Source organism: Euleptes europaea, chromosome 19 (genome assembly GCF_029931775.1).
Source record: "Euleptes europaea isolate rEulEur1 chromosome 19, rEulEur1.hap1, whole genome shotgun sequence".
Lineage (NCBI taxonomy): Eukaryota > Metazoa > Chordata > Lepidosauria > Squamata > Sphaerodactylidae > Euleptes > Euleptes europaea.
Genome location: NC_079330.1, coordinates 6,626,733 through 6,769,151, shown reverse-complemented (window position 1 = coordinate 6,769,151; position 142,419 = coordinate 6,626,733). Strand labels below are relative to the sequence as shown.

General features: G+C 47.4%; 5 protein-coding genes across 5 annotated transcripts; 4 read left to right on the top strand and 1 right to left on the bottom strand.

Annotated features, from left to right (window-relative positions):
• Window positions 1-40,313: 40,313 nt before the first annotated feature.
• On the bottom strand, window positions 40,314-72,305 carry TMEM88B (transmembrane protein 88B). Its single transcript, XM_056865420.1, has 2 exons — window positions 72,036-72,305; window positions 40,314-40,583 (listed from the first exon to the last, which is right to left on the bottom strand). Exons 1-2 carry the CDS (start codon window positions 72,303-72,305, stop codon window positions 40,314-40,316), a joined length of 540 nt encoding a protein of 179 aa, XP_056721398.1.
• A 23,884-nt stretch (window positions 72,306-96,189) lies between these two features.
• ANKRD65 (ankyrin repeat domain 65) lies at window positions 96,190-100,706 on the top strand. The gene is made up of 4 exons (XM_056865520.1): window positions 96,190-96,196; window positions 98,249-98,474; window positions 98,840-99,389; window positions 100,269-100,706. The coding sequence occupies exons 1-4, from the start codon at window positions 96,190-96,192 to the stop codon at window positions 100,704-100,706; spliced, it is 1,221 nt and encodes a 406-aa protein (XP_056721498.1).
• Window positions 100,707-104,433: 3,727 nt separating this feature from the next.
• MRPL20 (mitochondrial ribosomal protein L20) lies at window positions 104,434-110,208 on the top strand. Its single transcript, XM_056865519.1, has 4 exons — window positions 104,434-104,520; window positions 107,347-107,457; window positions 107,542-107,619; window positions 110,041-110,208. Exons 1-4 carry the CDS (start codon window positions 104,434-104,436, stop codon window positions 110,206-110,208), a joined length of 444 nt encoding a protein of 147 aa, XP_056721497.1.
• A 2,279-nt stretch (window positions 110,209-112,487) lies between these two features.
• On the top strand, window positions 112,488-122,511 carry LOC130491729 (cyclin-L1-like). The gene is made up of 6 exons (XM_056865518.1): window positions 112,488-112,850; window positions 118,528-118,602; window positions 119,209-119,318; window positions 120,134-120,254; window positions 121,531-121,595; window positions 122,387-122,511. Exons 1-6 carry the CDS (start codon window positions 112,488-112,490, stop codon window positions 122,406-122,408), a joined length of 756 nt encoding a protein of 251 aa, XP_056721496.1. The 3' UTR covers window positions 122,409-122,511.
• On the top strand, window positions 122,416-129,391 carry CCNL2 (cyclin L2). The gene is made up of 7 exons (XM_056865448.1): window positions 122,416-122,511; window positions 124,821-124,920; window positions 125,929-126,033; window positions 126,832-126,973; window positions 127,947-128,064; window positions 128,443-128,535; window positions 129,006-129,391. The coding sequence occupies exons 2-7, from the start codon at window positions 124,828-124,830 to the stop codon at window positions 129,361-129,363; spliced, it is 909 nt and encodes a 302-aa protein (XP_056721426.1). The 5' UTR covers window positions 122,416-122,511; window positions 124,821-124,827; the 3' UTR covers window positions 129,364-129,391.
• The last annotated feature ends 13,028 nt before the right edge of the window (window positions 129,392-142,419 follow it).

Below are 142,419 nucleotides of genomic sequence, written 5' to 3'. Positions count from 1 at the left end.
GTGTAGGTAGGGTTGCCAGTTTTCTCTTTGCCACCGGCGGGAGGTTTTTGGGGCGGAGCCTGAGGAGGGCGGGGTTTGGAGAGGGGAGGGACTTCAATGCCATAGAGTCCAATTGCCAAAGTGGCCGTTTTCTCCAGGGAAACTGACCTCTATCAGCTGGAGATCAGTTGTAATAGCAGGGAATCTCCAGCTAGTACCTTGAGGTTGGCAACCCTACGTGTAGGGTAATTACAACTGATCTCCAGATTACAGAGATCCTTTCCCCTGGAGGGTGGCCTCTATGGCATCACATCCCTAATGATCTTCCTCCCTAAAGGGAGCCAGCGTGATGCAGTGGTTAAGAGCATTGGTTAGGAGCAGTGGACTCTGATCTGGAGAACCGGGTTTGATTCCCCGCTCCTCCACATGGGTGGCAGAGGCTAGCCAGCTGGGTGACCTTGGGCTAGTCACAGCTCTCTCAGCCTCACCTACCTCACAGTGTGTCTGTTGTGGGGAGGGAAGGGAAGGCGATTGTGAGCCAGTTTGATTCTTCCTTAAGTGGTAGAGAAAGTTGGCATATAAAAACCAACTCTTCTTCTAAAGTCAACCCCATTCTCCACTCCCAAATCAGCAGGAATTTTCTAAACTGGCATTGGCAAACTTAGGCTACCTTATGAACAAAAGTTGAAAAGTGGTTGTTCTGTTAGTGAAAGAAATAAAGGGCTCAAACCAGGAATCAAAGTCCCGAGTTCAAGTCCCATCACTCCTTCTATGCTGGTGTCAAATTCGACTCCCGCAGACAGTGGCTGGAAAGTTAGAGCAAATACGGTATCCACGCGTAGGGAGCCAAGGCTCCAAAGAAGAAAAATGGTGTTTTTCTTTCTCTTCATCTTTCCAGCGCAGCCGAAGCCCGGTCTGTGATGAAATCTCGGTGATGGATAGGATGCGGGGGCTGGAACGGTTACCTTGTGTTCGGCACACACACGTAGAGAGGCAAACTTGGTCCAGGCTCAAGAGCTAGGATTAATGACCCCATTTCAATGCTAAACCCGTACTGAGTGCTCGGAGCCAGAATGTAAACTACTGAGAGAAAGCCGAAGGGTAGCACCAAGTCGGTCCATTGAAGAATAATGAAAAGCAATCCAAAACTAACAGTGGGGGGGGGGGGGAGAGAAAGTTGAACGTATTTACTAGCCCTACGGCTTCACACACCCCCATATTATTTTTTCTGTGTGAAGGGAATGGAATTTTCCTCCCTTTCTCCCTCCCTCTCTCACACACAAACATAATACTAGAATTCAGAAATAATAGGGTTGCCAGCTCCAGACTGGGAAATACCTGTAGATTTGGGGGGCAGAGCCTGAGAAGGGCGGGATTTGGAGAGGGGAGGGACTTCAATGCCATAGAGTCCAACTGCCAAAGTGGCCATTTTCTCCAGGTGAACTGCTCTATGTCTGCTGGACATCAGTTGTAATAGCTGGAGACCGCCAGCCACCACCTGGAGGTTGGCAACCCTAGCCATCAAGTCGCATCCAACTTGTGGCAACCTCTCACGGGGTTTTCAAGGCAAGAGATGTCCAGATGTCCAGTTTACCATTGCCTTCCTCTGCACAGCAACCCTGGACTTCCTTGGCGGTCTCCCATCCAAGTACTAACTACAGCTGCGTTGCTTAGCTTCTGAGATCTGACAAGATCCAGTTACGACGGGCTGTTAAGGGTGCTAATGCACCTTTATATGATGTGGGAATAATTTATGGAACTCCCTGCCACAAGATGCACTGTGTAGAATGCCAGGGAGATTCAGATAGATACAGTAATGCTGGATGATACTTTCAGCCTTTGAGAGGTCAGCACCATATCAAAAGCAAAGGCAGAGTCTCCTCTGGCCAGGAAATGCTGCCCTCACTCTGATTTGGCTTTATGATGCCCTCATGGAACCAAATCTGATAGGCTTACTGAGGGTACTATGCAGCCAATCAGGTTTGGCTGTTAGCGGGACGATGTCACGAAGCCAAACCAAAGCGAGGGCTTTCCTGTCCTCCTTCCAAATGGGGAAACGCTTGTTGGTGCTTCAAGCGATCTCTGAAACAGGACCGGTGTGTCTTCTGGGGGAAAGGCATGTGAAATTGTTTGCAAAAAAGCTCCCTCTTGAACACACATGAACACATGAAGCTGCCTTATACTGAATCAGACCCTTAGTCCATCAAAGTCGGTATTGTCTACTCTGACCAGCAGCGGCTCTCCAGGGTCTCAGGCAGAGGCCTTTCACATCACCTCCTTGCCTAGTCCCTTTAACTGGAGATGCCGGGGACTGAACCTGGGATCTTGTGCATGCCAAGCAGATGCTCTACCACTGAGCCACAGCCCCTCCCCTCTTTTTTTCACTCTGTCCTAATTATGATGGTTTTCTCTGTATTACTATGAGATGCATGACAGATCTATATCAGCAACAACAGAAGAAGAGTTTTAGAAGTTTATCTCCCATGCCTGGCACCTGCCACCGGGCTATTCCTTCTTATCATACAGTAGACATCAGATGGAGGAAGTTCTTAGCAAGCTACTGTCAGCCTCTGGATAGCTGCCAGGTGTTTCTTTCTTCCTTCTACACACAGCAGGGAAACTTTTCCAAGAGTAGAAAGGCAGAAGCTGGTAGACAGAGGACACCCAGCTTGTATTTTATGAGAACGAAGCTTTTAATGGCCCTGTTTTTTTGGGGGGGGGGAATCTTCCTCCAACACTGCTTATCTTCCCTGCTCACGGCAAAAGAGCCCTTGACCAGCCAAGCCACCTGGTCTCCTCAAAAGACATCCTTGAAGCCTCCCAATACACAATAGGTCCAGGGAACAGTGCAGGCTGTGTATGCTCGATGTCGGGGCTTTGGAAGAACCCGAAGGGAAACTGCCGCCGTGGGCACACAAAAGACAAACAGCCGTTTCCCGAGCTGTGAATCAATTCTGAGCCTTGGAACTCAGCAGGATGGAATGTGCCGAAAGGCCATCTTGTAACGCGCACACGGACCGCTGAGCAGGGAATCAGACGAGGAGTCGATTTCAAAAGATTTCACCTTGGGTAGGCAGAGTCTGAGGCCATTTATGCATGGCTGTTTCCTGCCAACGTGGTGTAGTGGTTAAGAGCGGTGGTTTGGAGCGGTGGACTCTGATCTGGAGAACCGGGTTTGATTCCCCACTCCTCCACCTGAGCGGCGGAGGCTAATCTGGTGAACCGGATTTGTTTCCCCTCTCCTACACACGAAGCCAGCTGGGTGACCTTGGGCTAGTCACAGCTCTCTTAGAACTTTCTCAGCCCCACCTACCTCACAGGGTGTCTGTTGTGGGGAGGGGAAGGGAAGGGAATTGTAAGCCGGTTTGATTCTTCCTTAAGTGGTAGAGTAAGTTGGCATATAAAAACCAACTCCTTCTTCTGCCACACACTAATCTCTACACCACACTGTGTAGTGGTGCAGTGGTTAAGAGCTGTGGACTCTAATTTGGAGAACCGGGTTTGATTCCCCATTCCTCCACATGAGCAGCGGAGGCTAATCTAGTGGACTGGATTTGTTTCCCCACTTTTCCACATGAAGCCAGCTGGGTGGCCTTGGGCTAGTCACAGCTCTCTCAGCCCCACCTATCTCACAGGGTGTCACAGGGTTGGGGCTGTGATGCTGAGGCAAGAGGGATGTACCCCCACCATGTTAATTCCCTGATCAGAAATGCCCCTCATTCTTTGGCTGCTTTAAGTACTTGGTGAGGAAAAAAGACTGGTGCCCATATTATGCCTGTCTTCTTTCCCTCCCGGAGCTCAAAGCAGTCGGGGTCATTTGTGATCGAGGAAACTTTGGGGTCAGGAAGTCATTTTCCTCCAGGCCAGATTTTTTTGGCCATCTTCTGGGCATGGAGTAGGAGGTCACTGGGGGGGGGTATGGGGGGGAGGTAGTTGTGAATTTCCTGCATTGTGCAGGGAGTTGGTCTAGATGACCCTGGGGTCCCTTGCAAATCTATGATTCTATGAAACAGCATGGTGGGAACAGTAAAGCCCTCCTGCCCCAATCCATATCTCTCACCCTTACCTGCATGTATTTTTTTGGCTGCCAGATTACTTAGGTGGGGAACCAAGAATCACTGCTCCCAAAAGCCATGTATGTGTTAGTCCTTAGCTGTTTTTCTCTGATCCAGAGTCAGAATCTGCAGCATATGCCAAAGTAAAGACGACAGGTCAAAATTATTTGATGAGATGACAGGTTGACCTTAACAGGTGCTCCTGTGCCCCCAGCATGTATCCAGCTCTGCCCAGGGCTTGCCCATGTCTCCAGGTAACCAGGTGAGATTCTCAAACTTGTAGTAAGAGCAGGGTAGGGTTAAAAGTTTTTTAGCACCTAAAGTAAACCTCCTCTTTTTAGTTTTCTCGACAGGCACGGAGCCAAATCCACCTCCCTCTCATTCCTCTGCTTTTCTTATCGCCTGCTATTTTATCACATGCCTAGGGAGGGAAGGAACAGACGACCTTGAATATATATATACACAATTCACCCAGAATGTTGTTAACTAAAAATCAGGAGAAGGTTATCGCTAGCAATGTTTATTCTTCTTCTGTTGTCTCTCCCTACTGCATCAGGACACTGGGCACTTTGGAAGAGCATAAGAACAGTCTTGCTGGATCAGACCAATAGTCCAGCATACTGTTTCATACAGTGACCAGCAACTGAGTGAGGCAAGATATACTGCTTCTGAACCTGGAGGTTCTATTGTGGTTAAGAACAATTGTGCGTCCCTGCCACATCAGACCAATGGTCCATCTAGCCCAGCATTTTGTTTCCCACAATGGCCAACTGCGTGCCCCCCAGTCCGACAAGCAGGGGCATGGAGGCCAAAGTTCCCCCCTTATGGTTGTCCACCAGCAACTCATACTCAGATTTATTCTGCCCCTAATCCTAAAGGATCCATTTCTCCATCAGGGCTTATAGATGTTGGTGGGACTTTCCTCCACGAAGCCCCCTTTTCAAAGCTGTCCCAAACAGTGGCCGTCACTGCATCCTGTGGCAGTGAGTTCCACAAGTCGATGGCGCATCGTGTGGTGGTATGTGTTTTTTTTGAGGGCCTCGAATCTACTGCCTTTTAGTCTCATGAGGTGCCCTCTAAAATCTGCTATTTGGGAATGGAAAAAGAAAGCTCCCTCTATCTTCCACGCCCCCGAGAAGCAGATGTGGCCACTACCAGGAGGCCCCATCGATTGCATCTGATTCGGGAATCTGCTTACCCACCGTGCTCTGTTAACCCTGGGAAATGACGTTCAGTGTTACAGCCAAGGAATCTAGAATCCAGAGAATTAATATTTCCCAGTGGTCATTGTTTTAATGTTTGGTGGCAGCTAGTGCTTCCAAAAATGCGGGAGTGATAACAGTGCTAAGTTTCTTATAAACATTGGTCATATTCTCTCCCTTCCTTTTCTAAACCAACAAAAAAATGCCTCCATACTGTAGCTCTGGACACACTCTGGTTAACAGCTGGATCGGAGAACGCTTCTGGAAAGCTTTTGGAGGAAATCAAAAGGCCATCTGGCCTATCCCTCCACTGCCCAGTGGGACAGCCCAGCGTGGAACAATGTGCATCATTTGGACAATACATGTGCACGCATGCGCATAGTTACACAAACAAAGGAGGACATTTTGCCTGTAAAGCTGCACGAACCACATGCGCTTAGGTCTTTTATGCATGGCTGTTTCACTTGCCAGTACCCCTTCAAGGACTTCGGGTCTTTGTTTGGATTATACATGCCATTTGACCGTCAGAGGACGCCTCGCTCTCCCCCTGCATTTCCCAGTGTTTTGTCCGCATTTTCAAATTCAAGATAAAACAGGTCCCTCAAAACTTGGGCAAAACCAGGGGCCATTTATGCTTGGTGACTAGCAGTGCATTCCAGGCTGAAGTGCCCAACATATTTTTTTTATTTTTCCACGCTGAACCGTCATTCAGGAAGTGATTGCAAAGCCGGCGCATACCTGCCTCACATTTCTTAAGAGCCCCTTTAACGCAACCTTTTGTGTTTGCTCCGCCCCTGCCTTGAAGCACCCCCTCAAGGAAGCATGCAAAATCTCAGCCGTGCGTTCGCTATGCAAACAGCGATTGCTAATGGATATGGGAATGAAGGAACCAAGGAGCAGGGGAGTGGGGTGGTGGTGGAATTTCTCCTTTTGCATCAGGACCATGAATAGGCATTTTAAAGAAAAAAGAGCTTTGAGCAAGCATCAAAACCGACCCTGCATAAATGGCCTAGGGAAATGCAGGGGGAGAATGAGGCAACATTTGATGGCCAGAAAAAAACCAAACAAAGACCCGAAGTCGGTGGAGGGGTGACGGTGAGTGAAACAGCCATGCATAAAAGACCTTATTCTCCTGTCCTTTCCCTGGTGATAGCATCCAATGAGTTAAAGGCCTTCCACACCCGACAGAAAGCAGAAATTTGGCACGCCTCGACTGTAAGACACATCTAAAAGAGGATGTTTTAACGCGTTCTCCCTCCTAACACGAAGTCAGCCTCAGAATAGGGCTTCCTTCGCAACGCAAGCCGCGGAGAGGATGGGATGGCACGCTGAGGTCTGACTTTCAAACTAACCTCAGGTTGGGGGTGGGGAGGTTTCCAGTGGGAGCAACTTGGAACATATTGACGCTTGCCAAATGCCAGCTGTGTTTATCAAAAAGAACAGCAGATGAATAACTTTATTAGGAACGTCCAAAATATCACAAAAGCAGTCTAAATATTAACAATTTCATACATTCTTTGGACCCATCTCTGACTTTCCTTGCGTGTTCTCAAGTAGGGTTGCCAACTTCCAGGTACTAGCTGGAGATCCCCTGCCATTACAACTGATCTCCAGCCGATAGAGATCAGTTCACCTGGAGAAAACGGCCGCTTTGGCAACGGGACTCTACGGCATTGAAGTCCCCCCCCTCCCCAAACCCCGCCCTCCTCAGGCTCCGCCCCAAAAACCTCCCGCTGGTGGTGAAGAGGGACCTGGCAACCCTAGTTCTCTAGTGTGTCTTTGCAGTCATGAGGACTAGAAGCTTACTCACCAGGGTTCTCCGGAAGCTGGATTCTTCACCTCATTTACAGTGGTTATAATAAAATAAAAATATTTTTTTAAAGGAGAATTTCAGGAGTATCCCTAAATTCCATAGTATATTCCACAGAGCGTCACTCACTCCTTGTCAGCCCATCCCTTTCTCTGAGACATTTTGGAGCACATCTTTCATGCTAAGTGATACTTTTCGTGCACCCGGCTCCCAGCAGGAAACAGGAAAGGAAATGCAGAAACAGCCCTAAGCATGCATGGAACTTCCATCCCAAGTGGAAACATTTGGGAGAGTCTGAGTAGAGCTTATGAGATTTCCATCCTATGGAGAAGCTCCCTCCTCAGGCTACACCCCCCCCCCAAATCTCCAGGTATTTCCTAACCCAGAGCTGACAACGCTATGGGGAGGGCAGAGTTTGGGGTGGGTGGGTAAGGGAACACCGGAGGGGTATAATGCCCTAGCGTTCTCCCTCCAAAACAGCCATTTTTTCCAGGGGTACTGATCTCTGTCGTCTGGAGTCATAATTCTAGGCAATCTCCAGGTCCCACCTAGAGGTTGGCAACCTTAAAGGTAAAAAAGGTAAAGGTCCCCTGTGCAAGCACCGGGTCATTCCTGACCTATGGGGTGACGTCACACCCCGACGTTTCCTAGGCAGACTTTGTTTATGGGGTGGTTTGCCAGGGCCTTCCCCAGTCATCTTCCCTTTACCCCCAGCGAGCTGGGTCCTCATTTTACCAACCTCAGAAGGATGGAAGGCTGAGTCCACCTTGAGCCGGCTACCTGAAATTGACTTCCATCGGGATCGAACTCAGGTCGTGAACAGAGCTTGGACTTCAGTACTGCCGCTTACCACTCTGCGCCACGGGGCCCCTTGTTGGCAACCTTAAGGCAAAGGAATTTGCTGTGCACTGCCTCGAAGTTTGCAGCCAACTTTAACTTTCATTTTCATCCTCAGGCTTTTCTGTGCCTCCAAAGCAGCATCTCTAAACCCTGCCGCTGTCCTGGGCTGTCTTTCCGCGGCCCTGCAGCCTTGCTTCTCAATTGCCCTTCCCACTATTGTTAGATTGCGGGTCTCATCAAAGATTCTCGCCATCACACGGAGGCTTAGCAACCCGCCGTCCTGCAAAGGGATTCAGAAACCGAGTCCTCTATTTAAAGGCTGGCTCTGCAACCTCTCTGGGCGCATGGTGGCTACGGCTTCATCAGTGTAAACAAAGGTTTCTGGCGGCCGACATTGGTTACCGAATCGCTCTGTATTCCTGTTGAGCTCTGAAACAGTCACGCAGGAGATGCAGTAATGTAATCAAGGACAGCCCCGGGGAGACCGACATGATTTCTCCAAGCTCCTTTCTCAGCTACCAGACAAGGCTCAGACAAAGAGTCAATACTGAGCTAACTTTATCCAGTACAGTGATATTACAAAAGCCAGCAATGCTAAATCAAAGCACAGAGAAACTGGAGAGATGATTTTAACCCTTTAATAGGAGGAGGAGGAGGAGGAGGAGGAGGAGGAGAAAGAAGAAGAAGAAGAGTTGGTTTTTATATGCCAACTTTCTCTGCCACTTAAGGAAGAATCAAACCGGCTTACAATCACCTTCCCTTCCCCTCTCCACAACAGACTCCCTGTGAGGTAGGTGGGGCTGAGAGAGTGTGACTAGCCCAAGGTCACCCAGCTGGCTTCATGTGGAGGAGTGGGGAAACAAATCCACTTCACCAGATTAGCCTCCGCCGCTCATGTGGAGGAGTGGGGAATCAAACCCGGTTCTCCAGATCAGAGTCCACTGCTCCAAACCACCGCTCTTAACCACTACACCACGCTTTACATCCATGAAATGCTCCTTGTCTGAGTTTCTCCTCAGGCTTTGGAGTTCCAAATGGGCCCTGAATGAGGAATTCTCCATGGTTCTGTCCTGTATTTCCACATTTTTCACACAGCGCGGGGTACTCCGCTGTTTCCGCAGCCTTCAATTCCTCAATCAAATTTCCATTTTTTTTCATTCTGTTGATCCAATATTGCAAAACCTCTCTCTCCCTGGCTTTATTTTGTTTGGTAGTTTCAAAAACTGCAGCCTGCTACAAAATACAAAAGTAAGATTTGCCGTACAAAAGAAACAGCTGCGACTAGATTAAATAAGAAAGAGGAATAATGATTGACCCTGGAGTCCCAACTCATCTGTTAATAATCGTATTTTTTATCCTGAGGAAAAGGGGGAAAGATATAGCAATAGGAACGGGAAGAATATTATAATTCTCAGCACAAGCTCACACAGCTGTGTAGATATGCTTTTGGTTTGCAACAATTAGGGTTGCCAACACCACCTTGGGAAATTCCTGGAGATAAAGAAGAGTTTTTTTTTTTTTATATGCCGACTTTCTCTACCACTTAAGGAAGAACCAAACCGGCTTACAATCCCCTTCCCTTCCACTCCCCACCACAGTTAGTCAGGAAACTCCTCTCTATCCTCTATTTGGCTCTGAAGGAAAAGGGCTTGAGATGAAGAAGGAAAGAGAATATATCATGGGAACTAGGGTTGTCAACCTTCAGGTGGGATCTGGATATATTGCAAGTAATCTCCACACTTCGGAGATCGACTCTCCAGGAGGAAATGGAAGCTTTGGAGGGCGGGCTCTATGGTATACCATAGGTCCTAGGAGAAATGGAAGTCCTAGAGTGACATCACATCCCTGCGGAGCTCCCTTCCTTCCCCAAACTCTACCCTCCCCAGGCTCCACCCCAAAATCTCCAGGAATTTCCCAACCCACAGCTGGCAACCCTAATGGGAACACAGGTGGTTGGCTGCCGCAGACGTGACTTTCGCCAGTCTCGCAAGAGCTGCAGAGAGCCCGGCTTGGCAACCGGCGGGCATTTCTCTGGCTGCTTATAATTTGTATGAATCGAAAGCTTCAGCTCCGCTGTTTTTCATGAGCTTGCCTCTGGGTGTTTTCCCATCTTGGCAGGTGTCTGCCTCTGCCGCAGAATATATTGATCGCAGCTCAAGCATCAGTCTCCCTTTTCGGGGATTTGGAGAAAGAGCTTTGTTCGTCGCTGCAGAACTGGAGTGAGCCCAGATGCACACTCCAGCCTTTGTTTCACGCCTGCCCCTAAGAACAGAGCGGTGGGGGGGAAACATCTGCTTTTACGTACTGGACTGGCTCAGCATGGTGCTGGTGACTAGGAACCGCTCCTCTTTTAATGGTTCACCTTAGGGTCGCCAACCTCCAGGTACTAGCTGGTGATCCCCTGCTATTACAACTGATCTCCAGCCGATGGAGATCAGTTCACCAGGAGAAAATGGCAACTTTGGCCATTGGACTCTATGGCACTGAAGTCCCTCCCCCAAACCCCGCCCTCCTCAGGCTCCACCCCCAAAATCTCCCGCTGGTGGTGAAGAGGGACCTGGAAAACCTAGTTCACCTCCTTCTGACCACTCTTTGTAAGCGAATGGGGCAGCTACACGAATAAAGGAAGATGGCTGCTCTCATCCCTTCCCTTCAACAGGGTTGCCAACCTCCAGGTACTAAAACAAAGTATCAGCACAAAGGCTCACATAAATATAAAGGTGTATATGCACTAAACTTATGTACAATTCCACTTATTTATTGTAATTATATGACCCTCTAAGGCTGATATAACTCCTCAACCCGTAGGTGCATACAGACATGCACAAATTATTGCTAGTTTCTCTCAACCAGTGAGAACCAACGGGAACAAACGAAAATTCTCAATGCTGGTAAGTTCATGTATTGACCAGAGTACTCCTGGATTAAAGTTGGCAAGAAAACTTTCAGTGCTGGTAAGTTCATATAATGACCAGGGTTGTGCCTCGGGCTGGAGAGACAACAGAGGCATCTACTCCCGGGCTGGAGATGGCAAGTACGTGGAGCCGGTCTGTCACACGTTTCAAATCTTCTTCAGCTCGTCCATCATTCAATCCACGAAAATTAATAATTAGCACCATTTGCGCTGTACATTTCAATCGGCACAGTGTGCATGAATAAGCTCAGCGTTAGGAATCCTCCCGCCGGTGGTGAAGAGGGACTTGGCAACCCTACTCTTCCTCGGTGTTTCCCCGTGTTTTGCCTGCGTTTTCAGAGACCTGTTTTATCTCCAATTTGAAAACACGGGCAAACGCAGGGGGAGAGCGAGGCAGAGGTTGGAAACAGCATGCATAATCAAATCATAATCTAAATCAAATCACAATCAAAACATAAAAGGCTTCCCAGCCTCTTTCCAACCAGGTTTCGGCTCATTCGTCCAGGCTGTACCCAGCAGAACCACGGGGCTCACATGAATGGGTTTACAAAGCATCCCTTTATAGGTCTGTTCCAGCAGGCGGCAGCTGCCTCACCTGCTACCTGTTCCTTGAACTGGAGGCGGCGGGGATTGAACCACTGCCTTTTCGTACACAAGCAGGTGTTCCAATGTAGAACCACGGTCCCTTCCGAAAACGAGCTTTGAATTGGACTATCCATCGCCTGGGATGGGGAACCACCTCCCCCCGAGTCTCAGCATTATCCTTGAACCAATCTGAAATGATCACTCATGCAGATATATTCCTGTAAACACTTTAACCCTTATGGCTTCGGCTCCCCCTCCAGCTCAATATTCAGCAGGTGTTGTTCATGTCTGCGGGGAAAACAAGCGTGGGATGAACAGGCCCAGCGAGCAGAGTCTCACAAACATGGAATTTTTGTTTTTCTCTTCCTGGATATGGGAGATCTCGGCCAGGGGACCAGTTCCAGGAATAACATCACGAGCTAGACGGAATTAGGGGAAGTGATGTGTATGCGGAGGGAAGAGACTAATCGTCCTCCAGAGGAATTCGGGGTCCTCCTGATGCCGAGGTGACACATCTGCTCTGGGCAGCAGCTGTTTCCAGACCATAAAAGAGCATTGTTTCTAAATAATCCATCATCTTAAGAGGATCAGTGGAAGCTTATTGTGTATGGCAATGGTGCATTTCAATATAAATCCATTCTAAGAAATGGGACACGAGGTCGCCCAGATTATTATTACAGTCTGAGATCTTATTCTTAGCAAATTGGCCTTGGACCACAATGGTTTCGGCCGCAAACTATGCGTATCGAATAACAGCTGAATGAGTTTATGCGTCAGAAGCCATCTAATCATAAGTACATAAGAAAAGCTAAGCTGGATCAGACCAAGGCCCATCAAGTCCGACAGTCTGTTCACACAGTGGCCAACCAGGTGCCTCGAGGAAGCCCCCAAACAAGATGATTGCAGCAGCATTATCCTGCCTGTGTTCCACAGCATCTAATATATTCGGCATGCTCCTCTGATCCTGGAGACAATAGGTATGCATCATGACTAGTATCCATTTTAACTAGTAGCCGTGAATACCCCTCTCCTCCATGAACATGTCCACTTCCCTCTTAAAGCCTTCCAAGTTGGCAGCCATCACCACATCCTGGGGCAGGGAGTTCCACAATTTAACAATGCATTGTGAGAAGAAAGTCTTCCTTTTATCTGCTTTGAATCTCTCACCCTCCAGCTTCAGCAGATGACCCCGTGTTCTAGTATTATGAGAAATACATATTGGTGAGAATCACTCTTCTGCCCCCCCCCCCACACTAACATATTCTTAGAAGATCTGTATCAAAAGACACCCCCTCCCCCAAAAAAGAATGGCTAATTCTCTACATGGCCTTCTCAGCAGTGGCACCGGAAGTATGAAAGCTTCCCTGCAGGGAAGTGCATTCCATTGACCATCAAAAGACAGACTTGTTGGCAGAGTAATTAACGCAGCAAAGGTGCACAACCTGATTAAAGTGCAGATAAAGCTTTATTCAGGAGCTAACATACTTGATGGGAGGGAAGGCAGCATGGTGTAGCCCAATCGCGTCAAATCTCGGAAGCTAAGCAGGGTCAGTCCTTAGAAGGGAGACCGCCATGGAAGACTCTGCAGAGGAAGGCGATGTCAAACTCCTTCTGCTTCTCGCCTACCTTAAAAGCCCTGTGCTGGGGTCGGTTGCGACTTGACGGCACTTCACACACACACAACATACTTGACAGTGAAGAGGAGAGACAGAGATAGTGTCCTAACTACATCACTAGCTGAGAGAGAGAGAGACTCACAGCACAGTCCTAAGGAGAGTTACTCCAGTCTAAGCCGATTGAAATGAATGGGCTTAGACAGGAGTAACTCCCCTTAGAATTGCACTGTAAGTGTGCATATTGTCCTAAGAGCAGCAATCTGGAGACAAAGATTGACACTTAACAGGAAAGAAGGGGCTGACCTCACTAGCCGATCTCCTTCTCTTCTTTGTATGCCAGACACTGCTTATTCCAACAAGACTAAGGGTCAAAGTACACTTGATGCTGGGAATCCATGATTGGATTCTCTGTGCAATTCAGTTGCAAAAGGTATCTGCAGGGTGCCACCAATTTGTATCAGGGCTGGAGCAGAGGGAGTGACTCTTCCCCATGCCATTTCCCTGATCAACAATGCCCCTCCTGGGCTAGACGAAAGACAGGCACAGAATCGACTCCAGTCTTTTTTGGGATGAAAAAAGACAGGCACAGAACCAATCCCTGTCTTTTTTAGGTCGGAAAAAGACAGCACAGAACCAATCCCTGTCCTTTTTAAGTCAGAAAAAGACAGGCCCAGAACCGACCCCTGCCTTTTTTTAGGTTGCTTCACATTACATTGGCCAACTTTTTACAGCTGAATCCATTGTCTGAAACCAGAGGCTTTTTGTTAAACCTTCTTTTCTTGTGGGATTCAGAACAACGTCAAGCTAGCCTTCAGCTGTCCCAGACTGAGAGAGTTTGGGGCCACTTAACGTGATCAAATCTGCAACAGCTGGTGAGACGGCAGGGTGGGAATTGCATAGTACAGGAGGCAAGAGACAATACTGAGTCTGGAGTAGAAAACAGCACTGGGGATTGTCTGGTGCTGATCCAAATGGGTGAAATTTGGGACGTTATACTTGGCTTCCACCCTCATTCCCCTCCTAGGTTGCCAACCTCCAGGCGGGGCCTGAAGTTCTCCCAGAATCACAACTGATCTCCAGAGTACAGGGATCAGTTCCACTAGAGGAAATGGCACATGACCACATGAAGCTGCCTTATACTGAATCAGACCCCGGATCCATCGAAGTCCGTATTGTCTACTCAGACCGGCAGCAGCTCGCCAGGGTCTCAGACAGGGGTCTTTCACATCACCTACCTGCCTAGTCCCTTTAACTGGAGATGCCAGGGATTGAATCTGGGACCTTCTGCATGCCAAGCAGATGCTCTACCACTGAGCCATGGCCCTTCATAAGAATATAAGAACATAAGAAAGGCCCTGCTGGATCAGACCAAGGCCCATCAAGTCCAGCAGTCTGTACACACAGTGGCCAACCAGGTGCCTCTAGGAAGCCACTAACAAGACGACTGCAGCAGCACCATCCTGCCTCAAATGGCACTTTCAGAAGGCCATTTGACATCGCATTCCCGCAGAGATCCTTCCTCTAACTCTGCTCTCCCCAGGAACCGCCCCTAGAACTCCAGGAATTTCTGAAGCCAGAGTTGGTAACCCTGCCCCCCAACCATGAGAATCTGTTCTTAAACATACAAAGATAGTGGGTTTAAATTGCGGGCAGAAAGGTACCGGTTTGTCTTCACACAACGCATAGTTAAACTGTGGAACTCCCTGCCCCAGGATGTGGTGATGGCTGCCAACTTGGAAGGCTTGAAGAGGGGAGTGGACATGTTCATGGAGGAGAGGGCTATCCATGGCTACTAGTCCAAATGAATACTAGTCATGATGCATACAGTACCTATTCTCTCCAGGATCAGAGGAGCATGCCTATTATATTAGATCCTGTGGAACACAGGCAGGATAGTGCTGCTGCGGTCATCTTGTTTGTGGGCTTCCTGGAGGCACCTGGTTGGCCACTGTGTGAACAGACTGCTGGACTTGATGGGCCTTGGTCTGATCCAGCAGGGCTTTTCCTATGTTCTTATGTTGATATGGGGGGTGGGAAAGGTACTGCAAGAGTTGTTTGACAGTGGAATCGGCTACCCAGGGAGGTGGTGAGCTCCCCCTCACTGGCAGTCTTTAAACAGAGGCTGGACAAACACTTCTCAAGGATGCTCTGGGCTGATCCTGCATTGAGCAGGGGGTTGGACTAGATGGCCTCTATGGCCCCTTCGGACTCTATGATTCTCCAAGTCATCCACCCAAAGGCTCCAAATCTCTGCTGGGATTCCCTCGGCTTCCTTAAGAGCCGTGAATGCCTCTTAACAAGAACAACAGTGATTGAGTTATTTAGGAAGTTTATATGCCAGCTCTCCAAAGACCCACTCAAGGTAGCTCACCAAGTAAAAAAAACGATCCAGTAAAATCGTAACCACAACAGCATGAGAATTATCAAGATGAAAACAAGCCCTCAAACCGAGCCCGGGGCGTAACACCAATGTAAAACAGCATTCAGCAGACTGAAACTAGAGCCATAAAGAATATCCTCAGGCTAGAAGCAGAACATACAAACAGCTTCAAAAGGAAGAACACCTAATATAGCCTCCCATCAAGAGGTTGAATGGTAGAAGATGAAACACAGTTGTGCCGGGTAGAACCTATGCCCCAAAATCACAAAATACAATAGCCTGTGAGCAAGATCCAGATACTAGTCTGGAAAATCAGCATATTATTCTGATGCTGCATCCCCAGTAGGACAGCGCAGCATGAAACAATGTGCATCATTTGAACAATGCATGCACAAACATGCACACAGTTAGGCAAACAAAGAAGGACATTTTGCCTGTAAAGCTGCACGAATAGGGTTGCCAACCTCCAGGTACTAGCGTCATGTCCGGTTTTTGCTGCCTAAATTATTGCCTAAATTATTGCGTCATGTCCGGTTTTTGCTGCCTAAATTATTGCCTAAATTATTGCGCGTCATGTCCGGTTTTTGCTGCCTAAATTATTGCCTAAATTATTGCAGCGTCATGTCCGGTTTTTGCTGCCTAAATTATTGCCTAAATTATTGCATTTGCACTTTATGAACTCATAGAACTGAGCAACTGTGCCTGAGATTTAATCATTTGTAACGTTTCGCGGTTTCACACTGGGTCTTTTTAAGACCATTTTGTATATTATTGAGGTTTGCTCAATTTGGATTGTGCTATTAGAACTATTCTGAATATATATTTCCTAAGAGCAACACTTGTGTTATCATCTTGTTTGCACAATATCTACTGGTGCTTTTGCTTTGAATTGCTACAACCTCCAGGTACTAGCTGGAGATCTTCCGCTATTACAACTGATCTCCAGCCCGTAGAGATCAGTTCACCTGGAGAAAACGGCTGCTTTGGTAATTAGACTCTATGGCATTGAAGTCTCTCCCCTCCCCAAACCCCGCCCTCCTCAGGCTCCACCCCAAAAACCTCCCGCCGGTGGCAAAGAGGGACCTGGCAATCCTAGTGGGCACACAAGAAGCCCTCCCCATGCCCAGAAGGACTGCTCTTAATTCTCCTTGGAAAGAGATCCCAGCAATTTTGGGATCCCTGAAAAAGCACCACAGCGCCACCTTGAGGTGTGGGCATGTAGCAGAAGTGTGGCGACGAAGAGTGATACCCTCCCACCCTGAACTCCTCGGAGAAAGCATGGACTGTAACTGTCAAGGGTGAATGAAATTAAAAAGACCATCGGCGCTCTTGACCCTGGGTGTCACGTCCTTATGGTCAAGACCATTCATGTCAAGACCATTCATGTTGCTACATCCCCAAGACATTCCATCTAGAAAGCATTTGGTTGCTGATTCAGAAAGACACATTGCAAAATCAGAGCTGTTAAGAAAGAAGTGGAGCTAAAAGCATTGGGAAACACGGGTTTCCAAGTTCAGGCGACACTGCGCACTGCCTTTTCAGGAAGGAAAAAAAAATATTTCATCCAAGCTATGCAATTATAAGATACCCCCAGGGCGATGTGGGAAAGGGTTTTGGCTTGTAGTTCTTCAGCCTACTGATTCAACAGAAGTATAGTGTCCAGATCACGCGAAGTGATGGTATCGCTTTACTCTGCTCTGGTTAGACCTCACCTAGCGTACTGTGTTCAGTTTTGGGCACCACAATTTAAGAAAGCTGTAGACAAACTGGAGTGTGTCCACAGGAGGGCAACAAAGATGGTGAGGGGTCTGGAGACCAAGTCCTATGAGGAAAGGTTGAAGGAGCTGGGTATGTTTAGCCTGAAGAGGAGAAGACTGAGAGGGGATATGATAACCATGTTCAAGTATTTGAGGGGCTGTCATATAGAGGATGGTGCTGAGTTGTTTTCTGTTGCCCAAGAAAGCTGGTTAAGAAGAGGTTAGATGGCCATCTTGTCAGCAATGCTGATTCTGTGACCTTAGGCAGATGATGAGAGGGAGGGCATCTTGGCCATCTTCTGGTCACTAGGGGTGTGGGGGGGGGAGGTAGTTGTGAAATTCCTGCATTGTGCAGGGGGTTGGACTTGATGACCCTGGTAATCCCTTCCAACTCTATGATTCTATGATCCTATTCTATGATTTCCTGTTCCCATCAATTTTGATTTCCACTTACAAGCCACACCTGAAAATGGAAAAAAAAAATTAACAAGGAAATATCTACATCTTTACATCTATATCTATGAGAGCCAGTGTGGTGTAGTAGTTAAAAACGGCAGATACTAATCTGGAGAACCAGGTTCGATTCCCCACTCCTGCACAAGAAGTCTGCCGGGTGATCTTGGGCCAGTCACGGTTCTCTCGGAACTCTCTTAGCCCGCGCAATAAAATCAATGATAAAACCCACAAAAACACAGGTTTCCTGGCACCCACCAAGTGTTTTTAGAAAGTGGTCAGGACCACTGGGCTCCAGATCGGCCATTGGAGGTCTGATCAGCTGCGTAAATTTTTAAAAGCTCCTTTGGCAGCCCATTCAGGAGTTTGTGGAGCACCATGGTAAAACAGAGGGGTCAGGCATGGAGCAGTAACAGGCTACAACCTCCAAAACTGTTGCTGTAGTTCCCAATAACTTAGGATGCTATCAGGGGGTATGGGAGTAGTACTTAACTTTGGGGGGACCCCAGGAATTGGGGCCTGCTCAGCACGAAATCCCTACACAAATTCTCCATGCAGAAGGAGAGAATGCAGCTGCCCAGCAGGGTGAGGGGAAAGCATTCTGCACATGCTAAGGGATACTCTTGGAAGCAGAAGCGACAATGTGCTGCTGGGCCATTTCCAGTCTTCTAATGGACATCACTGGGATGCCATATATAGGCACTGCCAGGGAGTGTACCTTTCGATAGGGTTCCCAGCTCCGGGTTGGGAATTACCTGGAGGTTTTGGAGGTAGAGCCTGAGGGGGCGGGTTTTGGAGAGGGGAGGGACTTCAATTCCATAGAGTCCAGTGACCAAAGCTGCCATTTTCTCCAGGGGAACTGATCTCTGTCACCTGGAGATCAGTTGTAATAGCAGGAGATCTCCAGCCACCACCTGGAGGTTAGTCAAAAATATGTAGTCACTATGGCAAAAATATGTACATAAAAAAACCAACAACAAAAATCCTTTGCAAGTGTATAAAAAATCTGTTGATTGTTTCACATAAGAATTTTTGGTTCTGTTACCTCACATAAACCATATAATTCATACACTTTTCTTTTATAGCAATAATAAATAAATTAGAACTATATACAAACAATTTCTTTTGCAGCAATATTAAATCAATCAATCAGGACTATATACAACCAAGACAGGAGTCCGGTAAGTATCCTGTTTCAGAGTCTATTTCTTCAGTTGGTGTATATTAGAATGTCCCATAAATCATAATAATTAACAATGCTGATTTCTTCTATTCTTTTCCTTTTGCAGGTCTAGCAAAAGTCTCTCTCTGTACTTCTGTGCTGGAATCGAATTGATAAACGCCTCTTTCCCTTCCAGCTACAAGCCTCTGCCAAACCTTTGTGGTTGGCCGTCCAAACCACGCCGATCTCTTGCCCACTGTTCCGAGGCCGAACCATCTGGCGCTCAGCTCCCAAAACGTCCACCCCGCCTCACCCCGTTCTCCACGTGACATAGTTTCCTTCGGGGTGAACGTGCTGCCGAACCTGGATAGCTCATCTAGAATCTGGGCCCCGTGGGTTCCGTGTCAATATAATCTCCATGTGATATTGATGGGAACTGACTCAATAACAGGCTCCAGTGGGAATCCCAGCGGACTTCAGGGCTAAACTCCCCCATCTGTTAAAGACACAGAAGGTCAGAGCAATTGTTTAAGGGATCTTCCTCTCAGAAGGATGAGTTTGATTTCCCCGTCTTTTCCGTACAGACTTTCCAACTAAAGTTGAATATCAGCAATGTGAGTCATCTTTGCTTCAAACAGCCAGACGTATGAACCAATGCTTTTCTAGGAGGATATTTACAGACCATGGTCCCCGCAAATCAAAAATTGTACTTAAAAAAAAACATTTTTTAGAGAGCCAGCGTGGTGTAGTGGTTAAGAGCTGTGGTTTGGAGCGGTGAACTCTGATCTGAAGAACTGGGTTTGATTCCCCGCTCCTCCACATGAGCGGCGGAGGCTAATCTGGTGATTGGGTTGGTTTCCCCACTCCTACACATGAAGCCTGCTGGGTGACCTTGGGCTAGTCACAGTTCTCTTAGAGCTTGGGCTAGTCACAGTTCTCTTAGAGCTCTCTCAGCCCCACCTACCTCACAGGGTGTCTGTTGTGGGGAGGGGAAGGGACGGCGATTGTAAACCGGTTTGATTCTTCCTTAAGTGGCAAAGAAAGTTGGCATATAAAAACCAACTCTTCTTCTTCTTCTTCTTCTATTTTTACAATATTTTTTTGTATCTTTTGTAAAAAATATCTTTTACAATATTTTTTTGCTGCCTTTCTCTGTCCAGTCAGGGCACCAGCATTGCTAACAGTCGGGGGGGGGGGGGGGAAACATTGTTAACAACATATCATAAAAACAATTCCTAAAACACAATTAAAGCCAAAATTTAAATACACATGAAAAGCACATATAACCAAATTTATTTATTAATTGTAGAAATAAACATAAATTAATAAGTTGTGTCTTAAAACCTCTCAGTGAACAATTTGGATCGTGACCCCCTTTTTGGGACCCAAGAGTGCCAAACCTGCCAACTTCTGCCCCTTCCTGGATTTCATGCTGCACACCTGCTCTACCTCCTCCTCCTCCTCCTCTGTAGACCTAGTTTCCTGTTTCCATGGGCAAGGATTTCATTTAATGCTTTCTTGGCGGTTGCTCATCCGCTTCTGCAGCCTGGAGCAAAACAAGAGAAATGTGGGTTTCCCCCCTCCCTTCGTTCTGAAAAAAAAACCCAAAGTTAAATAGAGCTGCTTGAAGTAGATTTTCTAATTCATAAGAGCACCCTTCATTTCACGGGGTGGGGGGGAGAACACCTCTGGCAACAGCTCAGCAGGGAAATGAGAGAGCGCCACCGAAACGCAACATCTTCAGACTAATGGAGTTCAGGTGACCCCCATTTGACAGGAAACAAACTTGCCAAGCTTACAAAGCATGCCAATTTGTGAGTGTTGGCATAAAGGGGCCCTAGAAATAAAAGCAACTGCGTCCAGAGCACGGCAGCTTTCATTCTTTCCATGCAGGGATGGATTTAGCTTTGATGAGGCCCTAAGCTGTTGAAGGTAATGGGGCCCTTTATATGTCCAGCTGTCCTTCGTCAACAACAAATCGTCGCTGTTTTTTTGTGTTGAATATATGCTATATGGTAATTTATGGACCTAATAGGTATCTAAAGCCATTTGCACATAACAAAATATGTATTTTATCAAAGTAATTGTTGTAGAAATGAGCAAACCAGTGATATTTTAGGGAGCAGGCTAGCAGACGGGGCCCATTACTTACATCATAGGAGCCTACACAACGCAAAACACTGTTGCTGTATGTAGGTTTTATTTTATTTGTTTTTTATCTTATATTTTGGAAATGTACATCCAGTTTTTTTTTCCTTTTAAATTTTTTTGGGGGGCCCAAGAGAGTGGGGCTCTAAGCTATAGCTTGTTTAGCTTATCCGTAAATCCGGCACTGTTTCCATGCCCAGAATAAATAAAGTAACATTTTCAACACATCCTTTACTCCGCGAGATAAAACAGAAAAAAGCCCTAGGTAGGGTTGCCAGGTCCTCCTTCGCCACGGGCGGGAGGTTTTTGAGGCGGAGCCTGAGGAGGGTGGGGTTTGGGGAGGGACTTCCGTGCCATAGTGTCCAATTCCCAAAGTGGCCATTTTCTCCAGGGGAACTGATCTCTATCGGCTGGAGATCAGTTGAAATAGCAGATCTCCTGCTAGTACCTGGAAGTTGGCAACCCTAGCCCTAGGGCTTCCAGCTGTGGTTTGGGAAGATCCTGGCAGTTTGGGAGTAGGGTTGCCAGCTTTGGGTTGGGAAATTCATGGAGATTTTGGGGGCGGAGCCTGAGGAGGGGAGGGTTTGGGGAGGGACTTCAATGCCATAGAGTCCAATTGCCAAAGTGGCCATCTTCTCCAGGTGAACGGATCTGTATCGGCTGGAGATCAGTCGTAATAGCAGGAGATCTCCAGCTAGTACCTGGAGGTTGGCAACCCTAGAGTAGAGCCTGAAGAGGATTGGATTTGCCATACATTCCACCCTCTTGGGAAGCTGAACTCCGTAGTCTGGGGATCAGTTGTAATTCTGGGAGATCTCCAGCCCCCACCTGGAGACTGGCAAACCTAGCGTCATTGCTGATTGGGGATTTGAACCCACAGCTCCATCCTACACTCCGAATATGAGCTTCATTTCTGAAATAACAGCAAGCAGCTCTGGCAAAGCTAGCCCTGAAGCTAACAAGAGTTGGGCCACAATGGGGGGAAAAACACCAGGGGAGGGGGGAGAGAATAGGGTTGCCAAGTCCCTCTTTCTCCAGGTGATCTCATCTCTGTCGGCTGGAAATCAGTTGCAATAGCAGGCGATTTCCAGCTATTACCCGGAGGTCTAGAAGTCATGGCGGCACGAGGGCTCACAATTTAGATGCTGAAATTAGCCAGTTTAGTAATAAGCATGGAAAAACAACAACAATTTAAACAAGAAGAGAACAATTTAACAAGAAAATCATTTTATATATACACAACTTGTGTAACCATGCACTATTTGTTATACAACTGTTAATTTCACAGTCATAGTAAGTACATATATACTTTTCCCCTTACTTTCTTATTGTTTTTGTTCCCCCTGTATGGGAACACACGCTGTTTATAAACGTGAATTTGGTTACACTTTAGACTGATTATACAAGTCTGTTAATATTATTATTTTTCTGTTATATATGTACTTACTATGACTGTGAAACTGACAGGTGTATAACAAATAGTGCATGGGTACACAAGTTGTGTATATATGTTAATATTATTATTTTTCTGTTATATATGTACTTACTATGACTGTGAAACTGACAGGTGTATAACAAATAGTGCATGGGTACACAAGTTGTGTATATATGTTAATATTATTATTTTTCTGTTATATATGTACTTACTATGACTGTGAAATTAACAGGTGTATAACAAATAGTGCATGGGTACACAAGTTGTGTATATATGTTAATATTAATATTTTTCTGATATATGTACTTACTATGACTGTGAAATTAACAGGTGTATAACAAATAGTGCATGGGTACACAAGTTGTGTATATATGTTAATATTATTATTTTTCTGTTATATATGTACTTACTATGACTGTGAAACTGACAGGTGTATAACAAATAGTGCATGGGTACACAAGTTGTGTATATATGTTAATATTATTATTTTTCTGTTATATATGTACTTACTATGACTGTGAAACTGACAGGTGTATAACAAATAGTGCATGGGTACACAAGTTGTGTATATATGTTAATATTATTATTTTTCTGTTATATATGTACTTACTATGACTGTGAAATTAACAGGTGTATAACAAATAGTGCATGGGTACACAAGTTGTGTATATATGTTAATATTAATATTTTTCTGATATATGTACTTACTATGACTGTGAAATTAACAGGTGTATAACAAATAGTGCATGGGTACACAAGATGTGTATATATAAAATGATTTTCTTGTTAAATTGTTCTCTTCTTGTTTAAATTTTTTTTCATGCTTATTACTAAATTGGCTAATTTCAGCATCTAAATTGTGAGCCCTCGTGCCGCCATTTCTTCTAGTTTTCACTAAATTACAGCATAGGTTCTTCCTCTCCAACCAGCATTACCTGGAGGTCAGCAACCCTAGCGGGAAAGCCAAGCTGCAGGCCTTTTATATTGCTGGCAGAGCTGTAGTTCCAACCCCCGGGGTAGTTCCTCCCAGCATGTCCCTGGGCTTCTCCCATATAAAAGGCCCCACATGGGGGGAACAAATTAGTTGTTATGGGAGGTTGAAGGAGCTAAGTGACAGCATGGGGGGGTTATCAAGGATTGATGGGGCAGTGGGAGCTGAGCTCTCTTATTTTTCTCTGGGGCCCAAGGGTTCTCCCGAGGCTCTGCGGTGGGGGAATTGTTCTTCCACGGTGGGGGAATTGTTCTTCCAGTCGTTGTGGGAGGAATCCTTGTTCAGATAATGAAATCCCATTTCCTCTCATTTCAAGGGCGCAATCATCTCTATGCACGCTCTCCAATCTCATCGCTGTTGGCAAGATGAGGCATGACATCCTTTTGACGAATGAGGAGGAGAAATTGGCGGCGGCAGATGAGGGGAACCCTATTAACAGTACCAAACATCTATTCTTGTACTCTGCGCTGCCAAAAGAAATGTTGTTAAAGCTTTCCCCTTCCAAACCTGCTCCTGGGATTTCAGCGCTTACCTGAGCAATAGTTACTCCACTAGAAGAGTATATAATATAATGCCGGAGCTTGACAGGGAAATGCAGAAAGGGCATTATTATGTTTTTAAAAAGGTAACGGTCCTCTGTGCAAGCACCGGGTCATTCCTGACCCATGGGGTGATGTCACATCCCGACGTTTACTAGGCAGACTATGTTTACGGGGTGGTTTGCCAGTGCCTTCCCCAGTCGTCTTCCCTTTACCCCCAGCAAGCTGGCCACTCATTTTACCGACCTCGGAAGGATGGAAGGGTGAGTCAACCTTGAGCCGGCGACCTGAAACCAACTTCCGTCGGGATCGAACTCAGGTTGTGAGCAGAGCTTGGACTGCAGTACTGCCGCTTACCACTAATCTGCTATGATGAATGGGGTTTATTTTTAATGTATTTTTTTAATTTGTTTATTTTGAACACAAGAACACATGAAGCTGCCTTCTACTGAATCAGACCCTTGGTCCATCAAAGTCAGTATTATCTACTCAGACCGGCAGCGGTTCTCCAGGGTATCAGGCAGAGGTTTTTCACATCACGTACTTGCCTAGTTCCTTTAACTGGAGATGCTGGGGATTGAACCTGGGACCTTCTGCACACCAAGCAGATGCTCTATCACTGAGCCACAGCCTCTCCCCTGAGGATAAACACAACCCACCAGGGTTTTCAAACATACATGAACACATGAAGCTGCCTTATACTGAATCAGACCCTCGGTCCATCAAAGTCAGTATTGTCTACTCAGACCGGCAGCGGCTCTCCAGGGTCTCAGGCAGGGGTCTTTCACACCCCCTACTTGCCTAGTCCCTTTAGCTGGAGATGCCGGGGATATTTAAGTATAAGTATATGTGTTCAGAGCACAACCACTGCAAAGACATTTGGGGGGCTGTATTTTGTATTCCAGGATTCACTATAAGTCCAAAGGAATCCCGCCCCAGAGAACCCTAGCCCTACCAGATTTCTCTTGATTTTCAGGAGGATGATCATTATTAATTTTGCTAACGGCATCTCTCGTGAAACAGGAAAGGCAGCTGTGTAATGGAATGAACCATAACCCCCAAAGCAATCAGGCCGGCAATACTGGGAGAGCTTTTTGTAACGCACATTCGTGACGGAATCCAATTTTTTAAAAGCCAGCCGCCTTGACGGGACACTTTGCATTGTTCTCTCTCCAACAACCTAGATAACCGCCAGGAAAGGAAATGTGGGAGCCCTCTCTGGAAATAATTGCATCCCATTTTGCACGAAGCAGAGTTGCTTAGCAATACCGACACGTACGTCTGGCCCTAAATGCAAGTAATTTCATTTCTCTTACAGATCTCGACAGCTCTCGGCTGCAAAACGGTTTCTTTTCTTCAATCATCCAAATGATTTTTTTATGAACTGGAAATTCTAGCAACCTGATCTGTGCTTTAGGGTTTATGGGAACTGCACAGTCGCCCCAAAACGATCCTCTAAAGACATCTCCTGGCTAGCTAACCCACAGGCAGGAATATAAGCCGAGACGGTGAAATGGAACCTTCATGTTCAAAGGCAGTATACCTGAATGCCAACAGTGGCTTACAGCAACGGCCTTTGCACCCTACTTGTGGGCTTTCCGAAGGCATCTGATTGGCCACTGTGAGTTACATAGACAGTGGTCTGAGTCTTAGGGGTGGAGCCTCAGTTCTGGGGGGGTGGAGCCTGGCGAGGATAGGCTTTGTGGGTGTGCCCAGTGATTGAGGGGTGGAGTTTGATGAATAGGGAGGAGGAGCTTCAACAAGTTTTCAAACAAAGCATAAAATAGTTGCTAATTATGACATTTGAGTCCTGCCTCTGAAATGCCTCAATTACCTTCAATTGCCCAATAAAGTAATTCAGGAGAGGTTATCAGAAGTAAATGATTCTTTTATTAGGCCAATAAAAGAGCGGCGCATGTGGAACTGTTCTCAAGAAAGCGTCAGAACAGTCCACCCAGAACAAAGAAAGACCGTGTTTTATGGACGTTAGGATGGACAGCACTTAATTACAATTACAGCCAATGCACATGAAATTCGTGTATATACAACCATTAGCATATCTGATTAAAGTGATCTTAAGGCGTTCACTTTAGGTGGCCATATGATCCCTAATGAAGAACCGAAACCTATCATTCCTTTCTGACACTCCTGGTGTCTTAAATCACTTGGTCTTAGGCCTTGTTAAGGAGCCTGGTTGTACCAGCACAGAAAGAATGATCTCACTGGCACCTGATAGCAATGGCTGCCAGCTTGTGCTAACTCATATTCACACACTAGTGAATATGAACCAAAGATTAATTCTTTACCCCTTATACATGGGGCAATGCATTTATATATGTGTGCAGAATATATATATATGTGCCTGATGTTATGCCCTTATATCTGAGCATAGCACCTCATAAATCTGTGATTGTTCATACATGTGAAAGAATATACATTTTCCCATAAATGAAGTTTATAGGCACTTCACCTCTGGAGTCCCAAAAGAGGCTAAAATCCTGAAAACCCTACACTGTGAGAACAGCAGAGAAGGAAGACAGAGCTTCTGGAATAACCCATTCAGGATGTCTCTCTTCTTCAGCTAGCTTTGCAGAGGACCCTTTTGTTTGTAAGGTCTGTGATATGCTAGGATCATGGGTACAAGTACTTCTCTTATTTATTTGTTCGTTTGTTTATATCCCAGCTTTCCTTGTGGTTCACGGTGGCTTACAATAACAGTTTAAAACATTTTCAGTTAAAACCAAAAACAAAATAGCCTAAACCAAAAAATAAAAGAACCTGGATTTCCCAGATCTTAGTCCGACACCTTATCCACTACACCACACTGGCTCTCATTCCCAGCAGCTAGCCCCTGACAATAGTTGGGCTGCTGCTTTCTGGACCAGTTGTAATTTCCAGGTTGTCTTCAAGGCCAGCCCCACATATGGTGCATTGCGGTAATCTATCCTCGCTCCCTCTACCGCTTCCGTTTTCTTCTGGCTGCTTCGCTGCGTGTGTGGGGGGCCGGGTTGTCCATTTTTGGCCCCAGAGCTGCTGCTCTCTAGCGCAGGCCTTTGAGGCCGTCATCTTAACCGTCTCTCTTCAGGAGCAGAATCTTAAAAGGTGTTTTTGGCCAACTTCATTTTACCTGGAAGCAGAGCCTGCAAAATGCCGTTCAGAAGCCTGGCTGCCTTCCACGTCAACGAAAACAACACCAGTCGGCTAGCCTGGCGTTCCCAGGTAATAAAGACGCGGCTTCCAGGAAGAGTTCATTTATGTGCTGTTTGCAGTGAAATCAGAAAACATATTATGTGTGATGTGTGTGTTTTTACTTCCCGGGCTTGCTTTTTGCAATTTGCAAAGTACCCGCTGCTTTTGCAAACAAAGGCCCCTTGGCTTCTAAGCACTTTGCTCTGTGATCTAATTAACCATGCAAATGAGACATCTGCGCTGGCTATTAGCATACAAAAGAATTTTATTCTGGGGAATTGCAAGTATCCCTTAAAGAGGATTGATAATTTACTATTTTAAAAACTATCCGGTAGTAAATAAACTGCAGTCACTAAACATTTGTCCTAGAGTTGCCAGGTCCCTCTTCGCCACTGGCAGGAGGATTTTGCGGCAGAGCCTGAGGAGGGCGGGGTTTGGAGAGGGGAGGGACTTCAATGCCATAGAGTCCAATTGCCAAAGCGGACGTTTTCTCCAGGTGAACTGATCTCTATCGGCTGGAGAGCAGTTGTAATAGCAGGAGATCTCCAGCTAGTATCTGGAGGTTGGCAACTCTAATTTGTCCTAATGAAGGGGGGAGGTTTGCATTAATACTTACCATATATGTATAGGGTTGCCAGGTCCCTCTTCGCCACCAGCGGGAGGTTTTGGGGCGGAGCCTGAGGAGAGCGGGATTTGGGGAGGGGAGGGACTTCAGTGCCATAGTATCCAATTGCCAAAGCGCCATTTTCTCCAGGTGAACTGACCTCTATCGGCTGGAGATCAGTTATAATAGCAGGAGATCCCCAGCCACCACCTGGAGGCAACCTTATATATGTACAGCCTCATTCTTGGATTCTGTTTCTTCGCCACACATCACAACTAGGGTTGCCAACCTCCAGTTGGTCGGGATTCAAAGATAATTCCTCGTGCTTAAGTATATGGAATTAGAACAATCAACAAGCAATTGAACTTCATGCAAGGAATAGTCGTTAACATGAAAACACAAGTGTGGTACAAGATTGCTAGAAGCTGCCCTTGGAATTGTAAGCTACATGCTCTTTGGCATTTTGAGATAGATTTTCATCTTACGCTGTTTAAAATAACTTCCCCTGTGGATAAAGCCACGGTGAAATGGGAGTTGATACCGGGTTCCCATCTCGGGATGAAATAGGTTTGCTTCGGTGAACTTTGATTGCTCTCGGCTCCAGTTGTGCTCCAAGCCAGCGGAACGTGCTTCTGGGATTTGGCTACACCCGCCAGACTCGCTTCTCAGATTCTTGAGGAGCGCGCACTCCAGCCTGTGTGGAGTACCACACCGTCCGGCTTGTGTTTTCATGTTAACGATTGTTCCTTGCATGAAGTTTAATTGTATTTCAGGACTTTTGATTATTCCAGTACATCAGTATGTCTATTGCACATATTTAAGTGTATATGTTGAATACAACTGAGTGCTTGTTGATTGTTCTAACCTCGAGTTGGTAGCTGGAGATCTCCCACTATTACAACTGATCTCCGGGCGACAGAGATCAGTTCCCCTGGAGAAAATGGTTGCTTTGGCCATTGGACTCTATGGCATTGAAGTCCCTCCCCAAACCCGCCCTCCTCAGGCTCCGCCCCAAAAATCTCCAGCTATTTCCCAACTTGGAGCTGGCAACCCTAATCACAACACTTGAACGTGATCAAGAAATATAGGGTGGGCCTATGGAAATGAAGAGGTGGGACTATATCACTTGCAGCAGGCTCGAAATAAAATGGCTCCTGTTAAGTTCTGGGGGTAGGGTTGCCAGGTCCTACCTCTTTTCCGTCGGGAGACTTTTAAGGCACAGCTCAGGATCGCGTGGCAACGTGTGGACGCGCCGACGCGCGTGCTCATCAAGGCCCGCCTCTTGAGAGGCCTTATGACACTCAAACTCTTAGTTTGAGTGGCATAAGGCCCCTCGCGAGGTGAGACTTCCAGTTGTACCGGAAGTGACCTACAGCGGCGGGTACGTGCATGCACGTTTGCCCGCCGACCATCAGCTGGTCGGCGGGCAAAGGGGCAAATTGCCAGGGGTTTGCCCGCCACCACCGGGCACCTGGCAACCCTATCTGGGGGTAGAAAGTGTCGTCAAGTCACAGGCGAGTTATGGCAACCTTGTAGGGTTATTGAGGCAAGAGATGAATAGAGGTGGTTTGCCAGTGCCTTCCTCTGCATAGCAACCCTGGACTTCCTTGGTGGTCTCCCATCCAAGTACTAACCAGGGCCGACCCTGCTTAGCTTATAAGATCTGACAAGATCAGGCGAGCTTGGGCCATTAAGTTCTAGTAAACATATAATAATCTTTTCTCGTGTTCTAAACTGGGTGGTTCATGACAAGCATAAAACCAGCAGAACCACCTATCTACAAACAGAAGTTTCTGCATAGTTGTAGGATACTCTAGCTACACACACACAAAAAAGCATGATTTTATCAAATTATCCAAAGAAAAGACCCTTATAAAAATGGCTATGTTAGGGTTGTCTGGTCCCTCTTTACCACCGGCATTTTTGGGGTGGAGACTGAAGAGGGTGGGGTTTGGGGAGGGGAGGGACCTCAATGCCATAGAGTCCAATGGCCAAGTGGCCATTTTCTCCAGGTGAACTGATCTCTATCAGCTGGAGATCAGTTGTAATAGCAGGAGATCTCCAGCTAGTACCCGGAGGTTGGCAACCCTATTCTAGGACCAGCCTTCAAAGCTTATTTGAAAACCAGTCAAACCCATCCTTGTTGGGCCAAGAACCACAAATCTGTTTTGGCAGCTCCCTCCTTTCGCCCACCCTTTGCTTTTAAACTTTGCATTACCCTTTGGGACCCCCATGCTATTTTCTGCTCACTCCATCTCGGGGCGTAGATAATTTCGGGCCCATCAGCGGGCGACGCCGACTTCCTGGCTGTAGCCGATAAATGTTTCATAAGGCAAGAGAAGGCTGATGACTTGAAGATGCGTTCACGGCAGTCATGAAATATTTAACAGGGCCGGGGATGTTTTTAAAACCTAGAGTTGCATAATGGAACCTTCGAAGGCCTGGAGTCCCATCTTCCTAAATGTAGCTTTAAAAACAGAGCTCAGTTCAGTTCCTGCGTCTCCTTGCCAGGGAGAGCTGTGACTGTCCCTAAGTTTTTGAGCAGGGTGGCGGGCATGATGATCCCCTGGTCCATGTCCCTGGAAAACCATTATCCCTGTTTGGACCCCTTTTTTGCCTTCTGAAAATGTCGTTAGCGTGAGGTGTAATTCACGGCCAGAAGACATTATTTATTTATTTAGTCTGCTGCCAGGTCACATCTGACTTATGGCGATCCCTGGGTTGTAGGGTTGCCAGCCTCTTGGTACTAGCTGGAGATCTCCTGCTATTACAACTGATCTCCAGCCGATGGAGATCGGTTCACCTGGAGAAAATGGCCGGTTTGGCAATTGGACTCTACGGCATTGAAGCCCCTCCCCATCCCATACCCCACCCTCCTCAGGCTCCACCCCAAAATTATCCAGGTATTTCCCAACCCAGAGCTGGCAATGCTACTGGTGGGGTGTTCAAGGCCAGAGAGGTTCAGAGGTGGTCAACATTTGTATCCCTTTGGGAACGGTTAAACTTGTCTGTGCAACTATGTTTGTGATTTGATGTATCCCACGTGGAACTGAATATTATTAATATACATAAGTTGCTTCTTTCATCCCGACGGGAGAATTGAAAATATATTAAATGCCTGTATAAGGAAACATGCATGTGAAGTGATTCTAATTGAAACGGGGCTGAAGAAGAAATGAAACGATCGTCCCCCTGCAACAACATTCAAATTTGAAGACATTGTTCCAGTTTCCAATTACTATGAACTTTTGATACCTGTACCTTTTGGACTGTTTAGTTATATTTGTATATATGTATTTATTTATTTATGGTCACCTTATGCACTTTAATACACTTTGTTCCATATAGTGGTTGTAAGTTTCTCCAGCCTGATTCTGTGCTTATTTCCTAACCTGTGGTAACAGTACAGTGATGTTTATTTTGGTTGCTCAGCCTCCAGGTACTAGCTGGAGATCTCCTTCTGTTACAGCTGATCACCAGCTGATAGATATCCCGTTCATCTGGAGAAAAAGGCCGCTTTGGCAATTGGACTCTATGGCATTGAAGCCCCTCCCCAAACCCCACCCTCCTCTGCTCCAAAAAACTCCTCCCGGTTGAGAAGAGGGACCTGGCAACCCTACTGATTTTGATCGTCTGGAGATCGTAATAGCGGGAGATCTCCAAGTGCCACCTAGAGGTTGGCAACCCTAGTGACCAACCTCCCCCCCCCCATGGCACCCCATCACTTTTAGGCCAGCTGAGTTTACTTTTGACTGGGCCAATCAAGCCGCAGAGCTGATGCCAAGCCCTGGTAGCCCTTCTCCCTGCCGAATACTTCCAGGTTTCTTTCTTAAGGTCTGTAGGAGCCTCATTCGCCTTACTTCCCCCTACTTAGGATTCAGGGCACGATGGCGCTATCTGTCATCTCCCCTAAAGTTCAATGAATATGCATTCGCAGTGAACTGCCCTGCGAAAAAATCGTTTTACATCGGAGCCAGTGCCAAAGAAATTATAGGGCCCTTTTTTTATTATTAGAAATGGTGCATTACAAATAGACTGGTGCTGCTTAGCTCAGCATTGTGGGAAACGTCGCAAGGGAAATGGACGGATTCGTGGCTCAGCATTTCCTGAACAATTCCTTTTTTGTTCTGCGAGGGCTGTGCGGATTCCCCCCCCCCCATGAGACCTTTCAGAATGAAAGTGGGGGTAGAGCCTCAGGTATTCAAAGTTTCCCTAAAGCCCCCTTTTCACACCTGTCCGCAGCAGCTGTTTCTTCTGATATTCAGCTTTGTAGCCATTTTGTTTAGTAGGTTTCTTTCCGTGGGGATTCCAACTAATCAGGGATAACTAGGGTTGCCAGCCCCAGGCTGGGAAATACCTGGAGATTTGGGGGGGGGGTGGAGCCGGAGGAGGGCGGGGTTTGGAGAGGGAAGGGACTTCAATGCCATAAAGTCCAATTGCCAAAGTGGCCATTTTCTCCAGGGGAACTGATCTCTGTCGTTCGGAGATCTGTTGTAATAGCGGGAGATCTCCAGCCACCACCTGGAGGTTGACAGCCCTAGCGATAACACAGGTAATAAGAAAAAAAAGAAAGAAACCCAAACGCCAGGTTGTGGAAATCCAGATGGCTCTTGTATAAGATCTCCAGTAGATGAAGGGCAGCAGGAAAAGAGGAAGACCCAACAAGAGATGGATTGACTCAGTAAAGGAAGCCACAGCCTTCAATTTGCAAGATCTGAGCAAGGCTGTCAAAGGCGGGACATTATGGAGAACTTTCATTCATAGGGTCGCCATGAGTCTGAAGCAACTTGATGGCACTTAACACACACACACACACAGAGAGATGAAGGGCTTCTTCAAACTACCGGCAGAGCAACTGGAGCTAGGAATCTTAAGCACCTGCTTCGTCAGGCGTGTAATTAGACGGTCTCGCATGGCCTTCTTTATACACCCTCATGTTATCGGTAAGGAAAGTGGCAAGGAATGAAGAAGAAGAAAAGTTGGCAACCATAATGACTTCTCCTCTAGAGAGGAGAAGCACTGGGGGTTGAGCCTGGGGAGGGTGGGGTTTGGGGAGGGAGAGGGCGCCCACCCTCTAAAACTGCTGTTTTATTCAGGGAAACGGATCAGAGATCAGTTGTAAATAAGGTCGCCAACCTCCAGGTGATGGCTGGAGTTCTGTTATTACAACTGATCTCCAGCCGATAGAGATCAGTTCCCCTGGAGACAATGGCCGCTTTGGCAATTGGACTCTATGGCATTGAAGCCCCTCCCTTCTCCAAACCTGCCCTCCTCAGGCTCCGCCCCAAAATCTCCAGATATTTCTCAACCTGGAGCTGCCAACCCTAGTTGTAAATAAGTCAAGAACTCCTGGTCCCACCTGGAGGTTGGCAACCCTATATCTTGCCCCAGGGCCCCCAAAGCGTAGCTACAAATGGTCCTAGAGTCACTCTCTCTCTCTCTTTCTTTCTCTCTCTCTTTCTCTTTGTGAAAAATTATCGGCCACAGCTTTGCTTGGTAAGCGTTTCTCATCCCCTGCTTGATTCTCCAGATCTACAGTCTTCCCTCCTCGTAAATATATCCGGGCTCTCCGCCAGCACCTCGCATGTGTTCGAGCCACTCTGCGAACACCAGTTAGGGAAAATATATCGCGGAGGACTGGAAAGGCCTTCTGCCTTTGTCAAGGGCAATGGTCGGGATATTGCGCCAGATCCCTTTGAAATATTGATGGACCTCTCATCAATTTCTGTCTCGCAAAAGCTATAAATTTGTTTGCTTTTAAGGTGCCGCAATTTTCTCTCTCTCTCTTTTTTGATGTGTATTGTTGTTTTATCTCCTTCCCGTTTTGTGTGCGCTGTTATGTCATCTTTCCATTTACTCTGCGGCCGCCCGTTGCGGACGAATTGCACCTCGCGCTTCTCCAGATGAGTATCTGGAGTCTCTCTACCGCACTGCACGCAAACCTGTTCCATTACTCTTTGCAAAGGCGATCAATGAAACGATAAAGCAGAAAGGGGACCGGCTCCCGGCTCTCGGCGGCTGCAGCATTTCTTGAAGAACGGCAATCCAACCAGGACTTAAATTTCTCAAATGGGAGGCGCCGTGTACCGAATTTACCTGTACACATTGTCTTTTTTTAAAAAGAAAAGAAATTATTTTAATTTGCCCTGTGATCAATGGTTATAAGCTGACAGGAATAACTTTCTGGGTCTAAAGTAGGGTTGCCAGCTTCGGGTTGGGAAATACCTGGAGATTTTTGGGGTGGATCCTGCGGAGGGTGGGGTTTGGGGAGGGGAGGGGCTTCAATGCCATAGAGTCCAATTGCCCCAGTGGCCATTTTCTTCAGGTGAACTGATCTCTATCAGCTGGAGATCTGTTGTAATAGCAGGAGACCTCCAGCTAGTACCTGGAGGCTGGCAACCCTAGTCAAAAGGAAAAACAGAAACAAAAAAAATACTGTTTAAGAAAAATTGACCACACTAAGAACAAGTGTGGCGTAGGGACTAGAGTGGTGTATGCAGTGGTTGGTGACTCGCATTCGAGTCTGTACTCATCTGTGAAGTTCATTGGATGACCTTGAGCCGGTCAGTCTCTCTCTCTCTCTCGGCCTAACCCACTTCGCAGGGTTGTTGTGAGAATACAATGGAGGTGGGGAGAACGATGTACACCACCCTGAGCTTCTTGGAGCAAAGGTGGGATAAAAATGGGAGAGATGACTGTAACCCCAGACAGCCCTTGTTTCCTTCCTCCTTAGCATTATTAATAAGGGCCCCATCGATTTATGAGGACTAGCGCCATGTATGCCTGGTTGCTGCTACAAACTGGCAACAAGCAGCAGAAGTTTGCTTCAGATTCCCTTCTTCTGGAATCAAGTCTGCGAGGTGATTTCAAGGGTAGAGTTGCCCTCTCCGGGTTGGGAAATACCTGGAGATTTTGGGGGTGTAGCCTGAGGAGGGAGGGGCTTGGGAAGGGGAAGTACATCAATGGGGTATAATTAGGGTTGCCAGGTCCCTCTTCGCCACCGGCGGGAGGTTTTTAAGGCAGAGCCTGAGGAAGGCGGGGTTTGGGGAGGGGCTTCAATGTCATAGAGTCCAATTGCCAAAGCAGCCATTTTCTGCAGGTGAAATGATCTCTGTCGGCTGGAGATCAGTTGTAATAGCAGGAGATCTCCTGCTACTACCTGGAGGTTAATTAATTAGTTAGTCAACCATATGCAGTCACTATGGCTATAGTGACTGCATACGGTTGACTAACTACCTGGAGGTTGGCAACCCTAGGTATAATGCCGTGGAGTGCATCTTCCAAAGCGGCCATTTTCTCCAGGTGAACTAAACTCTGTCGCCTGGAGATCAGTTGTAATCCTAGGAGATCGCCTGTCACTACCTGAAGGTTGGCAACCCTATTTTAAGGGACATCTCCCCCCACAATGTGCCCCCCAAAGTGTACTGTCTATTGCCATTGCAAGCCCTTTCTCGTCTGCTTTTGTTGACGTATCATGGCTGCTGTCTCGGGCTAGAAGGGAGATCTCTGTGGTTACGACCCTTCCTCCCTTGACTTATTACCAGTCAAGTAGGAGTCCTGTCCTTAAGTGGCTCCGATTCCACCACCCCCAGTACATCATCAAGCCCAAAGCTCAAGAACTGGGTTTGTTCATTTGTTTATCATCTCAGAGGTGAAATCCTTGCCCTCGTATGGCGGCAGCGTGGAGGCTCTGTCACCATGGAAATGCAATTTCCCCATTATCCTGATTAGAAGATCTTGATTAGCCGTATCTCGATAGGGCCATAGCTCAATGGCAGAACATAAGAAAAGCCCTGCTGGATCAGACCCGGGCCCATCAAGTCCAGCAGTCTGTTCACACTGGGGCCAACCAGGTGCCTCTAGGAAGCCCCCAAACAAGACGGCTGCAGCAGCATTGTCCTGCCTGTGTTCCACAGCACCCCATATAATAGGCATGCTCATAAGTACATAAGAAAGGCCCTGCTGGATCAGACCAAGACCCATTAAGTCCAGCAGTCTGTTCCCACAGTGGCCAACCAGGTGCCTCTAGGAAGCCCACAAGGAAGACGACTGCAGCAGCACCATCCTGCCTGTGTTCCACAACACCTAATATAATAGGCATGCCCATCAGATCCTGGAGAGAATAGGTAGGCATCATGACTAGTATCTATTTTAACTAGTAGCCATGAATACCCTTTCCTCCATGAACATGTCCACTCCCCTCTTAAATAGGGTTGCCAAAGCCCTCTTTGCCACAGGTGGGAGGTTTTTAGGGTGGAGCCTGAGGAGGGCGGGGTTTGGGGAGGGGAGGGACTGCAATGCCATAGTCCAGTTGCCAAAACGGCCAATTTCTCCAGGTGAACTGATCTCTATCAGCTGGAGATCAGTTGTAATAGCAGGAGATCTCCAGCTAGTACCTGGAGGTTGGCAACCCTACTCTTAAAGCCTTCCAAGTTGGCCGCCATCACCACATTTTGGGGCAGGGAGTCCCACAATTTAACTATGTGTTGTGTGAAAAAATACTTCCTTTGATCAGTTTTGAATCTCTCCCCCTCCAGCTTCAGCAGATGACCCCGCGTTTTAGTATTATGGGAGAGGGAGAAAAAGCTCCTCCCTGTCCACTCTCTCCAAACCATGCATAATTTTATAGACCTCTATCATGTCTCCCCTCAGCCGCCTTCTTTCCAAGCTAAACAGCCCTAAACGTTTTAACCGCTCCTCATAGGGCAGTTGTTCTAGTCCCCTAATCATTTTGGTTGTGTATGCAACAGGTCCCAGGGTCAATCACTGACATACCCGGTGAAAGGATCTTGGGAAGCTAAGGAAGACCTGTGCAGATCTTGGAGAGGTCTTGGAAAACCGAGGCAGAACTTGGAGAGTCTTAGTGGACAGTCTTGGATTTAGGTTATCTAAGAATAATATTGCATATATTTTAAGGTGTTTAATAATAAGCAGGAACTGGAACCTGGTGATGTTTGGTTGCTTTTGGGGACACTGGTGTTGAGAGCCAGCGTGGTGTAGTGGTTAAGAGCGGTGGTTTGGAGCGGTGGACTCTGATCTGGTGAACCTCCTTTGATTCCCCACTTCTCCACATGAGCGGCGGAGGCTAATCTGGTGAACTGGGTTGGTTTCCCCACTCTTACACACGAAGCCAGCTGGGTGACCTTGGGCTAGTCACAGTTCTCTCCGAACTCTCTCAGCCTCCCCTACCTCACAAGGTGCCTGTTGCGGGGAGAGGAAGGGAAGGAGATTGCAAGCCCGTTTGATCCTCCTTGAAAAGGTCAAGAAAATGATTTAAGTATAATGGTAACATCAATTAAGTTATGCAATGTGGCTAATTTGCTTGAGGTGGGAGTACAATTATTTATATCTCCGCTAAGTTAAAGATCTATTTACTTTTAAGACTGAAAGATTTATGCTAGATAATGTAGAATGACGTATATCCGCTCATAGGGCAGATGGTGAAGATCTTGCTTTAGGTATGGAGTTTTTATTAAGTATACGGAGCACGTGTTGTATGTTGTATGTATTGTTTTATGTCATTTCGAAAAATAAAAATTTAATTTAAAAAAAGGTAGACCAAATCAGCATATAAAAACCAACTCTTCTTCTCCTCCTCCTTCTTCAGGCTCTGATGCTCTCTGTAGATGCTTGCTTGCTCGCCTGTCTTCTGTTCTTAACACCTACATTTGCAAATAAACAGAGAGAGGAGAAGCACCAGGACGCTTTCTGTTAGGATAGGGCCCTCCAGCTCTGCAAATTTAAAGAGGCAATGTGATAGTCATGCCCTCATTTACATGAAGGAACACTGTACTTGGCAACAAAAGAGAGAGGACGAACAAGGAAAACGTATTAAAAAGGTCTTCTTTAATGTGCACCTAGAGACTGCGAGGACATCAGGCATTGCACACGGAAGTTGTACGGCTGGCCCTCAGGGTCCCTGACAGATACACAGCAATAGCAGCTGTAAAAATGACACAGAAAAGACTGGAGGCCAGCAACAGGAGAACATGCCGTTTCGAGCAGGGGGGCATCAGGAAATTGTTCCTTGCAACCATTAAACATCACGGAGAATGCGCACAGGGCTGGAATAAGCACAAAAGCCGTCCAGACACTGCCCTTCCTCTCTTCAGCTCCCATTTTAAGGGCCCCCAAGGATCAGGGGGCTTAGCATCTGCCCTTTCTCAGAGCAGAGTTACATAAAGCAATCATTCCTGTGGCTCACTGCTAAAACCAGGAGCGCACAAAGCCCTTCAAGGCACCTTCGCGGTGTGCAATGAACTCTAACACACTTTTTTTTTTTAAAGCTGGGAGTTTGCCAACTGCAAGTTGGATCTGGAGGAAGCGTGCGGCGCAGTTTTATTTTTTCAAAAGGTTACCGGGGAGATGGTTGCACCTTCACGGGCTGTGATCTTTATTGCCCTGTTTCCTTGCCCCCTCCAGTCGTAGATTTGGACATGCATGGTTGGATAAATGCATATTCATCAAGTCAAGAGTCTGTGCACACACTATGCGTTGGTGGAGGAGAGGGCAGCATGCAAAGTTGTTTCTGGAGGTGACAGAGTGTGCGTAGGGCGGAGAAAGCCTTCCAGTCCGGGTGTGCCTTTACCTTTACTTTCAACTCGTCGCTTCTCTGGTTTTATTGGTCTTCCTCCCAGCAGTCTTTATTAAACGAAGCAGCCAAAGACATTTTGGTGGCTGAGACAGAAAATCCAAATGATGCCACCTCATGATTTGAGAATAATTTAAACAGCCAGCATGGGGAGGGCCTGTGGCTCAGTGGTGGAGTGTCTGCTTGACATGCAGAAGGTCCCTGGTTGAATCCCCGGCATCTCCAGTTAAAGGGACTAGGCAAGTAGGGGGTGTGAAAGACCTCAGCCTGGGTCCCTGGAGAGCTGTTGCTGGTCTGAGCACACAATACAGACTTTGCCCTGTCTCTATCCCATAACCAGTCCAGCAGTTATTAGCAAGACGATCCAAGGAGGGGCTGTGGCTCAGTGGCAGAGCATCTGCTTGGCATGCAGAAGGTCTCAGGTTCAGTCCCCGGCATCTCCAGTTAAAAGGACTAGGCAAGCAGGTGGTGTGAATAGACCTCAGCCTGAGACCCTAGAGGGCCATGGCCTACATAACCTGGGGGGTTACCGCACTTTGTGTTCCCAGCGATGTATTAAGAGTTTGAAAATGTTATAAAAAAACATCGCTTTAAAAGGGTTTTTGGATACTACGGCTTATAAATGGTTGGAAAACGTCTTCACAGCTAAAGGGGCCAAACAAAGTGCGAACAGTATTTTTTATAACGTTTTCAAACTCTTAATACATCGCTGGGAATACAAGTGCGGTAACCCCCTGTATAAGTTGTAGAGGATTCTGGGGGATATTCTGGGGGGAATTTGAACATTGCTGTGGTTCTCTGCAGATCTGAGAGACCTGTCCTTGGCTCACACCACTGGTGAGTTATGTTCTCCATGGCTGTAGGCTTATCTCCTCTAGCTAATTCGATTCCTGTGGCACAAACTACACGTGACGGTAGCAGATTCATTTGTTGAAATCCTGATCTGCCCCAATCACATCAAAATAAACCGTGGAGATATATATATATATATTTAGAAAACAAGGGGCATATAGGGGTGGGGAGATGAACTCACTCCAGTCCCTGCCCCACGCTTGTCTCCACATGATGTGGTCATAGGGCACTCCCATCCCTTCCACCCTTGTCCTTGCCCCCACCGCCATTCAGTGGGGCAGCAGGGGAGAAATGGGCAGGCCTAAACAGCACCCCACGTAAGAACATAAGAAAAGCCCTGCTGGATCAGACCTGGGCCCATCAAGTCCAGCAGTCTGTTCACACAGCGGCCAACCAGGTGCCTCTAGGAAGCCCCCAAGCAAGACGACTGCAGCAGCACCGTCCTGCCTGAGTTCCACCGCACCTCATAGAATGGGCATGCTCCTCTGATCCTGGAGAGAATAGGTGTGCATCATGACTAGTATCCATTTGGACTAGTAGCTATGGATAGCCCCGTTCTCCATAAGAACATAAGAAAGGCCATGCTGGATCAGACCCGGGCCCATCAAGTCCAGCAGTCTGTTCACACAGTGGCCAACCAGGTGCCTCTAGGAAGCTCCCAAACAAGACGACTGCAGCAGCACCGTCCTGTCTGCGCTCCACAGCACTTCATGTAATAGGCCTGCTCCTCTGAGACTGGAGAGAACAGGTATGCATCATGACTAGTAGCCATTTTGACTAGTAGCCATGAATACCCCTCTCCTCCATGAATCTGTCCACTCCCCTCTTCAAGCCTTCCAAGTTGGCAGCCATCACCCCATCCTGGGGCAGGGAGTTCCACCATTTAACGATGCTATTCTGGCAACGCTATTCTGGAAGTGGTGTCGCTGGGTTGCGGGGCACTCAAGCATTCACCAGAAACAATAGTTTTTACCAAAGGCAAAGCTGAGAAAACGGAAGCTTGGCTAAATCCATGGCTGAGGCAAATGTTAAAAAGGGGACTTTCCCCCCTCACAGAAGGCTCCGAAAGCGACACGAGGCCAAGCACGCCACAGCTGGGAGAGACCAAGCGGCAAAGATGTGCTGCGTAGTTGTTCTTCTGCGCCGTTCCCGTTGCGCCTCGCATACAACCAGGCAGGGGTAAGGCTGGCGAGCGGGCCGAGGAGAGGGGCTTAAACCCATGCCTTGACTTGGGTCTCCCACCCCTTGGCGCACCCGCAGAGCCCCCCCTCCTCGTACCACTGCCACCTCACCCCCTTGTAGACCGCCCGGGCGCACGGCTGGAAGCACAGGAAGAGGCGGAGGCGCCGGGCCAGGCTGCAGTAGAGGGCCGTGGCCACGACAATGAGGGGGGACATGAGGATGAAGCCGAGGATGATCAGGGCGGAGGCGCTGTTGTCGTCCAGGACGGTCTTGCAGTAATAGGCCGTGGAGTGGAGCACCTGCGGTGGATGGAGAAATGAAGTGCCTATAAGCTTCATTTATGGGAAAACATATATTCTTTCATATATATTCACACTTATAGATTTTTGAGATGCCATGCTCAGGTATAAGGAGCATAGCATCAGGCACATATATATTATGCACACATATGTAAAAGGCACTATCCCATGAATGATGGGGAAAGAATTTAATCTTTGGTTCAGAGATTCACTGGTGTAAGATCTCTGGGTCAGCATAACCTAGCAACCATTTCTAGTCAAGTGCTAGTGAGATCATTCTCCCTGGTACAAGCAGGCTCCTTAACAAGGATTTAAGACACCAGATGTGTCAGAAAGGAATGTCAACTTTCGTTTCTTCATTAGAGATCATATAACCATTTAGGGCAACGCCTCAGGATCAGTCTAATAGGATAATGCTAATGGTCGTGTATATGAATCAATTGTATATTGGTCAAGACGTTCTACCTAATGATGATAAGTCTCTTTCATGTTAAGTTTATAAAACTGCATGTATTCCTTTGTTCGTGGTGGGGATGGCTCTGACATTTTAAGAGCTGTTTCCAAGCACGCTTTGCTTGGCTGCTTTGGCGACTGGACCCTATGGCATTGAAGTCCCTCCCCAAACCCTCCTCAGCCCCAGCCCCCCAAACCTCCCGCCAGTGGCGAAGAGGGATCTGGCAACCCTATCTGAGACTGCAGGCGATAGAAATCAGTTTCCCTGGAGAAAATTGCTGCTTTGGCAATTGGGCTCTATGGCATTGAAGTCCCTCCCCAAACCCTGCCCTCCTCAGGCTCTGCCCCAAAAACCTCCCGCCGGTAGCGAAGAGGGACCTGGCAACCCTATCTCCAGGCAATAGATATCAGTTTCCCTGGAGAAAATAGCCGCTTTGGCAAATGGTCTCTATGGCATTGAAGTCCCTCCCTGCCCTCCTCAGGCTCCGCCCCCAAAATCTCCAGGCATTTCTCAGCCTGGAGCTGGCAACCCTAACCCTCCACAACCCTGCCCCTCCCCAGGCTCAATCCCCAGATCTCTAGGAATTTCCAAACCCGCAGTTGGCAACCCTATTTCAGTGCCAAACGTCTTGCAACAGCAAACTTTACTGATTGAGAAAGAAAAAAAGCAGAGGGTTGGTTTTTTTTGCAAAATGCAATAACTGCGCTAAGAAGCAATGGCTTTCAGGAGTCACCCTGTGTCATTTTCAGCCTCATAAAGGAAATGAGATGACAAAATGAATCCGTCCTCCAACCCGGGTTCCCCAGGAGGCCGCCGGCCTGCTTCTCGCCTTCCCCCGTGTACATTCAGTCTCCAGGCTGCCATACTGCCGAGAGGACGTTGCTCTTGTCAGATTAAAAGCTTAATTGTCCATTACGTCCTCTTGTCCTGGTCCTTCCTCCTGCTTAATGGGCCAGTGGAAATCTCTGCCAGCAGCTCGAGCTCAGAGGCGTTCGAACGATGGCCTGAAGAACCCTGGAGTTCTTCAGAAAACTTCCCTCGATAGGACGATCAGTAATGATCGCTTCCCTACCAGTTATCAGTTTTTTCCTGCCGTGGGCAAACGTTGGGAAATATCAAGTTGTGTTTCTTAAAAAAAACAACTCCCCCCCCCCCCTTCATAGAAGGCGACTGTGAAAGCAGGGAGTTTCTCTGGTTCAGTCGTAGGGTTGCCAACTCGAGGTTGGGAAATTCCTGGAGATTTGGGGGGGAGGGGTGACACCTGAAGAGGAGACCGCCACGGAAGACACTGCAGAAGAAGGCTAGGGTTGCCAACCTCCAGGTACTAGCTGGAGATCTCCCGCTATTACAACTGATCTCCAGCTAGAACTGTTAAACAGCAACCCTGAATTTGTATATGAATGGGATGTATATAGCGTTTGTTATGTTAAAATTTAATAAAATGTTGATTTAAAAAAAACCTGATCTCCAGCTGATAGAGTTCAGTTAGCCACTTTGGCAATTGGACTCTATGGCATTGAAGTCCCTCCCATTCCCAAACCCTGCCCTCCTCAGGCTCCACCCCAAAACCCTCCCGCTGGTGGCCAAGAGGGACCTGGCAACCTTAAAGAAGGTAATGGCGAGACACCCCTGCTTATCACTTGCCTTGAAAGCCCCTTGTGGGGATTGCCATTAGTAGGTTGCGACTTGACGGGGAAGAAGAAGAAGAAGAAGAAGAAGAAGAAGAAGAAGAAGAAGAAGAAGAAGAAGAAGAAGGAGGAGGAGGAGGAGGAGGAGGAGGAGGAGGAGGAGGAGGAGGAGGAGGAGTGAAGAAGGAGGAGGAGGAGGAGGAGGAAGAAGAAGAAGAGTTGGTTGTTATACCCCAATTTTCTCTATCTTTAAGGAGTCTCAAACCGGCTTACAATCCCCTTCCCTTTCTCTCCTCACAACAGACACCTTGTGAGGTAGGTGGGGCCGAGAGAGTTCAGAGATAACTGTGACTAGCCCAAGGTCACCCATCAGGCTTCATGTGTAGGAGTAGGGAAACCAACCTGGTTCTCCAGATTAGAGTCCGCCACTCTTAATCACTACACCATGCTGGCTACACACACACACACACACACACACACACACACAGAGACACACACAGACACAACTTAAGAAACAAAGAGGATACAGGGAAAAGATGCTGAGAAGTTCTGCATCCTTACAGCGTCATTACAGTCCCTGTCACTGCAGTGCCTTCTCTGAACAAAGTTTCCACTCCCAAGAATGAGTCAGGACTCAGGAGTGAGTCAGACTCTAAAACAAAGACGTCACATAGAGGTTTGTTCAAAACAGCGGTTCTGAAGAACAAACCCAATATCATCAGAGACATTTGCCAGAGAGCACAAAGGGGTACCATATGGGTTACTGTTGTGAGGGGCATGTACATTTTCCCCATCCTCACTGGCCTGGGAGCCCTTCGGGGTCAAACCACATGAGATGCTGGATCATGCATGGCTGCAACTCCATTGTGAGCTTTTCCTGGGGAAACTAGAGCTACAGGGAGCATTGATTTGGATTCGGATTATGGCAGGAGAAGAAGGAGAAAGAGAAGGAGGAGGAGGAGGAGGAGGAGGAGGAGGAGGAGAAGGAGGAGGAGGAGGAGATGATGATGATGATGATGATGATGATGATGATGATGATGATGATGATGAAGTTGGTTTTTATATGCCGACTTTCTCTACCACTTAAGGCAGAATGAAACCAGCTTACAATCACCCTCCCTTCCCCTCACCACAAAAGGCACCCTGTGAGGTAGGTGGGGCTGAGAGAGTTCAGAGAGAGCTGTGACTAGCCCCCGGTCACCCAGCTGGCTTCATGTGGAGGAGTGGGGAACCTCAGTGGAACATAATGCCATAGAGCCACCCTCCAAATCATCCAAAAGGGTGGGAGAGTAGTGAATTTGCTGCATTGTGCAGGGGGTTGGACTAGATGACCCTGGTGGTCCCTTCCGACTCTATGATCCATTTTCTCCAGGGGATCTGATCTCTTTAGTCTGGAAATTGAGCTGTAATTCTGGTGATCCCCATGTCCCACCTGGAGGCTGGCACCCCTAACTTCCTTTTCCCCAAGCTGCTTTTCCCCACCTCAATTCCACCTCTCTCCTGAGTTGCCATTTGCCCCATTGGAGAAAAAATACAGATAGCCTTGGGGTGGGGGTGAAGACCACCTCCCTTGTGGCATGTTCGCGATCTGAATCAAGGCTTCTATTTAAAAAAGTAAAGGTCCCCTGTGCAAGCACCAGGTCATTCCTGACCCATGGGGTGATGTCACATCTTGACGTTTCTAGGCAGACTTTGTTTACGGGGTGGTTTGCCAGGGCCTTCCCCAGTCATCTTCCCTTTACCCCCAGCATCTGTGTACTCATTTGACCAACCTCGGAAGGATGGAAGGCTGAGTCAACCTTGAGCTGGCTACCTGAAACCGACGTCCGTCGGGATCAAACTCAGGTCGTGAGGCTTCTATTTACCAATACCTAAATATGCCGGTTACAAGCCCCATGGCGCAGAGTGTTAAGCTGCAGTACTGCAGTCAAAAGCTCTGCTCAAGACCTGAGTTTGACCCCGACCGAAGTTGGTTTCAGGTAGCCGGCTCAAGGTTGACTCAGCCTTTCATCCTTCCGAGGTCGGTCAAATGAGGACCCAGCTTGCTGGGGGTAAAGGGGAGATGACTGGGGAAGGCAATGGCAAACCACCCTGCAAAAAAAACAAAAAACAAAGTCTGCCTTGGAAACGTCGGGATGTGACGTCACCCCATGGGTCAGGAATGACCCGGTGCTTGCACAGAGGACCTTTACCTTCTAAATATGCCGGAGACTTCAGTCTTTCAGTGCCTCATCTGGTTTGATTCTTAGAAATTTGCACAATTTGCACAACAAACACAATGAAGATTATTGGACCAGAGATGACAGGAGGCCAAAAGAAATTTATATTTTTGCTGCCACCGCTGACGGCTCTTCCACACCTCTTTCAGCTCTCCTAAAAATTATAGCCTGTCTTCAAATAAAAACCATCACCCCTTTCTGCCAGCTGCCTGTTGAATCGATACAGATACGACGCCCACAAGAAAGGGAGAGAGGCGGGTTCCCTTATGCAGCAGTGATTTCACTTAACTTCAGCTCTCCTCTTTATTGTTTTCAGTCAATTTTTCAGCACACACACACAAAAGGCCTCCACTTTTTATTGACTTTTCAGCAAATCGCCACGCGTGTCTTCAAACCGCCCTTGCCCTCAGTTGCCCCTGCCAGATCTGATGGGCTGGGATTTTTATATGGGCTGACCTCTGGTTTATATCAGCGAATGAGAGGCTGCATCAGGAGGTTGGCCATCTTGCTATGTGAGTAGGGTTGCCAGCCTCCAGGGACTGTGGAAAAGAATAGTACTGGGCTCTTCAAAAATTCTATAAACAATATGTATTAAATATAGTGACAAAGTGAAAAGTGCAAAACATACATCAAAGAACACTAGTTACAGACTCACGATCCAACAACACAACACAAAACCCATACAAAGTAGCTCTGATGCTTAGCTACGAAAGTATTTACTTAAAGATATTACAAATAAGAGTTGCAAGCTTATTAACGGTCTCGTAAGACTCTCATAGTGTCCTTATAAACTAATGTCAAAATTCTTGACAAGGCAGCTTCATGTGTGAGAGACTGACCCAAGGAAGGGTCTTTCTTCTGGGAGGGGCTGTGACTCAGTGGCAGAGCATCTGCTTGGCATGCAGAAGGTCCCAGGTTCAATCCCCGGCGTCTCCAGTTAAAAGGACTAGGCAAGTAGTTGATGTGAAAGACCCCTGCCTGAGACCCTGGAGTGCTGCTGCTGGTCTGAGTAGACAATACTGACTTTGATGGACCCAGAGTATGATTCAGTATAAGGCAGCTTGTGTTCATGTGTTCATGTGCATGGATGTGCATGGATAGCCGCTTGCATAGAAGCCTTGCAATTGGGAACTGAGCCCCATTAGCCATTGACTGTGATTGCGAGCCACTCACCCGAACGTCACCTCTCGCTTCTGCAACCTCCCCCACACTTTCACAGCCGCACTTGGTTCCATCTGCTCATCTCTGTGCCCTTGGCCTGCCCACGACGCCACCTGACAATGGGTAACTCTTTCCCATTGTTCCCATGGCATTCAAGAACCTGCTCAGAGCCTGGCATCTTTGCGTCTCTTTGTTCGTTGCCTTTGGTTGCTGGAGAACTGAAAAGTTTGCCACACCAGGCGTGGGACATACGCTTTTTTTACTTGCCCGCTTTGTTGTTCATGGCCTCCCCAGGGCACCTCATGAAGTAACACCATACCAGCATGTTGTAGTGGTTAAGAGCGGTGGTTTGGAGCAATTAACTCTAATCTGGAGAACTGGGGTTGATTCCCCACTCCTCCACATAAGCGGCGGACTCTAATCTGGTGAACCGGGTTGGTTCCCCCACTCCTCCACATGAAGCTAGCTGGGTGACCTTGAGCTAGTCACCGTTCTCTCCGCCCCACCTACCTCAAAGGGTGTCTGTTGAGGGGAGCAGAAGGGAAGGCTATTGTAAGCCACTTTGATTCTTCCTTAAGTGATAAAAAACGGTAAAGGTCCCCTGTGCAAGCACCGGGTCATTCCTGACCCATGGGGTGATGTCACATTCCGACGTTTCCTAGGCAGACTTTGTTTATGGGGTGGTTTGCCAGTGCCTTCCCCAGTCATCTTCCCTTTACCCCCAGCAAGCTGGGCACTCATTTGACCGACCTTGGAAGGATGGAAGGGCTGAGTCAACCTTGAGCCGGCGACCTGAAACCAACGTCCCTTGGGATCGAACTCAGGTCGTGAGCAGAGCTTGTGACTGCAGTACTGCAGCTTACCACTCTGTGCCACGGGGCTCCTCTTAAGTGATAAAGTTAGCATATAAAAACCAACTCTTCTCCTTCTTCAAAGAAACAGATGTTGGCAGTTATTGCTCCAGGACGGAGCCTTTATGACTCCGTGGCAGATTAGTCCCACCAGCATCCAAATGAGATTTTTGTCACCCAAGAAGCCGGGGAGAAACTGAGAAACCCATCTGTCATAAACAAGCAGAAGGGGGAAGCATAATTTATCCATTTGCTGCCAGGATTTAGCAGAGGAAAGAAACAGGAGGATATTCCAGATTTGGAAAAGTGGCAACAAAAGATGGACGAATTTGGGGTTATAGCCAGACTGACCAGCTTGATGAAAGAGAAGACAACTGAAGAATCCCAAAAGAAATGGGAATGTTATTTTGATTATGTTAAATGGAAAGGATAGATTGTTAGATATAAGGATCAGCTTATAAAATTTACTATATAGTATAGAAGGAATTTATTATCTAAAATCTAGAATATAAGAACAATGTATAAGATGTTTGAAATGTAAGATGAAATAGACTCCCCGAAGGAGTGCAAACTGTGTAAATGTATGTATATATAATTGAAAATGTTAATAAAACATCTTTTTAAAAAAAGATTTTTGGGGTACAAGCTTTCAAGAGTCAAAGCATCTGACGAAGGGAACTTGGACTCTCGAAAACTAATATCCCGAAAATCTTGTTGAGCAACATCTAACTTCCCTGGGAGCTGTCCCAGGTCCTGAACCTTCTTCAGCCCCACTCTGTGATCCTTGCTAAATTCTTCCTGCAGCCCAGTGGTTTCTGCTCATGGGCTCTGATCCTTGTTCAATACCCCCCTCCCAGCCCGGCTGGAACAGGACAAAGGAGGAAGTTCTGCCCGGCGCAAATGGTTCCATAAGACTGCAGCATCAGTGAGAAGAGATTATTTCTCCTGCATGGGCTACGAAAGAGATGGGAGCTCGATCTCCTATTCCATTTGGCTGGCACTGTTGAGAAATGTGGGGTTCACTTCTTGGTTGCTGGAGCCACAAGTGACAACAAACACATGAACACATAAACACATGAAGCTGTCTTCTACTGAATCAGACCCTTGGTCCATCAAAGTCAGTACTGTCTACTCAGACTGGCAGTGGCTCTCCAGGGTCTCAGGCAGGGGTCTTTCCCATCACCTACCTGCCTAGTCCCTTTAACTGGAGATGCCGGGGATTGAACCTGGGACCTTCTGCATGCCAAGCGGATGCTCTGCCACTGAGCCATGGCCCCTCCCCATGCCAGATGTTGCTTGCCATCCCCAGCAACACAACCATATCACCGCTCTCATTGGGTTGTGATCCTGCCTACCTCCATATTCCCAAGCATCACCTTCTGTTGCCACTCCACACTACCTTGTAACTTTTAAAAAAAGAAGTCCTTTTTTGCATTTGTACCCAGCTTGTTGGTGGTCAAGAGTAGGCGACTGGGGAAGGCAATGGCAAACCACTCCATAAACATAGTCCTTCCCTGGTCGGTAAACCCAGTTTATCGGGGTAAAGTAAGATAGAAAGAGAGGGGGATGGGAAAAGTCAGGAAAAGATAATAAAGAATTGCATACAATACACTTTTTTCTCCTTTCTTCCTTGGCACCCAGAATACGTTGCGAAAAACTCACTAATCCATTAAAAACTACCCACCAAAAATAATATCGGATGTTTTCAAGATCTTTCTTTCTTTCTTTCTTTCTTTCTTTCTTTCTTTCTTTCTTTCTTTCTTTCTTTCTTTCTTTCTTTCTTTCTTTCTTTCTTTCTTTCTTTCTTTCTTTCTTTCTTTCTTTCTTCCTTCCTTCCTTCCTTTCCTTTCCTTTCCTTTCCTTTCCTTTCCTTTCCTTTCCTTTCCTTTCCTTTCCTTTCCTTTCCTTTCCTTTCTCTTCTTATCTTCATTTCTTCTTTTCTTGATGTACAAACTTAGTTACAACCCAAATTGGATTGTAATAGACATAATAACACAGTGAAACATGCCTATCTATGTAAAATTGCAAGTAAATATTTACAATATAATTTAATGAGGGGGGGGGGTAAAGGGAAGATGACTGGGGAAGGCAATGGCAAACCACCCCGTAAACATAGTCTGCCTAGTAAACATCCTGATGTGACGTCACCCCAAGGGTCAGTAATGCCCCAGTGCTTGCACAGGGGACTACCTTTACCTTTACTTTTTTAAACATTTTTAATTACCAACCATTAAATCATGGTGGCTTTGTAGCACTAGATATTCCTGGCCTTTGTTTGAAAGGCACCTGATGTCTGCAAAATCAGCGACGTTATTTTCTGGCTCAGAGAGTCCGGCAAAGGTGGTGCCTTTGATCACGAGGCCCATTTCCTCCACCCGATCCTTTTTCCGCCAGCATCTAATGAAAGCTATTTTATCTCTTTTGCTTGGGAAGAAGCCGGCCGAGGCCTTTCATATTTGTGACAGCCTTTGCGGCCTGCTTCGAACTGCCCTTTCGTAAAAGGCAAAGGATGAAAAGGGGAAGAAGCCCGCCAGGAAGCAGGCACTTTTCAAAAGCCTCGTGATGGGAATTGTTTTCCTCAATTAGTCACAAGGCTGGATCAAAACAGAGAGAAAGAAGTCCAACCAGGATGTGAAAGGGCAAATCAGACTTCTCGGGAGCCTCATCCCAAGACCCCTTGAGGATCCGGCGGTGCTTCAAAGTAGGGCTTCATCAATACAGGAGGCGGCATGCAATCAGCGACTCAAAAGATTGCCTGGCTGGTGAGAAAGAGCAGCCCTCCAAAGGACATGGAGGCCATTCGAACAATGCCAATTTGGCTCAATGCATATGAATTCTCTCCAGGATCAGAGGAGCATGCCTATTATATTAGGTGCTGTAGAATGCAGGCAGGATATTGCTGCTGCAGCGTCCAGATACATCTAGTTGGCCACTGTTGGAAACATGATGCTGAGGAGGTGGACCTTTGGACAGATCTAGATGCACCCTTCCTGTGTTCTTTGCAAGCAGGATACACACATGAACACATGAAACTGCCTTCTACTGAACCAGACCCTCGGTCCATCAAAGTCAGTATTGTCTACTCAGACCGGCAGCAGCTCTCCAGGATCTCAGGCAGAAGTCTTTCACATCACCTACTTGCCTAGTCCCTTTAACTGGAGATGCCGAGAATTGGACCTGGGACCTTCTGCATGCCAAGCAGATGCTCTACCACTGAGCCACGGCCCCTCCCCAACAGCGGAGAGACCTGGAGAGAGAAAATACATAAGAACATAAGAAAAGCCATGCCAGATCAGACCAAGGCTTATCAAGTTCACACAGTGGCAAACCAGGTGCCTCTAGGAAGCCCACAAACAAGATGACTGCAGCAGCATTGTCCTACCTGTGTTCCATAGCACCTAATATAATAGGCATGCTCATCTGATCCTGGAGAGAATAGGTATGCATCATGACTAGTAGCCATTTTGACTAGTAGCCATGGATAGCCCCATCCTCCATGAGAACATAAGAAAAGCCCTGCTGGATCAGACCAAGGCCCATCAAGTCCAGCGGTCTGTTCACACAGTGGCCAACCAGGTGCCTCTAGGAAGCCCACAAACAAGATGACCACAGCAGCATTGTCCTGCCTGTGTTCCACAGTACCTAACATAATAGGCATGCTCCTCTGATCCTGGAGAGAATAGGTAAGGCATCATGACTAGTATCCATTTTGACTAGTAGCCATGGATAGCCCTCTCTTCCACCTCTCCTCCATGAACATGTGCACTCCCCTCTTCAAGCCTTCCAAGTTGGCAGCCATCACCACATCCTGGGGCAGGGAGTTCCACAACTGAACTCTGTGTTGCGTGAAGAAATACTTCCTCTGATCTGTATGGAATCTCTCCCCAGCTTCAGCAGGTGATCCCGCGTTCTGGCATTATGAGAGAGGGAGAAAAGCTTCTCCCTGACCACTCAAAACAGTGTGTGTGTAGGGGGGGGGCTCCCTTTGCGGCATTCTTAAAGACCTGCCTCCGTCTTGCCCGTCGGGAGAGGAAAAATACAATGGCCATCCTCTGTCAGCTCTTGAGCAAATATCGCAAGGAAGTCTTGAAACTTCTCCAAGACAATTACATTGTTTCGTTGCCTTGCTGGAGGGAGAAGTGCCTTGGGGATGCCCCCGTCAATCCTAAATGCACATCGGTGCAAATGAAAGAGATCGTCGCAGGGGAGCCTTTTGGCAAAGCTCTGCCGGGAAGGCTGAGAATGGTTTGTCATCGTTTCGCCAGCTCTTCTGTCCCAGGCTGGATTGTTCACATTTGGCGCGTGCGAAGTACGATCCGGCAGGACCCTCTCTTGCCTGAAACCCATTGTGATGAACAAGAAGCTCTGCAGAGGTACAGAGATTACTCTTACGGTGCAGTCCTATGCAGATCGACTCCAACCTAAACCCGGCGTGGTGTAGTGGTTAAGAGTGTTGGACTCTAATCTGGAGAACCGGGTTGGATTCCCCACTCCTCCACAGGAGCAATGGATGCTAATCTGGTGAACTGGATTGGTTTCCCCACTCCTACACACAAGGCCATCTGGGTGACCTTGGGCCAGTCACAGTTCTCTTTGAGCTCTCTCAGCCCCACCTACCTCACAAGGTGTCGGTTGCAGGGAGAGGAAGGGAAGGAGATTGTAAACTGGTTTGATTCTCCTTAAAAGGTAGAGAAAATCGGCATATAAAAACCAACCCTTCTTCTTCTTCTTCCTCTTCTTCTTCGGCTAGTCACACTCTCACAACCCCACCTACCTCACAGGGTGTCTGTTGTGGGGAGGGGAAGGTAAGGTTTGATTCTGCCTTAAGTGGTAGAGAAAGTTGGCATATAAATACCAACTCTTCCTCTTCCTCCTCCTCCTCCTCCTTCTAATATCTACCTCCCTTTGGCTGCGTGTCTTTTAACAATTCCAGGATTCTCTTTTGGAGCAAAACAACTATTTATATGAATACTGTCCTGGCATCTGTGAAACCCGATATTGGGCTCCGGTTGTTGCATGAGTCTACAGACAACCCCCCCCACACACACACACACACTCACACCCCTTCACTGTATAGTAAAGGTCAAGGTTTGAGGCAAATGATATTTATTCGACATTTTCAGCTGCTTGCTGGAAAGAAGCCAGTGTACTGCAATCCATTTGAGTCTACTGAATGTTTAACCGGAAGGCTAATGCCGCAGGTGACGGCTGCCATTAAAAACACTGTCTGATTTGCTGACACAGAGAATTGATCATTCAGGTTTAACCATCAATGGAATCAAGCCTGAAAAAAAAAGCCCAGCACTGCTTTCCTAATATTTTCCGTTCGTCTTCTTTCATAGAAACATAGAGCTGGAAGGGATCCCCCAGGGTCATCTAGTCCAACCCCCTGCACAATGCAGGAAATTCACTGCTACTCCACCAGGGATCCCTGCTCTATCCCCAGAAGAAGGGGGAATACTCCAGGATCCCTGGGCCAATCTGACCTGGAGGAAAATTCCTTCCTGACCCCAAAGTGGTGATTGGCATTACCCTGTGTATATAAGAAAGGGCCACGAGATCCAAGCACTGGCTCAGTCTTCCCTGCTCTTTCCCGTCATGCAACTCATGATTCACCTATGGAACTCAGTGCCACAGGATGCAGTGGCGGCAGTTAGCTCAGATGACCTTTTAAAGGGATTTGAAAGGCCCATCAGTGGCTATTAGCCACGATGGCTAAACAGAACCTCCAGGCTCAGAGGCAGTATACCTCTGGATACTGGTTGCTGGGGGCCAAAAAGGGAATCTTTAACTTGCATGCTTGGAAGTCACCTGGATTGTGGGAAAGAGGATTCTGGACTAAATGGAGGTTTGGTCTGATCCTGCGGGGCTCTTCTTTAGGGGAAGGGCTGTGGCTCAGTGGTAGAGCATCTGTTTGGCATGCAGAAGGTCCCAGGTTCAATCCCCGGCATCTCCAGTTAAAGGGACTAGGCAAGAAGGTGATGTGAAAGACCCCTGCCTGAGATCCTGGAGAGCGCTGCCGGTCTGAGTAGACAATACTGACTTCGATGGACCAAAGGTCTGATTCAGTCTAAGGTAGTTTCATGTGTTCGTATGTTCATATGATGTCCTGTTCCTGGAAATTATGGGGAGCATCTGCTTGGCATGCAGAAGGTCCCAGGTTCAATCCCTGGCATCTCCAGTTAAAGGGACTAGGCAAGGAGGTGATATGAAAGACCTCCGCCTGAGACCCTGGAGAGCCGCTGCTGGTCTGAGCAGATAATACTGACTTGGATGAACCAAGGGTCGGATTCAGTATAAGGCAGCTTAGTGTGTTCACGTGTTTGCATTTAAAGGCTTCACAGCCAAGTTAGGTTGGCCTGGCCCTACTCTCCTTTTCAGCCCTGCTAACTTTGACCATTAGCGTTGGGCCGAGCCTAATGTGCGGAAAATGCTCTCTTTCCCTCGTTGCCGCTTCCCGCTGAAGTCCCCCCCCCCAGACAAAGGCACTCAGGCAAAAGCAGAGAGCTCGCAGGAGACAATAAGCGCTGGATTGAAAGGCTCCCCTCGTTCCGAACCAACTGGGAGAGGAGGAGACGCTTTCAGAGCTGATCCGCTAAGTGGCAAGAGGCTACAGGCTTGGAGATGGAGGTTGGATTGTCCCCCAAGCTAAAGTGGTTAATGTATTGGGAGGGGGGACAGATTCCATTAAGGAGTGCGGAGGGGGGGGGGACAGCAGCAGGAAAAGCCGGGCGCGGGAGCAACGAAGGGGTGTTGCTGTATCAGGTCAGGGAAAGCTGGGCCCGGCCAAGAGGGACCCTTCACTCAAAAGGTCAACAGAGTGATTGGACACAAAGGGAGGTTTAATGGGCTTTCGCTCCCGCACCGGAGGGGTAGGCTATGCGGAATTGCTGAGATGCTTCTGCGGCCCACTGAATGAAGTAATAGCTTAGGGCCTCGCAGTCCCAGAGGCAGACTGTCTTTGCTAACCTGGATGCTCCTACGGAGCCGGAAATAGAATTCTGGACTTAAAGGGAGGCATGCTTCGTAAGGTTGCCAACCTCCAGGTACTAGCTGGAGATCTCCCCCCGCTATTACAACTGATCTGCAGCTGATAGAGATCAGTTCCCCCTGGAGACAATGGCCGCTTTGGCAACTGGACTCTATGGCATGGAAGTCCCTCCCCTCCCCAAACCCTGCCCTCCTCAGGCTCCGCCCAAAAAACCTCCTGCCAGTGGCGAAGAGGGACCTGGCAACCCTAATGCTTTGGCACAGAATGAGGCCATTCCTTCTCCACCCTCTTGTTATACAGAGGTAGGGTTGCCAGCTCTGGGTTGGGAAATACCTGGAGATTTTGGGGGGTGGAGCCTGAGGAGGGTGGAGTTTAGGGAAGGGAGGGACTTCAATGGTGTATAATGCCATAGAGCCCACCTTCCAAAGCAGCCCTTTTCTCCAGGGGAATGGATCTCTGTCGCCTGGAGATCCACTGTAATAGCGGGAGATCTCCAGCTACCACCTAGAGGTTGGCAACCCTATGCATCAGATTGCCAACTGACCAGAGGAGCAAACTGCATCTATGCCTCAAATAGCAGAAATGGGGGGGGTGCTTTTCACGGCTCAGAGAGAAGCAGTGTCAACTTGCAACGATCTGCAGACAGCAAGCACAGGGGCCAGAGAAAGAGCTGGCAACCCGATGCACATACCATCTTGGTCAACAGGAGAAAGAGCTTGCTCCAGAGCCCAAATCTAGCCTAGGGGATGCTTTGCTAGCTGGTAATAAGGGCTGTTATTTATTACATGTCCCCATATCCTGGAGCAGCTGAGTGTTCCAAGGGCATCCTTTTCTCCAGGGTCAATTTCCTTATCAGAGGCAAAGGCAAATCAGAATCTAATGCCTTTTTTGTAATGTCTGCAAAATATGGCTGACAATGGGATGGGAGGGCAAGCTAGCCCCCTCAACGGACAGTGCCAATCTCTAAAACAGCGAGAGCTCACCAGGCCCAAAGCAAACGGTGTGTCTCCCCATTCTCAAGGCTCTTTCCGGTGGGCTGCAAAAACCCAGCCTTGGAAGCCCGCAAGCAAGACGACTGCAGCAGCATTGTCCTGCCTGTGTTTCAAAACACCTAATACAACAGGCATGCTCCTCTGATCCTGCAGAGAACAGGGATGCATCTGTTGGCGTATGTTAGAAAGCGTTGCAGCTCTACAGGCGAGTAAGCACAGAAGACTCAGCACGTAGTACAAAAGTGCTCTTTTATTCACAGTGACAGAATGCTCCGCTTGGTCATCAACTCTCCACAACCCACACCCCAATACATATATAACACACCTATATACATATCTGGCATAGTCTCTCAGCCAATCACCTGTTGGCTGCCTTGTCTCCAGGACTATCTAGCTCAGTCCAGTACAAGCCAGTTTTTCTGCTCAGTCATTGAGCTGTCATGTGACACCACCAATCACCTGGCTGTCACATAGATCTTTTACATCTGCTTGCCATCTGCTTGCCATGTGCAGTCTCATATTCCAACACTCCTCCTAGACTGACATTGCAAGCCCCAATTTGCTTCTAAATAGTTCAAACTTTTCAGTAGACAAACATTTGGTGAAAACGTCAGCAATATTTACATTTGAAGCACAATGTTTCAGAACCATTAAACCATTGTTTACCGCTTCCTTGACATTCTGGTATCTTATTGTGATGTGTTTACTTCTTGTTCTTATACCTTGATATCCAGCCAATTGCTGTGCTGCAGTATTATCACAGTAAACACTTACAGGCATTTCATATTCAAGATTTAGGTCTTTAGCCAGTTGACACAGCCATTCCAGCTGAATCTCACTGTCGCTTAATGCAGAATATTCTGCCTCACATGTGCTGGTAGCTACATGAGTCTGTTTTAAAGACTTCCACATAACCAGTGCCCCATGTAGAAATAACACGTACCCAGTGGTAGACTTTCCTTCTTCTCTTTCCCCCCAACTGGAGTCACTATACACTGTGATTGTTTCCTCTGCATCAGCCTTTAAACACAACCTGGCTGAAGCTGAGCCTTTTAAGTATCGCAGCACCCTTTTTGCTGCATTCCAGTCTTTCATGTATGGACATGCACATTTCTGGCAAAGCAAATGTACTGCCATACAAATGTCTGGTCTTGTCCAACATGACAGATATAACAATGAACCCACCAACGATTGGTATTGATTTTTATCATGGAATACCTTATCATCCACCTCTTTCACATACCCTGTTGTCATGGGAGTCTCAGTGCTTTTGGCCTCTGTCATTTTAAATTTTTCTAGGAGCTGTTCAATCTTTTTCTCCTGGCACAATTCAAAATATCCTTCTGGGTTCCTGGTAATTTCTACCCCCAGATAATTTTGAATGTCACCAAGATGCTTCATTTTAAACAGTTTTCCAGTTGCCTCCTTAAACCAGTTTAGTTGTTCTTTTGTATGACACAACAAACAAAGATCATCAACATATAAAAATACAACACAGTCAGAGCCCTTTACACATTTGGTAAACATACAAGGATCAGCAACACCTTGCTTAAACCCAAGATTTGCCAATGCTTCACTAATGCATTGGGACCATGCACGTGCACTCTGCTTTAATCCATACAGAGCCTTATGCAATTTTAATACTCCTTGTTTACCCTTGCATTCAAACCCAGGGATCTGCTCCATATATATTTCTTCACTTATTGTTGCATTCAGATATGCAGTGGTGAAATCAAAATGGTGCACTAACATGTTATCTCTGACAGCTTTACACAATGCAGCTCTTATAGTATCAGCCTTCACAGTGGGAGCAAATAATTCATCAAAGTCTTGCCCTTCAACTTGGGAATAACCCTTAGCCACAAGCCTGGCCTTACGGAGTATCTTCCCTTCTGGACACTGTTTGACTTTGTAAAGCCATCTGCACCCTATGGCTTTTCTTTGAGCTGGCAGTTTTGTTACAGAGAATACCTTATTCTCTTTCAGGGAATCAAACTCAGTTTGCATGGCTTCTAGCCAGGCCTCCTTTTCCCTGCTTTCCAAAGCCATTACCTCCTGAAAACTCTTTGGTTCTTTGACCTGTACATGATTTACATCAGTGGTCTCAAAACCATACCTCTCTGGGGGAATTCCTTTAGTGCTCCTGCTTGACACCCTAGGAATCTGTCTCCCCTCTTCAGCCCTTGGTGATGAAGCCCTTTGAGGAGACCCCTCCTGCTTCACCCCATCTGCATCCTGTGAGAGATCTGTCAATGGTAGCCCAATTTCTTTTGGCTCCTCCTGTCCATGAATTCTGGCCCAGTTATTTCCCTCACAAAAATTCGCAGCTCTGTTGTAGCTGAGAGAATTATGTTCATCAGCAAACCTGTATGATTTCATGCCAGACTGATACCCAAGGAAGGTTAGTTTTTTAGCTCTCGCTCCTCCTTTCCTTCTCTTGGATATTGGCACATCAACCCAGGCTTTTGTACCAAACACTCTGAGGTAACCTAAGCTAGGATCCCTCTGGTACAAAACCCTATAAGGTATGTCTTGTATGGACCTGGTCCAGATCCTGTTGGAAACATAGGAGGCGGCCTTTATTGCTTCTGCCCAGTATGTCATTGGCAACCCTGCATCCTGCAACATGGAATACATTTTTGTTTGTAGCATTCCCCCATGTCGTTCAGCAACACCATTTTCTGCTGGCACCGCCACGTTGGCAACTCTGTGCCTCACACCTTGCACCTCTAACCATTTCTTAAACTCATTTGACATGAATTCTCCCCCAAAATCTGTTTGGAGAGAATCCAAGGTACATTTAAGTTGTTTCTGCACTCTTTTGGCCCAATACTTAAATGTTTCAAACACCTGTGACTTCTTTTTCAAAGGATACACCCAGGAGAATCTGGTGCAATCATCCACCAGAATCAACGCGTAATGGTTACCTGAGTGACTCTCCCTGTAGGGGCCTATGACATCTGCATGCACTATCTTTAGTGCAGTGTCTGAGAGTCTCTCACTATGCTTAGCCACTGGGTAAGCCTTAGATTTGGAACTTTTGCATACCTCACAATCCAGGTAGTTCCCACACTCTTTAACTTTTTCCTTCCCCAGTAAGGCTAGCGTTTTCTTTATGGTCTCATAATTTGCATGAGCCAACCTTCTATGTAGCAGATGTATGCAATTGTCATGGGGGCTCTTATTAGTTATCATCTTTGCCTCCACATGCCTATTTTCTACCACATACACATTATTACACATTTTCCCTGTAAGAAGCACTTTCCCACCTTTGGATATCTTACAAGCCTTGTCTGTAAATGTTACAGTATATCCAGCCCTGTCAAGGGCACTTACACTTAGCAAATTATTCTCTAGTTCAGGGACACATAGCACCTTTTTAAATGTATAGTTCAAAGCTGGGAACCACACACTCCCCTCACGTGTCACCTCAGAATTCCTTCCATCAGCGAGGCTTACGTGCGGCAAACTTGAGTCCCGTGTGTCTTTTAAAAGTTCCTGATGCCGGCAAATGGTCTGTGACGCACCAGAGTCTAGAATCCAGACACCGGCTGTGTCACTGTGCTCAGTCAGCACCAATGATGCCTTCTGACCGCTCACAAACTCACGTGACGACTGGTCCCTTCGGCTTTTCTTCCTTGCTTCTGGGCAGTCACGCTTTAAGTGATTTGTAGCCTTGCAGATGTAGCAACGTCTGACCCTCAGAGCCACGTGCTGCTGTAAATCACCCGGCTTTCTCTGCTCCGCATTCCTTTCTCCGCCGGCAAACCTCCGCGTCTCCTGGCTTGGCAGGTTTCCCTCCGGCTTGGCAGGCTTCTCAGGATTTCTTGCAAGCAATCTCTTTTCATGTTCCAAAATTCTTCCAATAACATACTGTAACGTTAGTTTATCAATTTCAACCGACTCCAGAGCTGTAATTAGCATGTTATACTGCTCAGACAGAGAGCTCAGGAGTATATAAACTTTATCATCCTCCGGTAGAGTCTTCCCCCTCTGCTCCAGCATTTGGAAACATTCAGTCAGTTCATTTATATGGTTTCTCACAGGAACTGACGGCAAAAGAAAAGTTCTGTACAAACGTCTCGTTATGGCTATCAAAGAGCCAGCTGTTTTTTGGACGTAGACCTGTGATAATGAGTTCCAGGCTGCTTTCGCTTTCAAAGCTCCCGTCACATGGACAAGCTGGTCGTCAGCCACGCTCAGCACTATGCTTGCCAGTGCCTTCTCATCTTTCACCACGTCCTGCGGCGTCTCAGGATCCGGTGGGTTGGAGACATAAATCCACAGTGCCTCTCTTTTAAGGTAGTGTTGCATTCGTAACGCCCACACATTGTAGTTGGTAGAAGTGAGCTTTTCCACAAGCAAGGACATTGCAGCTTGAGCCATAATTTCTCCCGCTCCCTGCTGCTCCTGCTCCGTGTCGCTCTCCTCCTCCGCCTCAGACGCACTGCTGCTGACAGACCTGCTGGGCACCTCCTCTGCTCCGTCTGACTCAACCTCAGACATCCACTCGCCTTCTGCTCACTACAGCCCTTGTTCCACAGATAGTACCTCTGCTCAGAACCTCCAGGATGTAGCGCAGTTGAGCTGAACTGGGCCCATAACCCTGTTGGCGTATGTTAGAAAGCGTTGCAGCTCTACAGGCGAGTAAGCACAGAAGACTCAGCACGTAGTACAAAAGTGCTCTTTTATTCACAGTGACAGAATGCTCCGCTTGGTCATCAACTCTCCACAACCCACACCCCAATACATATATAACACACCTATATACATATCTGGCATAGTCTCTCAGCCAATCACCTGTTGGCTGCCTTGTCTCCAGGACTATCTAGCTCAGTCCAGTACAAGCCAGTTTTTCTGCTCAGTCATTGAGCTGTCATGTGACACCACCAATCACCTGGCTGTCACATAGATCTTTTACATCTGCTTGCCATCTGCTTGCCATGTGCAGTCTCATATTCCAACAGCATCATGACTAGTATCTCTTTTTACTAATAGCCATGAATAGCCCTCCCCTCCATGAACGTGTCCATTCCCCTCTTAAAGCCTTCCAATTTGGCAGCCGTCACCCCATCCTGGGGCAGGGAGTTCCACAATTTAACCTTGCGTTGTGAGAAGAAATACTTCCTTTTATCTGGCAACTGCCAATGTAGTCTTAAAAGCCAATGTAGTATTAAAATGGAGTATTAAAAGCCAATGTAGCATTAAAAGCAACAGCCAATGCAGTATTAAAAGCCACCCCTGCTAAAAGAACCCTCCGCTTTTCCAATTCGCAAGCAGATTCCCAGATAAAACCACCGAGGAAGCGTCTCCTCATTCAACAGAAAAGAAGAGCCCCCTTCCTTCATCTGCACGGTCCCTGCATAGCCTGGTTGGTCTACATTCTAGCGCCGACGTTATGTAGCTGGGCCGCTCCTGGACAGGTCTCTGCGATGCCCGGTCGGAGCAGCAAAAACCGCAAGCGTTCATGGTGGGGGGACAACTCTGCCAAGCCTGACAGGCAATTAGGGCCGGTAAAGAAGCAGGGAGTTTGCTTGTTCTTTGGAGCGCTGGCAGTAAACAAGCCAGGGTGGCAGTCCGGGTACACCTTCAGGCCCAGTCTACGTTCGGAAAATGTCAATGCTAAGAAATAGCTACAGAAACAATAACTGGGAGGAGGGGAAGAGCCCAGAGAAGGGGAGAGATCCATCCACAAACTGGTCCATCTTTCAAACTGCATCTCGGGTGGAAACCATGACCATCGGGCTCTTAACAGAGGGCTTGACAATTGCTTCGGCGTTGATTCATAATGGCCTTGAGGTTCTTTTGCAAAGGTAGAAGAAGAAGAGTTGGTTTTTATATGCCGATTTTCTCTACCTCTTAAGGAGAATCAATCCGGTTTGCAATCGCCTTCCCTTCCTCTCCCCACCTTGTGAGGTAGGTGAGGCTGAGAGAGTTCTGAGAGAACTGCTACTAGCCCAAGGTCATCCAGATGGCTTCATGTGGAGGAGTGAGCAATTGAACCCGGCTCTCCAGATTAGAGTCTGCCACTCTTAACCACTATGCCACGCTGGCTCTTAAAGGAAGAAGAAGAAGAAGAGTTGGTTTTTATATGCTGACTTTCTCTGCCACTTAAGGAAGAATCAAACCAGCTTACAATCACCTTCCCTTCCCCTCCCCACAACAGACCCCCTGGGAGGTAGGCGGGGCTGAGAGAGCTCAAAGACAGCTGTGACTAGCCCAAGATCACCCAGCTGGCTTCGTGTGTAAGAGTGGGGAAACCAATCCAGTTCACCAGATTAGCCTCCGCCGCTCATGTGGAGGAGTGGGGAATCAAACCCGGTTCTCCTGATCACTCCAAACCACCACCCTTAACCACTACACCATGCTGGTTCCTGTAGAATCGGACCCAATATGTTAACATGCCATCCTGCACATTTTTAATGTGTACAATACAGGCCAGGACTTGATCCCATTTTCGCTGATCACCAAAGGAACCAAAATTTAATAAAGGACATACAGAATCTTCCTCCTCTTGAGCCCCCCCCACAATAGGCAACAGCTGGCTGGGAGATTTGCAAGTCACATTCTGCCCGCACCCAAGTAAACAGTGCATAAAACACACAAGGACTTGATCTCTCCTCTGCCGGGAGCGATTGCACCAAAGCCGCTCTGATTTGTTCCCGTTATTTGCCGGCGATACCCTTGACTGCCCAATTTCGCAATTTACATCCTCCACGGCACACTGAAGCCATCGAAAGAATAGATCTGCAGCCCGCTCACAATTAGACTCTTGGGAATGGCTAGCGCTTTCCACACTGCAGTGTCTTCTTTCGAGTGACTCAGCATTGCTGGGCCATGCTATGGCGGTGACGTGCCCTGTGTTGATTCAGTGGATTCCCAAGGGCCGATCCCCAGAACAGAGCCACGAACCTGTCCTGATTTGAATACGATAATAAACTGTTTTAATTAAGTCGCTTCGCATTTCCCCCAGCGCAAATGTTCTTCCATCAATTTCACACGTCTTTGAAAAGAAAATGGTTTGGCCCGGTGAAATTGCCGTAGAACCATAGCTGGTTCCAATGGGCAGAGAGATCAGGAGATTTATTGGGGGCGCAAAGATGGGCAACGTATCCACCGTGTCCCAACAGCAACACAATTTTCTCTTGGCATGGGGCTCTGCAAAGAAAGTCTCCATTTGTGAGCATCCTCTTCCAAGTACCCAGAGTTGGATGGCCAAGGCCAACCGGATCTCATCAGATCTGAAAAGCTAAGTAGGGTTGGCCCTGGTGAGTATTTGGATGGGAGACCACCAAAGAGGTCCAAGGTCACTACACAGAGCCAGGCAAAGGCATACCAGCTCTGTCCATCTCTTGCTTTGTACTGTGTGTGTGTGTGTGTATGTGTGTGTGTGTGTGTGTGTAAGTCGCAGCCGACTTATGGCGATCCCTTTTGGGGTTTTCATGGCAAGAGACTAACAGAGATGGTTTGCCAGTGCCTTCCTCTGCACAGCAACCCTGGACTTCCTTGGTGGTCTCCCATCCAAATACTAACCAGGGTTGACCCTGCTTAGCTTCTGAGATCTGACAAGATCAGGCTAGCCTGGGCCATCCAGGTCAGGGCTGCTTTGTACTAGAAGCCAGTTTTTTAAATTTTAAACTTACAACATCAGTACAAACTTCAAAAAAAACACAATACATAGAACTCACAAAATTTATACATGATACAAAATCACTTAAACTCAGCCTAACACATCAAGCATTACACTACCATTCACGTGCCTTACTGTGGTCTGGGTACAACATAGCTTTATTAGTTCTACCATCTATCTCGCAATTATATTCTAATTAAACAATTCAGACGACCCATATCCTGGTTATATTTCTCTTTAACACTATTATCTTAATTTCCAAACCATTCTTCTGTCTAGCTTCTAGTTGACTTTATAATACGTCATTCTTAACATCCGTATACCCTTGACTGCCCAATTTCGTAATTTACATCCTCCATGGCACACTGACGCTATTGAAGGAATAGATCGGCAGCCCATACACAAGGGTAAACATCATTATACTTCCATTACTCACTTTCCCATTATTATTATTAAACTTATTAAACTAATTAAAATTATTAAACTAATATCTTTACTTGTTATACCTATGTTTTAAGAAAAACAAAACTTATTAAAGTTATGTGTGCTCTCTTGAGCATACTATGTATGATTTACTTAAAGCATAATCTTAACCTAATCTAGTAAGGAGAAACCAATTCTTTTAAAAAATAAAAACTGAGATCCTGTAGGCTATTCCATCTTTTTAAATGCATTTGCCTACGGTAAACCGATTGCCTGAACAAAAAGTAGATGGCATAGCTGTCTCCAGTGTGAGCAACCAGCGGGTTGAACCTTTCGCCAGCTACCGCAAGTCAATTTTTGCGATGCTAAAAAAGGCTTCCCTCCCACCGTCCATTATCCAGACAGATGAGAAGAACTTTCAGTCACGGAGCTGGCGGTGGGTGTCCTATTCTTTCAGGGCTTCAAACACGGCAAAGCCAAAATTCTGTAGGACGTCGCACCTGTCGGCTTTGGAAGTAACCGGCCACAATGCCCTCCCGCATGGCAACACGAATCTCCTCCTTTCAATTTATGCCGCCGCATTTGCAACGTGCACAACGCAGCCTGGCGAGTTGGTTAGAAAGTGGCGGCTCGTCCCGAGGTGGACGAGAGAACCTGGGCGATCCCCTAGGGCACTGGATCTTGGAGGGGCACCAAAGGAGTTATTCAGGCAACCTCAGGGACCTCAGTGCATGACGGAAAGGGAGCTGAATCAACAGTCCTCCTATGCATACCTACTCAGAAGTCCTACAATGTTCAATGGGATTTACTCCCAGACAATCATGCTTACCCTGACCCACTCTGACCTGGAGAACCCAGATCTCCTCAGATCTCGGAAGCTATGCAAGGTCAGCCCTGGTTAGTACTTGGATGGGAGACCACCAAGGAAGTCCAGGGTTGCTACACAATGGCAAAACCACCACATGAACACATGAAGCTGCCTTAAACTGAATCAGACCCTTGGTCCATCAAAATCAGTATTGTCTACTCAGACTGGCATTTGTTCTCCAGGGTCTCAGGCAGGGGTCTTTCACATCACCTCCTTGCCTGCTCTCTTTAACTGGAGATGCCAGGGGTTGAACCTGGGACTTTCTGCATGCCAAGCAGATGCTCTACCACTGAGCCACAGCCCCACCACTGTTCATATGCCCTGATCTGGATGGCCCAGGCTAGCCTGATCTCGTCAGATCTCTAAGCAGGGTCGACCCTGGCTAGTATTTGGATGGGCAACTGCCAAGGAATACCAGGGGTGTGGCGCGGAGGCTGGCAATGGCAAACCACCTCTGTTTATCTGGCCTGGCCTGGACGGCCCAGGCTAACCTGATCCCATCAGATCTCAGAAGCTATGCAAGGTCAGCCCTGATTAGTATTTGGATGGGAGACCACCAAGGAAGTCCAGGGTCGCTGCAGAGACAGGCAATGGCAAGCCATCCCTGAACGTCCCTTGCCTTGAAAACCCAACAGGGTCACCACAAGTTGGCTACGATTTGATGGCAAAAGAAGAACGCTTAGGATTGTAGCCCTAGGATTGAGTCAGGTGTTGTTTCCTTATGTTTGTACACATATGTTGAACTGGGGGGGGGAATCACTTCGGCTAGTCCTTCAGACTGAGAAATTCCCCACCCTGTAACAATGCTAGTCTGGAAGGAGAAGAAGAGTTGGTTTTTATATGCCGACTTTCTCTGCCACTTAAGGAAGAATCAAACCGGCTTACAATCCCCTTCCCTTCCCCTCCCCACAACAGGCATCCTGGGAGGTAGGTGCGGCTGAGAGAGTGTGACTAGCCCAAAGTCACCCAGCAGGCTTCATGTGTAGGAGTGGGGAAACACATCCAGTTCACCAGACTAGCATTTACCGCTCATGTGGAGGAGTGGGGAATCAAACCCGGTTCTCCAGATCAGAGTCCACCGCTCCAAACCACTGCTCTTACCACTACACTCACGCTGGAGAGATAGGGGCCAATGTCGGCTGGGTGGAGCTCACCTTTGCATTCTTTGGAAGCTTTCCCTTGTCCAGTAGCATCAGCCCTGGTCACCTTTCGAGAGGTCCCTCCCAGACCTTTCTTACTACTCACCAGGGCCATAGCCTGGCAGGATCAGGAGAACGGCCGAGTACAATGCCCTCTGTGGCCAGGGCCTGTGCAAGAACCAGAGGATGCAGTACTTGCCCACGGCTGGCATCAGTACTTGACTCGCCAAGGCCTGAGGTGGGTTTGCTCATACGTAGATCAAGAGTACATAACTGAGCATCTTCCAGACTTTGTGGTTGGAAACGCGCCGCAGGGGCCATGGCTGAACCAACCAAGCGATCTCATCCCAGCAACGCTTCCAGGAGCAATAAGTCTTCGTGATCCAATCTTAGCTGTGACGCAGTTCCTGAGGGGCGGGGTGCATTTCCCCTGGGCTCACCCACATCATGTACCCCTCCCTCACAGGATACCAGCCACAGAAGGTAGATGTGAGACCATAAAGGAAGATTCTGCAGAGGACGGCAATGGCAAAGCAGTTCTGCCCTCTAAACCCCTTGCTGGGGTCACCATAAATTGGTTGAGACTTGATGGTGCTTATGTACGTAGTATGTGCTTATCAAATTTGCAGATGACACCAAGTTAGGAGGGGTAGTTAATACCCCGGAGGATAGGGTCAGAGTTCAGAATGACCTCGATAGACTGGAGAGCTGGGCCATAAGCAATAAAATGGATTTCAATAGGGAGAAGTGTAAAGTACTTCACCTAGGCAGAAACAACATAAGGCACAGGTACAGGATGGGAGAGAGTTGGCTTGACAACAGTACATGTGAAAGAGATCTGGGAGTCTTAGTGGACCATAGACTGAACATGAGTCAACAGTGTGATGTGGCAGCTAAGAAGGCCAATGCAATTCTGGGCTGCATCAATAGGAGTATTGTGTCTAGATTAAGGGAAGTAATACTACCACTGTATTCTGCATTGGTCAGACCTCACTTGGAATACTGTGTCCAGTTTTGGGCTCCACAATTTAAGAAGGATGTCTACAAGCTGGAGTGTGTCCAGAGGAGGGCAACCAGAATGGTCAAAGGTCTGGAATCCATGCCCTATGAGGAGAGACTTAGGGGGTTGGGTTTGTTTAGTTTGGAGAAGAGAAGGTTGAGGGGAGACATGATAGCCATGTTTAAATATCTGAAGGGATGTCATGTTGATGAGGGAACTAGCTTGTTCTCGGTTGCTCCAGAGACTAGGACACAGAGTAATGGATTTAAACTAATAGAAAAGCGATTCCACCTAAACATTAGGAAGAACTTTCTGACGGTGAGGGCTGTTCGACGGTGGAATGTGCTGCCTCTGAGGGTGGTGGAGTCCCCATCTTTGGAGGTCTTTAAGCAGAGGCTAGATGGCCATCTGTCGGGAGTGCTTTGATTGTGGGATCCTGCATGGTGAGGGGAGGGTTGGGGTCACTGGGGATGTGGGGGGAGGTCGTTGTTAGTTTCCTGCATTGTGCAGGGGGTTGGACTAGATGACCCTGGTGGTCTCTTCCAACTCTATAATTCTATATGGTCCTGAACCCCAGGTAAAAACCACAAGCATAAAAGACCTATGATTTCTTTTAAAGATGCTAAACGGAGAATGAAAACCACTCGTGTTAGAAGAGATGCTAAGCCAACAGAGAATGTAAATGATTGCTGTTAAAGCAGACACTAAGCCTTCTATCAGTTTTGAAATTCTTCAACAGAACAAAAACAATATATCTCTTGGTCAGACACATTATGCGTCGTGCAACTAGAATCTCCCTAGCGTTGCCCTCACTGCGATTCTATGCTCCAGTCCTCTCCTTTCCCATGGCGGTTTCCCTTTTTTATTCCTCAGCATCCTTCACGTGGCCAAACACAACTTTGTGGCTAGTTCTTTCTCAGGGCCCAGCCCCTCTTAGTGGAATATACAGATTTAATTCACCGAGGCCTCTCATTCTCACCGAGTTCCTGATTTGTCACAGAACTTTCCTGGGGAGTTGTGGGCCAGCGTGGTGTAGTGGTTAAGAGCACTGATTTGGAGCGGTGGACTCTGATCTGGAGAACCGGGTTTGATTCCCCACTCCTCCACATGAACGGCGGACAGTAATCTGGTGAACCGGGTTGGTTTCCCCACTCCTCCACATGAAGCCAGCTGGGTAACCTTGGGCAAGTCACAGTACTCTTAAAGCTCTCTCAGCCCCACCTATCTCACAGGGTGGCTGTTGTGGGAGAGGAGGGGAAGGTGATTGTAAGCCGGTTTGAGTCTTCCTTAAGTGGTAGAGAAAGTCAGCGTATAAAAACCAACTCTTCTTCTTTTTCTTCTTCTTCTTCTTCTTCTTCTTCTTCTTCTTCATGTTATCCTCCTTCCCTAACGAAACAAAACTGATGTGGAGAAACCAGGCGAAGCCAATCTGCAGAATTCTTAATGAGAACGAAATTAGTTTGTCAACGTGAAAGAATACAAGGATACCCAGCGGTGGCCGGGAAGTGAGCCCATCGTGATGATCTACAGGCCAAAAGACGGGATGTGGGATGGATGCAATTTTCGGTTACGGGCGGAGCCGCTCCGGTCCGCCTCCTCTTTCTTTCTGTCTTTAATTGAACGGGCAAATTGCAGAGACGGGGCCTGACAGGAAGCCGCCTTAATTAAAATGAAATTAACAGTTTTCAGCCTGCGTAGGCAAAGGGAGACAAAGGCAGGGGCGAGAAGGGAAAGCAGAGGATGCCGGAGAGTTGGGAAGAAATATTGTGACAATAAAATAAAAACGGCGGTGAGTAACCGAGGCTACAAATAACCGTCTGCCAACCCAGACGCGGTGTTTATTAAGACTGCCACGGGGGTTTGGTAATTACTGCAGATATTTTTTTAATGATGCGCGGGATCGAATCTCCCTCTCCGCGCACCCCACTGTTTTTCAGGCGACGATGGACCCGGGGTTGCAGGCTTCAGTGCTACAACAGAGTTGAATCCTCCAGGTAGGAATTCAAGGCACAAGACCTGCTTTGCTCGGGTGTTCAGAGTTCATGGGAAGGAAGGAGACCAACAGCCCATCCACATGTTCTGTTTTTCTCCTGGTCCTCCCCAACCAGTCCCAGGCAATGAGGCATGTGTTGTGAGTTCATGCTGAGAACTTAATTCCAATGGGCCCAATGCATAGGTTTGACAGGTCCCTCTTCGCCACCGGTGGGAGGTTTTGGGGTGGAGCTGGAGGAGGACGGGGTTTGGGGAGGAGAGGGACTTCAATGCCATAGAGTCCAATTGCCAAAGCGGCCATTTTCTTCAGGGGAACTGATCTCTATCGGCTGAAGATCAGTTGTCATAGCAGGAGATCTCCAGCCACCACCTGGAGTCTGGCAGTCTTACCAATTTGGAATGAAATGACCTAAGGGCATCAGGATTTTACCACTCGGTTTCTGTGCCTTAGCACAACAGGTAATTTCTGGAGCTGGCTAATTTCAGTGGCGCAAAAAGGATGGGAACTCACAACTCTGGTTGGGGTAACTTCAGCCGGTTTCCTATCATAGTGAAAGATGCCCCCGCCCCCCCCAGCCAGGATTTTACTGGCCTGGCAAGAGTTTAATCCTAGCCGTGAATTTGGGGGAAAGAAATGATGCATTTTGTTTAATTATTATTATTTCCCTATTTTCTACAACCTTCGCTCTTTTCTGAAAACAGGAAGGTGTGCTCTGGCCATGCTCAAGGGCGTTTTGCCTTGACTTTTTTTTTGGTTATAGCTGCTTCCTGTTAGAGGGGATTTATGACCTGCATAAATTATGCAAATCAAGCCACCTGGCGCACATTTACTTAATGTCTCATTATCTCATCTGCCAATCATGCAGAACCTAAGAAGCCAGCCCTCTAACCACCAGCAATGACCTCAGATAACCCCACCACTACCGACACGCATACCACCACCTTAGCCTTGAAAGCATATGGACAATCCCAGGGTAATCTCAGAAACCCTATCATTTAGTTTAAGGACTAGTAACATGGCTTTTAAAAAAAATGAAAACTGCAATTCTCAGGATGCTGAATTATCTTGGGTGCTTTAGGTTATGCAGTTGTGCCTGCAGAAACCCAAAGAGGAGGAATTCCACCCCCAATTGGTGTACTGTCAGCTTTAGAAAAAATCAACATGCTTTTATGTATCTCCCCACCACCACCAAATGAAAACCATTACACTTTTTGCATCAATGCCTTATTTGGCAACAAAGAAGAAGAAGAAGAAGAAGAAGAAGAAGAAGAAGAAGAAGAAGAAGAAGAAGAAGAAGAAGAGTTGGTTTTTATATGCCGAATTTCTCTACCACTTAAGGGAGACTCAAACCGGCTTACAGTCACCTTCCCTTCCCCTCCCCACAACACATACCTGTGAGGTAGGTGGGGCTGAGAGAGCTCTAAGAGAGCTGTGACTAGCCCAAGGTCACCCAGCTGGCTTCATGTGGGGGAGTGGGGAAACAAATCCAGTTCACCAGATTCGCTTCCTCCAGATCAGAGTCCACCGCTCCAAACCACCGCTCTTAACCACTACGCCACACCAAGGATTGCTGCACTCTGTATTCCTCCCCAATGACTACAACAATCTTTTGAGGTAGGCCAATGTTATTACATCCATATCTGAAGAAGGGAGCTGTGGCTCACAAAAGCTCACACCCTGCCCGAAATGTTGTTAGTCTTTAAGGTGCTACTGGACTGTGGCTCTTTTCTACTGCTATTGACAGACTGACACGGCTACCCATTGTGAACTATATAGAAAAAGTGCAGCTTGAAGCTAAAAAGCTAGCAGTTTGTCTAATACAGCTCTGGGCATGGAGCAGGGATCACTGGGTGTGTGTGTGGGGGGGAGGTAGTTGTGAATTCCCTGCATTGTGCAGGGGGTTGGACTAGATGACCCTGGAGGTCCCTTCCAACTCAATGATTCTATGATTCTGTTCTATGCTTCTATGCCTGCTGAGGATCTGGCACAGATGACACTTGCCTTAGGGAGGAACAAGTGTTCCCCGTGCTATTTATTATTATACACATTTACATTTTGACAGATGTTTTTGCTGCCTGGTTTTCTGTCCTCATTTCGTGGATTCGTGTGTACTGTGCACAAGGCGCGTCGTTTCTTTGTGCAACAAAATGAGTAGGGTTGATTTATTGATCCACAAGCAGGATTGAAAAATGAGTACATTTTAAAAGTAAAAATTCAGTGTGCATACATAGAAAATGATACGCCTTTAATCTGGGCTTGCCCCCCCCCCCAGCAGAAAAAAGACACTTCTACACAACACATTATTTTCAAAATCAGGTTCTTGATTTGCATTCAGGGTTTGAGCCAAACCCCACTTAAGATGCATCCTAAGAAGCTGTGCTCCTCCCTTAAGCAGGTTAAAGACCAAAATAGGCTAGTTAAACTGTGGAACTCCCTGCCCCTGGATGTGGTGCCAACTTGGAAAGCTTTAAGGGGAGTGTACATGTTCATGGAGGATAGGGCTATCTATGGCTACTGTCACGATGCACACCTATTCTCTCCAGGATCAAAGGAGCAGGCCTATTATATTAGGTGCTTTGGAACACAGGCAGGATAACATTGTTGCAGTCGCCTTGTTTGTGGGCTTCCTAGAGGCACCTGGTTGAACACAGGAAGCTGCCTTATACTGAATCAGACCCTGGGTCCATCAAAGTCAGTATTGTCTACTCAGAGACCGGCAGTGGCTCTCCAGGGTCTCAGGCAGAGGTCTTTCACATCACCTACTTGCCTAGTCCCTTTAACTGGAGATGCCGGGGATTGAACCTGTTGTGGTTTTGTGGGGGAACTGACTCCACCTGAATGGCTCGTACTGCCTGTCTGGGGACCTGCATATCCATCCCTGACTCAACTCACATAATTCTCAATCATCAGATAAAACAGAAGTACCAGAAGTCTCCTCCATTCGCTCCTCACAAGGGGCTTGACTATGAGTCAGTTCTGGAACTGCCTGCCACTTGAAACTGGGAGTGGGAACTTTCTGTCCCCTGGAACCTGTTTTCAATGCTGAGGCTCATCATTACAAAATCAAGAGTTGGAAAGGGCCATACAGGCCATCTAGTCCATCCCCTCTGCTCAATGCTGGATCAGCCTGGAGCATCCCTGACAAGTGTTCAACCAGCCATTGCTTGAAGCCTGCCTGTGATGGGGAGCTCACCCCACTTCCTTAGGCAGCTGATTCCACTGCTGAACTACTCTCATGGTGAATTTTTCCCCCTAATATCTATCCAATATCTTTCCGCCCGCAATTTAAGCCCATTATTGTGGGTCCTCTCCTCTGCTGCCAACAGGAATAGCTCCCTGCCCTCCTCTAAGTGACGGCCCTTCAGATACTTGAAGAGAGCAATCATGGAGTGTGCAAAATGATATCTGCTTATCTCACTGAAACTTTAATTGGGGGTTCTGACTGTTTTTCCCCAGGCCCGTTGTGGCCCTGTGCACTGATGAAATAAACACCCTCTGAGTAGATCTGTTTTTATTATTAGAATTTTACTGTTAGATATTGAATCTGAATTTTAATTGTCTGCTGTTGGTGTAGTGGTTCAGAGTGGTGGTTTGGAGCAGTGGACTCTAATCTGGAGAACCAGGTTTGATTCCCTGCTCCTCCACAAGAGCGGCAGACACCAATCTGATGTACCGGGTTGGTTTCCCCACTCCTACACGTAAGGTCAGTTGGGTGGCCTTGGGCTAGTCACACTCTCTCAGCCCCACCCACCTCACAGAGTCTCTGTTGTGGGGAGAGGAAGGGAAGGAGATTGTAAGCCAGTTTGATTCTTCCTTAAGTGGTAGAGAAAGTCAGCATATAAAAACCAACTCTTCTTCTTCTATTTATATATTACGCTGCATTGATGCTAGCTGCTCTGAGCCTGGCTTCGGCCGAGATAGAGAGTGGTATACAAGTCTAATAAATAAATAAATAAATAAATAAATATCAAAGGTGATGGTGCCTCTGGGCATGTGCAAAGTGCACCCCCCACACTACTGAGCCATCCCAGCTTGCCCTCCACATATTTCGGCGCCAGGGATTGAGGCTCCTTCCTCAGGAAGGGGTCCCGTGCATCACTTACCCGAGAGTGGCACTGGAAGCCGAAGTAGACCACAACGATCGTGGGCAGGAGGATGACGGTGAAGATGGAGGCGAGGAGGAGGGCATTCAACAGGAAGACCAAAGAGTTCATGGCCACCACTAGGAAAGTCCAGGCCCAGCACCCGCAGGCGCTACGGCGCTCCATGGGCAGGAGTTGGTCCTCCATGTTGTAGGGGGGAAGGCCGGGGATCATCTGGGAGGAGTCGGACAGACTGTCCGCTTCGAAGTCGTCGAACTCCCGGTCAGACATCTTCAGAGGAGTCCGGTCACAGTTCCCAATGGTCTTTCGACTTTGACTACTCTTTCACGCGCACCCACCCGGAACCCACCGACCCGTCTTCCTTAGCAGACAAGACGGTGCCGTGGTCATCGCAGGGACATCTGCCTGTCCTCCCCTGTAAACAGGACCTTGAGCCAGATGGACTTCGAGATGGACCCGGTGGGGTTTTCCCCCCCCCCCTATGCTCTTCTGATGCACTTGGCCATCGAGCATCAAACAGAGCAACGTAGACAAGAACCTGCTGGGACACTTTGGGGACTTCTGCGGTGCAGAGTTATTCGCCAGAGAACGCTCTCAAGCTTGTGTTCCAGCCGAGATGCGCCAGCTGGAAGTTTGGAAATGAGCAAAGCGGAGCCTCTTATCGCTCGATGCTCGAACGCAGACCCTTCCTTTCGCAGGCCCTTCTTTTGGCAAGAGGTGCCGGAGTCCCCGAGCCATTCCAAGCCTACGCACGGTGCTCTGCGAGGCTCTGAAGACAACCCAGCCTCTCCATGCTTCCTCCTGCGTTTTGCAGAGAGAAATCCAAGCCTCCCGGCGGTCTCCCACTAGCCCTGCAAGTGGAGATTCTCCCAGCTGAAGTTTCTTTCAACCAAACCAGAGCCTTCTCTGCCGTCGGGAATCCTGCCCTGCGAGAAAACAAAGGCAAGAGAACAGAAGAAGCCCGCTGGAATGAGAGGATGCGGCTCCAGCTACCGAGAATCGCAGCCCGCCCAAGTGGATGCGTTCCCCTTCTTCGCAGGCTCCCAGAGCCAGACGGCGTTGCAGCTTCTGCAGGCGGTTTCATTGACTCTCTCTCTCCCTCCTCCAGCCAATCCTTCACGACCACTCCCCCCCCCCATCCACCTCCTTTCTGTGGTGCTTACTACACAGTGCCCTGGATCCAAGCCCTACCGAGCGCTCACCCAGGGATAACATGTGCCAGGGAGTCTGTCTGTCTCTCTGTGCCAAAGCCAGCAGTTATGGAAAAGGTGATCATTTGGAAGACCGACTGCAAATAACATAAATAAATGTATCCCGTAAAGAGTCAGTTCCCTTCGAGAGCCGTGTGCCTTTACCAGCACAATCTGCAGAGAACCTCTCCCCCTTTCAAAATGCAGATACGGTCTAAGGAAAGAAAACAAACCGGCATAAGAACTGGTTTGCGGGCTCAGACCAAAGGTCTATCTAACCCCACAGCCTCCCTGTATTTTTTGTTCCTAACCTCTGGCATTCCCAGATATGCTGCTCCTGTGCATGGAGGTTCCCTCTTCTCACGGCGAATAAACACCTCTGCCTGCCTTCTAGCTCATTACAGGCAAATGCAGGGCTGGGTTCCCATGGGAGACTGGCATGACTTCGGAGGAAAGAAAAATATGTTTTCTTCCGCCGCCCCCCCCCCCCCATTCACTTAAACAACCACAGTGACATCTGAGCATGTAGAAAAGCAATGGGAGAGGAAGCGGATTTGTGGACTCTTCGCTCTGTGGCTCACGGCAAACATTGTGAACTTAGGCAGCTCATGAGAAAGAAGGCAGGAAGGGTTGCATCAGTGTTTGGCTCTTGTGGCCCTTTCTTACATTCCCAGGGTAATGCTGATTGCCACTTTGGGGTCAGGAAGCAATTTTCCTCAAGGCCAGATTGGCCAGAGAGCCAGCGTGGTGTAGTGGTTAAGAGCGATGGTTTGGAGCAGTTGAGTCTGATCTGGAAAGCTGGGTTCGATTCCCCACTCCTCCACATGAGCGGCGGAGGCTAATCTGGCGAACTGGATTTGTTTCCCAACTCCTACACATGAAGCCAGCTGGATGACCTTGGGCCAGTCACACTCTCTCAGCCCCACCTACCTCTTAGGGTGTCTGTTGTGGGAAGGGGATTGTAAGTCACTTTGAGTCTCCCTTAAGTGGTAGAGAAGGTCGGCATATAAAAACCAACTCTTCTTCTTTTCTGACCCATGGGGTGACGTCACATCCCAACATTTCCTAGGCAGACTTTGTTTACGGGGTGGTTTGCCAGTGCCTTCCCCAGTCATCTTCCCTTTAACCCCAATCATTTTTACCAACCTCGGAAGGATGGAAGGCTGAGTCAACCTTGAGCCAGCGACCTGAAACTGACTTCCGTTGGGATCAAACTCAGGTCGTGAGCAGAGCTTGGACTGCAGGACTGCAGCTTACTACTCTGTGCCACAGGGCTCCTAGGAAGAATCAAACCAGCTTACAATCCCCTCCCCACAACAGACACCTTGTGAGGTAGGTGGGGCCGAGAGAGCTTTAAGAGCTGTGACTAGCCCAAGGTCACCCAGCTGGCTTCATGTGGAGGAGCGGGAAACAAATCCAGTTCACCAGATTAGCCTCCGCCGCTCACGTGGAGGAGTGGGGAATCAAACCCGGTTCTCCAGATCAGAGTCCACCGCTCCAAACCATCGCTCTTAACCACTACACCACAGAGTCTCTCCCTCTCTTTCCTGCATTACCAAAGCAGGCGTGCCTTGATAAAACACCCCGCAATAAGGCACTTTCGATACTGCTGCGCATACGGTTGCAGCCATATTCTTTTTTAATGCAGTGTTTCAGTAAATGCGCAGAATACATGTGCACTTTGGCCCAACATTGCACAACAAGGATTGTGAGACAACAGAAATATAGAAACATAGAGCTGGAAGGGATCCCAACGGTCATCTAGTCCAAACCCCTGCACAATACAGGAAATTGCACTAAGATTGAGGTCCCTTTAAGGTGTGTGTGTTTTTTTTTTAGTGTATCACAGAGGAGAGAAAATGAGTTGAAGGAATGAAAGCCGTGCCAAATAGCACATGACACAGTTCTGGAATTACTTCTCGTGTTTCTCAGAGTGATGCCAGAATGCAAAAAGACGGAGAGCACATAGCACAGTGTGAGTTTTCTAAAGAATATAGATATCAACATTTGTTTAGATATTGATTGCTTTAAGGCTGTTTTGTTGTTACTTGCAAGGTTATTATGACCTGCCTTGGAAATCTGGAGTTCAAAGTAGAAATAGTTTTTTTAAAATATATGTATATGAGGAGATGGAATCTTCTTATCCCTAGAGTAAAAGATCCTTGTCGCAGGGTGCACACTGATCTGTTTGAAAAAATGTATGCCTCAGCTTTCTACCCAACATGGCTTTTAGAAGAAGAAGAAGAAGAAGAAGAAGAAGAAGAAGAAGAAGAAGAAGAAGAAGAAGAAGAAGAAGAAGAAGAAGAAGAAGAAGAGAGTTGGTTTTTATATGCTGATTTTCTCTACAGAAGAAGAAGACGATGACGAAGACTTGGTTTTATATATGGACAGTTTCACTCAGAAGGAGGCAGTATGTGACTCAGACGGACAGGGGCTTGAACATCCCTCTTCCTACCCATTCCACCATTGGCTGAGCTACTGTGACATCACATAGGGTTGCCAAGTCTAGGTGGAAATCTCCCGCTATTACAACTGATCTCCAGCAGATAGAGATCTGTTCACCTGGAGAAAATGGCCGCTTTGGCCATTGGTTTCTATGTCATTGAAGTCCTTCCCCTCCCCAAACCCTGCCCTCCTCAGGCTCCACCCCAAAAACCTCGCGCCAGTGGCAAAGAGGGACCTGGCAACCCTACATCACAGAATGTTCAAAAACACTAAACTTCCCTGCGTTACACAAAGGAAGTACTGCTTGGGGGAAAATATGTGGGATGAGCACAGATGTTTTCAGAGGAGGAAACTCGGCCTGATGTTAGAATGGACTGGACGAGACCTGCCCCCTGCAGTTCCTGTACAACTGAGAACCAAAAGGATCTGGGAACTCCAGACAGAAGTTCCCAGACTACCACCTGGGAGAAGGCTGGGTCCATGGAGCCAGTGGCTACAGGGATACCAAATCCTCTCAAAGAGACACATCTGCAACCAGAACCCCTCTTGGATTCTACGAATGCAAAAGACCAACAACGGCAGGCAGAAACTTGGTTCAGATGACAATGTGTGCCTAGGAACTGTTGGTGTTCCATTGCGTGGAAGGAGTCAGAAGGAGAGAGCTGATCTCTCAGCCTCTCCAGGATCAGGGCCCCATTCATCAACGGGAAGGGTGGAGCAAGCAGACTCTGACCTTTGCTGGTAGAACATTCCCTGGCTCTTGTCCTAGTATTCTGCCTGCAGTGCTCCGCGGCCGATCTGCTTCTCACTCGTATCCCCGGGACCTTTGCCAGGCTCAGCTACCAGCTGGTAACTTAGTAAAGCCAAGAAAACATGAAGCTGCCTTATACTAAATCACACCCTCAGTCCTTCAAAGTCAGTATTGCCTGCTCAGACAGGCAGCGGCTCTCCAGGATCTCAGGTTGAGGTCTTTCACATCACCTCCTTGCCTGGTCCCTTTAACTGGAGATACCGGGGATTGAACCTGGGACCTTCTGCTTGCCAAGTAGAGGCTCTACCACTGAGCCACAGCCCCTCTCCTAGAGAACGCATGAAGCTGCCTTATAATGAATCAAACCCTTGGTCCATCAAAGTCAGTACTGTCTGCTCAGACCGGCAGCGGCTCTCCAGGGTCTCAGGCGGAGGTCTTTCACATCACCTACTTGCCTAGTCCCCTTAACTGGAGATGCCGGGGATTGAACCTGGGACCTTCTTCATGCCAAGCAAATGCTCTACCACTGAGCCACAGCTTCTCCCCTAAGGATAAACATAACCTACCAGGGTTTTCAAACACACATGAACACATGAAGCTCCCTTATACTGAATCAGACCATCATTCCTCCAAAGTCAGTATTGTCTACTCAGACTGGCAGTGGCTCTCCAGGGTCTCAGGCAGGGGTCTTTCACATCACCTACTTGCCTGGTCCCTTTAACTGGAAATGCCCGGGATTGAACCTGGGACCTTCTGCATGCCAAGCAGATGCCTTATACTGAATCAGACCCTTGGTCCATCCATGTCAGTATTGTCTACTCAGACCAGGAGGGCTCTCCAGGGTCTCAGGCTGAGGTCTTTCACATCACCTACTTGCCTAGTCCCTTTTAACTGGAGTTGCTGGGGATTGAACCTGGGACCTTCTGCATGCCAAGCAGATGCTCTGCCACTGAGCCACAGCCCCTCCTTGGATTGTCTCGCTGGTAACTGCTGGACTGGTTATGGGATAGAGACAGGGCATGGTGCCGGAACCTCTGAAGTCTGTGGAGTGGGATGCAGAGAGGGAGATGTTCTCTGAAAATAGTGATGCAACGTGGAAGCCTGGGCCTCCACTGAGGCCCCCTTCCCCTGCAGGAACTCACAGCATGGTCTCGTTCATGTTGCTTCCTGATGTTGTTTATCTCCTCGGTGCCGAGTTATCTTGAGATGATGATCATGGTGGGCGGGGAGGCGGGGAGAGAGAGAGAAGCGGAACCGTTTGCGTAAAAATAAAAGAAGGTGCGAAAACCTGTCAGGAGGCCCTTTAAAAATAGACCCGACGGCTGGCGGCAGAAAGCGTTCCTGGCGGAGTCGTGCCACAAGAACAATATCGGGATCTCGAGCAGAGAAGCAGAGATTCCTTTTGAGTGACATATCTGTGAGCATGCTAGGGCTGCCAGCTCCAGGTTGGGAAATTCCTGGTGGTTTGGGGATGGCACCTGGGGAGGGCAGAATCTGGGGAAGGGAGGGACCTCAGCAAGGTGTAACGACATGGAGAACTGACCTCTCTCGTCTGGAGATCAGTTGTCATTCTGGGAGATCTCCAGGCCCCACCTGGATGTTGGCGGCTCTACAAACTTGCAACGAACGCCACATGTAGACTTGGTTGCGCAGCTGCACCACTGGGAGGCTGCCCAAGATCTTGGATGGAATGACCGATCTTCTTCTAGGCTGGTTGGTCATGGGAGAAGCGAGGGTGAAGACAGATGAACTATTTCAAGAAGAGCCTCAGTGGGTTCATTGCTTGTAGTGGGAGATCTGGCTTTCCCCCAGCGTTGTAATTTGCAAGACATGCGGTCTATTACCCAACACTGGGTTAAGCCCTTCCACCAAGCTTCAGGTGGGCTACCTACCTTGTTTCTCCTTTAAAGCACCACATGTAAATTTTAGCATTACTCCCCAACTCTTCTTCTTCTTCAGAGAGAACTGTGACTAGTTCGAGGTCAGCCTTCATGCGTAGGAGTGGGGAAACCAACCCGGTTCACCAAATTAGGGTCCACTCATCATGTGGAGGAGTGGGGATTCAAACCTGGTTCTCCAGATTATACTTCTCCTAACCACTACACCACACCGGCTCTCTGCATCCAGCCAGGCCTCCAAGGGGAAATGGCTCAGCTGCTTTTATCCCCCGTCACTCTTAATATAGCCCCGAATAACAGCATAAAATCCAGATGGCATGTTTGGGTGCAATAAACATGACGGATTGCACAAAATGTTCCCGAGAGATATACGATGCTTGTTTCTCGTCCCTCCAGATCTGAGGAAGTAATATTTGTTCCAGCTTCCAAAGTCCCTTTTCCCCAAGAAACGGCTGCCCTGTGTATTCGTACCAAAATGTTCTATGGGACGGGAGAGGATGGAAGCCCACGATGAAGCAATCACGAAAGAAGGCAACAGATTTACAGAGAAGCAGCAGATCTGGACGCACTTGCGCCATGTTCTGTATAAAATGTCTCTCTCTTCTTCTCCAAGGCGCTGAGCTCTGGGCAAAAGTCAAGAAAAGAACCCAATCTGCAAGCTGGTAGATTGTAGCCGGCTTCAGGCAGCGCTGATTGGTTAGTGCCAGTGATGTCAGGAACACATCGTTTTCAACCTCTCCCCCATAGGAGGTTTGCAACTATTTTAAAAATTTCAATTTCGAATAGGGGAAAGAATAACAGTATAAGTTAATAAATGCCACTGGGGTGATCTGAAAAAAGATGGCTGACGCACCTTTCAGAGCAACAAGATATACGTTCCATCAACCCAATGGCCATTTATGCTTGGTAATTAGCAGTACATGACTGCAAAGCCAGCGCATATCTGCTTCGCATTTCTTAAGAGCCCCTTTAATGCAACCTTTTGTGTTTGCTCCACCCCCAGCTCGAAGAATCCCCTCAAGGAAGCATGCAAATTCACAGCTGTGCTCTAGCTATGCAAACAGCGGTTGCTAATAGAAGGAATGAAGGAGTAGGCGTGTGTGTGTGTGTGTAATTTCTCCTTTTGTGTCATGACCGTGAATTAGCATTTTAAAGGTCGCATTTTTAAAAAGAGCTTAGAGAGAGAATCCAAATTGACCCTGCATAAATGGTCAATGACAAAGCTGGGTGAGCATTGGCCACTGTGATTTCTCTCTATATATGTGCCGATATAGAGATCAGTTCCCCTGGAGAAAATGGCTACTTTGGAGGGTGGACTGTATGGCATTAAACCCTGCAGAGGTCCCTCCCATCCCCAAATCCCCTCTTCCCTAGGCTCCTCCCTCAGATCTTGAGGAATGTCCAAACCCGGAGCTGGCAACCCTAGTCAACTACTCCGAAGCAGCCCTTTCCCTCTTGTGCACATAGATACTCACAGCTGACCCCTCCATCACAGAAAGGGCTCTGGGTCATAGAATCATAGAGTTGGAAGGGACCACAAGGGTCATCTAGTCCAACTTCCTGCACAATGCAGGAAATTTACAACTACCTCCCCCACACACACCCAGTGATCCCTACTCCATGCCCAGAAGATGGCCAAGATGCCCTCCCTCTCACGAACTGCCTAAGGTCATGGACTCAGCATTTCTGACAGATGGCCATCTAGCCTCTGCTTAAAAACCTCCAGGGAAGGAGCACTTACCAGCTTTCTAACTAACTGTTAGAAAATTCTTCCCAACGTCTAGATTGAACACACGAAGCTGCCTCATACTGAATCAGACCCTTGCGTCCATCCAAGTCAGTATTGTCTACTCAGACCGGCAGCGGCTTTCCAGGGTCTCAGGCGGAGGTCTTTTGCATCGCCTACTTGCCTAGTCCCTTTAACTGGAGATGCCAGGGATTGAACCTGGGACCTTCAGCATGCCAAGCAGATGCTCTACCACTGAGCCACGGCCCCTCAACTCCAATCTGTCTTCATTACCAAGCAGGTGCCATGAATTATCAATGAGCCACGGTTTTGCCACCAACGTGCCCTCCCCTCTCTCCGCCTCCCCTCGTTTCATCGCCGGCTTCCCCCTTTCCAAGGGCCGTGTGATACGTTACCTTCCCACAATTGCTTTATGGAAATGAAAATGCCGCTCACTGAGCACTGACGGTTATAACTCGACTTTATTGAGTTTCTTTCTCCCTTTCCTCCCTAGGCTAAGTCTAGCTTGCAATAAATCCAGTGCGTGAGGAAGTCAAGCTGGGCTTATTTAATACACTCACACACAGAGACAAAGTGGTCCTGGGGGCCAGAAGGTGGCCCGCCCAGAGAGAGCATCTCCCAGGGTTGCCAACCTCCAGGTGGTGGCTGGAGATCCCCCACTATTACAACTGATCTCCAGGCGACAGAGATCAGCTCCCCTGGAGAAAATGGCCACTTTGGAAGGTGGACTCTATGGTATTATACCCCATTCAAGTCCCTCCCCTCTCCAAACCCCACCCTCCTCAGGCTCCGCCCCCAAACACTACAGGTATTTCCCAACCTGGAGCTGGCAACCCTAAGCATCCCTCACCAAGGGCAGCCCTTCCACAAGGCAACACTAGGGTTCAACTCTGAACTGTGAAATTGCTGGAGATTTGTGGGGTGGAGCCTGGGGAGGGCAGGGTTTGGGGAGGGGAAGGGCCTCAGTGGGGTCTAATGCCATAGAGTCCATCTCCAAAGCCGCCATTCTCTCCTGAGGGACCAATCTCTGAGTCTGGAGATCAGCTGTCATTCTGGGGGATCTCCAGGCCCCACCTGGAGGCTGGCAACCATAGGCAAAGGGCTTGCTATGAGTCGTCCTGTGAGCTAGAACCAGGAACCATGAATCCAGGGGTTGCTGCTCCACCAGGGCTACCAATCAGAGCGCTCGCTTGGGCGGGGAAGTGTTCCGAGGTTCTCGCGTAACTCCGCCCACCCAGCTCAGCCATTGTCGCCCTCTGCAGGACTACAAAGGGTTTGCGGTCAGGCAGGAACTTGGTTCGATCAACCAGCCCTGAAACTCACAATACATTTTTCAGCTGGTCCAAGTGGATACTCACTTGGTGGATCTTTTTTGTGTGTGACCACACTGTAATTTGAGATTTTTTATAAAAAAAAGAAGATGCTGTTTTTCACTTGCATGTTTTTCCTGTATGCATAGCTCCACTTTTCTTGGTGCGGTATGAGCATGTGGCCACGAATGCATTGTAGTGATTCCGCTGCCCAGCAATCTTTGTGACATCTAATTTCTCACCCCTGCTTGTTCAACGCCAACATTCCCATTCTGATTGCACACCTCCCTTGTGCAAATGAAAACATGAACACATGAGGCTGCCTTAAACCGAATCCGACCATTGGTCCATTAAGGTCAACATTGTCTACTCAGACTCGTAGTGACTCTCCGGGGTCTCAGGTAGAGGTCTTTCACATCACCTACTGCCTGGTTCTTTTAATTGGAGATGCTGGGGATTGAACCTGGGGCCTTCTGCGTGCCAAGCAGATGCTCTGCCACTGAGCCACGGCCCCTCCCTCAAACTCATAACTCATGATTTGCACAATATTGTCAGCTTCCTCGCCTTGAATTCCCCCCACAAAAAAATACACATTTTTCAACAATCTTTGTACATCACTATATATTATATGTATAAATGATGTGCATTGTACATATAATACCACAGAAGTTGCTTAGTTACAAAAATTTCTAACATGCATACACAGTGCAAACAAATCCGGGAAACCGGGGTTGAAAAGCAGAGAACCTGAACCGCTGAAAATAGAAAAAGAAATGAATTTGAGAAATGTTGATCGTCCTCGATTCTTATTTTCTCCCAGTTCTTCTATAATCTTCTCTGTGATCTCCTGCCTGGCATTGACATGTCCACTTCTTACAAAAAAATGTTTCATGGGATACTGCTCCAAACCGTCCTTCCGATCAGCAAAGTATTGACATGGAGGAGAAGGAGGAGGAGGAGGAGGAGGAGGAGGAGGAGAAAAAGAAGAGTTGGTTTTTATATGCAGACTTTCTCTACCCCTTAAGGAAGAATCAAACTGGCTCACAATCACCTTCCCTTCCCCTCCCCACAACAGACACCCTGTAAGGTAGGTGAGGCTGAGAGAGCTGTGACTAGCCCAAGGTCACCCAGCTGGCTTCATGTGTAGGAGTGGGGAAACAAATCCAGTTCACCAGATTAGCATCCACCGCTCATGTGGAGGAGCGGGGAATCAAACCCGGTTCTCCAGATCAGAGTCCACCGCTCCAAACCACAGCTCTTAACCACTACACCACGCTGGCTCAAACCATCCTTCCAATGAGCAAAGTATTGACATGGAGAAACAGGGGATGGGGGAATGCAAATCTACACTGAAGGAACTTTCCATAACAACAGGGCAACTCAGCCAATGACTGACAGAGGTTTCCCCAGTGCCCTCAAAAATTCCCTGGACACATGAGCATTTAAAGCCTCTTTGGTAATTCTCTGGTTCATCCAACCGATCACCAAGGATAACGGGTTTCTTTTCGCTTTCCTTTCACACTGCATGTGATACCAAATAAGTTATTTGAAAGGTGCAGATGACCGCATCTCATTTTATTCTTTTTCTACCCAGCAGGAGGTGTCGAAACAGGATGACCTCAGCGAGAAGTGAACAGGATGCAGAGATGTTGAGAGGATCTAGGAAAGAGGGGTTGGATTAGGGTTGCCAACTCCTGGTTGGGAAATTCCTGGAGATTTGGGGAGGGGGGAGCCTGGGGAGGGCAGGGTTTGGGGAGAGGAGGGAGCTCAGCAGAGTGTAATGCCACAGAGTTCAGCCTCCAAAGCAGATGTTTTCTCTGTAGTCTTGAGATCAGTTGAAATTCCAGGAGATCTCCAGGTCCCTCCTTGAGGTCGGCAACCCTGTCTTCAGATATGTTCTGTGATCCGTCGATGCAGTCCATGGTCTGATGTGAATTAAGGAAGGTTCAGTTCACAGTGAGAGGAACCTACAGCCTCTCCCATTTTTGTTTCATTCTCTACTGACAGCCAGCATGGTGTAGTGGTAGGGTTGCCAACCTCCAGCTGGAGATCAGTTGTAATAGCGGGAGATCTCTATCAGTTCACCTGGAGAAAATGGCCGCTTTGGCAATTGGACTCTATGGCATTGAAGTCCCTCCTCTCCCCAAACCCCGCCCTCCTCAGGCTCCACCCCAAAAACCTCCCGGAAGAGGGACCTGGCAATCCTATGTAGTGGTTTATGAGCAGCAGACTCTAATCTGGTGAACCAGGGTGGTTTCCCCACTCCTACACACGAAGCCAGCTGGGTGGCATTGGGCTAGTCACGCTCTCTCAGCCCCACCTACCTCACAGGGTGTCTGATGCGTGGAGGGGAAGGGAAGGCAATTGTAAGCCGGATTGTTTCTCCTTAAAAGGTAGAGAAAGTCGGCATATAAAAACCAACTCTTCGTCTTCTTTTCTCTCAACCTGGGCCATTAACGTCATAAATTCTCAACTGCAGTAATCCAGCTCCCTGCTTTTCTCCATACCACCAGCCTTGAGAGTGAATTACACCACTTGACATGTGTATTCCATCTTCTTTCAGACCGGTTCCCTCCCGGAGACATTGCTCTCTTGAAGTGACGGAGACTCCGATTTGTATGCACAGCCTGCAGGCCTGGAGTCGTGCCTGATCTCTCTGCGTGAGCTGAATTCTTGCTCCGTCGTAGAATAGATCTGGGTGGCATACAGTGGTCTTCCCTCCCCCCTTTTATTCTCACAACGGTCCTGCGAAGTAGGCTAGGCCGAGAAAGCATAACCAACTCAAGGTCACCCAATGAACATGATAGCAGAATGGGAATGGGAAACTGGATCTCACTAGCAAATAGGTTGGCAAATGCTTGAAGATTTGAGCGGGGAGACTGGGAGGACTGGGTTTAGGGAGATGGGTAAGGTTGCCAGGTCCTTCTTCACTGCCAGTGGGAGGTTTTTGGGGCAGAGCCTGAGGAGGGCGGGTTTTGGGGAGGGTTGGGACTTCAATGCCATAGAGTCCCATTGCCAAAGCGACCATTTTCTCCAGGTGAACTGATCTCTATCGGCTGGAGATGAGTTGTAATAGCAGGAGATCTCCTGCTAGTACCTGGAGGCTGGCAACCTCCTATAACCTCCTATAACCCTACCTATGGCATTATACACCATTAGGGTCGCCAGGTCCCTCTTTGCCACCGGCGGGAGGTTTTAGAGGCGGAGCCTGAGGAGGGCGGGGTTTGGGGAGGGGAGGGACTTACATGCCATAGAGTCCAATTGCCAAAGTGGCCATTTTCTCCAGGTGAACTGATGTCTATCGGCTGGAGATCAGTTGTAATAGCAGGAGATCTATTCTCCTAGATCTATTCTCCTATACACTGGTTGGTGTATATAGTGTATAGCTTGTGTTTTGTAGTAGAATGTGTATTGTTATTATGAATTTTTGCTATTCAAGTTTTGCAATGGATATATTGGAATCTGTGTTTTTTTAATTGAATTTTTTTTACTATTAGGTACACAGAAGTGTTTATATTTACCTAGTACCAGGAGGTTGGCAACCCTATACACCATTGAAGTCCCTCCCCTCCCCTCCCCAACTCCCTCCTCAGGCTCCCCCCTCCCCCCCGCCAAATCTCCAGGTATTTCCCTACCCAGATCTGGCAACCCTAGTCCCTTTTGCTTCCTGCCAGGGCTGCCTCGGCAGCAAAGAAGGAAGATGTCAAGGAATGAGGGTGAAAAAAAGAACATTTGAGAGCTGAACGTTTAGGAGGAGGAGGAGGGAATGAGGGCCCAGCTTGTGCAAGCAAGGCTGCCGTTTCCCCAGGCAGTTTTCAAAGAAGGGATAAGTGGTAATGAACCTTAGCCAGTGTTTAGACAAGGAGCCAGGCCCAGACGTGCGAGTCTGAGCCATCAGTTTCTGCTTCGGTTCACCCTTCCCTCCCGGGAGGGCGGCGGAGTGCAGAAGAACACGCGCCAATTTTTATAATCAATTATATTTTAGTGCGCTTTGATTTCCACCCCGCTCCTGCACATGACTCATCATCCACCCGAGGCTGGCGGGGTCTCCCCGACATGAACAAAGAACCTCACCGCCTCAGGTTGCCAACCTCCAGGTACTAGCTGGGGATCTCCCACTATTAAAACTGATCTCCAGCTGACTGAGATCAGTTCCCCTGGAGAAAATGGCCGGTTTGGCAATTGGACTCTATGGCATTGAAGTCCCTCCCCTCCCCAAACCCCACCTGCCTCAGGCTCTGCCCCAAAAATCTCCAGGTGTTTGCCAACCCAGGGCTGGCAACCCTACCACAGTCTGGGCCCCTGCTAGGGTTTCCGGTCTCCACGAGGGCCTGGGGAATCTCCTGGAATTACAACTGATGGTAGAGATGAATTCCCCTTAAAGTTGCCAACCTCCAAGTAGTGGCTGGAGATCTCCCGCTATTACGACTGATCTCCAGACGATAGAGATCAATTCCCCTGGCGAAAACTGCCACTTTGGCCATTGGACTCTATGGCATTGAAGTCCCTCCCCTCCTCAAAGCCTGCCCTCCTCAGGCTCCGCATCTCATTCTAATCTTAAGGAATCTCCAGCTGAGGGTCTGGCCATTTATATGCCTATTAAATTAGGTGCTGTGAAACACAGGCAGGACAATGCTGCTGCAGTCGTCTTGTTTGTGGGCTTCCTAGAGACACCAGGTTGGCCACTGTGTGAACAGACTGCTGGACTTGATGGGCCTTGGCCTGATCCAGCAGAGCTTTTCTTATGGTCTCATGGAGGATGGGGCTATGCATGGCTACCAAATGAACGCTAGCCATGATGCAAACCTATTCTCTCCAGGATCAGAGGAGCATGCCCATTATATTAGATGCTGTGGAACACAGGCAGGAGAATGCTGCTGCAGTTGTCTTGCTTGTGGGCTTCCTAGAGGCACCTGGTTGGCCACTGGGTGAACAGACTGCTGGACTTGGTCTGATCCAGCAGGGCTTTTCTTATGTTATTATGAATACTAGTCATGATGCACACCTATTCTCTCCGGGATCAGATGAGCATGCCGAATATATTAGGTGCTGTGGAACACAGGCAGGACAATGCTGCAGTCACCTTGTTTGTGGACTTCCTAGAAGCACCTGGTTGGCCACTGTGTGAACAGACTGCTGGACTTGACAGGCCTTGGTCTGATCCAGCAGGGCTTTTCTTATGTTCTTATGTTCATTGGCTACCGAGAGACAGGCTGTCCAGAGAACAAGAAGGTACGAAAGAAACATCTTTCTTCTCTCCGGCCTCCGCTCCCCTGCTGAGTAATATTGATTCTGCTCAAGAGGAGATAGATCATTTAATTAGGTTCCTGGCTAATCATCTCTTAGCATTGCAAATGAGACCCAGAAAGCACGGAGCAGCTCCTCGGCTTTGCTTTCCCCAGAAGATGCAATGGATTATTGGCTGAGAAGAGCAATCATTCAGGTGGATAAACCGTCCAGGAATACATTACTGAAAGCCCCGTTCAGAGGCTGACGGGCCCCATCCATCATTAGCATTCTTAAGAGAAAGCGTTGCGCGGATGAGTAGTTGTGACCCCCTGACAATGTGGTGGAATGCTGCCATCCTTCCAAAAGGATGCTGACCCGGTGCTCACAAGCTAGCAGCGTCAGGATTTGGAAGAATAAATCTCTTGCAAGCAATAATGGTCTTCATCTATTATTTCACATCTATTACATTTGCATCACTCACTTTTCTTCCTTCGTGAAGCTGAAGAGGTATGTTGCACGCTGGATTCCTAGAGAGATCCTCCCCAGACCCTGAACACCTTTGCTTCAACAAGGTGGCTGTTTTAAATAGGTTTGCCAACACCAGGTTGGGAAATTCCTAGAGATTTGGGGGTGCGGCCTGAGGTGGGCGGCGTTTAGGGAGGGGGGGGAAGAAGAAGAAGAGTTGGTTTTTATATGTTGACTTTCTCTACCAGTTAAGGAAACATAGAATCATAGAGTTGGAAGGGACCACCAGGGTAATCTAGTCCAACTTCCTGCACAATGCAGGAAATTTACAACTACCTCCCCCACACACACCCAGTGATCCCTACTCCATGCCCAGAAGATGGCCAAGATGCCCTCCCTCTCGTGATCTGCTTAAGGTCATAGAATCAGCATTGCTGACAGATGGCCATCTAGCCTCTGCTGAAAAACCTCCAGGGAAGGAGAGCTTACCACCTCTCAAGGAAACCTGTTCCACTGAGGAACCGCTCTGTTAGAAAATTCTTCCTAACTCTTCTGATTTAATTTCAACCCGTTGGTTCTGGTCTGACCTTCTGGTCTGACAGCCCTTCAAGTACGTGAAGATGGTACGTGAAGATGGTTATCATATCCCCTCTCAGTCTTCTCCTTTTCAGGCTAAACATACCCAGCTCCTTCAATCTTTCCTCATAGGACTTGGTCTCCAGACCCCTCACCATCTTTGTTGTTGGAAGAATCAAACCGGCTTACAATCACCTTCCCTTCCCCACCCTACAACCGACACCCTGTGAGGTAGGTGGGGCTGAGTGTGACTAGTGGTCACCCAGCTGGCTGCATGTGTAGGAGTGGGGAAACAAATTCAGTTCAACAGATTAGCCTCTGCCGCTCATACGGAAGAGTAGGGAATCAAACCTGGATCTCCAGATCAGAGTCCGCCTCCAAACCACCGCTCTTAACCACTACACCACGTTGGCTCTCTCCAGCAGTGGGGGATAATGCCACCGAGTTCAACCTCCAAAGCAACCATTTTCTCCAGGGGGATTGATCTTTTTCATCAGGAGAACAGTTGTAATTCCGGGAGGTCTCCAGCCCCCACCTGGAGGTTGGCAAGCCTATTCTAGACCTTTCCCTTAGCTAGGAGGAAATCAGCGACTGTAAATTCTCCTTGCCTGGAAATATGGCAGCTCTTCCCAGCTGTCAGCGAGGGCGTCCAGTCGAGCCCTGGATAAGCAGACTCTGTGTCTCCTTCCCACCCCCCCCCCCCGTTCTCTTTGCTCTGATCGCCTGGCATTAGCGTTTCAATAGAGAGCCAGGTGAGATCTCTGGCACTGCAGAACAAATGCCTGGGAGCCCAGTGATCGCCGGGCAGCTTGCTAGTCAATCTCACCAGGAGGTTTAGTAGAGGGCAATCACCTGCGAACATTTCCTTACTGTTACCTTGTATCCTTTTACATTCAAAACAACTCTGCTGCACCCTTTCATGTCCTACCGCTGATGCAATCAATTGTATTGTATGTTCCCTATAAAGTTGACCACTGTTTCCCCAATCCGTATTCCAACCTTAAGTTTGTAAGATATGCTGAACCCATTTATTTTCTTAATAAAACTTTAAACTCTCTGCACCGTCTGGAGTGAAGTTTACTATTGCTGAAATGCAACGAGGTACTGAAGTCTGACACCAGCAAAGAAAGCTGGCTGCAGCTACTGGTAGCTTGGCGGTGGCTCACAGAACTCCTGAGCTGCACCGCCGGTGGATTCTTAGTCTTGTCCTGGGAATTACCAAATTGCCGAACCTTAACCAGGATCTTAACCAAAAAAAGTAACACTATGTTCAGGGTGCCGTTTCGCTCTCTTTTGGGCCTATAGTGCCATCTGGTGGGCAGGAAGAGTTAATTTTTTTTTTGTTCCTCTGGAGAAGTGTTTACAGATCATGGACCTCCCAGCCACCGTTCATGATGCAATTCCTTGGGTGCTTCAACATTTGCTTTATCCATCTCTCTCTCAGGAATCTGGCCTGTTCAATTATCTGGTCTTGTTTCCACTGTGGAAATCTACAGTCTCCTGTTTATTTGTGTGTGTGTGTGTGTTAAGTACTGTCAAGACACTTCCGACTCATGGCGACCCTATGAATGAAAGTCCTCCAAAATGTCCTATCTTTGACAGCCTTGCTCAGATCTTGCAATTTGAGGGCTGTGGCTTCCTTTATTGAGTCAATCCATCTCTGGTTGGGTCTTCCTCTTTTCCTGCTGCCCTCAACTTTTCCTAGCATGACTGTCTTTTCCAGTGACTCTTGTCGTCTCATGATATATATATATATATATATATATATATATATATATATATATATATATATATATATATATATATATATATATATATATATATATATATATAAAAATCTTCGACATGACTTTTTGGCATATATGCACTGATAAAACACCACAAAACAGCATTCTCTGTATGCCACAATGTATGACCATGTCATCTTGGTCACTTCAGCACATAGAGGAAGTGCCCAGGGTTGCCAAGTCCTGGTTGGGAAATTCCTGGAGATTTGGGGAATGGAGCCTGCGGGAAGCAGGGTGGGACCTTAGCAGGGTATAATGCCATACAGTCCATTCTCCAAAGCAGCAATTTTCTCCAGAGTAACCGATCTTTTGTCTGGAGATCAGTTATCATTCCAGGAGATCTCCAGGCCCCACCTGGAGTTTGGCAACCCACAATATCTTGACACTATATGGACAATTTTTGCTGTCATTTATAAATGTTCATGAGCATATCCATTGTTTCCTACTCCCACATGTAGAATAATTCTGGTCCGTGTCATTCATAAGCCATTCTCAAATGGACCATAGTTTATTCCTCACACTAGAATCCCTTTTGGCCTTCTGGAAGGGTGCTGAGATCGCTATGACTTACTCTAATAAATACAAATATATGAACCCATTTGTGAGTCATGTAGCTTCTTTAAAAGACATATATCTTGCTTTGCTCTTGAATGATATCCAAGAGGTCTTGCGGTTAGGCAAATATAATGCCCTCGATGCAAAGCTGCAATCAAACATACTTAAATCAGACTGAAAAGCTGCTGAAAGAAAAAATCCACGGAAACTACAGTTATTAAAAAACGATCCCATTGGAAGCTGGAGTAAATTAAAATAGTTATCACTCGGGGCCTCGAAAATATTAAAAGTGCCGGGCAGATACATTTGGAGAGATGCTTTGACAGCGATTGGGGAAGAGATCTACGGGGAGCCATCCCAAGTCAAGAAAACAACTGTTGAAATCCCGGGTGTTGCTATGACGCATGCCCAACGCTTTGCCTGGCAGTGACTCAGTGGTGTCATTTGCCTGAAGCTGTTTGACACCAGCTGCTGGGACCCGTAGGAGGCTTGGCTTGGCAGGACCTGATCCCGAGTTGTCAAATTTGGCTGGACGGGTTTGGTGCTAAGCCTAAGGTCAACTCAGAAGGTCAAACCAGCTTACAATCTCCTTCCCTTCCCCTCCTCACAACAGACGTCCTGTGAGGCAGGTGGGGCTGAGAGAGCTCTAAGAGAGTGTTAGCCAAAATGCGCTTTGATTGGGGAATTAGCGAGCCTATGGCAATTACAATATTTATATAGTGAGATGCAACCAATGTATACCAGAGTTCAAATCTGTGACCTTAGAATAATGACAGAGGCAAGGGATTCCAAATTAAGAGAGTTTATGTAATTCAAGCATTCAATGTGGCAATACAAAACATACAAAGAATCTAGGAGCAAAAGGTGGTAGGAAGAGACTTTTGCCAAAGTGGCAGGCTTACGATGGGAAATACTTCACCTGTTTTGGAGCGGAGTTGTCCTGAGTTCCATAGGCTAAGAGGAATAAAAAGGGGGCAGGGGAGGTCCCCTGCATGTTCGAGCATGGCTGCCCACTCTGACAGAGTGACAGCAAGTATGGAGGAGAAGACCTAAGGGAGGGTATGGACTTTTGGGGACTCCAGTTATACCTTTCTCTGGGGGTGGGGTAATGAGATTACCCTGGTGGATCCCATTGCAAAACAAGGTGACAAAACAACTAATGGTTGGTTCCGGGGTGTGGAGGTTGGGCAATTGAACAAACTTATTCTAATTCCAGTGATTTGTGCAATACTGAAAGGGTCAAGAGTTGCTTGAAGATGGGATTAACTATCGTTGCTGGAGGAACGACTCATCGTTGGTATTAGGATGTCTTCTGATGGGCTAGCAATCATGCTGATGAAGGAGGCGAGGGGGGGGAGGACTGCGTGTGTGCCTGGACATGTCTCTCAGAATGACAGCTTAGTGGAGACTGGGTCAGAGAAGATGGCTTTCCTCTGGTTCTCTCCGAGAGGCTTCTCCGTCCGTGCTTCCTCACTGGCTGTCGCGGGAGCCTTCCCCATTGCATTTGGGGCTTGGCGCACGTATGGAACAGTGGTGGCACGCATCTGTTTGGGTTGCCACAACCAGTCCAGGAGATTAGCAACCCGTTTCCTTACAAGAGCTGTGACTAGCCCAAGGTCACCCAGCTGGCTTCATGTGTAGGAGTGGGGAAACCGACCCAGGTCACTAGATTAGCCTCCGCTGCTCATGTGGAGGAGTGGGGAATCAAACCCCATTCTCCAGATTAGACTCCACCGTTCCTAACCACCGATCTTAACCACTACACCACACTGGCATGTAGTATCAAGATATCCTACGTGGTAGGGCTGCCATCATCCAGGTGGGGCCTGGAGATCTCCAGGCGAGAGATCGATTCCCCTGTAGAAAATGGCTGCTTTGGAGGATGAACTCTATGGCATTATATCCCGTTCATACTCATGATTGGATCCTGGTGCCAAAAATGTCAACAGGCAGTCAGCTTAGTGGAGTTAATTCTTGGAGACCTTGTTATTGCATCCCAAAGTTAAGCTCTGCTGCTTGAGCCCGCTGACAGATCAAACCCTGGACAAGGTCTGCTAACAGCAAGCAATCACGTAATAGGCAGGACCTCGGACAGAGGACAAGTCGGTGCATGCCAGTCTGTAACAAGATAGCTCAGTGTCTTCCATTTTGTCCTTCTGTTCTTGTAAAGTTAGTGTCTCCAGTCCTATGATACTCACCCGGACCGTAACGCTGCCGAGCTGGCTGCCAGACCAGATCAGTAGGGTTGCCAACCTCCAGGTACTAGCTGGAGATCTCCTGCTATTACAACTGATCTCCAGGTGATAGAGATCAGTTCACCTGGAGAAAATGGCTGCTTTGGCAATTGAACTCTGTGGCACTTAAGTCCCTCCCCTCCCCAAACCCCACCCTCCTCAGGCTCTGCCCCAAAAACCTCCCGGTGGAGAGGGGGGACCTGACAACCCTATAGATCAGGGTTCAGGTTGCCAGCTGATCAAGGGAAACTGTGTCTTTTGTACAGATTTGGTGGGCAGAAATTGGCAGGTGCTGTTTGGATCAACTGCTCATTGCTGTAAGGAAACCTGCTGTTAAGGAGCCATTGAAGAGGTTTTTGCTCAAAAGTTAGCAGTCCTACTCAAGATTCGGCTGAAGGCTGTTCTCTAGCTAGATTTTCCCTTGGTGATGGTGGAAAGTGCTGTTAAGTCACAGCCGATTTGCAACCCTGTGCGGTTTTCAAGGCAAGAGATCAGCAAAGGTGGTTTGCCATTGCCTGCCTCTGCATAGCATCCCTGAACTTCCTTGGTGGTCTCCCATCCAAGTACTAACCAGGGCTGATCCTGCTTAGCATTTGAGGTCTGACAAGATTGAGCTATCCTGGGCCATACAGGACAGGGTTTCAAAGCAACTAGGGGCCGTAGCTCAGCGGTAGAGCATCTGCTTGGCACGCAGAAGGTCCTAGCAATCCCCAGCATCTCCAGCTAAAGGGACTAGGCAAGTAGGTGATGTGAAAGACCTCTGCCTGAGACCCTGGAGAGCCGCTGCCGGTCTGAGTAGACAATACTGACTTTGATGGACCAAGGGTCTGATTCAGTATAAGGCAGCGTGGCCCAAGCAGCCATTTTCTCCAGGTGAGTTGATCTCTATCAGCTAGAGATCAGTTGTAATAGCAGGAGATCTCCAGCTAGTACTTGGCGGTTGGCAACCCTAAGAGACATGCAGACAGATGTGTGGGGGTTTACTTTGTTTGTTGGTTTATTGTAGATATTTAGAGCCATGAGTTAAAAAGCCTTGTTCCTGGGGCAGCTAACACGTATCAAAGCAATTAAAATCACATCAGCGCCGAGATTTGAAAAAAAAAATTAAACTTGCAAAATGTAGAAAACAACAGACAAGATGAAAGACTCATCACAGCGAGAGGAAAATTAAAAACCAGCGAGCAATTGAAAGCCCCTGAGCCATCGGCAGAATATACAAGCAATCTAATTGAAATGCCAATTCAAAACAGTACCATTAGAGCAGACGATACAATCGTTTTCAGGCTCCAGAGAAAAAGGGGGTTAGGATTTCACAGAAAAGCCTGAAAGGGTAAAGAACAGAATAGAATCATAGAATCATCGAGTTGGAGGGGATCACCAGGGTCATCTAGTCCAACCCCCTGCACAATGCAGGAAATTCACAACTTCCTGCCCCCCCACACCCCCAGTGACTCCTACTCCATGCCCAGAAGATGGCCAAGATGCCCCCCCTCATCATCTGCCTAAGGTCATAGAATCCACATTGCTGACAGATGGCCATCTAGCCTCTGCTTAAAAACCTCCAGGGAAGGAGAGCTTACCACCTCCCGAGGAAGCCTGTTCCACTGAGGAATCGCTCTTAACTGTTTGAAAATTCTTCCTAATGTCTAGATGGAAACTCTTTTGATTTAATTTCAACCCATTGGTTCTGGTCCGACCTTCTGGGTCAACTGAAAACAACTTGGCACCATCCTCTATATGACAGCCCTTCAAGTACTCTTCAGAAACCCTAAACCGGTGCTGGAAAGACAGCAGCTCCAGTGCCAGAACCCAAAGGAAGGGCATAGTTGAGCATTGAAACATACCCTGCAATATTTCACAGGTATTTAATATCTCATCGGCCATTTATGCATGGGAGGTTTTGCCTTGGATTTGCCGCTCTCTAGATGCACATTTTCCCTATCTGAATTCTCTAAACTCAAAAATAAACCCCCGTGCAGACTTTTGAGAATCTGGATGGGGGAAATGTGCACCTAGAGAGCGGCAAATCCAAGGCAAAACCTCCCATGCATAAATGGCCAGAGAGCCAGAGTGGTATTCTGGTTAAGAGCAGCGGACTCTAATCCGGAGAACTGGGTTCGATTCCCCACTCCTCCACATGAAGCCTGCTGGGTGGCCTTTGGCCAGTCACAGCTCTCTCCGAACTCTCTCAGCCCACGCAGAGGCAGGCAATGGCAAACCACCTCCAAAAGTCTCTTGCCTTGAAGTTAGCATTAGGGTTGCCAACCTCCAGGTACTAGCTGGAGATCTCCTGCTATTACAACTGATCTCCAGTCGATAGAGATTAGCTCCCCTGAAGAAAATGGCCGCTTTGGCAATTGGAATCTATGGCAATGAAGACCCTCCCCTCCCCAAAACCCACCTTCCTCAGGCTCCACCCCAAAAACTTCCCGCCAGTGGCAAAGAGGGACCTGGCAACCTACCTAACATGGTTGGGCACAAAAATCAGCCAATCAAATATTTCGCTTCTTAGGCACCTGTGGCCTCTCGACAAAGCCTTTCTAAAAAGCATCCTCTAAAGATAAAAAAAAGGAAGAGCCCCATGGTTCAGAGTGGTAAGCTGCAGTACTGCAGTCCAAGCTCTGCTCACGACGTGAGTTCGATCCCAACGGAAGTCGGTTTCAGGTAGCCGGCTCAAGGTCGACTAAGCCTTCCATCCTACCGAGGTCGGTAAAATGAGTACCCAGCTTGCTGGGGGTAAAGGGAAGATGACTGGGGAAGGCACTGGCAAACCACCCCGTAAACAAAGGGGGTTACTGCACTTGTATTCCCAGTGATGTATTAAGAGTTTGAAAACGTTATAAAAAATACTGTTCGCACTTTCTATGTATTCCCACCGATGTATTAAGGGTTTGAAAACGTTATAGAAAATACTGTTCGCACTCTGTTTGGCCCCTTTAGCTGTGAAGACGTCTTCCAACCATTTATAAGCCGTGGTATCCAAAAACCCTTTTAAAGCGATTTTTCAAACTCTTAATACATCGCTGGGAATACAAAGTGCGGTAACTCCCAAAGTCTGCCAAGTAAACATCAAGATGTGATGTCACCCCATAGGTCAGGAATGACCCGGTGCTTGCACAGGGGACCTTTACCTTACCTAAAGACAAATTAAGGCAGGGTGTCCTTTTTCTATTGGGGACAGGTCCCTGGAGACAGGCAGGCACAGCAGCGAAATGGAACCTCCATGTTCAGAGGCAGTCTATCTCAGAGCACCGGCTTCGGGGGACAAGCATCGGGAAAACTGCCCTGAGGCCTGTCTTCTGCATCGAAGTGCTACGGAAAGGCGTCTGCTCCTAACCCTTTTCAGTGCTTCCCTTCCGCTGAATCACGCCCTGGGCAGAAACAGTGCCCAGACCCCGGCATCTAGAGGTCATTGATGGAATGTAGATTTGCAAGGATTTCCGCGTGTGGCGGGGAAGGAGGGGGGGAAGCGCAGACGGGCCCAGATCCTATTAACCATTAGCAGCCGAGGACTCCTCCCTCCTATTAGCAGGCTTTGAGCCATTAAGTAAACAGCCCTTTGCACAACCGAGTAGAAGGCACAGGAGAGAGATTGCTGGCTTTCCTTGGGAACCTTAATCGGCCTTTAGTGAGGGTCGAACTCGGGCTGCTAGCTGAACTCCTTTGGAGAAGTAGGTGGTCGCTTTTCACCTCTGGAGGTACTGAAATCTATTTGGTGTAGTCACTGAAGCTTTCTGTTTGCAAACAAATCGGCCTCGCTACTCCACAGAGAATCTTGCGGTCACAAGGGGGGATGTGCTATGAGAGACGGCCAAAAGGATCCAGAAAGGGCAGCTGCCACAGCTGATATCAGCGAAGTCCTGTTTGAGATTCAGATCCCTTTGGTCAAGCGCATTTGTGGAACCAACCGCACCGCGGAGGCGCTGCCGTTCAATTCAGAAGGGCTCACACCGGCAGCGGGACAGAAATGACCGGTAAGGGTTGCTTACTGTTTGGTACCGAGCCGTCAACGTGCCCACGGATCTGCAGAGGACGAGGAGATAGGTCTCCGCCTGCAAGGAGCTTTCAATTTAAAATCTGGTGTTCCGATTTAAAACTGAAGGCCAGGGAACCAACCGAGGGACGGGAGGGAAAGGCAGGGATAAAATTGGGGAAGAGTCTGCATTTGTTGCCCTTATGGATGTTTAAGTTTCAGGTTAACACGGGGGGATTTTGAAGGGGTTTTTTTTAAGGCAAATACAAATTCGAAAGCCTTTATTGGCATTAAAAGGGAAAATGTACAGTGGAGTTTACAGTAAAATCATGATATAAAGTATGCAGGTATCATATGGTAAAGTTTACTATAAAACCATTTTTATAAGAACATACATATCCCACTAGTGTGGTTACTTGGTTATTTAATCCTGAGTTAACCATTATAGGGTGCAGAGTAGTGACCACGTCCTCTAATTACAAGCAAAAAAAAAACCTTGGTACCGAGTCAATAATGGTTGTATCCTGTTTGGTCGTAAGGTAGGACACCTCTGAACTGGTAGGTAAGCATTCCCTATCAGCAAGTAACGGGTCTGTGAGATTACAACGGCCCCTATCGTAGAGTGGACACTTGAGGATATGTGAAACTGTTTCTCTGTCGCCTTCTCCACATGGGCAGACCCGATCCAGATATGGAACTTTATTAAATCTGCCATGAAGGCTTTGCAGAGAAGGGAGGGTTTTGAGGAAGGATTTGAAGGAAGTGAAAGGTGTGGGGAGATGTGGGGGTTCTGGGAAGAGTTTTCAGCCGTGAGAAAATGATTTCGTTTCATAGGATCTTAAGAGTTGTTATCAAGGGGTCAAACTATTGGATTTGTGAGTAGCAAAGGACAGCTGCAGAAGTCCCATGATGAAAGGGTTGCCAGGTCCCTCTTCACCACAGGCGGAAGGTTTTGGGGGTGGATCTTGAGGACAGTGGGGTCTGGGGAGGGGAGGGACTTCAATGCCATAGAGTCCAATTGCCAAAGCAGCCATTTTCTCCAGGGGAATTGATCTCTATCAGCTGGAGACCAGTTGTAATGGCAGGAGATCTCCAGCTGGTACCTGGAGGTTATCTACTACAAATAAAACCTATGCTGAAAGTACAATACTTGTATTCATAAACAACAGCACGAGGCTCCTCTTAAGTAGAACAATGTTATTTACTGCCAAGTGTAAGAACTATGGTACACACTAAGAATTATTCATATTACTAGTACCAAAATAACATAAGTCATATCCCCAACCGGGGTTACATCACCCAAGTCCGGAAGGAGTATGTTCCCATAAACGAGGTAAAATCTTCCCGTAAATTCAAGTCCAAGCAAAGTCTGCCGTCGCTTCGAGATAGGGTAAGTCCAAATAATAAAGACGTAGTGTGCACGTTGTTGTAGGGAAAGATGAATCACTCCAATATGAATAATATGCATCATTAGTAATATGAATAATTCTTAGTGTGTACCATAGTTCTTACACTTGGCAGTAAATAACATTGTTCTACTTAAGAGGAGCCTCGTGCTGTTGTTTATGAATACAGGTACCTGGAGGTTGGCAACCCTACACGATGGTGAAGTGAAGCGGAGCTGGGTCAGATCAGTGCCTGGATGATTCCTGGAGTTGGGAGTTCCAGGATGGGGAAAAAAGGATGGTGGAAAATGTAGTAGCTAGACAGTAGGGTTGCCAGCTCTGGATTGGGAAATACCTGGAGATTTGGGGGGTGGAACCTGAGGAGGGGGGTTTGGAGAGGGAGGGGCTTCCGCTGGGTATAATGCCCTGGAGTCCACCTTCCAAGGCGACCATTTTCTCCAGGTGAATTGATCCCTGTCACCTGGAGATCAATTGTCATCCTGGGTCATCTCCACCCACCACCTGGAGATGGACAACTCTAGTCTGAACTTGTCAACAAATCCAGCCCAGACCAGGCTGCTGCTGACCCTAACCACTGGTGGAGACTGCTTTGCTCCTAGTTCTTAAGAATCGGGGTCGATGGCCTTCTTGTCGTTTCTTGTCCGGAGGCACGGAAGTCGAGGCCGAGCTCCAGAGGAGGTGGATGGTGCTGGGCGAGGAGAGGACTCCAGAAGAACATCTGGCGAGGAACGATTGCAGGGTCAACCCCAAGGAGAAGACTTTGGTCCTCGTTCCTGTGCTGGAGAGAAGGGAGGAGCTCCATCAGGCAACCCAAAACGGCAACATTGGCCGGGTGAAGCAGCTTTTACGGCAGGGAGCCGGGACTGAGTGCAGGTGCGGAGAAGGCTGGTGTATTACTACCATTACCATGAGCCAGTGTGGTGTAGTGGTTAAGAGCGGTGGTTTGGAGCGGTGGACTCTAATCTGGAGAACCGGGTTTGATTCCCCACTACTCCACATGAGTGGCGAATACTAATCTGGTGAACTGGGTTGGTTTCCCCAGTCCTACACACGAAGCCAGCTGGGTGACCTTGGGCTAGTCACAGCTCTCTTAGAGCTCTCTAAGCCCCACCTACCTCACAGAGTGGCTGTTGTGGGGAGGGGAAGGCGATTGTAAGCCACTTTGATTCTCCCTTAAATGGTAGAGAAAGTCAGCATACAAAAACCAACTCTTCTTCTTCTTTTCCAACCCCTTCCAGAGACGAGAACGGCTGGACTCCGTTACACATGGCTACCTTGAACGGCTACGCCCCTTTGGTCAAATTCCTCGTCCAGCGTGGCGCAGTGGTCCATGCCCGGAACGGGGCTTCCTACACACCGTTGCACCATGCGGCTTGGAGCGGCCATACCCAAGTGGCAGAGTTCCTCCTCGCTCGGGGCACGCCGGCGACCACGGCCACCAAAGGAGGCCTGACCCCACTACACTGCGCAGCCGCCAATGGGCACCTCCTAATGGTCCAGCTGCTCTTGCAGCGAGGGGCGGATCTTGCTGCCGTGGATGCCAACCAGTGGGCACCCTTGCACTGGGCGACTGCCAACAACCAGCTGCACATCATGGACTTGCTGATGTCCCAGGGGGTCGGTCCGGATCTCGGTAGAGAGGGGGGAGTCACGCCGTTACACATAGCAGCCGAGGCGGGACGAATCGAAGCTCTGCGTCTCTTGCTCGATAAGGGGGCCGACCTGGACGCTCAGGATGGTTTGGGAAGGACTCCCCTTTCGATCGCTTCTAACAATGGCAACCCGGAGGTAAGGCTGCAGATTCCCCTACATTGTTTTTATCTACGTATTACATTGGTGACCTGGGTGGCCCAGGCAAGCCCAGTCTCACAAATCTCAGAAGCTAGCCGGGACAGCCCTGGTTAGTACTTGGATGGGAGACCGCCATGGAAGTGCAGGGGCCGTGGCTCAGTGGTAGAGCATCTGCTTGGCATGCAGAAGGTCCCAAGTTCAGTCCCCGGCATCTCCAGTTAAAGGGACTAGGCAAGGAGGTGATGGGAAAGACCTCAGCCTGAGACCCTGGAGAGCCACGGCCGGTCTGAGTAGACAATACTGACTTTGATGGACCAAGGGTCTCATTCAGTATAAGGCAGCTTCATGGGGAGGGGCTGTGGCTCACTGGTAGAGCATCTGCTTGGCATGCACAAGGTCCCAGGGTCAATCCCCGGCATCTCCAGTTAAAGGAACCAGGCAGGCAGATGCTGTGAAAGCCCTCATCCAGAGACCTTGGACAGCCGCTGCTGGTCTGAGTAGACTGTGCTGACTTGGATGGACCAGGGGTCTGATTCAGTATAAGGCAGCTTCATGTGTTCGTATGACTCCATCAACATCTCAGTATGGTAGCTGTTTAACATTTTGGGGAGGGGCTGTGGCTCAGTGGTAGAGCCTCTGCTTGGCATGCAGAAAGTCCCAGGTTCAATCCCCGGCATCTCCAGTTAAAGGAACCAGGCAAGCAGGTGATGTGAAAGACCTCTACCTAAGACCCTGGAAAGCCGCTGCCGGTCTTAGAGAATACTGACGGATCAAGGGTCTGATTCAGTATAAGGCAGCTTCATGTGTTCATGACCCTGGTGATCCCTTCCAACTCTATGATTCAATGTTCCTGAATTCCTCTCGCTCTCTCTTTAGATTGTGAAATTGCTCCTCCAAGCCAAGGCAGAAGTGAACATAACTGACCACCACGGCTGCTCCGCTCTCCACAAAGCTGCGACCGCCGGACACCTGCCTGTCATCTGCCTCCTGGTAGGCGCCACTGCCGCTGCTGGAGTTAATGGAAGGGACGGTCTGAATCTGACCCCGTTGCACCGAGCAGCCGGCTGCGGCCATGTCGGCGTCGCCAGCTGCCTCCTGGACCACGGAGCCGACGTCAACGCAGCCGGGTGGCTCGGCAAGACCCCGCTGCACCTCGCCGTGGAAAGAGGACACTACCCTGTGATGGACCTCTTGTTAACCAAGGGAGCGGACCGTGCCCTGAGATCGTGGTGGAAGGAAATGGCCAAAGAGCTGGTGTCTGAGAGGCCTGATTGTGGATCCATCACCAGTCAAGCCATTGCTGGGGGCCCCTAGTCTTCTGATATCTGTGCCCCCACTGCCTCCTGACTCTCTCTCCTAGCTCGTCTGATCCAATGTAGATGGACCATGTTTTACATGTATTTATAGTGCTGCAATTTCTAACTGTTCCGTTATATGCTTGGCATGCAGAATATATTTATACACACACACACACACACACACACACATACATAGGGGAGGGGCTGTGGATCAGTGGTAGAGCATCTGCTTGGCATGCAGAAGATCCCAGGTTCAATCCACGGCATCTCCAGTTAAAGGGACCAGGCAAGCAGATGATGTGAAAGACCCCTGCCTGAGACCCTGGAGAGCTGCTGCCGGTCTGAGCAGACAATACTGACTTTGCTGGACCAAGGGTCTGATTCAGTATAAGGCAGCTTCATATGTTCATGTGATATGTGTGTGTGTGTGTTTGTGTGTGTGTGTGTGTGTGTTGCCGTCCAAGTCCCCACTTAGCCATGAAGCTAAGAAGAATGGTTGTAGGCCAGTTGGTTTCGCAGGGTAGTCGTGAGGATGGTGGGGGAGTGGGGACAGCCATGGATGCTCCGGAGGCTGGGGTGGAAAAATCAAATATATATGACAAAGAGGAAGAAGAAAAGTAAAAATGGAGTAGAGAAGAAAGGGAAGGGCAGCCGCAGAGGTAAGACGTGGAGTCTGTGCTTTAAAAAGGAAGGGAGATTTTTGCTATATAGGTTTCAGGAGAGTCTGGCCAGTAATGATGGGAAAAATTCCCACTTGGCGTGAGCGAGCAAGCATGGGGCTATGATGGAGGCCAAAATAACTGGTAAGTATTGCAGGATTCAATTATTCAAAATAAGATGACCTACTTGATACTACTTCAACAGGGGGAAAAACATGTTATGGAGACCCCAACAGACGGTAAGACAATTCCATAATAGGATATGCATTTCTTGCAAGCGAAGATGCGGCAGTCTAATCCCCGTGTCTAATTATCACCCGCACGTCTTGAAAATAAAGAGTGCAGAGAAAACCACTGGGAGTTTTCAGGCCTCTTAAAAGTCTCTAACACATTTATTACGGCAAAAACTTTCATGGACTACGGCCCTCTTCGTCTGCGCCGGAAACGTTACCTTCCCTTGGCAGACACAGATGTTTAGATGACGGTATTAACAGAAACAAGGACCAGTCCAAAGGGAAAATCTGATGAGTTGTGTAAATTGATAAACCCTCAGGGCCAGATGAATATTGGGCCTAAACCTTTGAAGAGAGGCAATTTCTGTAGTGAGCTAACTATTCCCTGCTTCTATTGAGGCCAAGATTGACAAAATCAAATCTGCATAGAATTACACAACTTTAAGGTTGACAATGAGGAAATTGAAATTGTTCAAGACTTTTTATTCCTTGGCTCCACCATCAACCAAAAGGGAGACTGCGGCCAAGAAATCAGAAAGAGATTGAGACTAGGAAGGGCAGCCATGAAGGAGCCAGAAAAGATTTTGAAGTGTAAGGATGTGTCACTGGCCACCAAGACTAGATTAATTCATGCCATCGTATTCCCTGTTACTATGTATGGGTGTGAAAGCTGGACAGTGAAGAAAGCTGATAGGAAGAAAATAGATTCCTTTGAAATGTGGTGTTGGAGGAGAGGGTTACGGATACCCTGGACCGCCAAAAAAACAAATCAGTGGGTTCTAGATCAAATCCAGCCTGAACTGACCCTAGAAGCTAAAATGACTAAACTGAGGCTATCGTATTTTGGTCCCATTATGAGAAAGCAAGAGTCACTGGAAAAGACAGTCATGCTAGGAAAAGCTGAGGGCAGCAGGAAAAGAGGAAGACCCAACAAGAGATAGACTGACTCAATAAAGGCAGCCACAGCCCTCAATTTGCAAGATCTGAGCAAGGCTGTCAAAGATTGGACATTTTGGAGGACTTTCATTCATAGGGTCGCCATGAGTCGGAAGCGACTTGACTGCACTTAACACACACACGCACAGAAATTGCAACCACTTCCAATTTAGGAATATCAGCCTCCAGGTGGGGCCTGGGGATCCTCTAGCATTATAACTGACCTCCACATTACAGACATCCTTTCCCTTGGAAAGAACAGTTGATTTGGCCGGAGGACTCTATGGCCCTATGCCCTGCGGAGGTCCCTGGCCTCTCCAAACCCTGCCCTCCCCAGCTTCCACCCCAAAATCTCCAGGAATTGCCTAACCCAGAGCTGGCAAACCTAAGTATAGGGTTGCCAACCTCCAGGTGGTAGCTGGAGATCTCCCGCTATTACAATTGATTTCCAGGCGACATATATCAGTTCACCTGGAGAAAATGGCTGCTTTGGAATGTGAACTCAATGGCATTACACCACCTTGAAGTCCCTCCTCCACCCAAACCCCACCATCCTCAGGCTCCACCCCCAAAATCTCCAGATATTTCCAACCCCGGAGCTGGCAACCCGGAGCTAAGTATCAAATTTGCACGGAAATTCCAACTAATCCCAATTTATTATAGGCTTGCCAACTCACGCTTGGGAAATACCTGGAGATTTTGGGGTGGAGCCTGGGGAAGGACTTCAGCAGGGTACACCCTCCAAACCAGCCATTTTCTCCAGGGGAACTGCTCTCTGTCACCTGGAGAGGAAATGTGATTCTGGAAGATCTAGGGTTGCCAGCTCCAGGTTGGGAAATACCTGGAGATTTGGGGGGTGGAGCCTGAGGAGGGCGGGGTTTGAGGAGTGGAGGGACTTGGATGCTATAGAGTCCAGTGGCCAAAGTGGCCATTTTCCTCCAGGGGGACGGATCTCTATCGCCTGGAGATTAGTTATAATAGCGGGAGATCTCCAGCCAGCCCCTGGAGGTTGGCAACCCTAGGGAGATATCCAGCCCCCATCTGGAGGTTGCAACAAGCAATAAAAATGCAAGTAACCCTATGCTGAAAACGACAACGCTACAAGAATATATCAGCATGCAGACTCAATATTAGATCCTGTCTAAACTCTAAGAAAAAGGACACATAAAAAGATAAATAACAATGTACACGCATGTATATTGTTATTTATCTTTTTATGTGTCCTTTTTCTTAGAGTTTAGACAGGATCTAATATTTTGTTAATAAATATTGTTTTTTTAAATAATTTTTTCCCCAAATGCGTTATCTTTTTGTGTGTCTTTTTTTCTTAGAGTTTAGACAGGATCTAATATTTTTTAATAAATATTGTTTTTTGAAAAATAATAAAAATTAATAAAAAATTATTTTAAAACAACAACAATATTTATTAAAAAATATTAGATCCTGTCTAAACTAAGAAAAAAGACACAAAAAGATAAGGCATTTGAAAAATAATAAAAATTAATAAAAATTTATTTAAAAACGCGTTATCTTTGTAGGCGTCTTTTTTCCTTAAGGGTCTAGACAGGATCTAATACTGAGTCTGCGCGCGGATGTATTTTTGCAGCCCCCGCCTGGAGGTTGGCATCCCTAGGTCCCAAACTGGCAAAAGCAAACTGAACCAGGGTTGGGGGGTGGTCGGCCTGTAAAGAATCGCAGGAAGGTTCGCTGTTCGTCTCATCTCCCCCCTCCAAATACCCTCCCACACACACACACAGGGTTGCGCGAGTTCACTCCTCCATCCGAGACGCGCCAGGCACACTCCCTCCACCTCCCCCCCCCTCCGTCCGCGCTTGCGCCCTGCAGCCCGGAAAAGGAGCTCGGCGTGGGTTTCTGCTCTGCGCGCCCTTCCGGTCTCCTTCTGCAGCGGGCAGGGATGGTGTTCCTCACGCCGGCCCTGTGGATCCGGACCCGCCTGACCGATCGCTTCTGGAGGAAGTACGAGGTGCTCAAGCATGCGCGGGTAAGGGCTCGACCGCGGCGATTTTGCACATGGGGTCCGCTTTAAATAATAATAATAATCATAATTGCACGTTGCATAATGTTTCAGAGTGCCTTTTTGAGCATGCTTTCTTTTTGAAAGAGCGTCGGATGCAAGGGGGTTGCTTCGATCTCTGGCTTGGGGGGTCGGATGCAAGGGGGTTGCAAGATGCAAGGGGGTTGCAAGATGCAAGGGGAATGCAAGAGCGTCGGGTGCAAGGGGGTTGCAAGATGCAAGGGGGATGCAAGAGCGTCGGGTGCAAGGGGGTTGCAAGATGCAAGGGGGATGCAAGAGCGTCGGGTGCAAGGGGGTTGCTTCAATCTCTAGCTTGGGGAGTCGGATGCAAGGGGGCTGCAGGAGCGTCGGATGCAAAGGGGTTGCAAGATGCAAGGGGGATGTCCCAGGGACATCGCCTTCCAGCAATCTACAAACATAGAGAAGTCTATAATTGATAATTTAGACTGACTTACCTGATATACAGGACATTCAGAACTGGACAATCACTTACCTGATTTCAGGATATTTATATATTGAATTTATTATTCTGCTGGACTGCTTTTGATAATTTGTATGTGTATCTTGTTACCTTGTTGTATATATTGTTCACCTTTGCACTTATTTTCACTTTTATAAATTAGCACTTTATCATTTTGTGTGAGTGCTGTTTGGATTCTTCCCAACTTCCAGGTAGTAGCAGGAGATCACCTGCTAATTCAACTGATCTCCAGCCGATAGAGATCAGATCACCTGGAGAAAAATGGCCGCTTTGTCCATTGGACTCTATGGCATTGAAGTCCCTCCCAAACCCCGCCCTCAGGCTCCGCCCCCAAAAATCTCCCGCAGGTGTCGAAGAGGGACCTAGCAACCTAGAGGCCATGCTGGTTCAGACCAAGGCCCGTCAGATCCAGCAGTCTGTTCACACAGTGGCCAACCAGGTGCCTCAAGGAAGCCCGCAAACAAGACGACTGCAGCAGCATTGTCCTGCCTGTGTGCCACAGGACCTCATAGGCCCGCACCTCTGATCCTGGAGAGCATAGGTATGCATCGTAAGAACATAAGAAAACCCAAGCTGGATCAGACTGGGGCCCATCAAGTCCAGCAGTCTGTTCCTACAGTGGCCAACCAGCTGCCTCTAGGAAGCCCACAAGCAAGACACCACCTCATATAATAGCCATGCTCCTCTGAGACTGGAGAGAATAGGTATGCCTCATGACTAGTATCCATTTTTACTAGTAGCCATGAATTGCCCTCTCCTCCATGGATATGTTCACTCCCCTCTTCAAGCCTTCCACATCCTGGGGCAGGGAGTTCCACAACTTAACTATGAGTTGTGTGAAGAAATGCTTCCTTTTTATCTGGTTTGAATCTTTCACTCTCCAGCTTCAGCAGATGACCCCGCTTTCTGGTATTATGAGACTGTGATCCTATCGCGCAAATACTTGAGTCGGTCCCGTTGAAGGGGATGGGGGTTGGCTCCTGAGTAGGCCTGCATGGGTTTGATCAGCCAGATTCAACAGAAATTAAAAGCGAAGGGAGGAGGGACATTGCCACCCCTTTACTCTGAGGTTGCTCAGAACTACTGGGGAGTAAGCCTGCACGGGATTGCAGCCTGCACTATGGATTGGGAAATCCCAAGTCCGAATTTTGTGGGAAGGCTTCGAAATCCATTCGTGACCTTGCAGGCCCGTGTCCCTGTTGAAGGACCCGGAGGACAGCCGTGGCCTTGATGGTGGTGGTACCAAGACACTCATTAAGCTTCCCTATGCTGAATTAGACCCTTGGACCATTAAGGTCTCTGTTATCTGCTCAGGCTGGCAGCAGCTCTCCCGGGAATCAGGAAAGGTCTTTCACATCACCTACTATATGGTCCTTTTAACTGAAGATGCCAGGGTCTTCTCCTTGCCAAACAGATGTTCTACCACTGAGCCACAGCCCCTCCTTGAGAATGAAATGTTCTTTTTCATTAAGTTTGTGGCACCTTCCCTGGCCACGTTTCTAAAGGCTGTACAGTTATATTTATTTTGTTCCCCTGGTTATTGTTGTTCTTTAAATACCAGTTTTAATCTGATTTTATCCTGTATGACCTTATTCTGAGTGCTTAATTATAGATGGGCCGTATGGATATTTTTATGGGTTGTAAAGCTGCCTTATTGGGTCATGTCTTTGCCAGAAGGCAAATAATTCAGTAAATAAATGAATGAAATCTCATGGAGGAATCCCAAGTAACCTCTTAAGGGTTTTCCGGAATGCTGAAACTACTGTGCCATCAAACTTCCATTTTGTTTCTGTGAACTTAGATCTATGCGCTGTTTCTTATACTCTTATTTTTGCATGGGGATCAAAAATAACAGATACAAATGTATCCTCCCTGATCATTCGGGAAAAGGAACATAAGAAAGGCCCTGCTGGATCAGACCAAGGCACATCAAGTCCAGCAGTCTGTTCACACAGTGGCCCAAGGAAGCCTTTCCTTTAAAATGTTCCTGGTTTTCCCCTCTCAAAAGTCCCAATATTTCCATTTTTTGGATTTAAGAGGATTTTGTTCATGTGTCTAGTTACTATCAATTTCAATGTGATGTGTTGAACAGGGTGGGAATGGAGGCTTGGTAAATGCGCTGAGTATTGTCTTGTTAGACTATTCATCTTCCCGTGGAATCGATGAAAATTTGAATTTCTGTCAAGGCGTTTGCCTGTTCTAAGGGTTTTCAGGGTGCTAGGCGGAAGGATAGCAATCTTCTGTATGGCAGGGCCCTCCTGTTATTCTCAAACACCGATTTGACTCACATTCTTCATTTCTCTCCCTTTCAGCACTTCCGCGGGCGGAAGAACCGTTGCTACAGCTTGGCCGTCCGAGCGGTCCGCAGGGCTTTCGTCTACGCTACAAAGGCCAGAAAGTTGAAAAAGAGGGATATGAGAGCGGTAAGGAAAGGGACCAGAAAAGTTGCTGAGACATTTGCGAGATTCTAGTATGCAGAAACTCAGTCTTCCATGTTTTACTTTCAGTTGTGGATGACGAGGTTAACAGCGGCTGCTCTCGAACACGGTATGAAGTATCACCATTTCATCAGCAATCTTTATAAGGTAAACTGCTTTCTTCCTTTCCTCTCACCTCTCCTGTGTTGCTTCTCGGTGCTAAAAATACCAGGCTTCTCACTTTAGTTGGTATAAGAGTCAGTGTGGTGTAGCATTTAGAGTATTGGACTAAGAATATGAAGACCCTCCTCCAAATTCATATTCTTGGCCAGTTATTGGATGACCTTGGATCAATCACTTTTCTGGGGCCAACCTACCTCACAGGGTTGGTGCGAGGATAAAATGGAAGAGGAGAGCCAGTGTGGTGTAGTGGCGGACTCTAATCTGGAGAGCAAGTTTTGTTTCCCCCACTCCTCCACATGAAACCTGCTGGGGGACCTTGGGCTAGTCACAGTTCTCTCTGAACTCTCTCAGCCCCACCTGCCTCACAAGGTGTCTGTTGTGGGGAGAGAAAGGGTACTCCTTATAAGGTAGAGAAAAGGAGGGTATAAAAACAAACTCTTCTTTAAAAATTGGCCAGAGGCAGAAATGAGAACGCTCCCTCATATGAAGGAACTCAGAATTTGCCAAAATATGCATTAAACATGCTTGATCTGGAATTGAAAATATGCTCATATCCTGAATCATTGGTTTAATCCTTTGCTGAAGGGAGCTATGCAGGACTTTGGTGGTGTTCGTTACTAGCATTATTTTCTTCCTCTTTTTCTCTCCTGATTCTGTAAAGAGATGTTGAACACCATGACTGAACAGTCTGTTTTGAATTTATGTTAGCCCAACAATAAGGACACGATTTGCCTAGCAACACCATCACTGGGCCCAGCAACGTCAGCCATACTATCGCAGGTTCATACTCCTGTTCATCTTCTAATGTGATTTATGCCATCACATGCCAGCAATGCCCCTCCACCCACTACATTGGATAGACAGGCCAGTCCCTAGGACAAAGATTGAATGGGCATAAGTCTGACATCAGAAACCACAACATTCAGAAACCAGTGGGGGGTCATTTTAACCTTCCAGGACATTCAGTTGCTGATTTCAGAGGAGCAGTTGTCTTACAAAGGGGTTTCAAAGGGAGATGAGAAAGAGAGACTGCTGAATTATAACTAATAATGAAGCTCAAGACCATGCATTCTCCTGAACTGAATAGAGATCTGAGATTCTTGCCTCATTACCAATGCTGATTTCTCCATGCCCACTGTGTGTGTAAGTGCCGTCAAGTCGCTTCCGACTCATGGCTAGCCTATGAATCAAGGTCCTCCAAAATGTCCTATCTTTGACAGCCTTGCTCAGATCTTGCAAATTGAGGGCTGTGGCTGCCTTGATGGAGTCAATCCATCTCTTGTTGGGTCTTCCTCTTTTCCTCCTGCCCTCCACTTTTCCCAGCATGATTGTCTTTTCCAGTGACTCTGGTCTTCTCATAATGTGACCAAAATATGATAGCTTCAGTTTAGTCATTTTCGCTTCTAGGGACAGTTCAGGCTTGATTTGATCTGTAACCCACTGATTTGTTTTTCTGGCCGTCCACGGTATCCGTAACACTCTCCTCCAACACCACATTTCAAAGGAGTCTACTTCCTATCAGCTTTCTTCAGTGTCCAGCAATGTCAATCAGGCCTGCTAATGTAATTTACTTTTTACATTGCCATTGCGTGTCTAAGTCACTCTTCTCTACTTAAGGATAGATGGACTCACATTCTAGCTGAATCTGCCAGAAATTTTGTAAGTTTTTAAGGTGCTTCCAGGCTCTTGCTCTTTTCTACGATTTGCCTGTGTTCAGTTGTATAAGATTTCTATATATCCTCCAATTGCCCTATTTCTTTGGGATATCTCTCTTTTCTTGTACCAGTTCCCAGTAAGTCACTGGTCCTAGCTTTGTCTTTTGGGGATGCCTTGTTAATATTTTGTTTGTGTAGTTGCTAGAGCTGTTGTTCCAAAGCCCAGAAGCAAAATCTCAGTGGCGAAAGATTCATCTTGTCTCTAGAGCAGCCAGAACACTGCAACACCAGTTAGCACACTTCAGTTGCAGAGATCTATTTTGAACTCTCATTCTTATATGGTCTGGCCAATTTAAGTGCGTCTTTAACTCAAAGAACAATCCTGTTTGGTTTTTACACCTGTAAAGGAGTGACTACAGCAAGCACAGGGAGAAGAACTTTAAGTAACATGCAGAGAGTGGAGGACGGCATGAAAATCGGGGTGTTAAAACAAGTATCCTTAAGATTCAGGGTGGTGGTTCCATGTGCTACATGGAACTATCTCCCCAGGGGAATCATTTTTCATCTCTGCAATGTTGGAGGGAACCATCTGAGTCAAACCAAAATTTGGTGTTGCAAGAGGCAGAAATTTACTAGTGAATCAAAATCTAAAATTTCTTTAAAGTTTTCTTTTTGGTTTGAAAGCGTTTGGCACCAGACGGCATGGCTGTTCTCTTGCCAACTTTGTGACGGCTGTTCTCTTACGTTTCAGTGTCAGGTGGAATTGAACAGGAAAGTCTTGGCTGACATGGCGATCTACGAGCCGAAGACATTCAAGTCCCTGGCGGCGTTGGCTAAAAGGAGGGGAGATGAAGGCCTGGCTGCTGCTCATGAAGGGAAAGAACCAGAGGGGATTTTTTCACGCTTCGTGCGGTCTTAGTGAAGCTGTGGTTTTTGGCTTGCTTGCTGAGATGCACTCAGATTAAAAAGGGGTCACTTTGGCGTTGCAAAACATGGCCTCAGTTGGTAAAGCGAAGCAAGCTGTATGTCTAACTGGGGCGGGACTGTCCTTTCCTACTTTGAAGATTATCACCCATTCTACAGAAATTTTTGTATAGGTACCTAAATAGGTACCTAAATAGCCATTATATTTTAATAGGGGCCATATTTTCAACAGCTAGGCCAGGAGAGTCAGCAACTTTGTCTTGGCAATACAGGCAAAGGACTCTTCCCTCCTTGTATGAACATAGGCTTGGACAGAGCCCTTTGGCCACCTCATTTGCTCTCTACTATTTCCCGCTTTCCAAGGCCTCCCTTATTCAGCTGCAGAAGAGGAGGTTATGGGGTCCTTTGTCAATATCTCAGCTGGAACAAAAACTATTGAAATGCATCAGAGGCTGTACTGGGAGCCTGGTGGACCACAGATTGGGGCCTCCGGGCACTGAACCTCAGTTAAATGAGACAGTTTGTCTTATGAGTCTCTCTCTCCACTATATATTCTTTTAATTAAAAGGACTGTTGAAATGGTTTGTGGCTACTGTTGTGTCTTTCAGCTCTCGTATAGAGCCAGTGAGGCTCGGGTTTGTGGGATGAATGTGGGAGTGGAGATGTTCCACCTCCAGGGATATGGTGTGGGGTGAGAAACTTCCACCAGCTAGTTGCAGAGAGCGGTTAGCGGGCAAAATCAAGGAAATGTTCATCCTGGGTTTTATTACTTACTAGTGGTGATGGGAAGTGTGTATAATTGAAATGCAGCATTGTGTGTTTGGGAGGGAACGGACAAATTAGTGTGTTTGGGTCTTATTTTAAAGTGTTGGTCCCTTGGGGAGTGGGGAATAATACAATTCCAGCATCCCAAACTTCTGTATTTCTGAATATGGGTATGGTCTGTTAAGTGCTGTTAGGTCTCTTGTGAATAAAGAGAGCCAACTACTTGAAAAGAAATGGGTTCAAGTCCACACACAGCCTTTCCTTGCTGAGAGGAAGGAGTTGCTCCTTTTTGTTTCTAGCTTCTGTTTGGTATCATCTTTCCCAGCCAACTGCAGAATGCAGTTGAAAAAAAGCTTGTGTGTGTGTTGTGTTAAGTGCCGTCAAGTGGCTTCCGACTCATGGCGACCCTATGAATCCATGTCCTCCAAAATGTCCTATCTTTGACAGCCTTGCTCAGATCTTGCAAACTGAGGGCCGTGGCTTCCTTTATAGTCCATCCATCTCTGGTTGGGTCTTCCTCTTTTCCTGCTGCCCTCCACTTTTCCTAGCATGATTGTCTTTTCCAGTGACCAAAGTATGACATCCTCAGTCATTTTAGCTTCTTGGGTCAGTTCAGGCTTGATTTGACCCACTGATTTGGGTTTGTTTGTTTTTGGCCGTCCACGGTATCCGCAACACTCTCCGCCAACACCACATTTCAAAGGAATCATCTTTCTTCCTATCAGCTTTCCTCATTGTCCAGCTTTCACACCCATACATAGTAATAGGAAGCTTAATGTGTCTTAAATATTGAACACACCCCTATTTTATTAACATTTTCTTTTAAAACAAATCTTTCCAAAGGAGTGATCATGTAGCCTGGCAGGCTAAATCGTGGGCAACGCTATTTTAAATGCTGTGATCTTCCCTTTGAAGGGAACAGGGGCTCTTAATTAGCCTGGAACAACCCTTATGGGGAAATCCCCCCAGAGGGTTGGGTTGTACCATTGGAACCCTCCAGCCACTGAACCCTCCAATATACGGAACAGAAAGCCACGCAGAAAGCCAGCATGACAGGGCAGAGAGTTCCAGTTTAGACTTCTCCTTAACATGCTGGTTTTATACGTGGAGGTTTTTTTTGGTTCCGTTTGGAGACTTTTCAGTGCCACGAGCCACCCCTATAATACGACATGGTACAGCCCAACGTCGTGCGGGGTGGAGAAAAACAGGCCCTTCGTAGGCGGCCGTTAGCGGGTCCGCGCGTTGCATGGCGGGAGCCCTCGTCATCCCCCTTGACTAACCCTCTCGCCCAGTTTCAAGAGGGGGGAGGGGGAGAGAGAGATTGAATTCCTCGCCTTGCGTCACAATGAGGCGCCTCAGTGTCCAATGGGAGGACGGAGCCCGGTCGCCGGCGGCCAATGGCGAGGGAGAGGAGCGACGAGAGGGCGGAAGCGGGGGGGCGGGCATAGCGGAAGAGGCGATCTCGTCCGCCCGAGTGAGGTGAATCCGCGACGTCGTCGTCGAGACAAGATGGCGGCGGCGATGATAATGGCGGCTGCGGGGGGAGGCGGCGGCGGGGGAGCGGCGGCCGTCCTGGCGGGGCCTGGCGCCGGCCCCGGCATGGCGCCCGGCCCGGGGTCGTCGTCCTCGTCGTCCTTCCCCTCGGGCGGCTGCCTGGCCCCTCCTCAGCCGCCTCCCCCGGGCGCCGTCCGCATCGGCGACCGGCTGTACTCGGGGGTGCTCATCACGCTGGAGAACTGCCTCCTGCCCGACGACGCGGTGCGCTTCACGCCGTCCATGGGCAGCGGCCTGGACGCCGAGACCGAGGCGCAGCTCCGCGTCACCGGCTGCGAGCTCATCCAGGCCGCCGGCATCCTGCTCCGGCTCCCTCAGGTAGGCCGCGGTGGGGGAGGGGAAGGGGTAGGCCTCGGCTGGAAAACGGGGCGGGGAGGGGGGGCAGAGGGGAGCGGGGAAAGCTCCTCGTGCGGACGGAGCCGGGGGCCTTTTTAGCGGGCTGGAGCTTCCCCGGCCCGCGAAGGAGTTCTTCGGCGGAAACGTCGGATTAAAAAAATAATAAAAAAAAAAGATTAAAATACAATCTTTGAACGATATCTTTTTTTTAATCGTTGAATATATAGCACTTTAAGACTCAGAGCTTTTAACTATTTTATTGAGATCCTTCAAAGATTGTATTTTAATCATTGAATATATAGCACTTTAAGACTCAGAGGTTTTAGTTTATTGATATCCTTCAAAGATTGTATTTCAATCATTGAATATATAGCACTTTAAGACTAAGAGGTTTTAACTATGTTATTGATATCCTTCAAAGATTGTATTTCAATCATTGAATATGTAGCACTTTAAGACTCAGAGGTTTTAGTTTATTGATATCTTATCCTTCAAAGATTGCATTTCAATCATTGAATATATAGCACTTTAAGACTAAGAGGTTTTAACTATTTTATTGATATCCTTCGAAGATTGTATTTCAATCATTGAATATGTAGCACTTTAAGACTCAGAGGTTTTAGTTTATTGATATCTTATCCTTCAAAGATTGTATTTCAATCATTGAATATATAGCACTTTAAGACTAAGAGGTTTTAACTATGTTATTGATATCCTTCAAAGATTGTATTTCAATCATTGAATATGTAGCACTTTAAGACTCAGAGGTTTTAGTTTATTGATATCTTATCCTTCAAAGATTGTATTTCAATCATTGAATATATAGCACTTTAAGACTAAGAGGTTTTAACTATTTTATTGATATCCTTCAAAGATTGTATTTCAATCATTGAATATATAGCACTTTAAGACTAACAGACAAACCAGGAGACACTCGCCCAGGCCATTTATGCCTGGGAGGTTTTGCCTTGGATTTGCTGCTCTCTAGATGCACATTTTCCCCATCTGAATTCTCAAAACTCTACATGGGAGCTTCTTGTTCGGAGAATTCGGATGGGGAAAATGTGCATCTAGAGAGGGCAACCCCAAGGCAAAAAACTCCTAGGCGTAAATGGCCCGGAAGAAAAGAGTCTCCTGGTTCGTCTGTTAGCTGAATAAAATCTTTGTTTTAAACTGCAACGTACCTAGGTAGTTCTGGGAACAGGAAACAAACGGGGCAAGGGTGTCCTACCCTTCCTGTTAGCAGCCGTGAAAACATCTTCGTGTTTCTACCTTGGCATTCAGTTAGAAACCATTTTTGGAAACTTGGGTTGATTCGGGTGGCAACGTAGAATTAAATAGTGAAAATGTAGATATTAGTATCCTACTATCTGGTCAAAGTTTTCTATAAATATTGCTGTGTGTTGATATTGTAATACCCTTCCTTTTTAAAACGTTTTTATATATTTACATTGGAAGGTTTTGGTTTGCTAGCAGGGTAGAAACAACATGTATTTATTGTATTTTACTTGTCCCTGCCTTTAAATACATATAATATGTATTTTCTACCTTTCCTTTCCATTTAAAAAAATCAAGGGGGTTCTAATTTAAAAAAAAGTAAAATGAAGAATATTGTTCAAATAACAAGAGTTTACACGGCAATATAGACTCAGAATAACAAATGCATTGTAGCATGTCTTTTTGTGAGGCAGAGTTGACTTCATCAGATGAATGAAGTAATGTACTCAAGGAGCAGAAGCATAAGGGGGAGGGTGTTACAAAGAGATGCCGGAAAGGCTTGGCATTCCAAGACATGAGTTAAGTTACAATGCCAAGCACTGATGGTAAGCAAGAGATTCAGTTTTAAAAGGGGTCTAATCATTGAGGACAACTCCCTGTCTGATTAAATTAGCAAGTTAGTCTTCAGCTAGCCACCCCAAAACCTATTGAATCCGAGACTGATAAACTTAAATTTGCATGTGAATTCCAACTGCAGAGCTTCTCCTTTTCTTTTTGAAGATGTGTGTCCTGTCCTTAAATCAAATTATCTCTAGGGCAGTTTACAAACAATACAAGAAAAACAGCTCCAGATGGAATGTGGCTCTTGGCTGGCCTATCAGAAGTGGAGAGATGGGGAGAAATTTTTGAAATTAGTTTCTGCATTCTTTTTATGTTCCTGCAGCTCTCTTCAAGGACCCTGTAGCAAAGTTGTGTGGGTGTACCTCCACAGCTTGTTGATGGCTGTTGCCATTTTGACATATACCCAGTTCTTTTTTCTTTTTTTTAAGTATTTCGCCACTTTTTCTTCAGCTGAAGATGGCTTCCATAACAAATTTTTAAAAATTGAATATTTGCTACCACAAAATTTCAGCAATAACAGTAAATCAGAATCAGGGTAGACCTTTGGTCTAATGCAGTAAGTCTATTCTTTATGGTCATGAGAGTTCAGAATAGAACCTCCACATTCAAAGATAACATCCTTGTGTTGATTGATGGAGGTGGTGGCAGTTCATGCCCTACTTCTAGACTTCCCAGAGGCATCTGGTTTACCTCTGCAAAAAACAAAATTGTTAACTTGGATGGAACTTCCCAGCAAGGCGATTCTTGGAAAGGATTTGATGTATTTGTGGAGGTAGAAAGATCAGTGGCTATTAGCTGTGATAACGAGTGGAATCTCCATTTTCAGAAGCGCAGTATATGGCAGGTTCCATTTTGATCAGTCAGATATGTGGTGCTGCACAATAAAGATCTGTTATATGATCCTTCATTTTTGTTTTAGCCACAGTTATTACAAATGGAATTTCCTTATTGGGAGGCAATATACCACTGAACATCAGTAGCTGTGTGCTAAACTGGTAGACGGTTGCCATCACTTCCTGCATCTGGCCACAGTTAGAATCCGGATGGTAGTGGCAAGATGGACCTTGATATGATTCAGTAATCAAATACAAACTTTTTTTTACTACTTTAACAGCAAAAAATACATCACGTATAACTTTGCATGCAACGTTCTACTATTTGGAATGTTTTATTAAGTTAGAATATAAGCGCCTTAGTTTTCCTTGAGCAAAACTGTGACAGTATCACATATAGAAGAGAGATGCGATTCATGCTTCCTTAGTGTATTGATCTTAGTGTCTACCATCTGTGATGTAGGGAAAAAATAAAAGTTGAATATAGAGAATGTAAATTGTGTAGTAAACAGAAGTATATTATTTAGATGCTCTTATGTTGTCACAGTAGGACTATTGACATTTTTAGATAACAGTTTAAACTTCGTAATGCTGAACTCCATAGAAGTGCATTATATGCATTTCTAGAAAAATGTGTCTTTAAACAATGTATTTGAACGCTGTATGCGTCTATTGTAAAATTAGGCTTTATTGTCTAATGCTGTAGATTGTTTATGTAAAAATGGCTACACATTTTGAGTATGTAAAATCATGTCTTAAGTATTTTACTCATTCCTAAAGAAAAAAATATTTCATTTGAGTTTTTCCCAGTGTCCCCCCCACTCCAAACTGTACTGTTGGAAAAAATGAAGGGAAATCCTCAGGCAAAAAATGGGCGCAGGGAGAGGGCTGGTTTTTATGAATTGGGAAAAAATCCATAATAATATAATTCTGTAGGGAGAAGTTGGGAAGGTGAGAGAGATCATACTGACTAGTTTATGAGATTTTTATCTCTTCTGCTTGTTTGCATGTATATCTGTTTAAAAGTATAAAAAATACACCACATTATGATAAAGGCAGCACAGCCCATTTTGTGGAGAGGAAGCCCCCAAATGGGAAAGACTAGGAGTGTGGTGTTCTCTTGGAAAGAAAGTGGTTTGGAAGAGCAGTTGGTGAGAGCACTTAAAACTAGATTGTCTGTCTCAAGCATCTTTGACCCCTGGGTGTAACTGTTTGGGGAAAGGGCTTGGAGGAGGAGTCCCTCGAAAGCTGCCGCATCTGCCGCTTTGTTCAGAGCCCCTGCTAGTGCCGAATGCGGCAGGGCTTTTGTTCTTCCAGATGCCGTGCAGTCGACCCCTCAGACAAAGAACCCCAGACTCCCGACCTTCATAGGGTCTTAAGTTTCACAAGAATGCTCTACAGGTTTGAGATCTTCCCTGCCAGGGCAAGGTGGAGGGCAGAAAATTCCCTTTTGAGTATAATGGAGGTTCCCGGCATTAACCCAGCTCCCTTCCGGGAAGTGGATGATGTAACAGTCTCCTCCCTTGCTAGTCATGCATGCTTGCCGAGCCTGCGGATTACTGCCTTTTTGAAGGGGATTAACATCACTGACGTTGAGGACGTGATTTCCACTTTGTGTTCTGCCTTTCCAATTCCTAAATTCTTCTTTTTAGGCAAATAAGCTTTTGGTTTCCGTTTAGGGCCACTTCTGATGTAATGTTTTTAAAGGGTTGTGAGTGTGCCTGTATGTGGAGTTCCTGTCTGACTAACTTGTTGTTCTTTAAAGGCTTAAGGTAGAGAGTATGGAGTAACAGCCATGCAGGTGAACAGAATAGTTGGAGAGTTTATCTACTGGTATGATATTTGTAAATCAGTAAAGTGTTAGGTTTCATATTGATGCTGAATAAATATTTCAGATTCTCTGTGTACCAGACACTAAAGCGAGTGGGAGAAACCAAAAACACTCGCATTGTTTGCAGTACATTGTACAATAACTGTTGGTTTGCCACCATCCCATCTCTTTTGTGTTGGAGCCCAGAAGTTCTGCATGTGGGTTCATCAGTAATATTCCCAGTTGCAGTCCTGCAGCACAAGTGATCTTCAAGCCACGGTTCAAGATCCTCAAGCGGGTTGCAGTCTCTGTTGAGCTCACCTGTTTTTTTGGTTGCTTTTGGAAAGGACCGACTCCCGGGTTGCACGTGTGTAGATCAGCAGGGTGCCAGTCAGTCCTCAGGTGTTTTGGCACACACTTCAGTCACAGAGGGTGTTTCCCCCAACACAGACACGTGAGGTTATAACTCATGCTCCTGTCACAGGCTTGCATTTCAGGATGTCCTGTGCCACTGCCTGGAATTTAAAAGCAGGTTCCAAGTCCAGAAGCGTTGAAGATGTATAAGCATATGTCAAAGGGGTGAGATGGGATTGATTGGGGCATCTTTGAATATTGTCAGACAACCAGCTGTTTTCACTCCCCCCCCCCCCCGAACTCTGGTTTTGTGTCAGATTTGGGAAATCAAGTGCATCTGGGCTGTCTGAAGAAACGCCATGTGATTTGGAGTCCACGTTTGTGGTGACTTTGCCATTTAGTTGGGAAAGTGTGATAAGGCAGCAGTGATCTAAGCCGGTTGTACTGTTATTGCTGGATTGGTTCAGGGCTGAAAACTGAAGGTAAAAAGCAAAGTCATTAGGACCACTGTTTTTAAAACAACCATCCTAACTACCATTTTATTGCACAACAGCAGTCCTTGATGCAGCGCCCCCATCCCAGTCCACTGACCCGAAATAGACACGGTTTGGGGAGACATCAAACTCTGCAATGGGAAAGTGATAGCAGGAAAGTTAACTTTCCTCAAGTGTTACTGCTTAGAAAACAAGCCCAAGTCTTGTAGTATGTAAAAAAAATTAAGCATCTCTGGTGCTGCCGATTTGGATTGATAGGAATCTGCTTCTGATTTCTCTGAACATCTTTCATTAGCATTAATGTGTACGTTGCATTTTTTTTCCCTTAGGTGGCCATGGCTACAGGGCAAGTGTTGTTCCAGCGTTTCTTTTACACAAAGTCATTTGTGAAACATTCCATGGAGGTATGAAGCTGAGCCTGAGCTCCTGTTTCCTTATATCATCTACTTACTAATTTTTTTTGCTTTGTGGTGTAGTGGTTAAGAGGAGTGGCTTGGAGCGGTGGACTCTGATCTGGAGAACCAGGTTTGATTCCCCACTCTTCCACATGAGCGGTGGAGGCTAAACTGGTGAACTGGATTTGTTTCCCCACTCCTATTCACGAAGCCAGCTGGGTGACCTTGGGCTAGTCACACTCTCTCAGCCCCGGAGGGGAAGGTGATTGTAAGCCGGTTTGAGTCTCCCTTAAGTGGTAGAGAAAGTCGGCATATAAAAACCAACTCTTCTTCAGTCATAAGATTATTTTACTAATAATTTCTTTTAATTGATGGTCCATGACCATAATAAATTATGATTGATTGATACTAATAATGTCCATTAATCTCCGTTGAACATGAGTATACTTCCAAAAAAAAGTATTAGTTGGAAGTAATCCAAAAGCCCTTTCTCCCCCCCCCCCCATATAACAGTCTAATCTTCTATTTTGGTAGTGAGTGCTAGAACCTTTTTCCCTCCTCCGGCAACTTGGGCCTGGAATAAAGCCTAATACGTTGCCCGTGCTTCTCTTTCAGCATGTGTCGATGGCCTGTGTCCATCTGGCCTCAAAAATTGAAGAAGCACCAAGACGTATAAGGGATGTGATTAATGTATTTCACCGACTTCGGCATCTGAGAGAGAAAAAGTAAGTGTAAGAACACGTAAGGGGGTCATCTTCATGCCCAAACGATCCAAGGAATGGGAAGCCAAGATAGTTAACTACTCAGGGGGTAGCAGTAAGAACTCAAAAGGCCACTTCCCCCCCCCCCACTCCTTCCTCCCCCTCCATTTCTGTGGTGGTCACCACTGATCCCCCCTTTTTTGCAAGGCTATCCCAGATTCCAGCCCAAGTCAGTTTGTGTGTTGCACAAAGAGCGCATAGCTGGAGTAGCCTAGCTCAGTGTATAATTTTGTTCTCAGCCCATCCACAAGAGCGGGCTAGACTCTCTGCCTGTAAGGGAGAGGGTATTCTGGCCCCACTCACCAGGCCAGAGGAAGGAGAGAGCTATTAGGAAGTCCTCTGGCAAGAACACCCCCCCCCCAAAAAAAAAGGACCCGGGAGGAAGCCTTAAATGTAAAATTGTTGACATTGGTGTGTTTCAGTCAGAGCCCGTGGGATGTATCATAATACAAGTAAATGAAAGAGAACATTTTCTGTTTATCTGTGACTTGTGTACACATCGATGGGAGACCAGGGTTGGGGAGGGGGGGGTCTAATTGAATCACAGCGGTGCACCTGCTTTGAACCAGTCATGCAATGGGAGAATACCTTGAATGAGCACGGTGGTGGTCTTCAAAGGTCTTGCACCAAGATTTGTCCCCTTTTCGGTTGATTCCATCACACGCCCACGTAGTTGAGTTGAAATACTATGACAACCCAGCCAGGTTACTCGTATTGCAGAGCTCAGTCTTCTCTTGTTCCGGGCTGCCGCTTCACAGCCTCCCTTCTTTTCCAAACAGGAAGCCTGTGCCTCTAATACTGGATCAAGAGTACGTCAACTTGAAGAACCAAATCATAAAGGCTGAGAGGAGAGTTCTGAAGGAGTTAGGGTTCTGTGTGCACGTCAAGCACCCTCATAAGGTTTGTGTCTCTTCTCTCCCCTCCCACCTTCCCACCTATTCTGTGAATTGCCAGAAGTTCTGATTAGCCTTCATTATGAACTGGCAGAAGCACGGCCTGTGCTTCATGCATTGTAGATGAACGATAGTGGCATTCGCCGCCTTTGTTTCTCGTCCCAAGACAGTCTTATTTGTTAATTCTGTGTTTCCTTTGAGCAAAGACTCGTGGCTTCAGAGTTTGAGTGCGGGTTAGACTTAACCGCCCGAGTCCTTATTAGGCAGTTTATTCTTACGCAGGTAGGTAACGATGGATGCACTGTTGCCGTTAAAGCCCCCTGGCTGCCTTGAGATTTGAACACACCAGTTTTAGAAAGTAGACCGACTCCCATCGATTTTCCTTAAACTGTCAGGGCAGTGGTGGCCAGCCCAACTGGGTGTGAATCTGCAGCACGCTTGCCGGAGTCAGAGACTGTGCCACTCTTGTGTGCCACAGCGTATGTATTTGGAGGGGCAGGACAGCGCATAGGAAGCGAATAACTAATGGCAAAACATTTATTTATTTATTTATTGGACTTATAACCCGCCATTCCTAGCAAGCTGGCTCAGGGCGGGTAGTATCATTTTAAAATTACAACAAACCATATTGTGACAATATTATGTTGTGACAAGATACTGTTTTGCCAAAAAGGAAAACAAATTAGAGTGGTGATGTCAAACAAATGCAATGAAAACAGATACAAACAACAGATATGCAAGCAGGCAAAAGTACCAGCAGCACATAAGATAGGTGGATTTATCTATTTCCATTCAAAATTATTCAGGGTCCGTTCAGGCAGATGAGAGAGTGCCTGATGTCCTAACTGAATCGCAGCAGGAAAGCCAATCCGCTAAACCATATTGCGATAATCCTAATTCATGAGAATTATGTCAGGGAAAGGGCGCTGACGTTTCTTCTCTCCTCACCAGTCGCTCCTGTATGTTTTGAGGTGGGCGTATAGATGGAAGGCACGCAAACTCTTCGGGAATTTTGGGGAGCATTAGGAGATGTCTGCCTGTAGATTAGAACCATACTCTTAGGAGACCAGGCCAGATGGAGTACAGAGGAGGAAAGGTCATGCTCTGCATTCAGATGTTTGTGTATTGCTTCTCCGTCTGTGCTTGGCATTTTGCGGATTCCCTGGAGTCCCACAAGGATGCGTACCCAGACTAGAATAAGCCTGGTTGACCCCAGCCGCCTAAACTATAACCTTTGTCCATAACCCAATCACCTGTATAACTCCGTCACCCGTATCTTCCAGATAATCGTTATGTACCTTCAGGTATTAGAATGTGAACGTAACCAACACCTGGTCCAGACGTCATGGTAAGTTGCTGTTCCTTCTTTCTGTTGAGAAGAGCAGGGCACTGGCGCAGAACTGTCATGTTTAGGGGAAGTTACATGTATGCTCCGCTGCCACATTCATGGCAGGAGCGAGGTTCCAGTGTTAACCTGGCACGCCGCTTCTGCCACCTCAAGTTGATGGGACTCTTTGTTAAAGATTCAGGCCCTGTATTAAATGGTAAGCGAGCTTTTAACCTTCACACACGCCCCCCCCCCCCCCTTGGCTTTTTCTTCCTTGACTCCCGCCGGTTCGGTCCCTTCTCAGCAGAGATTGCTACGGGATTGTTTCCGTGAATGTATGAACGGCCGTGCTGAATCAGAGCCATGGTTCAGCGTTCAGTGTCCAAGGCAGGTGGCCTGAGCGTGCTCACAAACAGGATCTGAAGGCAGCCGCCTTCTGCTTGTTTGTAGTACACAAAGGTACGCTGCTTCTGAACATGGAGTTTCCCCCTGAGCTATCTTAGCTTTGTGCCGAAGATAGGAAGTGGGGCGGGAAGGTCTCACCGAGCACTATCATTTTATTTGAAAAATGGTCCGATAACACAGTCTGTTGAATACATGCCTGTACATCCTGCAGTGATACAAGATTTAACGCCTCGGGTCTTGGAATGGGTTGCTTTTTATAAGAAAGATGACAGAGGATAACCTGTGAAACTGACATGATGTGAAAGTTGTTCTAAAAGCCATTGGTATGTCTGCTGACTGAACTGTGTGGTGCTGCCTTGAAGGAGAACCTCTTTTGACTCTAATTTTCTGTACTCTTTTGATCGAAGGGTAGCCTCTGAGGGTAAGTGACTAAGACTTCTCCTCTGCTGCCCAATCGTTCTGGTGCAGGGATAACTGCCGTCTTCAGTCAAACCAAAGCAGGCTTCGCAGAGAGAAGGCTGGCTCTAGACAGGTGGTATGCGTACGCTAGTAGAGTTAAAACTGGCCGACTTCTGCTTGTGATTTTTTTTTCCAAACTTGATAAAAAAAGTTGTATTTGTGCACTTTACAGATAAGTTTGAATCATGAATGCATTACTGTTGAGATGCCTGATGCTGTGTTTTATGTCTTTAGAATGCAAAAAAACACAAACCTTTATTAAACTTGAGTTTTTAAGTTAGTGGGTGAGAGGCGGGAGGGGGAGGTTGAGTTCTAAGGATGCTGGTTATTGCACTTGACGTAAAATTTTGGTACTTGAATTAATTTTTTTAAAAAATTCCGTATTTGCAATAAAAAGCATTAATGGTGTGGTTAAGAGCAGTGGTTTGGAGCCGGTGGAGTCTGATCTGGAGAACCGGGCTTGATTCCCCACTCCTCCACAGGAGTGGTGGAGGCTAATCTGGAGAACCGGGTTGGTTTCCCCACTCCCAACACATGAAACCAGCTGGGTGACCTTGGGCTAGTCACAGCTCTCTTAGAGCCCTCTCAGCCCCACCTACCTCACAGGGCATCTGTTGTGGGGAGGGGAAGGGAAGGTGATTGTAAGCCGGTTTGACTCTCCCTTAAGTGGTAGAGAAAGTCGGCATATACAAACCAACTCTTCTTCATATGTTAAGTGTTCCTATCCCCCCCTAGACTGCTTAGCACTAAATTTCTCCTGTACTTTTAAAACTTAAGGGGCAAGATCTGATGAACTGTTTCCATATTCCTGGTGTCCCCATGCCTTTCATCAAACTGCCTTTGCAATGGGAGATTTCCAAAACCATCTTGATGCATTGTGAGGATCAGCTATTTGGGGAAGGGGGGCTCCTTTTGCGCCACAGTAGCTCTTAGGGTCCTGGCTGTGGACAGCAGTCTGCTGGAGAAAAGAATAAAGAGCTAGCGGGAAAAGTCTCGGCTACACAAGCATTCAGTGCAGAGGCTTCAGGCACCAAAGTCTTCATCCATGGGCATTCCAGGCCTAGCCAGTATTTGAGCAACCTGAAAACATTCTAAAGAATTCTCTGTCTTGAATGCATAGCTGAGGTCTGTCCCATGTCCCAGTACGGCAGGGCCAGTCAGAGGTGGAATGCAAACCAGCCCTTGTTCTGTTAATGTGCCATTTTGGAAGCTGGAGGGCATCCAGTCCAATCTATTTAAAAAATCTTCTGAAATTTCTCCAGCAAGGTCGGGAATAATATTTCTGACCCTTCAGATTTGTTTTATTGAGGAACAACAATGGGGGTGGTACCCCAAATCCTCTGTTGGTTTGGCCGCCTCCATTGTAACAACCCATGTAGCACCTCCTCCAGTTGCCTGCGCATGGCTTGATTTAAGGCAACGGAGACTCATAATCTGGGGTCACCCCGTGTTAATTCAGTCATTGCAAATCTGATGCTCATAATGCATCTCCAATGGTCATCTCTGGCTACTAGATGCCTTTGTTCTGGGTCATACTTCAGTTATTGTCTGACGTGCTGCTTGGACAGTGAATTTTTTTAGAAAATAATTTGTGCTTGCTGGGATCTTGCACACGTTAGCTGCAAAAAAAAGTTTCTGTGTTTTCAGACTTCCTTTCAGGGGAGAAATATGTAACGTGTACTGACTGTTAGCCGTGTGGAATGTTTTTGCAGTTTCCTCACTCTATGAACATTCAGTTTTAAAGAAACGTTGTCACTGTGGGGCAATCTGGAAGTGATCCAGCGCCAAGCCATCGGAATCAAGAGGCGTGAACTCGGCATCTTCGGCTGCGACGCTGCCAAACATCTGGATTGAACCTCTGGGACTGTCTTGCCCCTCTGAAGGGATTTGTGCAGTTGTGCGCGTTCGGGAAAAATGGGTCTGTTGAAAAGCATGAGAGAGCTAAAGGATCCTGAAGAAGCCTCCATTCGGACCTGCAACTTCAGACTGTCTATCTCAAGCCCGCGTTCTGCTGTCCTCAATGGGATGAAGCCTAGAGTTGGATCAGATTTCTTAAAATATGCCACGGGTTGTGTCTGAATTAAAAAAAAATCATTATGGTTTGCATGAGAACAGGCAAGTAGATCATAACAGGGAGAAAAGTAAAGTTGAAATTGGTTCTCTTTCACAAATTCCAGCAGCCTGTTGATACACTCCCAAGAGGAGCACTTCCCTGGAAGGAAGCTTTCTCTTCTCGCCTGTCAGATTTCACAGGGTTATCTAGACTTCAAACGTAGCTGTAGAATGCTTAGATAGCTGCAATAGAGTAAAAAACTAGCATAGCCAAAGGAGGGATCTGTACATCTGCTGCAACTTCGGCCTTCTCTTCTTTTGTCATCCTAGGAACTATATGAACGACAGCCTGCGGACAGACGTCTTTGTGAGGTTCCACCCTGAGAGCATTGCTTGTGCCTGTATCTACCTTGCTGCTAGGACCCTGGAGGTTGGTCTATCTGTCTTGATTGGGTTTTTTTTGGGGGGGTTGCTGACTTGTAGTGACCCCTGGTGGGGTTTTCAAGTCAAGAGAGGTTCGGAGGTCGTTTCCCATTGCCGGCCTCCACGTCACACCCCTGGTATTCCTTGGAGGTCTCCAACCCAAATACTTACCAGGGTCAAGGCTGAGTGTGTGTGACTGGCCCAGGGTCACCCGGCAAGCTTCCATGGCGGAGTGGCTCTCTTTTATTTTACATTGATTATTTATTAATTTAGTTGTAAAAAGCAGGGTTCAAAAGGCATTATAAAAATCTCTTAAATAAATCTCTTGAATAAATAGAGATAAAAATCTCTTAAATAAATAACTTGTGGGTAGGGTAGTTCAGCCCTGACCTAGATGGCCCAGGCTAGCCTGATCTCGTCAGATCTCAGAAGCTAAGCAGGGTCAGCCCTGGTTAGTATTTGGATGGGAGACAACCAAGAAATACTAGGGTTGCTGTCCAGAGGAAGGCACTGGCAAACCACCTCTGCTAGTCTCTTGCCATGAAAACCCCAAAAGGGGTCACCATAAGTCGACTGCGATGTGACGGCACTTAACACATAGGGTACTTGAGGGACTTGCTTCTCCTGTACTGTCCAGCCCTTCCAATCTTGGTCCTAAGTGCTGCACTTTGTGCCCCACCTGTAGAGGTGAGATGAGGTGTGTGATGACCAGGACCTTCTGCCTGGCTACCTGACTTACTGTCCTTTACGTGCTGACTTGATGCATTTCTTTTTAACTATATTTTAACTATATATACACATGAGGCTGCCTTATACTGAATCAAACCCTTGGTCCATCCAAGTCAGTATCGTCTACTCAGACCAGAAGCAGCTCTCTAGGGTCTCAGGCAGAGGTCTTTCACATCACCTACTTGCCTAGTCCCTTTAACTAGAGATCCCGGGGATTGAACCTGGGACCTTCTGCATGCCAAGCAGAGGTTCTACCACTGAGCCACATGTCCTGTTTTGCTTACAGATACCCCTTCCAAGTCGCCCTCACTGGTTTCTACTCTTTGGAGCGACCGAAGAGGAGATTCAGGAGATCTGCATAAAAATCTTGCAGCTGTATACTCGGAAAAAGGTGCGCTGCTTCTTAGGTCTCAGGATTCCCTATTGCTTGGGAGGGGAGGGGGCGTGTGAAGAGAGAACTAAATTGCTTTTGTGTGTCTGTGCACTGGGACATCTGAGATGCTCTCTCCCCCTTTTTTGGTTTTATACATTAGTTCCTAATTGTGGCTTGGACTGGTGTACACCTGTCCTGTGCTGCATCCCAAAAGTTGGCATGGTGCACGCATGCCATGGGTGTAGCATTGCCCACCTTCCTGCCCTGTGAATTAGGTTTTCTGTTGTCAGAGATCTGCCCAGTGGAATGCATGAAGCTGCCTTATACTGAGTCAGACCCCTGGTCCATCAAAGTCAGTATTGTCTACTCAGACCAGCAGCGGCTCTCCATGGTCTCAGGCAGAGGCCTTTCACATCACCTACTTGCCTAGTCCCTTTAACTGGAGATGCCGGGGATTGAACCTGAAACCCTCTGCATGCCAAGCAGATGCTCTACCTCTGAGCCACAGCCCCTCCCCAAACTGCTGCTTGCCTGCCAACGTAACTTGCTTGCCCTGTGAAATGGGCGAGTCCTCAATGCTGTTCCCCTCATCTGCCCTCACCCTAATTGGCAAAAAAATCTCCATGGGGCATGGTAGCTACTTTGCACGCATGGGCCTGCATTGCGTCTCTTGCAGGCTCTGCCGGGGTACTCCTTTTTGGAACATGCGGCTTCATTAGGGATCTCCTTCCCTTGTTCCTTTAGCATTGTAAGCCCGCAGGCCAGAGTGGTTGTGCTCGTCCGACGTTACGTAAAGAATCCCCTTGTGTTTTTCAGGTGGACTTGGCTGTTTTGGAAAGCAGAGTAGAGAAGAAGAGGCTGGCCATTGAAGAGGCCAAAGCCCATGCGAAAGGCCTGCTAACGGACGGGACGCCCAGCTTGGACGCCGTATCGGGATTTTCTCCTGCCCCCAAAACTGGTTGGTATTACTTGTTATGAAACCCTTGTATGAGTCTTAGATGCACGTCTAACAGAAGCCCGGTCTTCACATGCAGCACGTGGAAAGCTGTGGTTCAGTCTGAGGGTCGGGGCCGCTCCTGGCCTCGTGCGAGCCCCAACTCAAAACTCCAGGTCATTGATTCCTGACTGCTCTTCCATCGGTAGAACAGAACAAAAGATCAGAGTCCAATTTTCCTATCTGTGTGTGAGGGGCCAGGCCTTGTTAACAATAAATATCATTGGCCACTATCCTCTTTATTGTGTTAATTGCTGTGGGTGAAGTCCGCTTGCTTGTCCTTAAAATTCCTTTAGGTTTTTTTTTTTTTTTTTATGAAGGTGATTGTGGTGTGTGCTGTCATTCACCTGAAATGTGCTGGTTGTAGCTGTCAAATGTCACTTGGTTGGCACCTCGTTTCAACTTGGCTTTCGCTTGCTTTGCATTCGCCGTTGGCCAGTGCCAGCGTGGTGTAGTGGTTAAGAGTGATGGTTTGGAGTGGTGGATTTTAATCTGGAGAACCGAGTTTGATTCCCCACATGAGTGGTGGAGGCTGATCTGGTGAACTGTATTTGTTCCTCCACTCCTACACATGAAGCCAGCTGGGTGACCTTGGGCTAGTCACAGTTCTATTAAGAGCTCTCTCAGCCCCACCTACCTCACAGGGTGTCTGTTGGGAGGGGAAGGGAAGGTGATTGAAAGCCAGTTTGGGTCTTCCTTAAGTGGTAGAGAAAGTCGGCATATAAAAATGAACTCTTCTTCTACTCCCCATGTGGTGCTTGAGTTGCTCTTTTTTTATTAATGCCCTTGGCCTGCTGCTTAATAGAGGGTTTTTTTATTGTGTGGGAAAACCGGGCATCTTGAGTGCCCCGATCCTAGAAACGGTTTAAGCAGTGATGCTCAGATGTAGCTTTCCTAAGAAGCTGCTGACTGGATTCTCTTTTCTTCCCTACTCCAGAATCTCCAAAAGAAAATAAAGGCACCAAGCCTTCTCCGCTTGCTGTACAGGTGATCAAAAACACCAAAAGGAAAATGGAAGCGATGAAGAGGGTGAAGTCCAACAGTCCGGTCAACGGGTAAGAGGCCTGTCCCAGTCATCTGTCCGTGGGCCTTTGAGGGCTTCCCCAGAAATGCCAACTTGCAGCCGGGGAGGAGGAACTACAGAATGGAAGGATGGAGCCGGCAGGCTCTTCAAAACACACACACACACACACTTGAGAATCTGCAGGAAACATGGCGCCCATTCCCAAGTTCTGCTCTCAATGTTCTCAACCTAGACCACAGCATGTATCAGCCATAAAATGGTACTGGGGAAGGGCTGGATTGGAACTCAGCCCCTCATTCAGCCAATGAGATTATTCCCAGTGTTGCCTGGACTTGTGGATGTGTGATTGAGACCCGGCACGTGGTGCCGCTTGACTCCTGACCGTCTTGCTTTCTTGTGTTCCTTGCAGCGTCCAGAAAGGCAGAGAGAGCAGGAGCCGGAGTGGAAGCAGGGACCCAAGTTATTCCAGGTCTCCTTCGAGGTCACCAACTCCGAAACAAAGGTAGGTGCTTGAGTGCTTGGCGGGGGGGTGGGACGGACACGACAGAAAACCGATCTGAGAAGAGAGGTGCCCTCTCAAGAATGAGGTCTCTGTCTCCTGCTTAGAATATAGGCTGAGCAGGAAGAGCTTCCTGCATGCTGGCCTCTTTTTAAAAATGCCGCAGCACAGTGAGGACTTTTGCCGTTGAGACCTTTTTTTGGTGACTGACAGTGCAATCCTAAGGAGAGTTACTCCAGTCTAAGCCCATTCATTTTCATGGGTTTAGACTGGAGGAACTCTCCATAGGATTGTCCACACCCCTCTTAAAGCCTTCCAAGTTATAAGAATACAAGAAAAGCCCTTCTGGATCCAACCAAGGCCCATCAAGTGCAGCAGTCTGTTCACACAGTGGCCAACCAGGTGCCTCTAGGAAGCCCACAAACAAGATGCTCGGCAGGAAACGTAATGCTTGTTTTTCCTCCTCCTGACAGGAAGAGCGAGAGCTATTCCCCGTCAAGCGGCTCCAAATCTCACAGCCGCTCGAGAAGCCGCAGCGATTCTCCCCCACGGCAGTTCAACCACAGCAGCTCCAGCTACAAAGGCTCCAAGGTGAGGAGCTACAAGAAGGCCCAGAGCTACAAGTACGCCTCCCCCAAGCAGCGGAAGTCGCGCAGCCGGAGCTCCTCACGGTCGCGCAGCCGCTCGCGGGAGCGTTCCGACCACTCTGGGAAGTACAAGAAGAAGAGCCACTACTACAGGGATCAGCGGCCCGAGCGGCCCCACTCGTACGAGAGGCCGGGCCACCGCTACGACAGAGACCACCCTGGCCACAGCCGGCATCGGAGATGAGGGGTGCTGGAGAACAGCCGAAGGAAGCCCCTCTCCGGATCTGCCAGCAAGTGAGTTCGTCTCTTCATTGCAGTCGGAGGAGTCGTGGACTTGTCTGACTAGCTGCGTGCTCATCCTGGCGCCAGATCCCGAGGGACAATATTGAAATGGGCTTACCTTGAATAGTGTCCATTTTGGCGGAATCTCTCTCGAGTACTGCGGAGCGGTCGTGCTACTTTCCTGGATCTTTCCCCCGTTCTTAATATTGGACTGGAGATGCTGCTTTTGCACTGTAGGAATGGGAATCGTGTCCCGAGACCATTGGATTCTTTGGAGAGAGCTGCCTTTCCGCAGGCTGTTGACTTGGACATCCCTTTTCCCAAAGCATCTTGGAAGCACAGCCCTTGTGGCTCTGCTTGGTGCTAACAGTAGTCTGTCTCTCTCTTTTGGGGTGTTTTTTTTTTTGTTCACAACGGACACAATTGCGTTGTATAACACAAGGTGATATTTGATTTTTAGAATCGATGCCTATATTAGGCAGATTTCTTTTTTGTATATATACAACGTTGAACAGTAAGGACAGAGAAAGGCCTTAATATAACCCTTTAAATTTTACCCATGAATTGCAAATGCGTTGGGGGGGGGGGGAGCTTGCATCCTACATATTGAATATTGAGAACTTCAGATTCCTCGACTGAAGACTTGCTCTTTTTTCTTTTTTTTTCATTTGCATAAAGAACTCTGTGGAAATGTGAAAAAAAAGTATTTAGATTTTGTGTGTTGGAAGTGGTCTGTTTTTTAAACTGGTGGAATGCCTGGTGCTGGCCACCGGCTCAGGACCTGGGCCATTTTCATATAATACGACGTTTATGTGGTTTAGATAAACTCTCTACTCAGGATCTTTAAACAAAATGCTGAAAAACTGATAGCTTGTCCACGCTTTGCTTGCTTAAGAGAAAGGTGTTTATATTAAAAACAAATGTACGTGGCACAGGAATATCCGTTTTAGTGGTATTACCTGAGCTTATTCTCCTGTTCCCTGATTTCATTAAAGTATTTGATTTTGTATTTAAACTTGCTGCCTGTGTTTCCTAGACTGATCTAGATCAGGGCTTCTTAAACTTTTTCCATGCGCGACCCCTTTTCGCCCAAGAAATTTTTACGCGACCCTGGGTTATATAGATATATAAAATAGGTGTACAAATCAAACATTTACTGATAATAAATCAGTAAACCTTTTACTGTTGCCAAATTTTTCGCATCCTGCACGTTCAGTTACACGACCCGTATGGGGTCACGACCCACAGTTTAAGAAGCTTTGATCTAGACCAGTTGTTCCCAAACCTTTGGGGCCACTGCCCCCTTGGTTCCACAAACTCAACCCCAGCGCCCCCTACCCTATCCAACAACACAGTTGAAAGGGCCCACCTCTAGCGCCCCCTGCTGCCCCCTTGCCTTCTAGTGCCCCCCTAGGTAATCCCACCCCCCCCAGGGGGTGGTACTGCCCACTTTGGGAACCACTGATCTGGACTGTGTTCAGTAACAATAGGGAACTGGACTATGGAGGTATGGAAGGGCAACCTCTGTTCTTCTAGTTGGCCCTGTGTGTAGGGCAGCAGAGGCAAATGTGCTATTGAGTTTGGCCACCTGGAAATTCTTCTTAAAGAGAAAGTAGCATAGTTCCCAGCCACGCAGACTAGAAAGCAGGTGACGCAATGCCTGGCGAATTCTGATTAAAAGGCTAAATTGGGTTTCCTGGAAACGTCAGTGCCCTGCCTTTTGGCTCTTTCCTAAGACCAGCAAACCTAGGATAAACGATGCCAACTTGTACGAACGTCAGCTGCATTCATACATAACAGAATGGATTCAGAATCCTGGTTTGTAGGCAAGTGAACACCATACTGCTGCCTGAGCTTAGGAGGTACTGGCCGGTACTAGTCGGATGGGATACCTGATGTTTGTGCTTTGCCTTAAATTCCATAATTTAAAACAAGTCTATAAATGGAATACAAGAGCCCCGTGGTTCAGAGTAGTAATCTGCAGTAGTGCAGTCCAAGTTCTGCTCATGACCTGAGATCGATCCCGACGGAAGTTGGTTTCAGGTAGCCGGCTCAAGGTTGACTCAACCTTCCATCCTTCCGGGGTCGGTCAAATGAGTACCCAGCTTGCTGAGGGTAAAGGGAAGATGACGGGAAGGCACTGGCAAACCAACCCGTAACTGGGTACCCAAGGTTGGGTAGAATATATATATAATTAATGAAAATATAATTTATTGGAAGCGCTACGTCTAGGTTAAAATTATTTAAAAAACGTTAAAATAGCACAATGGCATTTCCTGAGGTTGATGTCTCTAACCACATGCCAGACGCATTTCGGCCTATTTGGCCTTCATCAGTGGTCAATTAAAACCCATGTAACACCTACACATGTTTACAGAAACATATACAAACGGTTTAAATCAAACCAGACCCCCTAAACAAAGTCTGCCTAGTAAATGTCGGGATGTAAATGTTGTGACATCACCCCATGGGTCAGGAATAACCTGGTGCTTGTACAGGGGACCTTTAAAGGTAAAGGTAGTCGTCATTCCTGACCCATGGGGTGACATCACATCCTGACGTTTACTAGGCAGACTATGTTTACAGGGCGGTTTGCCAGTGCCTTCCCCAGTCATCTGCACTTTACCCCCAGCAAGCTGGGTACTTATTTTACCGACCTCGGAGGGTTGGAAGGCTGAGTCAACCTTGAGCCAACTACCTGAAACCCACTTCCATTGGGCTCGAACTCAGGTCGTGAGTAGAGCTTTTGACTGCAGTACTGCAGCTTACCACTCTGTGCCACGGGGGGTCAGGAATGACCTGGTTCTTGCACAAGGGGACCTTTACCTTTTATAAATGGAATGGATGTAGGAACGGAGAGGAGCAACCGGCTGTTGCTAAGGCAGGGCTGGTTTCAGGTACGGCGGGGCCACCCTAAGGAAAAAAATCCCACCCCATTGAAAGTCGGTCGCTCTTACGCCATGCTTTTACAACCTGCCTCCCCCCACTGATTTCCACGGTGGTTGGAGAACCGTGGATTTAGGGGATCAGCCTCTGGGTGCCCATTCTTACCAGCGCTGGCGCCAACTCTGATGGCAGGTTTTAAAAATGGAAGGTCTCAAAACACGGCCCGGCAAATCCTCCTAATTGCTGGCTGCTTTGATGTGCTGCCTATCACTTAGCTTCGCAGTCAGCAGTTGTGTCTATAATTGTGGCCGGCCCCACTGTAAAGGCCCTTGTCGGTTCGCCTGTCCCGCCCCGTGGCTGTTTCGCTGAGAACGATCCTGGAATCTTGGCCCCTCATGATGAAAGCAAAGCCCGTCGACATGCACAGGAAGAATAGTGTTAGTCATGTGTGAGAATCGTTCTCTCGCTAAAGGCTCGCACATCCCAGGTTTGAGGAACATCCTGTCCTAGAAGACCAAGGGAAGAAAAAGAATTGCTGTGTCAACACAGCTGGTGGATTAAGTCAACAAAGGAAGAGGGAGAAGGAGATGTTACCGGGAGGGGAAGGGGAAAAAATGGGATGGCTGCAAAGAATGATGTGGGGGCAGAATCCTGGCTTAGATCCACTGGTCTTGCTAGAAGGGCACTGCGGCAGCTCTAGATTCCTGACCCGGCATCTTTCAGTGTCCAGGAAGTCAAGTTGATGTTGGGAGGTCAGACTTGACCCAAGGGGTGACCTGCTAGCCGGGATATTGCTTGTGTAGCCTTGTAACGAGAAATAAAAGGGCCGCACCAATCACTAAGATAAAATAAAAATAAGGCCAAGGCCGACGGTGCAAAATAAAGTAAAAATATATTTTATTACTCGGTTAAAATTCCCTGCGTGTTTTCGCTGAGAGCTTCTTCCGGCCTCCTTGTACTCTTTTTAGAGAATTACTGTAAGACTAACAAGACTTCATGAGCCCCGTGGCGCAGAGTGGTAAGCTGCAGAACTGCAGTCCAAGCTCTCCTCACGACCTGAGTTCGGTCCCCATGGAAGTTGGTTTCAGGTAGCCGGCTCAAGGTTGACTCAGCCTTCCATCCTACCTAGGTCGGTAAAATTAGTACCCAGCTTGCTGGGGGTAAAGGGAAGATGACTGGGGAAGGCACTGGCAAACCACCCCGTAAACATGGTCTGCCTAGGAAACGTCAGGATGTGATGTCACCCCATGGGTCAGAAATGACCCGGTGCTTGCACAGGGTTCCTTTACCTTTACCTTTTTAACAAGACTTCACACACACACACACACAGCAGTGTCAAGGGGCCCTAAAATGTCCTAAGTACAGAGTGAAATGTCATTATATAAAATTCCAATCAAGAAAATTACAGAGACTGTTATCTATTGTTGCTTAAACCAGCTGATACTTTTAAAGTAAGGTTTGCCAAATTAGCTTAACACCTACAGTGAGGGAAGAAACCTCAAGTCTTTGTTCAGTCCCTGGGTACGAGACTATCGATTCTAATTCCCTCATTCCTTCATTAGTCCTTCATGACTTTCTTCATCCTTGCCCAATGCTCTTGGGCACTGCTGTGGCGTTTATCAAAAGGGGTTGGCGAGAACAAGAAACAAGCCTAAGATGTTCATGGCACAGTTAGTTGATTTGAACTGGAAGTGGTGGAGAAAAATGCAGTCCCTCTACAGATCCAAATTTTCTATTATTTTTTCCGTGCGCTGTTGGGTTTAATGTTAATTCGTGTGATTCCATAGGAGGGCACAAAAAATTCAGTGTGTCAGGAGTTAGTTTCCTTTTTGAAACCAGCCACGTTTCTAGTCCTCTTGGCTGTGAAAACCCACTTGAGGCTTCTGTTCTCGCGCCGCTGCCAGGGAGACGATTCCTTCAAACAATAGCAATGCCAGTGACCAGTTATGCTTTGTTCTGCTTTTTTTCTCTTTGGTGGTTAACTGGGAGAACCACGATAGTTAAAATCTGGGGGAATCACACAGCCAAAACTCAGCAAAATCCTCCGAGATTATTTTTGCACCAAAAAATGGATTAAGACTTCCATTCCAAGCAGGGAGTTTGTGCCACAATCCCAGGTTTATCATTTAATAGCAGAAACGATTATTGTGTGTTATCAGCTTTTGAACAAATGGGTTCACCAGCGGCCGGAAATGCGGGCAATGCAGCTCTCTTCAGGCAGCAGCGAAGATATTGAGAATAAATTCTTTTAATTCCTTCTGATGGCATGCCAGGAAACAAAAGCAGCCAGGAGGAAACCTCACAGTTAATTCTCAGATTTGTTCAAGTGCCTTCGTCCTTCCAGAGATGAAATGCTGTGGGTGGAAATTTTCTCCTTTCTCTCCCCCTCCCCTTGTCTAAACAGTCTCCAGTAGAGATTTAGAACCTGGCACCTATCGGAAAGAATGCCTGGTGCCAGATCTCAGGGTGTGAAAACATTTCAAAGTGCATAAGCATCAAGAAGATGTTGCTTTTACACAACCTAGGCGCATATCACTGCCCATGCTATCTTGGAAGAAGAAGAGTTGGTTTTTATATGCCGACTTTCTCTACCACTTAAGGAAGAATCAAAGCGGCTTACAATCACCTTCCCCTCCCCACAACAGACACCTGGTGAGGCAGGTGGGGCTGAGAGAGCTTGAAGAGAGCTGTGACTAGCTGTCATGGCCCAGACTTCAACAGGCGAAGCATCATCAGAGGAAGAGCCAGAGCAGGGAGAAATAACGGGCATTGCACCTCAGGCAGCTGAGAATGCAGGGCAGGGTGAAGGACAACAGGTAGGAGTAAACACCAGCCCTGCTGAGGATTTGGAAGTAAACACAGAATCACCTCCTTCGGCACAACCAGATGCAGCTGTAACTCCACAGAAGCAGGACCCACCCAGCTCACCTGAAGCCACTCAACAGCACAGGCAAAAAGGGAGAATGGAGTTGCAAAGTAAAAGGAAAAGTGCACGCCTACAGGCACTAAGCAGACAGCTCCAAGACTGTGAGTTGTCTGAGGATGAGAACTAAGACAAAGAGAAACAGCTTAAAACCATGCTTGGAACAGACCGACATTGCGAAAGCAATTGTTGCAAAAGGATCTCTGACTTTTGTTGCTGACGCTACTAGACATTGATAAACGGACTTCTGACCCTGTGGACCGGACTTTTGACTTTGCCTCTGCACGCCAACTTTATCTTGGTTTCCAGCTCCCCCCTCCCCCCAATTCCTGCACTACTAACAGCCTGCTCTCAAGACCAGTAGCCGGCTGTAACCCAAGACGACCTGGCCTAGCACACTAGCCCAAGGTCACCCAGCTGGCTTCATGTGGAGGAGTGGGGAATCGAACCCAGTTCTCCAGATCAGAGCCCACCGCTCCAAACCACCACTCTTAACCACTACACCACGCTGGAAACCACTACACTACACCTTCTCTTTCATTGATGCAGGTTAGGACGAGATTGTGTGACTGTCCCAAGGCCAGAAGGTGGGTACCCAAGGTTGGGTGGGATATATGAAATATAACAATAAAAAATAATGAAAATACAGTTTATTTAGAGCGCTATGTCTAGATAAAAATTATTTTAAAACATTAAAGGAGCACAATGACATTCCTTGAGGCTGATATCTATAACCATCTGCCAGATGCGTTTCGGCCTATTTGGCCTTCCTCAGTGGTCAGTTGAAACACATTTACAGATATATATAAATATACAGACAGTTTCAATCAAACCAGGCATGCATATAGGTTGTCTAAAAAATAGAATAATAGGTTAGTCTCTATTAGTATCTAGAATAATTGTATTAATATATCATCTTTATATAGCCATCAGTGCTGCAATGTAATTTAAAAAGGTAAAGGTCCCCTGTGCAAGCACCGGGTCATTCTTGACCCATGGGGTGACGTCACATCCCGACGTTTCCTAGGCAGACTTTGTTTATGGGGTGGTTTGCCAGTGCCTTCCCCAGTCGTCTTCCCTTCACCCCCAAGCAAGCTGGGTCCTCATTTTACCGACTTCGGAAGGATGGAAGGCTGAGTCAACCTGGAGCCGGCTACCTGAAACCGACTTCAGTCGGGATCGAACTCAGGCAACGTAATTTACTACTTCAATATTACACCACCTGGAGGTTGTCAACCCTAACTTAGCAACCTCCCAAGTAAGCTGTCTTGGGGTTCATGGAGGAAGAGGAATAGACTTCATACCTCCTCAATAAGTTGCCATGCAGTGCATAACCGGCCATTTCAATTCTCTGCAGCGGTTCTATCGTCTTAAAGGCCTTGAGGCTGTCATCACAAGGTAAACCTATTGTCAGATAGGCTCTCTGCCGGCCCCGGATCAGAAACAAGCTGGTTCCCCCCCACGGACAAAATGGAGTTTTTGTGCACTCCACTCCTTCCCCTTTTGCACCAGGTCTCCTGACCAAGATCTGCACCTCAATGGAGACCCGCCCGAATAATTGCTGATCAGATACCGGGTCCCACAAAACAATGCTGGGAGCGTGGGAAGATCAGCCAGTTAACACACGCATTTATTTTCTGTATGTGTTGCCCTTAAGTCGTTACCGGTAGTTCTCTACTGTATTATTCCTTTGTTTCTATAACCTAATCAACCCCATTGTATTTTCCCTATATATGTACCGATACTCCCCCATGTCTGTATTCTAGCCTTAAGTCTTTGACCTGACTTTCTGAAATAAACTTTTAACTCGCTGCACCGTCTGGAGAAAAGTTATTGCCAGGGACGCATCGGATTGCTGAGGCCTGACACCTATCCAGCGTGTAGCTTTCAGCTACCTGCGTGTTGGGAAAAAGAGCTGTGATCCTCAGTGTGAGAATCGGAGTGGGGTCAACATGTCCCTGTTTCTGCCTGTGAAATGGTGGCGGGCATGTGTGTGTGTGTGTTAAGTGCCGTCAAGTCGCTTCCGGTGACCCTATGAATCAAAGTCCTCCAAAATGTCCTATCTGACAGGCAGCCTTGCTCAGATCTTGCAAATTGAGGCCCGTGGCTTCCTTTATAGAGTCAATCCATCTCTTGTTGGGTCTTCCTCTTTTCCTGTTGCCCTCCACTTTTCCTCGCATGACTGTCTTTTCCAGTGATCAGCTTTATAGGATGCATACACTAGAAATGTTTACACGTAAAGGCTTTGAAATGCAAAACATCAAGAGAGAGAGGGTTCCGGTGAAATCAGACCTTGAGATCAGAGCAGATTTACAATAAGAAGGCTACTTTGAAATGCGGGTATAAGAGCCTCTGGCTGTAGCACCTTTCTCCCAAACTGGAGGGACTTTCCCACGGGAAGAAAAGGTGGTGGTGGGGAGACACGGAGCTTGCTATCCAGGGCTCGACTGCATACCCTCGCTGACACTGACCAAAATACGATAGCCTCAGTTTAGTCATTTTAGCTTCTAGGGTCAGTTCAGGCTTGATTTGATCTAGAACCCACTGATTTGTTTTTTTGGCAGACCACGGTATCCGTAACATTCTCCTCCAACACCACGTTTCAACGGAATCTACTTTCTTCCTATCAGCTTTCTTCAATGTCCAGCTTTCACACCCATACATAGTAATAGGGAATATGATGGCAGGGATAGCAGAAGTTTAAGGGGAAAAGACCAGCGCTTCCCATGGGTCGCCCCAGTACTTTTTCCTGTGTCGACTTGCTCCGATTAGTTCCTTCTCAATCTGGAGGAGATGATTCCATGTTCCCTTCCTTTGTTCGAAAGTGCGCGGGGAGCTCAACAGATGAAAAGGGACCAGATCAGACAAATAAGCCTGCCGTCTTTGGTGTTTAATCTGCTGCTTTTACCGACGTCCCCTTTGAGGGTGCTGCAGGTAAGCCTCCTGGGCACAAGTCCAGAGAAGCAGAAAGGGACAGCATCCCAGAACAGGCCTGGCACGTACTGCTTTGGAGCATCTCTCCTGCTTCTCGACATGCAAAAGTGGCAGAAGGAAAATAGCCTTGCTTGCATCGATATTGTTTTGAAATTCACCATGAGAGGTGTTGGAGGATCATTATGGTTTGGTGGTGGCTGATACCCTTTCCCCCTCTCTTCTTATGTAACTTTCTGCAAAAATAATCAGGGAAGTGTGCATAGAGAGAGAGAGCGGCTCCTCAGTGGAACAGGCTTCCTCGGGAGGTGGTGAGTGCTCCTTCCCTGGAGGTTTTTAAGCAGAGGCTAGATGGCCATCTGTCAGCAATGCTGATTCTGCGACCTTAGGCAGTTCATGAGAGGGAGGCATTTTGGCCAACTTCTGGGCATGGAGTAGGGGTCACTGGGTGTGTGTGGGAGAGGTAGTTGTGAATTTCCTGCATTGTGCAGGGGGTTAGACTAGATGACCCTGGTGGTCCCTCCAACTCTATGATTCTATCTGTCTGTCTGTCTGCATATATATATGTGTGTGTGTGTATTTGCCATGAAGTTGCAACTGACTTATGGCAACCTCCGTAGGGTTTTCAAGGCAAGAGACTTTCAAAGATGGTTTGCCATCGCCTGCTTTAAAATATATATATATATATTTAAGGGTTCCATCATTTAGCTCATGCCCTGAACACAAGGCATGCTCACGCGCACATCGGCAAACAATACCACTGCCTGCATCTCCCAGCCGTTCCTGCTGCATCAGCGTACTTCTGCAGAATCCTAGCAGTGCCGTCTGGCACCAGCCAGCTCTCTGATGTGCTGACAGGCGGGATTAAGCCGAGCGCAAACGCGGAGACGACTTGGGCGGTGAAGGGATTTTCCGGAACATACTTCAAAGCAGCCCTCAAAATCGATCCAGTGTCGGAAAAGAGTTTTCTTGATTATTTGAGGTGTATGGAATCGTCCCGAGCCAGCCAGAGCAGTGGGCGCCCAGAAGCAGGAGACCGGCGCTTGTAGTTCTGTTGGTTGGAGGCATGCCTGCGTCCACGGTTCCAGGTTCTGGTCTCATTTGTTAACTAGGCCTAAATTTCCAGGGAGAACTTCCTGTCTTCTAGAACCAGGGGATGCTTAGAGAGAGCTTCTTCCCCCTCTCGTAACACGAGAATGTTGAAGACCGCCAAATGAAGCTGATTCGGGGTAAATGAAACAAGTCTTGTGCATATAAAATAATCATAGAATCATAGAGTTGGAAGGGACCACCAGGACCATCTAGTCCAACCCCCTGATTCCCCACTCCTCCACATGAGCGGTGGAGGCTAATATGGTCAACAGGATTTGTTTCCCCACTCCTACACATTAAATCAGCTAGTGGGCTAGTCACACACTCTCAGTCCCACCTACCTCACAGGGTATCTGTTGTGGGGAGGGGAAGGTGATTGTAAGCCAGTTAATTCCTCCTCGGTAGAGAAGGTTGAGGAGCCCCGTGGTGCAGAGTGGTAAACTGCAGTACTGCAGTCCAAGCTCTGCTCACAACCTGAGTTCTATCCCGACGGAAGTTGGTTTCAGGTAGCCGGCTCAAGATCGACTCAGCCTTCCATCCTTCCAAGGTCAGTAAAATGAGTAGCCAGCTTGCTGGGGGTAAAGGGAAGATGGCTGGGGAAGGCACTGGCAAACCACCCCGCAAACAAAGTCTGCCTAGTAAACGTCGAGATGTGACATCACCCCATGGGTCAGGAATGACCTGGTGCTTGCACAAGGGACCTTTACCTTTTTTAGAGAAAGTCGGCATATAAAAACCAACTCTTCTTCTGCTTCCTCCTCTTCTCGTGGTGTAACAGAGCTCGCTGTGGACATTTAGCAAGGGACCTTGCCTGTTGTTTCTTTAGTTGGGGGATATTTTTGTCTCGTGCTTTAATCAGCTGTTTTGCAACTGTAAGGGAGTGTTGTGTGTGAGTGGGAGAGCATCCTGGTTTGTGTGTGTGTGTGTTTTTTAAAGGAAATCGCCATCAGATCCTTTGCGAGAAGCTGCTGGCAAGAACTTGTGGAACGAGCCAGATGACAGGCACATCGATGCCAGCTTGCCACTCCTCATCTGACGATTCCAGCAATGCCGCGCGGTTTCACCAGCCAACCGCCGCAGATGTGCTGCGCATTGATCATCAAATTGCCTGGCATGGCAACGCGCCCAGTTTGAAGAAGGCACTTCTCCGAGGTGACAAATAACCGGAACAATGTGCCTGACTGTTATAGTTCCAATGATTAACGCATAATAGTTCCAGTGTTTAATGCACGGTAGGTGTCTTTTCTGGAACGGCATGTCTAGGCCCCAGTGGCTTTGAAGAACAGATCCGTTTCCTAGTATCTCAAGTTCAATGACCCTTGTCCCATACTTTAGGTTAACGGCAGTGTTCCCTTCCCTCACCTAACTCTTGAAGAGAGGGAGAAGGGCACATTTTGTACTATTTTTATGGCCTATACAAATGTACACAGGGCATGAACCTTCACCCAATATTTATAAATGGAACAGAAATTAGATATTACAACAAATAATTGCTCTCTTATCTTGAAAATCGTAATGCAAACATATATGGAAACATTCCAATCCCTCTTTCTTGGTTTTATCTATGAGATTGTGCCCTATGTTGTTTATGTGTGTTCTTCTGCTGCTGCTGGCAAGCTACCAAATTCCAAATTTCCAAATGCATTAAATTCATCCGACAACTCCCAGTTGTCCTGGGGTTAGTATACCACTTTGAGCTCCTTGGAGGAAACTTGGAATACAAATATGTAACAAAACAAGGGAGGGTTTTATTTTTTATTTTTTTTAAGTTATAACAGCTCATGTGGAAAAGTGTTCTTAGGACATGTTTTAGTAGATGTGTAAAAAAAACAATATCCTAACCATTTTGCTTGGTGTGTTTATTTGATTGCAAAAGATGGATTTGTATCCATTTGATATACATGTGTCAAAAACAAGCAAACTCACAATCCTTTTGGCTGGTGTTTTTATTCGATTGCAAAATATGGTTTTGTGTCACTGTCAATGTGACACACATGTGTAAAAAAAAGCCAACCACTTCGGTTAGTGTTTTTATTCAGTTGCAGAAGCTTGCTGTGGATTTGATATAAATGTGTCAAAAATAAACCCAACCATTTTGATTGTCATGGTGCTCTAGGATGATCCTGCATTGAGCAGGGGGTTGGACTAGATGGCCTTTTATGTACCCTTCCAACTCTATTGAGAGCCAGCATGGTGTAGCGGTTAAGAGCGGTGGTTTGGAGCAGTGGACTCTAATCTGGAGAACCGGGTTTGATTCCCCACTCCTCTGCATGAGTGGCGGATGCTAATCTGGAGAACCGGGTTGGTTTCCCCACTCCGACACATGAAGCCGGCTGGGAGACCTTGGGCTAGTCACAGCTCTCTTAGAGCTCTCTCAGCCTCACCTATCTCACAGGGTGTCTATGGTGGGGAGGGGAAGGCAATTGTAAGCCGGTTTGATTCTTCCGTAAGTGGTAGAGAAAGTCGGCATATCAAAACCAACTCTTCTTCTTCTTCTTCTTCTTCTGTGTTAGAGAAAGGGGGTTACCGCACTTTGTATTCCCAGTGATGTATGAAGAGTTTGAAAATATTGTAAAAAACATCGCTTTAAAAGGGTTTTTGGATACCACGGCTTATAAATGGTTGGAAGACATCTTCACAGCTAAAGGGGCCAAACAAAGTGCGAACAGTATGTTTTAAAACGTTTTAAAACTCTTAATACATCGCTGGGAATACAAGTGCGGTAACCAAAGTCCACCCTGACCTGGATGGCCCAGGCTAGCCTGATCTCGTCAGCTCTCAGAAGCTAAGCAGGGTCAGCCCTGGTTAGTATTTGGATGGGAGACCACCAAGGAAGTCCAGGGTTGCTGTGCAGAGGAAGGCACTGGCAAACCACCTCTGTTAGTCTCTTGCCATGAAAACCCCAAAAAGGGGTCGCCCTAAGTCGGCTGCGACTTGACGGCACTTTACACACACACACACAACCAAAGTCCGAACATAAAAACCAGCTCCTCCTCTTCTTCTTTGGTTGAGAAAATAAGCATATAAAAAGCAACTCTCTCCTCCTCCTCCTCCTCCGACTGGTGTTTTTATTCCATTGCAAAATATTGCCGGCATCCCTTCGACTGCAACAGCTCTTGGGCGTTGCGCTTTGGAGAGGCTCCCTGAAGATGCCCAGGGAGAGCATTGCAAGCCCTTCAGAAGCAA

What these genes read in the sequence shown, in the direction of transcription:
- TMEM88B (XM_056865420.1), bottom strand. Translation starts at nt 72,305, where the DNA reads ATGTCTGACCGGGAGTTCGACGACTTCGAAGCGGACAGTCTGTCCGAC. An exon ending in GCTTCCAGTGCCACTCTCGG is followed by an intron (nt 40,584 to 72,035) that starts GTAAGTGATGCA and finishes CATCCACCGCAG; the next exon opens with GTGCTCCACTCCACGGCCTA.
- ANKRD65 (XM_056865520.1), top strand. An exon ending in GGAGCCGGGACTGAGTGCAG is followed by an intron (nt 98,475 to 98,839) that starts GTGCGGAGAAGG and finishes AACCCCTTCCAG; the next exon opens with AGACGAGAACGGCTGGACTC. An exon ending in CTAACAATGGCAACCCGGAG is followed by an intron (nt 99,390 to 100,268) that starts GTAAGGCTGCAG and finishes CTCTCTCTTTAG; the next exon opens with ATTGTGAAATTGCTCCTCCA.
- MRPL20 (XM_056865519.1), top strand. Translation starts at nt 104,434, where the DNA reads ATGGTGTTCCTCACGCCGGCCCTGTGGATCCGGACCCGCCTGACCGAT. An exon ending in AGGTGCTCAAGCATGCGCGG is followed by an intron (nt 104,521 to 107,346) that starts GTAAGGGCTCGA and finishes TCTCCCTTTCAG; the next exon opens with CACTTCCGCGGGCGGAAGAA. An exon ending in AAAAGAGGGATATGAGAGCG is followed by an intron (nt 107,458 to 107,541) that starts GTAAGGAAAGGG and finishes TTTTACTTTCAG; the next exon opens with TTGTGGATGACGAGGTTAAC.
- LOC130491729 (XM_056865518.1), top strand. Translation starts at nt 112,488, where the DNA reads ATGGCGGCGGCGATGATAATGGCGGCTGCGGGGGGAGGCGGCGGCGGG. An exon ending in TCCTGCTCCGGCTCCCTCAG is followed by an intron (nt 112,851 to 118,527) that starts GTAGGCCGCGGT and finishes TTTTTCCCTTAG; the next exon opens with GTGGCCATGGCTACAGGGCA. An exon ending in CACCTGGTCCAGACGTCATG is followed by an intron (nt 121,596 to 122,386) that starts GTAAGTTGCTGT and finishes TTTTGATCGAAG; the next exon opens with GGTAGCCTCTGAGGGTAAGT.
- CCNL2 (XM_056865448.1), top strand. Translation starts at nt 124,828, where the DNA reads ATGAACGACAGCCTGCGGACAGACGTCTTTGTGAGGTTCCACCCTGAG. An exon ending in TTGCTGCTAGGACCCTGGAG is followed by an intron (nt 124,921 to 125,928) that starts GTTGGTCTATCT and finishes TTTTGCTTACAG; the next exon opens with ATACCCCTTCCAAGTCGCCC. An exon ending in TCCAACAGTCCGGTCAACGG is followed by an intron (nt 128,065 to 128,442) that starts GTAAGAGGCCTG and finishes TGTTCCTTGCAG; the next exon opens with CGTCCAGAAAGGCAGAGAGA.